Raw genomic sequence first — 127259 nt, forward strand, 5'->3', positions numbered from 1 at the left:
TCAATTTTGCTGTGAACCTAAACTGCTTTTAAAAATAGTCAAAAAAAAAAAAGCTAAGGAGTGAGCCATGGTGACTTTCTAGCATCTAGCATGATGGCCAAAAGTAAGCTGCTCTAACTGAATGGACTCACACGGCCCAGGACTCCCAGGAGGTCTGAGGCAGACAGGGGGTGTGCCAATGGGACAGAACAGCAGGGAGGCCCTTGAGAGGTTCTGTGTAAACTTCCTGCCTTTTCCACTTACCTTATAAACTCCCCTGTGCTGTAGTCACATTTGAACACGCCGCGTCTCCGTTAAGGCACACTCTGGGAGGGGTACCCTGGGATGCATCTGTGTTCCCATCATAACCAGCTGAGGGTCATCCCATCAGGGCTGCATTTCAGTCCATCTTGTTCAGTGAACTCTACCTGTATTCCTGCCTACAGTCACGGGCTGGGTACAGTGACCTCTGAGAGGACACCGAGTGGCAGCCACTTGAGCTCATGGGATTCCTTCCCAGGTCTTTCTTAATATTTAATTCAACCCATTTCCCTGGGGCTGGTGGTCTTCCTCTCTCTAAAGAACGACACTGCCATCTGCTGGCTGGATGCACAGGAGGGACCTGACGCAGCTGTGCCCACGCTGCCAGGGTTTGCTAGAAAGTCTCTCGGTCTAACTCCCCGAGTAATGACCTCCTGACCCCTGGTATGCCATACTTTGAGCTCTGGAAACCCCAGGCTCTCCTTCTTATGGTTTTCCAAGTATATCATGATCCTTTTCTTCAAAAAATGTTCTCTTCTTCAGAAACATGTCCTCCTCACAACCAAATGACAGGGAGATGCCACCACTAACCTCACTTTACAGAGAGGGGAATAGGGGCTCAGAGAGGTTGTGTTCTTGCCCGAGGACTCACAGCGAGTACGCGGTGTGTGCAGCTCCACAGTCATCGTCTCATTCGGCCTCAAGGAGCTAACAGTCCAGTAAGACACAACTGCTGCCCAAGACCCTAATTCAGCCACACATGCTCTGTTTTGGGGTGTTTTGTTTTGTTTTGTTTTTTGGTTTGGTTTGTGTTAAATTGGTTATGAATGTATAAAACCTAGGATATGTTACACACACACACACACACACACAAAGGAGTTCCACCTTCTCTTTAAAATCACGTTTTCACGCTTCTCCTGTGAGTCTTCGTCACATGACCAATCCGCTGTAGATGATCCCTCCACCCTCCTCACACAGGACACTGGCTCCTCCCTCCCCCCCCACCGTGGTCCAATCCCATCAGCTCAAACCCTGCCCACCTGGCACTGTTAGTATTTTTTTAAACGTCATTATTGTTCCATTTAGCACAGATGCAAAAAAACACATAAAAGAAATTCGAGGTTCAATGAACTATAACAAACACCCTTGTCACCACAATCCCACATTATTCCATTTCTTCTGACCTAAAATGTGGCTGTGAAAAACTTCTCTTGGAAATCTCATACTTTTTCCACTATAAATGAGTGGATCATTTGTTTGACTACTAAAGGTTTTTTTTTCTCTGAAGTACAGTATATTTTCCTGATGGTTATTTGGGGTCCTCAGCTCTGCCAGACACCCCACTGCTCCCCTCGGCTTCCTCCTGCACAGATGCTGAGGATGCACTCGGTGGTTTTCACCGGCTCATGTGAAGGGTTTGTGAGGATATTCATCACCTTTATTTGGTGTAAATCTCGTCCACGGGTTTTAGTTTGCTATCCCAGCTTCTCTGTGCTTTTATAGAGTGATTTGAAGGGATTCAAAAACTATGACACAACTGTCACCACCTTGCCAGAATCTGCATGTTTGTTTTCAAATCTGATATGTGAATTTCTCACTCTCTGTAGTCCAACTGCTTTCAGGAACTAGAAAACACATTAAAATTGCCATGCACCCACCCTGCCCTCCCAGTACCCACTTCCGTCTCCCCTCATTGCTAACAGCGCTTGAAAGGTGTCACAGTGCTGCACATGCGTCCTCACATCATCGCAGGTATAAATCTCCAGCTGCTGGGAAACAAGGGCAAAACCTCCCCCGACCCCACCCCCCGCTTGTGAGTGCAACTTCCCACTCCTCTCTGATGAGAAATGACTGTTACTGCTGGGCAGCTGGTGGCGCTGCCTCTCTCACGGCACTAGCAACGTAGATGGATTTGTAACCAGAGAGTGAATGAGAAGCCGCTCCTTCCGGAAGTCAGCCCCTGGGGCATTCACAGCAGAGGCCCCACATCCGTACCCTTTTTTGAATTCTATCTTGTACATAAAACTTCAAGAGGGGATAAAGTAAGCAAGACAAAGGGACAAGATCAGCTTCCCTGTAATTCTTCCGTAAGTTTAGCATAATGCCTGTTTTTGAACCCAAATTTTTCTTATCATTTATCTGAAAGTGAAGAAGATTCTTTTAATCCACACTGTATCTCCCCATCATCCCCCTGAGCTCTTGCACATTAGTTTTATTTTGGTCCTTGGTCTTTCTGGGGCATGCCTAGTTTATGGCTCTTGGACTTAATGCCAAAACATGCAGGTCCAGGCAGGACGCTCCAGACACCCGGCACCAGGAAACTTTGCTTCCTGGGTTTGAGCCAATTAAATCAAACTTTGTTCTGAGGCTGCCTTGGGAAGTGACAGGCTTAACAGCCTAGTGAACAAACGGCGGAGCTGCTGTCACACTTGAGTTACAGTCTGTTTAAACTCAAACCAACTGCAATTCACAGCTCCCATCTCATGAGAGAGGGAAAGTTTCAGGATATCCTAAAGGGGAGGGCCCCTGACTTCTAGAGACATGATGGATGAGAAACACGATTAATAAGTTCTATCACTGGAGGAGAAACGTCTCTTAAGTCTGATCATATTATGAACCATATTAGAAACATGAGCAAGGGTGAACCAAAAGCATTCAATAATTGATCTTCGGTGGATCAAACACACCCTGTTACTGTGAGGCCCCGCTTCTGCTTTTTCCTGGCCTGGTTACAAATATAACCTGAGAAGGAGCTGTCTGTCTTGCTTCCTCCCACACAGCACGTTGGAATCAATGATCCTTGAGAGAAAAGAAGGCAGGAAGGGTGATGGAAATGCTGACAAATATGTTTTTAGGTATTCTGTCCATTTGGGCTCCCTATGTGTAAAATTTCCTTTGCTGCCTCCCTGGTTCTGAATGGTAACTACAGATGAGTTCACTGCAGCTGGAGAAAGTAACAGGCATTAAACACTGCCAAGCACGCTCTGGTGAGAAGCCAAAGTATGCTGCTGCTTATTCATCTTTCACAGCCATCCAAATCAAAGATGTGGTTTAAGATTTAATGAGACTGGTTTTAAAAAGAACACTACCATTCAACAGAATAGTCTACAGTCATTAAAAATAATTAGATCTATACGTATCAATATGGAAAAGTGACTTGGCTATGCTGCCAAGTTAAAAAAGCACATTGCAGGGGAAGGGTATACCTCACGGGTAGAGCATGAGCTTATTAGTATGTACAAGGTTCTGGGTTCTATTCCCCAGTACCTCATTAAAAAAAAAAAAAAGCAAATTGCATAGGTATAGAATGGCCTGATATTTGTGCACACATTCTCATTCTATATATTACTGATGTATTTCTTTATATTCTTTCTTCTAGAGAAAAGAAAAAGAGGCTTAGAATTAAGCCAGCAAATATGCAGGGAGGCTGGGGATCTCTGCCCAGAGGGCTCCTTCCCCCCAGAAAACATGCCCTGGAGATGAGCTCGCCCCACACTCCGGGTGGGCAGTGCCTGGAGGAAACAGACAGCGGAGACCAAGCAGGTTCTGACATTTTATTCACTGATCGTAAGTACAGTCTCGTGTGCGTGAGGGTGACCGTGGATGATGGACTAGCACCTGGAACGTGACTGTCGCTGAGCACTCCCTGCTTCGCCATCGCAGGCCAGGGCGATGCGCTGCGCTGCTCCGGGCGTCTACCAGTCGAGCGTTCGGCTTTGTGGGGCCCCTCCTCCTGGGGATGCAATTTATTCTTGGCTCATTCTCAACAATTTAAAAAAAATCATAAAAGATTGAGCATTTGCAAGAAAATATCAAAGAGGATGAGAAGATTTTCAGTCCAGAGTCTAAAAGTAAGAGGGGAGGAAAGGTAGGAGAAAAGGGGGGATGTCAGGGGTCTGCCAGGCTTCTTCCTTTCCCCAGAGTGTTGTTTTCCTAAAAGCCAGGGCAGTGTTAATGCTGCTTGGAGATGGGCTGTGTCTCTCTGATGAGCCACTCGAGAGCTTCCTGGCGACCCTGTCTTTGCAGTTCCTTCCCGATCACGTCCCTGCAGGTCAGGTGGTAATTGTTGAGCCAGTCGCGCTGCAGAGGGAAGAAAGTCAGACGCGGGGCTCAGCATCACACCTTTACCGAAGGCCACGCAGCAAACAGCAAGCGGCAGCCCCTGTGCTGAGATCACAGGATGAGAGTAAAGGAGCACAAAACCCTCTCTCCCTGCTCATGGACAAGTGACTTCCTTGTGTTCTACCTCCCTGGAAACAGATGGGATGAGGCCATGTGGCTTCTGGTGAAAATGCTCCCAGCACAGTCTACTGTGCGTGGACGGCAGTGACTGTGAGGGAATCACAGACACGCAACGACAAGCCATGGCTGTGGGCTCCCCTGAATGCAGAGACAACTGTAGGCAGGTGTCCCCTCAGCAGCATCCCTGGAAGCCCTGACAAGAGTCATGGGGCTGGGTTCTCGGAGCTCCTGCACCCACCCTGCTTGCTTCAACTGCTGTGAAGACATGCCTGAGGCTGTCCTTCCAACGCACTGAGTCTTCTATCCTGCAACCGCCTGCAGAGCTGCAGAGACCAGAATCAGGCAAGCCCACGAGGGTCCTGAGAGTGGGGCTGTCTAGATGCACCCAAAACCTCTGCTGGTCAAGGATGGAGGTTCTACAGGGTGGGACTGGGAGTAAGCTGGACCTGATGGCAAAGGTTCTGTGCGTGTAGAAGGTGAAACCTCCCTGTGACAAGGAGGGGAGGATGAAGGCTGGAGGGATGCAAGTTCTACCAAGAGGACAACAGCCCACTCTCTCCGCTGTCCATGAAATGGGCCCAACCCCTTCACATCAGACAGGTGGGGTGGTGTTGCCAATGGATTTGACCCAACCAGGACTCCAATCTCTGCTGAGAAGAGCATACCAGCCCCTGCTGGGAGGGCTGGGGAACGGGCAGGGTGGTATCAAAAGCAAGTGAACGGCTACATGTCAGCAGCACGGTCAGGCAGGGCTGTAAGGCAGCCTGAGGTCCAAAGCAGCTCAACAGTGAAGGAGCCAGGAGCAACCCTGGGGCCACAGACAAACTCTCAAGACCCTTGTGGTTGCGGGGAGGGGAGAAGGGGACGTCGGGGCAGCCTCAGCAGGCCTGGGCAACATCCCAAAGGCCCCGGTAGTCTGTAGGGCCCATGTTCATGTCCAACCAAACTCCTCTGCCGCCACCTGGTGACAGATTGATGGGAATGTAGACCCAACCCCAAAACTCCCTGAAGTTTCTAAGACAGTCAGAAATGGCAAAGGGCAATGAGTGGTATTTTAAAAGCCCAATGGACAGAATCTTGTTGTGGGGTATTACTATGCCTTAGGACAGAATGAAGCCCCAGGTTTACTGAGTGGAATATGGGAAAAGAACCCTTTTGCCAAAAGAGATAATAAATATGCTCTGCTTGGTATATTAAATACTGTCCACTACTTGTTATTCATGAAAACTTGCTAATGATCCCAAGATAAGAAAATATTATCTGTCCTATAAAAAACTAATTGGTTAAAAGACTAGTTCAGTGAGTTGGGTATGTATGGTACAGCAATGAACACTGGACCAGACAGAGTCCACTGGTCTTCATCCAATGTCACGGGGTGGACTGAGTCACAGGGTAACAAAACTCCCTCAAGGGAAAATGGCCTCGCGTACCCTTCCTCACGCACTACGTCCCTGGAAAAAGTGGAATGTCATGTGCGAGAAATGCCTCCTGACGGGCACATTCCGTGTGGACAGCAGGGACCTAGAATTACGTGGCAGAAGCCACAGCCCTGGGCTCCTAAGAGTGCAAAGTGACTCGTTACTGGAGAGTCCCTTGCTAAGACGCAGGAAGCTGTGCCTGAGGGCCATCAGAAAAGACTGGTTCCTTGGGGCACAGGGTTTTAAGCAGGGTGGCTCGCCCACTGCCATGTGCTCACCCTCTCACCTAAGCCACCCCTGTGGGGACTGGAGGAGAGAGTCTTCCTGCTGAAGAGACACAGCTGACACTCTGCTGCTCACGGGCTGTTTCCTGTTCTGTACCCACCGGCAAACTGAATAAACCAGCATCAGCAGGGCCTGGTTGGTCCTGTGAGTGGAATGTCTGGCTGAAACGAGTGCCTTGGGGGTGAAGGAGAGGTGCCCAAGGGTGGGGCCTTCCTCTGTCAGCCCTCTGTGAGCTGGAAGAGGCAGAAGGGGGAGCGAGCCCTGGCTGGGAGAACCCCGTTCCACGTCCCGTAGAAGGGAGCTCCTCAGCGCTCAGAGGCAACTTCCTCTACTAAGCTCCAGCGAGGATCCATTTCTGCCTCAGGAGGCACTGGAAAGCACCCGGGATGTCTGCCTCCTATAACAAAAACCTCTTACTCCTGGAGTAACCCTGCACGTTTGTCCTCCCTTTGGCTCCTGCCAGCCATTTGCTTTTTGCCGGACTTCTGACCACCTGCCTTGCTCTGGAATTTATGTCCTTCTGGCTTCTGTCTTCCTGGCTTGGGAACTATTTTGTCTGTCCAGGGCCGACTATTTCTGCCTCATTTTTGACCCTTGTCTCTGCTCTGACCTTCATCACCTGCCTGGTCCCTCAAGCCTTACTCTAGATTCTTGGGCCTGCCACCTGGCCTGGCCTCATGAGCCTGGGGACCCACACTAGGATGTGAAGTGGTTTCAAGACCTGTCACCCTCTGAGCCTGACAGGTGGGCACTGCTGTGCTTCTGCTCTGTGAAGGGCTTCACTGCCTGAGTGACCACCTCTCTCCCTGTCTGTGTGAAAACTAGGCGTACGATAACAGAGTTTGCTTCCCATTTCCTTAATGTTTCATGCAACAGAAGAAAACAATCTGGCATGTGCAATGGCCAACAGGCCCCACCACCCATCTGGCTTTTTGTAAGAAGACACATGGCCCATGTTTGCTAAACACGCCTCAGGGAAGCTACGGCCCCTGCCCTCCTGGACAGCACTAGCACAGCATTCCCACCCACAAAACCCCACAGGCCAGTGCAGACCTAGGGTTTTCAGACTCAGCTGGCCTGGATTCTAACTTCAGCGTGAGCACGGGGGAAGAACAGAGGGTGACCCTCCCCACAACACACACGTCTGCCCTCCCCCAAGACTCCCATGTTACCTCTTTGTTTGTAAGAGAATCCACATCTATCATTTTGGTCTGTATCGGAACCAAAGTTAGAGGTTCAAAGGTCAGGCTTCCCCGGTTATTGAAGTTATACTGTGGGAGAAGGAAGAAAACAGAAGCTTTTCCTCCTCTGCACCACAGTGAACCACCAGGAGGCCATTCCCCCCAGAAATGACCATCCCTTGGGGTCAGGTGTGACTAGGCGTCGAGAAGCGGTTAGTGGGTCACCAGTTAAAATATGCAGGAGGCACGATGACAAAGCTGATGCCACCTTCCAGGAGCTGCTCTGCTGTGCCAACCACACAGCCTGTGCCATCAGGAAGAGCCACACAAAGAGGGCTGAGGGGCTCCCAGCCGCAGGGCCACAGTCTCATGTCTGCTGTGACAGAGGAGGCCGGGGCAGGCCGCGGGATGTCCGGACGCGGGGACATCTCTGGTTTGAGTTCTTGAGACTTTGCTAAGGCACAAGCCCCAGAAGATCACTTTTTTTTAACATCAACCATGCGGCCCGCCCATCAGGTGACAGGTAACAGGTCTGTCCCGAGCACGTGGCTTGGAACAGCCGGGGCGCACAGAGCATGTCGGGTCTCTGTTCTGGCAGGGCCTTTGGGAGTGAGGGGAGAGGCCACTCAAGAACAGTGACTTCAGCGTGGAAGCTGAGAGCAGACCCTGCAGTCAGCCTCCTTGCAGGCCTAGGAAGACATTTCCCTCCAACTGTTCTATTTCCGAAGTCACCCATGGAGGAGGAGCACACAGGTCTTCTAGGTAAAGCCTAGGACCTGAATCCTGCGACATCTTGGTTATGTGATGGGGAGAGTGTGAAACACCTGTCTTCCAGACGGCACCACGCCTAGTGTATCATCCACCTGAGGGGCCTGACCCAGGGGATAATTCAGGCTTCCTCAGCTTTACCTGATAAAAATCATCTGGGGTGTTAGTCTCCAGGTCCCAGCCCTGGAGATGCTGCATCAGTGTCTGGAAGGGGCCTTTAAATGAGCACCCCCAAGGCAGAGCAGGCATCACAACAAGAAGCTGCCTCCAAGAAACTCAGAGCCCCAGGTAACATCCAGCAGGGGCCTACCTGGGGCTCCCTGAGTTCGTTTGGGGTCCCAGTTCACTAAGGATTTTCTTTCTGGCTTTGCAGAGGAGAAGCAATTCCAGGAAAGACCCTGATATCAGGGGAAGAAGGCTCCATTCTGGCCCCAGAATGGCACACTCTTGGTTCCAAAGACACAAGTCTTCATCTTCCCCCCAAAAAGGAATAAGGGAATTTTAAAAACAAACAAACACATAATTCCTCACCTTGGTCTTCACAGGAACTACCAGGACAACATTCTCAATGCGAATTCCAAAAGCCCCATCTTCATAATACCCTGGCTCTAAAACAAACCAAATCCCAAAATGAGAAGCAGCCCCCAATGAAGAGGTGTGCAGAGAAGCTTTCACTCCTGGGATGACAGTGCTTCCCCATGGGAGGAGGAGACACAGAGGAAGGGCCCACTCAACCCGGGTCAAGAGCCCAGAGGTGCCTCCTCCTCTCACGTGGCCACTTTGAATAGGCACTTGAGGTGCAGGGAGCGAGAGGCTCCGAAGTTCTGAAAACAGCCGCGGAGTAGAAAGTGCAATGACCAGGGATCCGCCAAGTAATTTGTGGTCCTTATCCATAAAACATAATGACGCCAGCATTAAAATACATTCACAAAGATTTGGTAATGACATGGGAAATGGCAATATATTAAGTAAGAAAGCAGAACACAGACATGTCCAGGATAATCTCAATGGTAAAAAAAAGATACATACATAGATAAAAGACCAGAAGCTGACGCCATACCAAAGTACTAAGTCACACTTCCTCTGAGTGGCTGGGCTACAAATGATGTTCCTTTTCTGCTTTACACCATTCTATAACCTTACTTTTTTCTACAGTGAATATTTATCACCTTTATAATCATATCAGGTTGTTGTTTGTCATTGTTGTTTAACTCAAGGTATCAGAAGGGGGAAATTATTTCCAATTTATTTTATAATCATTAAAATATAAGAACAATAAAGAGCTTTCAAAAAGCCAGAGGATCCATGCATATACCCTCTAGGTGAGGGACACCTACCATCAGTGACAATCATGCCCGCCTCCAAGGGCTCGTCGGAGAACGTTTTATAGCTGATGCCACAAGGACCCTCATGAACATTCAGAAAAGACCCGACACCATGCCCTGTGCCGTGCAGGTAATCCAGGCCAGAATCCCACAATGCTGAGCGGGCAAAGGAGTCAAGAAGGTGGCCTGAAAGACATATAAAGAACCACTTGATGATATCTGTACAGTACTTTTCAATTTGCAAAGCACTTTAGAGATTAGATTTGTTATGTTTGGCTCCAGAAGGTGAAACAGAAACCTGCGGGTAAAAGTTCTGGAGGGTTCAGGTTTCAGCCCGGCACAAAGAAGAACTTTCTAACAATTGGAGCTCTTAAGGAGGGCAGCTCCCCAGCCAGTCAGAGCTCAGTCTGAAGTTGGGGGATGCTGGTGAGGGACGGTCACCTGTAGCCAGAAAGGGCCATGTTAAATGCCACAGACATTCCCTTCCCAGCGCTGGGACCCTACTGTTTCAGAATTACAAGGATGAGAGTCTAACCAAACTGCATGCAGGCATGACAGACGAGGAAATGGGTGCCCAGGGAGATGAGTGTGGCCCAGTCTGAGTGGATTCAAGGCTCAGGTCTTGTCACCTCCACATTCAATGCCCCACCCACCATCCTCATGCAAAGAGGTACGTATCTCAAGTCAGGTTCCCAGTAAAATAAATCCCAACAAGGATCCTGCAAGGAGGTAATGGCCCAGCAGTGAAGGGCAGACAGGAGGCTGCACCAACTTCCACTGGGACCCTGAGGCCTTCATGCCCTGCTGCCCTTTCCTGGGAGCCACCCACATGGGACACCCAACACCGTAAGTGGTCAGAAGAGAGGTGCACGGCTGACCCTGGGCCCAATCCTACGCCTGGCCCCCTGGGAGGTCCTCTCAGCTCAGTCTGTGCAGCACTCCCACATACCCTCGCTGGGCCTGAAGTGGGCTGGGGGCTGACATGGCGAGGGATGGACACGTTCCTCCACTCAAACTGGGACATGTCTGCTGCCTAATAAGAAGCCTGCCACGTGACAAAAGGAAACACCTACCTTTGGTTCCAGTCGGGAAAATGGCTGCGCTCACAGCTATGTGGCCCTTGAGGACATATGTGAAGCATTCCTGCCAAAGACAACCCGGGGGCGTGTTCAGAATGGGCACAGAGGCTTTAATCCTGGAGTTTTCTGGCAGTTCAGAAAAACTTGCCTCTGAAGGTTTTCTAGCAATACTCCAGAGAAAACCAGGGGAAAAAGAAACAGTCTAGTGGAAAAAAAGTTTGGCCTTGGTACCAATTTTCCAGAAAATCATGAAATTAAATTTAGTAAAACACAACTGTCTGAGAGATGCCCCCACCAGTCTTCCCCTCATAAGGGACACCGTGACACACTCTATGCCATCTGAGCCTCAGAGAGACGGGGGGCGGGGGGGGGGAGTAATAAAAAGTACCAACGACACTGGCTAACATCTACTGAGCTGCTGCTTTGTGCCAGGCATGATACTGAGCGCTGCATGTTTACTCCCACACTTCATGATGGGGACACCCTTGTCATCCTCACTTTATAGAAAGACAGTCATAAGTGGCAGCATCTAGCCTCGGGGCCAGGTGGTCCTGCCTCAATCTCTGTGCTACTCACCACCATCTATACTCGGGTTGTTCCCTACTGCCAGGACAAGAAAAGTGCTGTGTGGAAGGGTAATGGCTTGCTAGTAAGGTGCAGAGTCAGGACTAAACACACTGTTTAGTCTGGTCTAGAGCTCATTCCACAGCATAAGAAGAGTCACAACAAAGGTATCTGGACCCAAGTAAACTCTTTTAAGGCACTGGTGTCTACAAATGAATGATGCAAGAGACCAACACTGAAATCTGCCCTGCTGCATCACATAAAACCCTCTTCCCTGGACAAACTTCCTGAAGGAGCTCCCTGGGAAAAGACAGTCACTCAGAGATTCAGCCAGTATTTGCCAAGCAGTGACTATGATCCAGGAACCTGCTGGGCTCACAGAACCTTCACAGTCAGCCTGGGAAGCAGGTACTTCTATCCCCATTTTTAGGGATGGTCTAAGTGCTGTGTTCAAGGTCATGGAGCCAGTAAACAGCAGAGAAGATCTGAAGCCCAGTCTCCAGACTCCTGGTACATATCTCTCTACCCTACAGCTGTCTCCTCTTTTCCATGTCAGACAGACCAGAAACTGAGCTGTATATGTATTTCAGAGGGTTCCTAGAGAGTTGAGCCTATAAATAGGAATGCTGAACTTGAAAAAAGAAGGGGAGTAGCTTTCAGAATCAAATCTAGACAGTTTGTAAAAAGCACACATTTCACTACCCTACTCCCATCCCCAAAGAGATTTCCTGACTCCAAAGAAGGCCAAAGCTGTTTCAACCTGAATCTGAGCCCCTTTGACCTTAGCAGACACAATGCTTTTAAAATTTCTCCAATAATTAATTAAATTGATGTCACAAAGCAGGTAAGCCTGACTCCACAGTAATGAGCTATTTTATTGTCCCAGATATAATAATTTTTACTTATCCCTTTTCACAAAAGAGAACTGTCAGAGGAAGCTCTCACCTTCTCATAGGCCGTAGGAGTTCCAAAATGCATGGTACGGGTCACATCTGTGGTTCCATCCCTTTCCAAGAGAAAGGACAAATTAGTTTTCACTTAAAATAAGCTTTTGCTCAAGTATGAGACAGGTGAGGCTATAGAGAAATTAAGATGCTCATGCACTACTGGTGAACATGGAAAACACTTTGGAAAACAGTGTGCATTTCCTTAAAAGGTTCAATATGGAGTTACCCTACAACCCAGCAATTCTGCTCCTATGTAAGCGCCCAAGCAAGGTCTCCAAACTAAATTTTGAGAGGATTAAATCCATTAACTTACATTTATTAAGAGAAAGTTCCACTTAATTAGCTTTTGGTAATTTTAATATAATGTACTGATTATAATATTTTATTCATACTATGATTTTATCATATATCATAACTAACACTTTGCAGTGCCTACTATGTGCCATGTACTGAGAACTCAAAACATATGTCCACACAAAAACTTGTACATGTTATGTTCATAGCAGCGTTATTCGTAACACCCAAAACATAGAAACAACCTCAATGTCCATCAACTGATGAATAAATAAGCAAAATGTAGCATATACATATGATGAAATATTATTTAGCAATAAAAAGGAATGACGTACTGATACACGTGATTACATTGATGGACCCTGAAGACATTATGCTAAGTGACAAGCCTGACACTGAGGTCATGTGCTACGTAATTCCATTTACATGAAATGTCCAGAATAGGCAAACTCATACAGACATGAAGAATACCAGTGGTGCCCTGATTCACTTACTTGTACTGAGCACCCGAGTCAATGAGGTACACCTCATCCAGCGTCAAGGTCCTGTTTGTCTCAGGGACTGGCCTAAGAAAGTTAATTAAAAATTAGTTATCCCACTAACATAAATGCTTCCTGAATCCGGGAGGAGGGAATGTAAGAGTTCCTTGCACAATTTTTACAACTTATGTAAGCCTGAAATTATATCAAGATAAAGTTACCCAACAGGTTAATTATTTCAACTAATATTAACCTTCTACTATTCAAAGACCCAGTTAACCTATCTCTGCAACTAGATTAAGATCTCAGGAGAAAGAATAACCTATTTCTTTACATCTATCTCCACTTGTGTCTGAAACAAAATAAGTGTTCATGAGATAACTGTAGAAGCTTCAAAAATAATAATCAATAGAAGCAATAGGACCAAGCTGGGAAATGGGAAGACAGCAGCCTGGAGCCACTTGTCTTTCTGGGGGGAGGATGTAGGGGTGGCGGTGTCCAGGCCCTTGCCTCAGCCTCCCCTTCCCTCCAGTCCTAACCCCATCAGGGGCCTCCCCACTTGCTTCTCAGACCACCAGACGGGCAGGAGGTGATGTCTCAATTTGGGAGATAAACTAAAAGGGATTGCTGCTGGAAAAGGAGTGGATCACGATGCTCTTAAGCTGGAGCACTTTCTTCAAGTGAACACAAGGTATTTTTTACAGTGATCTGATTTCCCCAAGCCTTTTTCCAGGCGATGCACTGGACTGGGAAAAGCTCAAAGGGACGTGAGCATTCCAAGTCTCTGCCCTGCAGTGGAGAGAGGTTCTCAGAGAGGTTCTCCTTCGTTTCCAGGCACCAGCCCCTCTTCATCAATAAGGGTGCCAGTGGGCACCCGAGCCCAACGACTGATAAAAGACGAGACTTGGGCCTAGCTTCAGCACCCTGCCTGTCAACAGGCTTCCAACAGCCACAGTGAAGAAACACTGAAGGAGAAGCAAAATTCTCCCAGCTTGGTCTGAAATTACTTAATGTGTTAATTATATGCAAAATCCTAGGATAGTATCCAGCCAGGAAATTCATCACCTGAGTTAAATATAAGACAAAAACTGAAGTTCTTTTGGTATTTTAACACTGGAACAGAGGCACTGATGTGAGAGGACTGTACAGTCACAGATGTGACTGTCTCACACAAACAGCTTCAAAATTTGTCCCCAGACTAAAAATTCCAAAAAGCAATTACTTAAAAGTGTGGGTGGCGAACCTGTGTTCAAGGACAGCACAGTGAGACAGCCCGGGTGTTCCTTCACTGATTGTGCACGTCACAGATGGGGAGCAAAGAACTCGAAATGCCCCGCACAAGACAAAACCACGCGAAGCTGAAGCTGGAGCCCAAAGCAAGCCCAGTTCCCTCCCCCTCCACCTCCACAGGCAGATCCAGCAGTCCTAAATTCATCAGTGCCCTTCCTGTCTCACAGGGCAGGGATGCCCAGCTCTGTGCGTCCATGGCGTTCTTGGAGGTCATGTGGTAAAAATCCCCAAAGGCTGGGGAAGAAAGAGAGGGTGCAGATTATCTCCTTAACCATAACAGCGTGTTCCACAACTTAGGGATAAGTGTTTTTGGTATGGAGGTGCTGGAGCTCATAAGATGTTTGCACTAGTGCCTGAAGAAGACTGTCACTGTCGGGGGGAAAAAAAAACACTATAACTTCTAATTGTTAAGATTCAGAGATTGTGAAAACAGATACTGCAGCCTCAGAGTTTGGAAAGAGGGACAGCCTGTCTGACTACATCATGGAGAGTGTCAGTGCCAAACACCTGCACCTAAGAGTTGGCTCCCAAAAGGGAGAGGCATGGGGATTTAGAGCAAGTGAGAGAACATAAGACCTCAAAAGTCTTATTTCCCATATAAGAACAATCTCAACAGACACACGGAGGTGGGCGCTGGGGCCTCTGGCAAAACAATGTCTCTCCCCTGCTCAGGCTCCTGTGCAGAAGCAGCAGCGAAGCCAGGCAGCGTGCTCCTCCGCATGCCTTACGCGTAGTGAATGATGGCGCCATTGGGTCCCGTACTGGAAATTGTTGGGAAGCTCAAGTCCACGAAGTCAGCTTGCTGCCTGGAACAAAAAGACACACAAAGCAGAGCAGCTTAAAGGTTTTTACTGTGCCAAGAATCAGGGCCCTCCCAGCTTCATTTAACCTGCCAAAGAAATGAGCCCAGGCTCATGGGGCTCCCAGACTGAGGCTCACCTGCGAAACTCCTCAGCTTTATCAGCAGCTGAAATCTCCGTCACACCACCTTTGGGCACCTACAAGGAAGTTGCTTATAAACCATCAGGTGTGGTAAATTCATGTGTCACCTACGTATTATATGGGGTGCATTAAAAGCTTACTTTTTCCTCAATTCCCATGTCCCCATTGTCCAATTTATAGGACACAGCTTAAGTCTCATCTTTAACAAGTAGGGAACTTCCAAAGGCTCTTACCAAAGCCACCTAAAGTAGAAGGGTTTCTATCCATTTAATTTTTCACTCAACCATTTTGCCTCAGTATTATATCCTGAAACCTCCCAAAACTTAATACACCTAAATTTAAAAATTCAAAAGCATCCCCATCTAGGACATCATCCTAAGAAAGTGATCTTAGATAAATAAAAAAGATAGATACAAAGATATTATTACAAAGTTTATAGTAGGTACAAAAAAATTAAAAACAATCTAAATATTTGAAAATAGGAGGAATGGGTAAATAAATCAGTCTAGCCACTAAACAGTCTCCATTTGGATCGTTTTTCCAAGACCTCAAAGCACATGGAAAATGCTCACACTATGATACTAAGTGAATCAGATAAACAAAGTACAAAATCATACCTGCACAGTAAGAGACACGTAAAAATGCTTTACATTGAAAAAATGATACACACAAATGAACAATAACCAGAGGGGAAAAAATTGTTACACTGGTAGGAATATGGGTGACATTTTCTTTGTCTGACTTAAGCTACTTTTAAAGAGTTGTTTATACAATACTGAAAGGGAAGATGATATTGTTTAATAACAGCACAAAGAAATCACCTTCCTGACAGCTACAAGGAGTGAAAAGGCAAGCAGCTAATGACCAAGAGTCAGTTTAATATAAAAAGTTTTATGGCTTAAAGTTCAAAATGTACACAAAGATCTTTTTTCTCAATATAATCAGCTTGCCTATAATACATTGAGAGTCATCTTTTCTTTTAATGAAACTCCACTTAGTTACAAGGCAACTCCTTAACCCAAAAAGGATCCATTCTGTTAAGTAATTTCTTCACCCTTGTTTCTATTTTCTATAATTAAAGAATTTTTAAATACACACACACACACCCCCCAAATTTCCACAAAGAACTATTAAACGAGAGTTCTAAAATTAGATCAAGATCTTAGACCTCATGGTCAGCCAGAGTCACAGTTAAAATCACTTACAATGTCTGAATAATCTATATCCAAGAGATAAACAAAGACTAAGAACCAACCTCTTTCTCCAGCCAGTTAAAGAGTTCACAGAGGGCAACAGCATCTTTAATCTGTGCAGACAGGGGAGACATTTTTTTAAAGTTACTACTGAAAATCAGATGGGCAGATTCAGAGTCCAGCCCTAACATGATCTTGAGAAGGTCGCACATACAGGACCACAAACCATCAGCAATCAGGGCTTTACGTGCAGGCGTTTCCTGTGAACAAGTGTGCAGCAACTTCCACCATGGGGGAAAGGGCTCCTCTGCTGTTGAGCTGTTCAGGACAGTCAGGGAGGCCCACCTCAGAGGACACGCAGCTCCCTCAGAGGGGACACTCCTGTACCACCGGGGCCAGGAAAGACGGGCCACTGTCAAAAGGCATCTCTGGGCCCCAAATCTTTCTAGATCCACTGTTGCCCTTGAAACACAAATCTAGGCCTTTTCAGAGGCTTCGTCTTCATCATTTGCATCATCATCACCAATATCTGTTTTTGTGTCATGTTATATTTTGTAAAGATCTACCCCATCCAGTATTTTATTTCATTTTCTCATTAACTCTGGAAGGCTCAGAGAGGTTCTGACCATGTGCCAGGCTCAAGGCCACTCAGCAGGGGAGGGAGCTGGGCCTTCTGACCACCACACATCCCCTCTTCTACCCAGGCTACGGTACTCACGTGAGCTCGCCTCATGCCCTCTGATTCGGCAGAATTCTTCACAGCTTTGGCAATGCAGATAGGGGTATAAGGCATACAGCAGCGGTGATCCTGGGGCAAAAGGCAATAGTGGGGCAAATGGAGCCTGGCTCCGCTTGCCCAAGACCAGGCAATCACCTCTCCACCCAGCACTCCATACTTAGGACAAATCACTGGAAGAGCTCCCACTCAGGACCCACCCAGCTGTCCCCTGGGGCCTGAAGACCTGCCCCTTTTGGTTGATGACTCCGAGCAGGACAAAAGGCGCTTGAGCTCATCCAAAAAGATAAAGTACATCAAACAAGGTATTTCTCTTTGCTCCCCCACCTCTTAGCTCTTTGAGACTGCTGGCTGCCAGCCAGCAGCAAGATACTGCTTTTCAGGCCTCTGCTGCAGTCATGGTCAGAGTTCACTAACAGATCAAAGCTTAACCAAAATAACCCCTTTCTGGCTACACAAAGGAGGCTTTTTCCCACTGTCTGGGGATGCACATGACCGACGAGGGAGGAGGGGGAGCTCCTGCTCCTTCCCCCTCAGCCTAGGGATCAGCCACTATTAATGGTCTGATCTTAAAGGACTGGAAGAGCTTTTCCAGTCTGATGACAAGTTAGAATCCAGCCTGTGTTGCTGGGAAGGCAGGGCAGGGGGCTGTTCGTACCACCATGCACTTGCTCCGAGCTTTTCAAAGGACTTTTCATCTTTCCACCCTCCTGATTCTCTCTCTCACACCTATCGCTCATGAGACGAAGAAGGCAGGCATGACCCCTGAGGAAGTAAAGCTCTGAGGAAATGAGTCACGCAGTGTGACAGTGACAGGGCTGCAATGGCAAGCCAGGTGTAGAGGGCCAGGCCTGGGCTCCTCCCAGGATGGCTCACTGCATAGTGGAGGAGAGAGGACATTGCAGCCAGCGGCCCGGGGCAGGATAGTCAAAAGGGCTGTAACTCAGGGGGCATGGACTCCTGCCCCAGGCCCTAATTAAAATGAGGGGGCAGGTGTCAGCTGCTTAACACCACCCAGCAGGGGCTCAGTCAAAGCCAGGGCTGTCACTGTCACTTGACCTTTGACAAATCCCCAACTCCTCAAGCCTCCCTGGGCCTCAAGGCTCCTTAACTATAAAATGTGGTGGGGGAGGTGGGTGCAGAGTAGTGTTTCCCAAATTCCAGACATTCTCATACCTGCACAGGACTTACGCAGCTGCCTACCTCCTGGACCCTTATTTACTTAATACTTTTCTTCAGACTCTCTTTGAATCAACTTAGTTTATTCAACTCAACTTTCTCTTGAGAAATAATTTTTACAATATATGGTCTCATATGACAATCATTTTTTCTAGTATACACTAAGATGATTTTTTTAATTGACGTGTCGTTGATACAATATATTATCTAAGTTTCAGGTATACACAGTGATTCACAATTCTTCAAGGTTAAACTCCATTTAAAGTTATTATAAAACATGGGCTCTATTCCTTGTGCTGTACAATCCTCGTAGCTCGTTTATTTTATACACAGTAGTTTGTATCTCTTAATTACCTACCCCTATCTTGCCTCTCTCACTTCCCTCTCCCTACTGGTAACCACTAGTTTGTTCTCTGTATCTCTTAAAACACTTTTAAAACAGATAAATTTAAATAATCCTAAGTATGAGTGTGTAGCACCTAAAATTATCTCTTATGCCACATTTTGGGAAACACAGGGCTCAGTGGGTTCTAACAGCCTCACATTCATCCAGGGGGGGCGACGCCTCTGACCTGACAGCCTGTCCCAGAGGTCTGCCTTGACAGCCTCTGCTTCAAAGACAAGCTGCATGACGCCAGGACTTGGGGGTGGGGGGTCAGGGGATGCCTGGGAGCTGGAGCGGCAGGTTTAGATGGGCCCCCGAGGCTACCAACCTTGGGGATGGCCTCGCTCACAGCATAGCTGGCCTTGTCGCTGACCCACACCTTCTCCCTCGGGGAGAGGCTGGCACACAGGACCTTGAGCTCGCTCAGGATGAACTTGTAGGGAAGCACCTGGATTTTGTATTCAGCTTCCAGGCCCAAGTCAAGAAGCAGGTGCTCCTTCACACTGGGGTTATCTATGCGGTCACCGTCAATGAAGAGCCTGCAGAGGGGCCAGAGGTGAGGTGACAGAAAGGCAGGCACAGGAGAGGATGAGGACACAGACCCACACACAAGCCACAGCCTCTGTCTTCTGGCAATCCAAACCAAGCAGTTCCTCCTCCCTCCGTTCCTTTCCCAAATCCTACCCCCACCCATGTGTAGGTTGTCACCTTCCACCCAGTTCCCCAAGCCAGGACCTTGGCAGTGTCCTCCTTGATGCCCCACCTTCCCTCCTTCATTGAGGTCTTTGAACCTATAGACCAAATCTCCCTCAAATCTCTCCAGTTTCCACTGTAGCCTGGCCCAGCCACCACCCAGGTTCAGGTTACCATCACCTCTCGCCTGGATTAGTGCCACAGCCTCCTCACTGGTCTCCCTGCCTCCAGGCTTCCCTCTCTGCCCTATTTTTCCATCATAATATTCTTTATGACTTATAAGCCTAACCATGTAGTTCCCTGTGAAAAACTCATTCAATAGCTCCACAGCATCCTCAGGATGAGACCGGGCTCCTGAACCTGGCTCACAAGGCCTTCCTTAATGTGGCCCCTGTTCACCTGCTGGCCTCACACTCTATGTCCCAACCACCCTGAACCATTCCAGGTCCTCCACATGCCCTGTGCTCTCTCCTGCCCAGAGCCTTGAAAATGCTGTTCCTTCTGCTTAGATCACCATTCCTTCTCCTCCTTGCCCCCTATTCACCAAGCTAACTCATATGTACCCTTCATCTCTGCTTCAGCATTACTTTCCCTAAGAGTCTCTCTGACCCCCAAGTCTAGGTCAGGCCTCTCCTATGTCATCCATACCCACCCCACTGACGAGCTAGCTAGTGCCCACTGTGTGCCTGAATCCCCAGAGGAGATGCTCATCTCCCCAACTCTAACCCAGGACCCTGTGTGTCTCATTTACCCCAACACCTAACAGAGACCCCAGCACATAAAAGGCACTCCATAAATGCATTGTCTGAATGCAGAACGATCCAAATAGAAGGGCTATGGCAGGAAGGCCACAAGCAGCAGTTTAAAAGATAAACTGACAATTCAACAAGGGACAGCTCAGGGGGGTTATTTGCACTGTGGACCCAGGATTGTAATAAGAAGCCCATGTTCCCCTCTGTTGAACTGGCTACTAGAAAACCTGGAATCGAATGTGCGACCTGAACAAGATTTTGCAGAACTTTGTGAACTAACCTCACTCTCTCTGGTTTTATTCCAATGTCCTCGACTACCTATTTTTTTTTTTTATCTCCTAGTACTATAGGGACTTTCAGAGATTTCAAATCATTTTCAGGATTAAAAGAGAGGCAGGACATAAATAAATACCTATTGTTAAGGAAGACAAGAAGGGGAAGGAAGAAAAGCGGGAAAGGGAAAAAGGGCAGGAGAAAAGCAGGCGTCAGTGCTCGTGGGGCCAAGACTGGGTGGGCCCGGACTAGAAGGGGTAGGCTGGGGCTCTGAGCAGCAGGAGGGGGAAGGACTTGCAGGTGTGGGGCCAACACTCACATGATGGTCTCTAGTCCTATGATTGCATAGGAGAAAAACACCGGATTGTGCTCCACATCTGATCCTCGGAGATTGAACAGCCCTGAAACAGAAAGCTCCTGTCACTTGCTGACAGAGTTTAAGGGGTAGCTTGCTGGGGGAGGAAAGAGCTTCCACCTCCTAGGCAAGAACTGGGCGGCATCTCTCAAAGCAGCTAGGAACCTTAAGTTACCTCCTGGTTCCACCTCTGAGCTGCAATTGCTCATGTCCGCCAGGTGATGGCACCAGAGCTATTTTTTCTGTTGCCACATCCCGTCCCGAGAAGGGAATGGAAGAGCTGTTAGTCAGAAAACCCCAGAAATGCCCTCCAAACAAAGAGCTGAAACGGTCTGCCTGGTGGTGACCGGCCAGGCCTGGCCTCGCTGCAGAAAAACCTCTGGCGCTCCCAAATCCAAGGGAAGGAACCCAGCACCCGCTCTCTTCTGAGGGGAACGACCTCGGGCAGAAAAACTGAGACCCACCCACGAGGGAGCCGAATGAGGCCCTCCGTGTGAGGGTCAAGGAGCCCCAGGGGCGGGGCTTCCCGGCAGAGGAACAAAAGCAGTGAGTCAGCGGGGCTCCCGGCCCAGGAATGAAACCCGAGCCCGCGGCCCACCCATGGGTCTGCTGCGGAACCACGGCAGGGTGGAGGACCTGCCTACGGCCAGTGTCAGGGGGGTTGGTGAGGTCACTGTGTGTCTGAGAAACTAGACCGACCAGCAGAGAGCAGGACTCCGGTCCCAGGGCTTTCAGCTACGTGCTCTCCTGAGGATCAGAGTGCAAAAAAGACCCTGGTATAAAAAGTACTGCCTCCACTTTTAAATCGTGGCTTCTCAAAGTAAAAGAATGAGACATGTTTTACCTATCAGACCAAACCAGCACTCTTTGTAAATGACGGTACCTGGAGCTGGCGAGGGTGTGGCAAGATGGGTGCCGTCATACACCCTGTGCAACATTTCTGGCAGGTAAATAAAAGGCAAAATGGTCAAAAGCCCTACCATGCACACACCCTCTAACTCATAATACCACCTCTAAAAGCCAACCAGAAGTTGAAAGAAAATAATCGGAAACTAAGACACGGATTTTGATGCACCAAGACTTTGATGGCAGCACTGTAATAAGATCATGAAAAAAACCGGACATAACTCAAAAGCCATACTTAGGGGAATGGTTAAGTAAATTATGATATAACCATATAATGGGATATTTAGTATTCGCTTAAAATTATGCTTGTATATGCTTAGAGTATCTTGATAAACTGGAAAAAAATCAAGCTACAAAATTATATACGCACAGAATGTTAACAGAGTCTCTGTGTAACAAGATTATAGGTGATTTTTTTGTTCTTCTACTTTCTCTGCAATTTCTAGGTTTTCCACACAGAAATGTGTTTTTTTTAATAATCAAGGGGAAGAAGTTATCTCTATATATTATTTTCTCCGATGCTGAGGTTCAGTTAATTAGGGATATAAATCACTGATACTCTTGACAAAGTTCGGGGGCTGGGTATTGGAGAGATACGACACTGTGTAGTAGGCTCTTTTTCTCTAGTGAGAAAATAAAAAGATAAGGCAGTGCCTCTTCAGTACCCTGAGTCAAATCCAGTCATAAAACAGCAGACAAAACAGAAAGGTTCAACCAGATCCCTTCAGGTTCTAAAAGGCACTGAACAACCGCATGAGGACAGTTTAAGGTCTGAAAATGAAGAAACTGCTAGTGTGTCCAAAGGCTTCGTGAAGAACTTTCAGTGCCTGAAGTTTTCTGCAGTAGAAATACTTCTAGAACATCTTCACTGTGAAGAACTTGGGGAAATACAGGAAAAGTACAGAGAAAAAAAATCTCCTATGATCCCACTTTTACACCTATAGAGAGACACAAATGTTGACAGACACAAAAAGTTTGGAGGAAATGTCCCTCCTCAGAGGTATCACAGGCCAGAGGGGGACATCACCACAGATTTAACATCAGCCCCTGATGTAATAGTGCTCCAGGCCAGGCTACATTCCCCTCCCCCACTCCCCGTGATTCCTCCTCCATCCTACTTGGTATGTCATATACCCACTTGGTGACAACACAGTCTTTGGCTTATTCTCTGACACTCAGAAAGCTGACTTGCAGGAACACACAGACTCCCAGAGAAGCAATGGAGAGACGGAGTGACATGCCCCCGCAGTGAAACCAGAGCACTCACATGCAATCTCATCCAGGGCAGTGACCACAAACCACACGACGTTCCTCTCGGCCATTTTCAACCGAAGGTCTGCAACCTTGTCTTTCCAGGAAACACCTGCAAGAAACAGACATGCTTGTGATTCCATCCCTTGACTGGTCCCAGGAACCTGCGGGAGCCAAGTGAAAGAACCCACTCCAAATTCTTAACCAGAAGGTCCGGATTCAAGTCCCAAACAAGAGAAGTGACCCTGTCTAAGCTAGTTGACTGTCGAGAGCCCTGATGGCCTCCCAGCAAAAGTAACTCATTTGTTCACCCAACAAATGTCCATGAAGCGTCTAGACTTCCCAGTTGCAAATACCTGCAGGTACTATGCGGGTCACTGCGATTACAGCTCTGAGCGACACAGTCCCTGCCCTCAAGGGGCTTACAATCCAGAAGGGAAGACAGACAAACCAGCAGTCAGCTACACTTCTGTATGAAGGCTGCTGCAATAGAGGAAGCACAGGGAGCTTTGAGAACAGACCACCCAGCAGAGAGAACTCACCGAGTCTCAGAGGCCAGGGGACGATCACCCACCACTATACATTCCTGGAGCCTTTCAGTGCTGAGACCTAGGAATTCTCTGCAGTCTACTCACTATGACTATCACATCCAAATCACACTTGAGCTGTGTCCCTGCTGCTCCCCAGAAATGAACTGTGGCCCTAGAGGAGCTCACCCCATCCCCACCATCACCACCCGCCACGAAACAGCCCTTGTATCTCAGGGTACAGCCACCGGTGAACAGGGCAGGCATCTGTCTTATTCACTCAGCACCTGGCAGTGTCCTGCACACAGCAGGCACTCACGTGTCTGCTGAACAGAAGTCTTAACTAGCCACATGTGCTCTCCCCTCTCTTACAACCAACAGGTCAGAGCCTCTGCTTCAGTTAAACAAAGTTCAAAACACACTACTGGCAAATGTTTAGCTGACTGTAGGCCGCTCACTGGCCCCATCCCCCAAGTCTGCAATACCCTCAGGTGAGGGCGTCACAAGGAAAGCAAGCTGCCGCCACAACCAAACGCTGCTTTGCAGATCAGCTCGGGAATGCTGTTTAAAACTTGGCTGAGAATCTGGGCTGTAATGCTTTCTTCCCAGGACCCCTCTGGGCAATGTGCCTACATTCCAGACACCCACCCACCCCCGCCCCCATCCCCCTCTCTTCTTCCATTTCTACAGCAAGGCTCCCTCCCCTACAGCCCCACCTCCCAGGCCTTTCCCTCTGCACTCCTCACTGTTCCATAAGTCCACGCTCTCATCTCCCACAAGTGTTCAGAGCTTGCTCCTCACTCAGCACCATCACACAGGCCAAAGAAACCCGGCCACACCCCAAAACAGAAGGTATAAGACAGAGGGCAGGGGGCCCAGGAAGGTAAACTTACAAATGCTGGCAGAAGAAAAGGAGAAGGAATCGAGAAACCTCTACGCTCTGTTTCCAACATCAGTCACATTAGAGGGGCAGTTAGCAACTGAGTGGTAAAAAAAGCATTCTCGGCAGCACTCGCCAGTCTGCCCACAAGAGCTTTGCAAGAATAAACTCTGCCAAAGTAGGTGGCAAAGTGGAAACAAACTGAACTGCTTCCATCAAGTGCCCCATTTGCCAGGATGGGGCAAAATCCCCCCCATCAGCCCAAGCTCGACTTGGACTCAGAGGACTTCCATTCAGGTGGAGGGGATGATGGCCGGGGGCCTGCTGGGCGCAGCCGTGGTTCTGACCTGTGTAATCCAGACCCAGTGTGAGCAGGGGCTTGCACGGACGCTCAGGACGCTCTGTCCAGATCTTGTCCACAAGGTTCTCCTTGACAGGAATGAGATGGTGGCCAGCGCTTCTCAGAACCTTGGCCATCTTCTTCCAGTAATCTGAGGAGACACACAAGAGACCTAGCTATGAACTGAATACCCTTTACAGGCAGCAGGGCTTTGAGAGCCTGGCACCTTCTGAATGGCGGTACTCCTGTGGCTCTTCTCCTCACCTTGACCTTCACTGTGACATCAAGTCACACTGAGCCCCCCAAATATTCACATCCCACAAGCAAACAAGGAGGATGGAGAGGCATCTAGAACCCACTTCCTCACCCAAGCTGAAAGGGCCCATGCTTACTCACCTGTAGGAATGATCAGTGGGTCCACACCAACCCTGGATCCTTCAGGAAGTACACTCACCAGCCAGTCTTCCTGAGTCGGTGTGTCCTTCAGACCTACAGAGAGAAGAACTGATAAGAAACAATTCCCACGGTGTCATCATGAAAATTATCTCATCAGCCTTCGATCATTTTACCACTACTGGTCACGTGATGAGGGCCCAGGTGGCGATTCCGTGAAGGCTGGAGCTGGGAGCCTCCCTTACATTCCACACCAGGTAAGGGGAACACACACCACACTGCTCTCTCTTCATCTGGAGGGCAGCATCCACATAAAGGACCCCACACAACAATCGGGCCTAAATGGAGGACTAAGCACAAGACTTGGCAGCAGAGAAATCTTTCCAGAGATTGTAAGAGGGACACACAGGAAACCAACATTGTGTCTGTAACATGGCTCCCTGGGTTTCCCAATTACAAAGAGCAAAGAGCCCTTCCCATTTCTAAGAGACCAGTCATAGGACACCAAGTAAGTTTCAAAAAAGGAACTATTATTTTTGATATCCCAGTTTTTCTTTAATCCAACCCAAAATCTTGTATGTTTGGGACATATACTTTTCTCATCAAATTTTTGTTAAACAGTTAATATTTTGGTAAAATATCAAATTAAGAGTGAAAGTTCACATATTCTAAAACAATACTGATTTTTACTACTTTCTCATCTGAGTACTGATAACCACATCACCACAGAAGTTTAAAGGTTTATAAAGAAATGAGCTCATGAATCTCAATTCTAAAAAACTGCCTAGAAGCTGGCATTGAGTTTTTTGCTATTTGATGCATTCCTATTTTTTTTCAAATTACTAAACAAGCCACTTATTAACAGTTTCCTCCATGCCCCTAGTGCAACTTTGAAAGCATGAAGTCATGTCATCTCTTAGCTGACAGATGTTTGGCAAAACCCAGGGATGAATCACTCCCCAAACGAACCCACCAGAAGAGACCGGAGGAGGTGGGCTTAGGGAAGAGACAGCTTAGGGAAGAAACCAGAGAGGGGCTTGGAAGGGAGGAGGATTCATCCCCCAGGGCTCTTCTAAGGAACAGGCAGACAGTATTTGCTCCTCTGACACGCTGACCCTCAAAGTGCTGACAGATCTAAGAGCTGGAGTTGTAGGCCCCAAAGAGAGACACCCACACCCCAGGGGCTCACTAAATGATCCACTGGGGTGCAAGCAGGAAGTATCAGAACTTCCATTTGTATTTTTTCTGAAAAAATAAGAAATTAATCTTTGCTTATATTTGAAATACAGGCAGACACTAGCACATACATATAACATATAAACAAATATACATATATACTAAGGGCACATGAGCCATCAACAGAGGCCTGTAATCAGAAAGTTTAAAGGCCTAGTGGCCTATCCATTTATAACAGCCCCATGACTCCAAATGCCTGTGTGTGTGTGTGTGTGTGTGTGTGTGTGTGTGTGTGTGAGAGAGAGACAGAGACAGAGACAGAGACAGAGACAGAGACAGAGAGAGAAAACACCTGGGGCAACATCAACCTGTAGCTTTGATATTTTTATATTTCTAAAAAGATTTCTGAGAAATAGAAATTTAAAATAAATCCACTGCCAGGATAAAACCATTCCTAATTCTTCCCCAAGACAAACAACACATACACATGTATATGGAGATATGTATATGTATGCATACACACACACACACACACACACACACACCCTCAGTAAACTAACTGCTTGGATCTTGGTGTCAACTCAGCTGAACTCAGTTGTCAACAGCCCTCTGATCCCTGAACTGTGAACCTGGTAACAACCTGGTTTCCTCTTTACTTCCTACAACAAACAGGAAATATCAGGTGTTTGGCCTCATCTTCTCTTCCTCACTCAGCCCTGGTTGGCCCTTTTCCCTCCTTCTATTGTCCAAGTTCAGATTTCAGGAGGCAGAGACCTTTGTACAACCACTAAAACTAAAGTGGTTGTACAAAGTCTTTCTAAAGACTGTTTTACAGCACAAAAGAAAATGAAAAACCAGAGTACACACACAAACACAAACACACACACACAATCACACAATCATTATTCCATAAACACTGAGCTGTATTCCTTCCATATGTTGTTTATTTAATCCTCACCATTTTACGTGGTACTTACTATTACTATTCCATCCTACAGATGAGGAAACTGAAAGTGAAGTAACCTGCCCAAGAAAGTTCCAGACCCACGCTCTTGCCCTATGGCTGAGCTGCCAAAAGTGAGTCCAGGATCCTCAGAGGGAGAGCTTCCTAGTTTCAGCTGCCTGTGGCCCCTTCCCTTTATCTCTGAATCATGACACAGCAAAAAGCAGTGGAAAGGGCCCCAGCGCATGAATCAAATGCACAGCACGCTATGTGAGCAGCAGCGAAGCAACTGCCCTGTCGGGCCCTCAGTCTCTCCTCACTAAAATGAGTCTTCTGAACCAGGACCTTCCAAAATTGAACGCATAATGGTATATGTAAGCATGTCATTTTCTTGGTTTTCCTTGTGCCATGAACTGGATTGTATCCCTTCAAAATTCATATACTGAAGCCTTATCCCTAAATGTGACTATGTCTGGAGACAGGGGTTGGAGGAGGTGGTTAAGGCTAAATGAAGCATAAGGGTAGGCTTCTAATCCAACAGGACTGGCGGCCTTCTAAGAAGAGAAACAGAGAGAGCTCCAGCCATGAAAGGACATAGTGAGAAGGTGGCCGTCTGCAAGCCAGGAAGAGAGCCCTCACCAGGACCTAATCCCACTGGCACCCTCATCTCAGACTTCCAGCCTCCAGAACTGAAAAAATAAATTTCTGTTGTTCAAGCCACCCAGTCTATGGCATTTTGTTATGGCAGCCTGATTCTAAAAAGGGTCCATGGCCCCATGAAAGGGTTAAGACCCAGGAGCCCTGAGGAGCACTCAGGTCACTTCCCAGAGCTGGCCAGCTCAGGCTGAGGCAGCCATGCCTCTACACACCCATCTTCATGAGTGTCCAGTTGCTGTCCATCTGTTTAGCAGCCTGAAGAAAGTAGCGCCCGTCAGTCCACATGGCCGCATGCTCTTCTGTGATGATGGCTGTGCCTGGAACAGGGGAGCAAAGAAATTAACAAGGTTTCTGACAACCACCTAGAAGCTACACAAAATGGCAGCAGGCAGGCCAGTACGGTGAAAGGCAGCAGATCCTGTGTGGCCTGGCCACCCACCACCACTCTAGTGGGGCCGGTGGGCCTTTAACTCCAAGGAAACCTCCAGGCAAGCGAAGACAATTCCACAGAGAACCAGCCGTGGGCCAAGCTCTAAAGGAAACAGTCCTGAGGCAGCCCAGTGGGTACCAGTCCCTGCACAGAAAGGACCCCACTTGCACAGCATGAGTCAAGACCAGTAGAACCGAGGTCTGTGGACCTACAGCCACAAGGGCCCCCTAATCAATAAGGCAGAGGTGGAAACAGTTCCTGCTCAGTGATCACAGTGATCAGCTCCACCAGACACCCGAAAAAAGGTGTTTCACCTTTCCCAAGAAAGACCCCCCAGGCCCTGTGAGTGTTCATGGTGACTTAGCAGTCACCAGCAGGGACTTCAAGCCCCCCACCTCTACCTCCCCTCTGTCCCCACAGGCCAGGCAGAACTCAGGGCTCTCAGCAGAGGTGGCAGCCAAAACCAATCCTAATGTGCCAACCAAGACAACACTTACATCCAAGGAAGCAGAGGGGTAACTTCGAGGAGAGAGGGGCTCCCACCAAGTCTAGAAGCTTAAGGGATGAGAGTCTGAAGAGGGAAACCCTCCCTAAAACTCAAGGGCACAACAGTTTTGAAAAAGTTAGTGCAGGGCACCAATGTAGCTCAACGTTAATCTTTTGTCATTTAAACCGAAAGTGAAAACAGAAAAACCAAAAGCCAAGCACTGAGAGAATTGTACAGGACGGATATGCTAAGGAGGGGGCTCAAGAGTGTTGTCATGTCCCATTTCTATCTGGAGTGCTAGTCACACAGATGCTCTCAGGTTAATTGATACACTTTTCTGCACGTATGTTATATTTAATAAAAAGTTCAAAAGTATCTTTTTGATGAAATTTTTAAGATTTGAAAAGCAAAGCCATAGAGAAAAGGATCGCTAAAACGTAAGCTTAGGAGCTGAGGGGGCTGGGACCACGTTCCCTCTGCAGAGGCTTTATGGAGACGTCTAGCCTGTGTTTTCTTTTTGCTTCTATATCACAGGTTGAAACTGGGTCCAGTTATCTTGGGGAGGCAGACAAAAGTACCAAAGAGCAAAGGGAGAATTTAGTGACTCACCTGCAGAGCCATCAAATCCAGAGATGAAGGCCCGCCGACAGTCACATGGAGCGATGTATTCACTCTGGGAAACACAAAGGACAAGAAATTGGGCTTTGGTCAGTCACATGCCAACTCGTGCTCAGCCCAGCAGGGTGACAAAGGCTGGCAAAAGCTGGGCACCTGCTTGCAAGGAACTGACAGTCTAGCTGAAAAGGCAAGCTGAACATTTAAAAAAAGAAAATAAGTGCACACTGCAAAAGACCTTAATTAATTAAGGGCTAAAAGGGCTGTTCCCCGTTAGCCTCAATTTCTTCATCTGGAGAACAAAGCAAGTCAAGAGAAACAGATCAAAACTGCTCTCTCCTCACTGAGCCCTTACTTAAAAACAAACCAAGAGCCTTCTCCCTTCCTTGCCACTGACATTCAGGCATCTGTTATTTTTTCTGAAAAGGCTGAATTTCTGTTTTAAGTGCCAATAATTCTCTAATTTAAGTCTCTTTAGGTATCAGCTTATTTCTGAACTTCCTGTTTGTGTCCTCTTCCAGGGCAGTGTCACCAATCTCTCCCACGCAGACCCTGTCCCTTCCTGTTAGGGAACGAAGGGAAACACTTCCTACAACCCAAGAGGCTTCAGCAAAATAAAACATCATGTTCACATCTAGGTCCCTCCTAGCTGATAATTCTTTTCCTCTGAATGGAAGGGGATTAGGGCTGAAGAAAATTAAGTTCCCACTCTTGGGGAGGGGGTATGAGGCTACAGTGTGTAACTTCTGGCAATAGCCAGTGAGATATAGAGAGTTAAAGAACTTGTCCAAAGTCACAGAGCTAATAAGTAGTAGAGGCAGGATTTGAACCTGGGCAGTCAGCTCCAGAGCCTTGACTCAAGCCTTGTGCCACGCTGCCCCAGTAAAACACACCATCCTTCATTCTCATAATGACTTTCCAGAATAAGACCAATAGCAAATGAGAAAACGGAGGTTCAAAGACAGAATCGTTAAGTAACTGACAGGTCAATAGCGGGGCCAGGACCTGGTCTGCTTGACACCAGAGCCACTGCTCCTTCTACTGTTCACGTGGTTTTTGCTGAGCTGAAGGACCTGGCACGGTTAAGAATGTTTCAGATAGAAAAAGATAGAAAACGGGGCTACTGGCTGGACCCCAAGGCATTTCAGGACAGCCAGCATGATGGCGGGAAAAAAATGGCACCCATGTTCTACTCCTGTCGTGTGGCTGCGAGCTGCCCCTTTTGCCAATGCAGCCACAATCGTGGCCTCAAACCAGTCAAAACACCACGACCCACGGAGGTGCCAGAAGGGCCAGCAGAGAGAATCATGATGGCAGGATGAAGGCACTCTGGGAGCCCTGGGCCACACCTGCCCTCTAGCAGGCCAGCTATGTGGTCCTCAACGAGTCTCCTCGCCTCTCTCAGCCTCAGTTCCTCATTTCTACAATGGGTCATTTCAGATTGCTGAATGCAACGGCAAGCAAATGTTTTATCCCCAAAACACAAAGGAACACTGAACAGAGAGCTCTAAGGACATAGAAAAAAGTGGCCACAGGCATCATTTATGAACTGTAAGAATCCTCCTTTGTTTATTAACCCAGTAATCACTGAGTGCAAGACTGTGGGGAAAAAAGGCCAAAATGGGGAAGTGGGTTCCCACCCATCTCCTAGGACTGCTGTGAGGAACAGTAAGTGAACGTTTAAAGCAACTCACCAGAAACCTGAGAGGGCTGTGTACATGCAACAGAAGAGATAATATTAATCTCTTCTTCCTGAGGGGTGACCAAGTGTCTAAGAGGCTGGGAAAACTAAGCTAACAAAAATAACCCTTCTGCTAAAAACCACAGTGCACAACAGGGAAGACACAGAGAGGACACTCTCAACCGACAAGGAGGTTCCCCTGGCCTGGGGCTGAGGACACTGGCAAGGGGCTGGCAGAGAAGGGACTGCTGACCTTGGCCCAGCTGGGCTCTTACACGCAGGGACACAGCTCTCGAGGAGTGCCGCTCCCCACCCCTTCCCTGGGGCAAGCCTGAGAGGAGGCACAGGGCCCCACAGGGGTTTACCCAGAGTTGCCATCAGCAAAGGCAGGAGAAGAGTTTCTCCAAAGGGAGGTGGAATTAACAGCAGGTGGACGTGTTTGGTTTGGGACCGAGATGAGGTCTGGAACAAGAACGTCTAGACATGACCTAAGTGGTCAACATGCCAGAAAAACATCGCTGACCGAAGCTGTCACCTCCACACCAACAGGCTAGGCAGAGGCCAGACAAGCACTGGGCCTGGGCCTCCCACTCTTCCCCTGGCTATAAAGCTGGCAAAGCCCGGAAACATTCTCCCTAGAGAGCAGCAAAAGGTCTAAAATAAGCCAAAGCTGTAGCATGCTAGGAAAAAGGCACAAAGAAACACAGCTGTTGGCTTTTTCTCCAAAACCATCCATTTCTCTCCATCTCGAACATGCCTCAGTCCAAGCCTCCCTCATCTCTACCTGGACCATTGCCCCTACAACCCACTCTTCACACACTCTCAGAATTTTCAAAATATGTGTGTATGTGTGTGTATCATGTTAGCATCCTGCTTAAAAACCTCCAGTGGCTTCCCATAACATTTAGGATAAAATCCAAACCCCAGCCCAGTCCCCAAGGCATGGCTCGATCCAGCCTGCTCTCCTCCCACAACTCTCCTCCCACAACTCACCCACTCACAATGCTCCAGCCACCCACCTGCTTTCTGCTCCATGTACTTCCCAATCTCATTCCTGCTTCAGGGCCTTTGCACATGCTCTTCCTCATACCTAATAAAAGCTAGCTCCTTCCTATCACTGTACTTCAGATTGGATGTCAGTTTCACAGAGAGGCTTGCCTGAATGATCCACTTAAGAAGCAACTCAGCCTCTTTCATGTCTCTGTACAGCACATTTTTCTAGATGTTTCTCGTCTTAATGACTGTTTTACATTGTCATTGTATTGTCCTGCTCCCCAGAATGTAAGTCCCATGAGATCACGGTGTTTGTCTTATTTGTCACAGCCCCTTATACAGGGCACAGGCGACACACAGTAGGCCTCAACCAACATTTGCTGAATAAATGAACAAGCAGGAGAGATGAATCTTTTTCCATAGTTAAACCTTTAGCCACCTCTTTGAAGATGGAGAAAGGGCTACAAGCCAAGAAATGCAGGTGGCCTCTAGAAACCGGCAGAGACAAGGAAATGGGTTCTCCCCAGAGCCTCCCACACTCACTCAGCCCTGCTTTAGACTCCTTCAGACTGCAGCCCTCCAGAACTGTAAGATCATCCATTTGTGTTGTTGTGAGCCACTAAGTTTGTGGTAATTTGTTACAGCAACAATAGGAAACTAATTCTCTATCCAACAGAAAAAAGACCAGAAGGGCTTATAACTGGGGTTTCAAACTCAAATGCCCCAGGGTACAGGCCAGTAAACTAAATGAGTGCAAGCGAGACAGGGTGGGTGTCTTTTCTGGACAGCAGCTCCTACTCAGCTCATTCCCACAGTGCTGGAATGCAGCCATGTGTCGCCAACCTTCACTATTTCAGGAGAAGCTAAGTGCATGTGTGTTCGTGAAACAGCACCCAGTTTTTAAATGTTGGCATCTAACTCAAACAGTGTAAATAACACAGAGCCAAATAAAACATATATGTAAACTACAGGGGAAAAAAACAAAAACATCCTTAGCCATCTCACAAAATCCAGCTCAAATGCGCCCTTTTCCACAAAGCTTTCTTACTTATCCAGCTTTCAGAGATCTCCCACATCTCTGAATTTTATAGGATCATCCACGTTGACATTTATCCATGCCCCCCACCTTGGGTGATAACAGATAATATTGGCTAAGATTTACTAGCTGCCAGTATCTAGCTTCATTTCCTCTAATTCTGATCCCAACAGCAGCAGTTCTAGAATGTATCATCCTCCCCATTTACAGATTAGAAAAAAGAAGAAGCTCAGAGAAATAAATTATTTACTTTCCCCCAAGGCACCACTGCTCTAAGTGGCAGAGCCAGGATATGACCTCAGGTCTGACTTTCAAAAGCCCTTGCCCTTGCCACCTGCCAAGCAACCTCTTTTATTCTGTACAGACACTGTGCATAGCTGGTCTGCATAGCTGGATTATAGACTCTGGGGGAACAAGAAACACAGGGATGCCCCCCATTTACCTCTGCCTTCATCAAGCACATAACAGATCTGCCTTGAATCCATCAGGCCAACCTCAGAGGTTTGACCTGGGCCACCACAGACAGGTGAGGAGAAGCAGGTGAGGTCTCCTACCTCCTACCTCCAGAAATCAAACCTGTGTTCAAACCTGGCTCCCCCACTTACTGGCTGGGTAAACTGTGGGCTCAACTGTTTCATGAGTAGAGCAGGGATGATAAAGATGGCGACCTGGGAGGGCTGAGGTGTGACATAAAGCAATTAGCACATGCTAAGCTTTTGATAAACTGCAGCACTTAATACTCTGCGCCAGGCGATAAGCCAGACTCTATAGAAGGCTTAAGAAAGTACCTTCTCAGAGTACACAACCCAGCAAGCAAAACAAGACAGGTATCAGTGAAACACTAGCCCTAATCAACAGCCACCTAACCTATGCTGCATGTGCAGTATGGCATCTGCTACAGTTCCAAGCTCATATCTGCCTTGAATCCATCACGCCAACCTCAGAGGTTTGACCTGGGCCACCACAGACAGGTGAGGAGAAGCAGGAAGGCAATCCAGACAGGGGGAAAGGTTCAAGGCCCAGAAGCAAGAGGTCAGTGGCAGGACAGCAAGCAATTAGCCTGACTGCTGGGGCAGAAAGTTCAAGGGAGTGGCAGCAGAAACTCCTGGAAAGGCAGCCTGAAGACAATGGTCAAGGACCTCAAACATCACACTAAGAGGCTTAAACTTTATCCTGCAAGTTCTAGAGACAGAATAAAAGTTCAAGAGGAGGTGGTGACGTGACCAGAGCTGGGTTTTAAGAAGAGTGAGCAACATGGCCACGTGCAGATAGACAAGGGCATTCAAGGCAGATGGCTGGGTGCCACAACAAGCATGACTAAAGTTACAGGGGCCATGCTGGAGTGACATCGTTCCCCCTCCTCGACCCTTCACGTCCCTAAGCCGTGAGCCTGGCATAGTGCCTCAGACACACTAGGTTCTCAACAAAAATGAAACTGGAAGAGTAAATGGCTGTGTGTCACATGACTAGTTCTCACCAACGGAATGTGGGTGGGACGTGATGTCTGAGTCAGGGCAGTTAAATATGGATATGCCCTCTCCATCCTCCTTCCCTTCTGCCAGCTGGAATGGTGGCATGGTAGGATGCTGGCATTACTCTAATTAACGCAGTGGGTAAAATCACTCTGGGATAAAAATCACTACCTCCACCCCAAGAGAGAGCCCGGTTAAAAAATACAAAACAGGAAGCCAGCTCCTGGAGGAATGGGAGCAGGATCCAAAGAGTTTAGGAAAATCTGATTCATGTCTTCCAAAGGAGGAACCATAAACACAGCCAAAAACTCAAGCTGGTAGAGTCACCCGGGCAAGAATGCAACTCTTTGACTAAGCTGAGACCAAGAGCAGAATAAGGGGCCTTTACAGAAGGGGAAGGGGAAGAGTTCGGATTTCTCGAAGGCAGTGCTAGGGCAGTTCTGGCCCCAACCAATGATTCTCCGGGTCTGGGGTCCAGTGGTGCCCACAAATCCCAATATTTGACTTAGATGGTACACGAAAGCACCCAGGTGACAAGGGAGAATGGACAATTCCTCACTTTCAAAGTCCCCTTGGGCCCAAACTCACTGATACCACAATCCCTGTTCTGAATTTAAAAGAAAAAGCCCTTAGATCTGCACAAGACAGAGAGGAGCAGACCCCTAGAGTGCCAAGTGCTTGCGTAATCATGCATTTGGGGTGCGTTTTCTCTCCAGCCTGCAACGGGGTGTGGGTGTGTGTATTTGTGTTTTGTAAAGTACACAAAGGAGAATTCAAGATCCCTCTCCACTTCTCCAGCTCCCTCCCTCCCCAACCCGTCAGAGAAATTCCATCAACCCTGAATCTAGCCTGAAATGAAACAGTGAGAACAAGAGCCCCAGAGAACAGCAGCCTCTCTATCACTGAGGAGGCTGCTGTGGCAGGGCACAGACAAAGCCAGGCCATCCTCCTTGTCCTCAGTCCTGGCGAGGACCCAGAGTCCCACTTAGCAGTCCTCCCAAAGATGCCCATCCTCTCCACTGAAACAAGGAACACGGGACTTCTCATTTCCTTCTGTGGAGGGCACCACAAACCCTCTCAGCTCCCAAGCTTCTCAGTCCCCATGGCCATCTGCTTGCAGGGTCCACCTTCGATCTGTCTGCTGCTTCTCCTCCACACCCTTCCCTTCTCCTCTGCTCCTAGGGCCAGCACCAAAGTTCAGGCCCTCGGGACCCGACTCTGGGATCCTGCAGTGGCCTCTGAGCAGGTTTCTCAGCGCCCAGTGTCTCCCGTCTCCAATCCATACTACACACTGCTCCCATGGATTGATCACATCACTCTCTTGTTCAAAGACCCTCAGTGGGACCCTACTGTCTAACAAAAACCTGAACACCTGACTCTGGTGGTTCTTGGGGGGCCTTGACCAGACCCCTATTATCTTTCTTCTTTAAGGTTATCATTATTCATGTTCTCCCACTTGCAAGGATGTGCCCCTGGTATTTCTTGTACCTCTCTACCTCCAAGCACCCAAATTCTACCTGTTCACATGCCAATTTAAATGCACCTCCATCATGAAGCCTTCCTTAACCACCATCTTAAAACAGTCCCTCTCACCTGTGAGTTCAGTCCACACTTTACCTAAATCTGTGCTGTCCAGTAGAGCAGCCACCAGCCACTCACAGCTACTGCACACTTGAAATGTGGCTAATGTGCCTGAGAAACTGAATGTTTAATTTTATTTCGTTTCAATTATATAAAAATTTTTAAACTGATGCTTAAGACTCAGTTATTATAAAACTTTTTAAGTATGTGTAGAATAACTTTGGTATGTAAGCCCACTTTTTCAACTGTAAATTTTACAAAATCTAAATACAGATCAAATATTTTCAATGAACATTCCACATTCAACTTGAGATGTTCTGTAATGAAATACATAGCAGATTTGAAGACTTAGTATTAAAAAAGGAATGTAAACCACCTCACTAATAATTTTTTATACTGATGATGTGTTGAAATGTTAACGTTTTGGACATATTGGGGTAAATAAAAGGCATTATTAATAATTTCACTATTTCTTTTTACTTTGTTTTACTATGGTTATTCGAATATTTAAAACTATGTATGTGCCTCACATATTTCTACTGGACAGTGCTGACTGAGTTCCTTCCGACAGCATTTACTAGCTGCATTTTGTGTTAGCATCTGTGACTAGGGCTATCCACTCTTAAATCTCTTTAAGGGGATATTCCCTTGTTCATCTCTATCATAGTAATAATAACAAGAGTAATAGCAGCTAATATAATGAAACGTATTAGGTGACAGACATGCTTTAAGTATTTACATCTATTAACTCCTTAAGTATTTACATCTATTAACTCATTTAATCCTAACAGCAACCCAAAGAGGTGGGTAGGTCACTATCCCTTTTTTGCAGATAGGGAAACTGAGACCCAGAGAGCTAAACTGACACTTTGGAATCTGAGGTGACTTTCTTGAGGTCAAGCAGCTAGTTAAGTGGCAAATCTGACACCTGAACCCAGACGGTCCCGGAGCCCACACGCTTACCTTTATGCTAATTGCTTGCGCTTTAGGTCTGTCCCAGTACTTAGCCCTGAGCTGGTAGTCAGGAAACATGCACAAGACAAACAAAACACAGCTTCTCCCACCTTGCAAGGCAGATGGCTAAGCTGCAGCAATAGAAACGATAGTTAAAGATTATGAAAGAAAAATGGGTAGGGGGTGAGGGGGCGAGGGGGAAGAGGACAGCAAGACTGCAAGGATACAAGTTTGTGAAGCCTAAACAGATAGCGGCTTCTGCAATAAGAGCGACAGCTCACATCAAGCAAGCGTAGCTTGTGTTTTCAGAACATTGCTGGAAAACACATATTTCTAGGATTAAAGCCTCAGCTTCTGATATTCCAGGATCATTAGCAGGAGCTGCTACACTAAGGGAAAGCCTGGAACAACACCTGTGGTTTGGTCAGCATCACTGCCATTCCCAAAGTTGAATAAGAATTGCTTTGGCTATATTAGGCCACATCTGATGTCAAAGACAGAGAATTCCTAAAAAATCAATCATGGTATCAAATCTGGCCAAAAACCAGATTTATGACAAGAAGTTAGCTCAGGAACAGCACCCAGCACCAAGAACACCAAGATAAATCTGGTTTGGCTACAAGAACATCCCGTACCAGTAAACATACAGATTGTATCCTAATTGCAGACAAAAGGAAACAAAAACTGGAATACCAACACTACGAAGCCGCCAACACACCCTTAACTGGAAACCTTCAATGGTTAATGCAAGTAATACTCACAGGTCAAATCTTCCCACACAATGAGGCCTCACCTGGAGGAGGAGGTTCATGAATAAAGCAGAACTAGCAGAAGTTTGGCTGGAGCCTGGGAGACCCCGTTCAAAGGAGAGACCCAACCTCAGACAGCAGTGTGCTAGTGCTCTGATGGTTAATTTTATGTGTCACCTTGACTGGTCTAAGGGATTCCCAGAGAGCTAGCTGGCAAAACATTATATCTGCGTGTGTCTGTGAGGTTGTTTCTGGAAAAGATGAACATCTGACTTGACAGACCAAATAAAGTTCGTCCTCACTGACACATATGGGCAGCATCCAATCTGTTGAGGGTCTGAACAGAACAAAAAGGTGGAGGAAGGGCAAATCTGCTCTCTCCTGTTTCAGAGGAGACATCCATCTTTTCTCGCCCTCGGACTTTAGCATTCCTCGTTCTCAGGCCTTCAGCTTAAGTGGAGACTTGCATCATTGGTGCCATCTGCAAGCTGACGAACCAGGAGAGCCAGTGGTGTGACTCCAGTCCAAACCCGAAGGCCTGAGAACCAGGGGAGCTGATGTTGTGTGAGCCAACCCCTCATAATAAATGTCTCTCTCTCTCTCTCTGTGCGTGTGTGTGTATGTACATACATGTATATACATATCTACACACACACACACACACACACCCTATTGGTTCTCTCTGGAGAACTCTTACTGACAGGCACTTACAGAAGACCCTAAACCAACTGCTGTATAATGTGCTCCACCACCCTGCCCAGTACTGAGATAGGATGGCTAGAGTCAAACAGCCCAAGGCAACTGCCTGATGCTTAAAGGGCAGAGAATGACAAACACCACTGGTGAATCCAGCAGAGAATCCGTGTGACATGAAGCCCAAGTCCAAAGGCTGAAGCCTGGGACTGACAGGAGGCAGGGCAGAGCCCATCAGAGGTGCCCAGGCAGGAGAAGAAAAAAGGAGTTCCTTGAGGACAAGGCCCAGGTCTGTTCTTCTTAAACAGTGGAGTGCCCAGCTCCTCTGCTACCTACACCTCCTCAAGCCCAAGTAAGTAGGGTGGCTCAAGCCGGTCACCCAACTTACTCATCCAGTCCTTAGTCAAGATGAAACTTGGGTTCCTATGAAGTTGGTGAATCTTGCTCATCCAGGGAACAGAGGTGAATGGAAGAATTCCATTGCCAATGCCCACGCTACACCTCACCAGCCTCTCCTTACCTGCCCACTGCCTACTTAATTTAACTCTCACGTGCAGGGCCACCACAGCTTCCTCACGTGCCAACAACCCCCCTTCCTGCTAGATCTTCTACATCTGCTGTACTTACATCTTGTATCCTCTCACCTCCCCCTTCACCCACATTCACATGCCGAACCCTCGTCTTTGGTGGCCTCTCCTCTCACATACTATTCTCCCCCCATCTCACTTCAAGAAGCAAGTTCTAACCCATTATGGTTCGAAAAGTGTTGATCAAAAAAAGATTAACAAACTAAGGAATTCCACACTGGGTCCCTTACTCCACTCCTGGGATAATTGTGGAAATTTCATGGACATTTAAATCTGGAAAATACTCAGTACTTCACCTTTAGAGTCACACAGTGCACACTAGTATATTAAAGGCCCTGAGAAGTCCTGCACTTAAGAAACAGTTCAAACAGACAAAGGACTTGAATGGACATTTTTCCAAAAGAAGACATACAAATGGCCAACAAGCATATAAAAGCTGCTCAACATCACTCATCATTAGGGAAATGCAAATCAAAACCACAAGATATTATCTCATACCCATTAGGAGGCCACCATGATAAAAAGAAAGAAAAGGAAAGAAAGAAAGAAATAACAAGTGTTCACAAGGATGTAAAGAAATTGGAATCCTTGTCCACTGTTGGTGGGAATGTAAAATGGCATGGCCACCATGGAAAACAGTATGGTGGTTCCTCAAAAAACTAAAAGTACAATTACTATATGATCCAGTAATCCCACTTTGGCTATATGTCCAAAAGAACTGAAAACAGGCTCTCAAGGAGATATTTCCAGGCCCATGTTCAGGGCAGCATTATTCACAAGAGCTAAGAGGTAGAAGCAAACTGAATGTTCATAAACAGATGACTGGACAAAGAAAATGTCCTATTATTCAGCCTTAAAAAAGAAGGAAATCCTGTCTTAAGCTATAACATGGATGAACCTTGAGGTCATTATACTGTGTGAAATAAGCCAGTCACAAAAAGACAATACTGCAAGATTCCACTTGGATGAGGCACCTAAAGTAGTCAAACTCTTAGAAAAGTAGAAGGGCAACTGTCAGGGCACGGGGAGAGGGGAGGTGCTCAGTGGGCACAGAGTCTCAGCTCTGCAAGATGAAAAAGCGCTAGAGGTCTGTTGTACAGCTATGTGCATACAGTTACCATGCCGTGTTGTACAGCAGTGTTAAAAATAGTTAAGATGATAAACTTTATGTTAAACATTTTTACCACAATAAAAAAAAAAGAAAGAAACTGTTTAGCTCATTTCACTATTTTCTTGACCCCTGACTACATTTTTCACAGAACATCTTACAAAACACAACAGGAATGCTGTAGAATACAGTTCGGGAAACTGTTCTAAACATCAAAATATCCTAAATTTCATGCTGTTGCTTCAAATCATCCAATCCTTTTGGTTATTCATTTCAGCCCTTTATTTGCTCCTGAGGCCAGGAAATCTCATGTGTCCCCAGGCAGGGGTCTAATCTTGACACTGTCCCTAGGTTAACACTGACCTGATACTGCCACGACCGAGTGGTCCAGCCCCTTTGGGGAGGGGCAGAAAGGAGGCCAGCTCAAGTGGGCCTCTTTTGGGAACTCAGCTCAGCTGACAGTAATACCTGTATCTGCCGCCCCCTCCATCATGGCAGACCCTCATGAGTCATGTCTACGCCACACGCAATCCTACATGTGCACATACACACACGTGTGTGTGCACACAGTCACAGTGACCAGGACCAAGGGTAAACACCAAGCCACTACACCAATCTGACCCAGGACTCTGGGTTTGGAATTAAGTCAGGGATCTTGAAAGTAAGAGATAAAGAAATATGAATACAGAAACTGTGGGGTGGCCACCTATTTACTATCTACTTTGTTGCCTAGAAAGAAAGAAACTCATCTGCAGCAAGAGCTGAAACTCCTCCCACCCCAGTCCTCCGAGAGGGCCAGCTGCATCCCTGCCCTCAGGGGACACCTGAGGCACGACTCCGGAGAGGACCGTTCACAACCCGGGAGCAGTGCTAATGCAGAGGCCCTGCCCCTAAACCCTTAAATCAAGCAGTTTATTGCTTGAAGTACTTCAAGGTAGTTTATGCTGCCTGCAACTAAATAATGCTAGAACATCAGTATTTCCCACGATTGCTTTTTACTCCCCTAGGCTTTTGCCAAAGGAACTTGCCACATTGTTTCTGAAAAGCACTCCGAGCCTTTGCTCCTGCTAATCTTCCTGCCGAGAATACCCTCCCTTCTCCTCTATTTATACAACTATGCATCCTTCAAGGTCCAGTTCAAATACCTCCCCTGACCATGAAGCCCTCCGTTATCCTCCCCCTCCCCCTCAAACATCCACAGCCCTCTGTCCAGACTTTCTTGATGGCACATCTACATTCCACCTTACAATACAGACATGTGTACGCATCTTAACTTCATTACCAAACCGTATGCTTCTTGAGACCAGGGCCAGTCACATCCTTGTGTCATGTACCATACCTAAGGCAGCGCCTTGCACATAAACAAAGGCTATAAAAAATAGATGTATAGATGACTCAATGGAAGAATAGCACTTTGTATATTGTCTCATGCCTCTACTCAACTGTAAGCATAGTAAGGACATTCAATCTTAAATCCATCTTTGTAACAGTACCATGAGCATGGTGTACACATTCACACACTTGCTGACTCAATGACCTAAAAGAGTCAATCCTAGAATCCTTCCATCCTCTCCCCTTCAGCCCCGTCACATGCAGTCTCCACCTCTCCAATCCTGACTCTCCCATATTTAAATCACTTGTTTTCTGAAGTAAAGGGCACTTACTGAAATGCTTCCATCAAAGGTGGTTGAGGGGAAAGAAGGGGTGATATTAGGAATCATCCCTAAAACCTGCAGGGGTAGAGATTCAAGAGGACTTTCTGACTGCTCTTCTGGTTGTGCCAGCGGGATGGGACAGTCTGGATGGGGACAAGGGAGGCAGGACAGACGATTCTGCTGGGGACAGGGTGCGGCAGTGGAGATGAGGTAAAGAGAATGAGCAACAGAAAGGCCCAGACTTCTGCCCCTTCATTTGTCCCCTAATTCTTCCACAGTTGTTTGAAAGCTAGCTAAATACACTGGAAACAAGAAAGCCAGGGCCAAATCAACATGCATTCAGTGAGTCCCTACTGGACACGGGTCCCTGTGCCTAGCCCTGGGGGACATGCTTAGATGTGGGCTGACAACTAGCATCCTACAAACACACTGGGGCTGGGGGAAAAGAATGGGAAGAAAGGAGGGATGGATGAGCTCCATCACCAGCCCATCTCCACTCAGTACCTGGTGGGCGTCTCCCGACGGGATGATGTAGGCCTGGATCGGTTCTGTCACATATTCCAAGTTTTTCATGGCTTGTCTCAGCTGCCGAAGCAGCTCTGAAGTTATCTTTGGAGCCATTCTGCCGTCTGCAACAACAGAAGAGTTTGTTCCAAAACCAGCCTGCCCCATGCAGAAGCTCCCTAGAGAAGCACCTGCCATGTTCTGCCCAACCCCTAGCTACGTTTTCAACCTAACCACCCCAACACCAGACCAAAACCAAACCTGCCAGAAACTCTAAAGCTTACACTTCTTAAATACCACTTCCAAATAGCCATTGCTGCAAGAAAAGTTGAGTTACTAATACTCATTTCCAAACTAATCAGTTACCTCTTTCACTTCCAGGACTTCATTCTGAGAAGATAAACAGATGCTCAAAGATATAGGCATTTATCTTTCTTTATAGTAGTTTAAAAAAGGGGAGGACACATAATTGGTTAAATGAACTATAAGACATACAACAGTAGAGTATGAAACCATGAAAAATTACATGAACAAAAAAATTTACATGGACCTGTATTTTAACTCACAAAGATACCAACAACACTGGCAGGTAATTAAAAATAGATTACGGAAGAACATGTATAGACTGTTCTTATCTAAAATTCTGTATGTGTATATGCAGAGAGAAGTTTCTAGAAGGCCAGTCAATGAAGTGTTAGTTAATGGTTACATTTGGGTAAAGAGATATGAGTGATTTTTAATTTTCTTCTTCTTGTATTTTGCTGCTTAATTTTGATGGCTTTAAAAGAAGTTTTATATTTTTGTTAAATAGACAGGCACAGATTTGGAGCAGGAAGCTTAGTCCACTAGAAGTCAAAAGTGTTAAGTCATGTGCTCTAGTGTACGACCTCGGGGAGAAGGGCAACAGGCTAGCAGTGCTCCATGATCTCCTCTCTAAAATACGGTGGGATCGGAATGGATCCAGGGTTTTCAAACTGAGCCCCCAAAAGCCCCAGGGATCCCAAGGAGCCTATCATCCCAATAAAACTAGAACTGGGGTCAACAGCTCTAGAAAATACAAAATAGAAACAGTACTAAAAAAATCATTAAAAAGAAAATGTTAGGAACATTAAATGTAGTCTTACTAGAAATCCTTAAACTTTTACTAATTTCAAGTAATCAAAATCAAAGAGTATTGCTTCTCAGTGAGTACAAGAGACTATTTCTATGTGATCAAGGCACAGATGATGCAAGCTGACTTTAAAACTTTAGTTGGTTCTTCAAAAAAAACCTTTTCTCGACAAATACTGACATCAGTGAACAGTTCTGATAAATCATACTAAATCTATCATCATAAATCATATGATATAGATACAGATAGAGACAGACAGACAGACAGATAACTATATCACAGCTAGAGTCCCACGAGTACATAACAAAACAACTACACAAAAAATTTTTACTACATCCCATATATTGGCACAAAACTAAAATAGTAGAATTTAAAATAGAATAATGAGTTTTTCCAACTCAATTTTAAATAATTTTATTTTTTAGAGCAGTTATAAGTTCATGGCAAAATTGAAGAGAAAGTACAGATAGTTCCCACATACCTGCCCTGCCCCAGCATACACACAGCCTCCCTCACTAGCTAGACCCCCCACCAGAGCGGTATATTTGTTACAACTGATGAACTGCACTGAAATATCATGATCCCCCAAAGTCCATAGTTTACATTAGGGTTCACTCTTGGTGTTGTACATTCTATAGGCTTTGACAAATGTATAATGACATGTACCTATTATGATGGTTTAATAGGTTATAGTTTTGCCTTTTCCAGAAAGTCATACAGTTAGAATCATATAGTAAGTAACCTTTTCAGATTCTTTCACTTAGCAATATGCATTTAAGATTCTTCCATGTCTTTTCGTGGCCTGATAGTCCATTTCTTTTTAGTGCTGAATAACATTCCATCGTCTGGATGTACCATGGTTTATTTATCCATTCACAAACTGAGGGACAACTTGGTTGCTTCCAAGTTTTGGCAATTGCTGGGATCATATGGTTAAGAGTATATCTGGTTTTGTAAGAAGCCACCAGAAAGTCTTCTAAATTGGCTGTACCATTTTTACATTCCCACAATTAATGAATGCAAGTTCCTACTGGTCTACATCCTAGCCAGCAGTTGGTGTTGTCATTGTTTCAGATTTTGCCAGCCATTTTTCAGACAAATAAAAAGTACTTGATTTAACCAAAAACATCCTAATGCACAATGCTGTAAGCAACAGAGAATTGCACTAGGTTATCTTCAGGAATTCACACTCTGACTCACTGTGGCTTGTACTCTGCTAGGTGTGGATCCTTTTTTTGGTTCTTTAACATTTTTATCAGCTGCTTCTCCATCATCACCAGCACCTTGGGCTATAAATGCCTCAGTTATCTTCAATAGATTCCTCTATGAGGTACCATGCTAATCTTGGGACTCACTGAAAAAGTGCCCTATTTTATTCATAATCTGCAAGGGCAGGTTCAGTAGCCAACCTCAGGGCTCTATCTCAGAAGCCCCTGAAAAAGAGAAGTACTCAAAGAGAGAGTCACTGGAAATGGTCCTATTCATGATTCAAATACGTCCATGTTGCCTACAGTACAGCTGCTTCTGAATACTTTTCCAAGGGACATCTTTTGCTGTTGTCTGATCTACTGAGCCTACAATTTCTTACCTACCTGAAAAAAAAAAGAGAACAGAAGTATCTAATCCGACTTAAATTTATATGTCAGTATCTCCATTGGGTTCAAAATGAAGCCTATAGTGAACTTATAAGCTTGCCAGCATCTAAAAACTTTATTACGACATCTTTCAGGAGCTTCAGAATAGATTTCTGTTTCCAAACCATATTTCTGAGCAAGTTAACATTTTAAAAACTCAAGCAGAAACGTAGACATCCCTTGAAGCAGTATTTCAACCTTGGCTGCACATGAGAACTACCTGGGGAACTTCTTTAATTAGTCTGGAACACAGCCTGAGCATCTGGAATTTTAAAAAGCAACTATATGATAGAAGCCAATATATTTTCTTTCAAGATCATTAATTTCCTTATAGAATTTGGCTTCTATTTGGGCACATTCCGACTTAACGATTTTGATGGTACTGACTGGGTGTTGACAGCGCTGACTGCAGTATGTAACTGATACTGTAATATGTAATATGTAATGTAATAGTAACGGATACTGACTTCATCAATAAAGTCAACAGAACCAATGGCAAGAACAAAATCCTCAATTACAAACTGAAAACCATCAAAGGCAAAATGGAGCAGGTCAAAGACATTGTCTGCTTCCTGGTCACCACAACCTGCCTCTTCACCACCACACTCTGACCTTCATCACCATCTCTTGCCTCATCATTACATTCCTCCTCTCAGCTGGCCTGCTCAGAATTACCAGCATCATCAGTTTCACTCCACTAAAGTGGCATCTTCATACCTCCCTCCACAATGCCACCTGCCCCCCTCCCCACTATTAACACCTCCTGGCTCCTTCCTTCCTTATCCTTCACACCCTTCACATTTGGTTGGTGTCCCTAGTCTGATGCAGCCACTTTCTTGTCACCTATATGAGACTCAATGAAAGAACTTCCAATACCACAACCAATAGTTAGGATGTGGTAAGGGGCAGTGGCAGCATCAACAAAGGGAAGAAGAAAGCAACAGGCAGTGGTTGAGGCAATGGACAGGCTGTGGCAGTGGAGGCGGCTGCCAAGGAGGTGGGCAAAGGTGGCTGAGGTAGCTGTGGCCACAAGAACAACAGGCCAAAAGTAATGGAATGGGTGAACGGCTAGAGCTGAGGAGGAGACAAAGCAGGTACAATTAAAAGACCCAGTCACTGAAGTGGCAGCAGATGAAATAACAGTCAAGATGGAAGAGGTGAAAATCATGGCTGGTGAGCCTCACAGGGTAAATTTTATGAGGCCTAATGGGCTACTATACACAAAGCACTTAGAAACAGAGCTTGGCACATAGTTAATGTTGTGTTTGCAATTATGAGAGTTAGATACACAACTAACTAGGAAAGCAATGTGATCATTGGTGCAATAGGCATATACATTGTTTCTCCTTAAGGCAGGGACCATGTCATCTTCATCTGTGAATCAGTGTCTCTCGCCCAGCACCTAACATGTGCAGACATTCACTCAAAGATGGTTGAATGAGTATCACAGCTTTGTGTCTGTGATTTTTTTCAGACTCAATACAATAAACAGTAATGAATCTTCATGAAAGAAAGCTAGGATCCTAGAGAATGCTGTATTATAGCATCTGCTCATTCCACATCCCATTACTTTTCAGAAATGTTAGAAGCAGCCAAGAGCTAATCAGGGTGTGCAGGGTAGTAGGGAGCCAAGAGCAACAAACCTAGTCCATGATGTAAAATTAGCCCATACATTGCCAGGTATTTTTAAATCATGCTTTAAAAAGAATGACTCATTTAAAAGTCTCTTGCATATGTAGGTCTGCTTTTAAAATAAGTTCCCAAATCTTTAGCCTTTATCACAAAAGACTTTTCACTACTTGGAAGTACCTGAAGAGCACATCCTGTCTACCTCACTGGGTGGCTAGAAGAATCCAATATGACAACGTGCGTGAAAGCACCAAGCACAGCATCTGGTACATTGTAGAAGCTCAAGAAATATTATTTGAATCTGGGTCTGAAGCACCAGCTGGGATTCCTACATGCCTTGTTATAAGAATAGAAGGGGCTGGTTTACTCCAATTTCAGCACCTTAACACTTGCACAGATGCCAAGCTGCTCTTCCAGCGTCAACAGCTTTAGAGATGGTGGTTTGTTCCTCTGTCCCACTGCTGAGCGAGGGCCAAGAGCTTTACATACATTAGTGGTTAATTCTCACAATAATCCCCCCAGGGAAGTTTCAGCAGGCCCAGTTTACAGATAAAGAAACAGGAGTTAAGTACTTGCCCAAGTCAACTGGATCATCAGGACCAGGGCCCAAGGTCTATTCAATTCCCAAGCCATGCTGTTATATCCTATTATCTAGAGGACATAACGGAGGTTCTCTTAAAGCATTCTAAGACCAAAGGAGTCAAAACAAGTGGGTTCCAGTTTCCAGCTAGGATTTGCAGCCTCAGACAACTGAAGCTCCCTGAACCTCTGTTTCTTCACATGTAATAAAAAGAGTGAAATTCTCTTAAAACTCCAAATTCAATGATTCTATCATTTTTTCCCTTTCCTACTTCCTCTTTTTGCCTTTCCTTCCTCTCTTCCCTCCTGAAATGTGTTGGATACATCTATATTTTTAAAGCAAAATGACCTAAAATTGCATGCAGCTACAGCATTGATCTTCCAAAGACAGGTTAGTTATGGTTAGTTTCTTATGTGCTTCATGGGATTGATTTTTTTCAGTCAACCAGAAGGAAGTGTTCTAGTTCTCCTAGGTAGTCCACAAAAAAGCCCTGGTTCACATGGGATAGAAATATAGAAATACACCGCTTTTCATAATTCAGGTTTCTGGCAACCCAACAATATAACTAACCAGTTCTGGGAAGAGGATATGGTTCCAGAAATTTTTCCCCCAAAATTTTTCCTGAATGCACATTCAATTTATAATGCACAATAACACATTAACCTTTTCTTATTTCATAGCCTTATGATGAAAATTGAAAGCTGATCTCTAAAGCTGTCAATAAAGGACTATGTGAGAAATTAGAAAAATTAGAACAGGACTTTTTCAATAGCAATCTATCTCTATCACCACCACCACCCCAGGAACAGGAAATGCAAAAAATCATAATTCTCTAAATTACTACCCAAAAAAAAGTTATACATATATATATATATATATGAACAATAACCAAATCAGAAAGCCAAGAGACAAAATGGTTGGTTTTTAATTTCCAGATATACATCCCCTCACCTCCAACCACGACCAATTATTAATCCCTTACCCTCTCTTCTCTCTCCAACTTGAGGTTGGGGTGGAGGACCTAAAATCCTCTGGAGATGTTCCATCTAAGTAATGGGCAAAATTATTACCTGTTTCCACACCTGGGTCTCCTGAGTTTGTCACCTCGTTGGGTTCAATTATTCTTAAGTTTTTCAGCTGAAAATCCTGGTAATTCGCCCTAGGGAAGAGAAAGAACAGGATACTGCAGACTTTGACCTTAGTAAACGTGGTAAGGCTTAGTCAGAGAGGAACATCAACTTGACTTAGCAATGTTTCTTCATGAGTCAGAAAAATTCACCCCATATCAGTGATGATATAAGTAAGTTTCAGATAAAATTTGCAGATAAAACATTACCATGGCAGGTAAACCATCTCAGTCCCAGCCTTTAATTCATGAATTCTCTTCAGCTATGTCTAATCTCCTGTTTAACTAGTCTAAAAATATTTTATTTGCAATGACCATTTTTCACATGTACAGCTCTATTTGGTTCTTTTTCAAATTTGCCTGTCCTTTCTTCACGGTGTCCTATTCCTTCACTATGGTTTCTGTTCCCTCTTTTAGCTTTATTTGGGGTCCTTATTTTATAAATGATTTCAGACCCTCCATTAGAAGGCCCTGGAACAGTAATCCTCAAGTTTGCTAAGTCTGCCGGCTCCCTCTTGGTGAATCATTCCTTTTCTTATAGACTCAGACTATTTCATCTATGAGAATGAGACATATCCTGGACTGTACAAGCACCACTGTCACTGTTGTTTGCTTCTGAGACTAATTTTCACTTTAATTTCTTAGCTAGGAGATTTACACACAAGTCTCCTGTCCCCATCTGAGGATAGTCTGATGCCCTGGACCCCAACAGAAAAGGCCTATAGCATTGGATAATCTCCCAGCTGTCATGCAGGCTTTAAATTCCCCTTCATTTCTGGCACCTGAGGACTTCTCTTTCTTCCAAGCCCGTTCAGTCAGCAGATATTTATTGAGACTCTTCTATAATCCAGGCTCTATTCTAGACACAACAGTGAATAAAACGGATAACATCTCTGACCTCAAGAAGTTTACATGGTGAGGGAGGCAGGTGGAGGATGCTGGGGGGTGGGTATACAAGAGGAGAGGCAACAGACACAAGAATACAATCCATCAGGTGAGTACGTGTTTTATGAAAAAAAGTAAAGCAGGATAAGGGGAAGACAATGTCAGAGAACTAAGGAAAAAGATTATTTTATATGGGGTTGCCAGGCAAGACCTCCTTGCGGACAGATGACACTTTAGCAGAGACCTAAAAAATAAAAAAAAAAGTGAGGGATCAAGCCATGTAGATGTCTAGGGAAAGAATATTCCAGAAAAGGGAATGGCAAGTGCAAAGGCCCTAAGGCAGGAGTATGCATGGTACACCTGAAGAAAAGCAAGAAGGCCACCGTGGTATGGATTTGTGTCAGACCACAGGAAGTAAGTGGTTGGGAGACAAGATCAGAGAGGCAACAAGGAGTCTGTTGTTGGCTATAGAAAGGGTTTTAGATTTTATTCAGTTATGAACGTAAAGATAGTTTTGTTATAATTTTACCACATTTTTATGTCTTCAGTCCACCACACAGCCAGAACCAGGGAAACAGACATTTTTACCAGCCACTCCAGGCCTGCTCTCAGATGGCTGCTATTTTAATTTCCTTGGACAGAATGAATGTTCCTTACTGGAGGAAGCATATACTCTTTCATTAAAAAATAAGATACCTCAGTATTTCTTATAAATATAAATGAAATATCCTCAACAAAATACCAGCAAACTGAACCCAGTAAGATATAAAAAGGATCATACACCATCACCAAGTGGGATTTATCCCAGGAATGCAAGATTGGTTCAAAGTATGAAAATTAATGCAATACACAATATCAACATAATAAAGGACAAAAACTACATAATCACCTCAATAGACACAGAAAAAGCATTTGACAAAATCCAAGACCCCTTCATGATAAAAATACTCAATAAACTAGAAAAGGAGAAATTTCTCAACCTGATCAAGAATATTACAAAATCCATGGCTAACATCATTCTTAATGTTAAAAGGCTGAATGCCTTTTCCCTAAGATCAGGAACAAGACAGAGATGTCCACTCTTGCTACTTCTAGTCAAGACTGTGCTGGAGGTTCTAACCAGGGCAATTAGGCAAGAAACTGAAATAAAAGGCATCCAGATTAGAAGAGAAGTAAAATCGTCTTTATTTGCAAATGGCATTATCTTGAATGTAGAAAATCCTAAAGAATTCACGTAATTAGAACTAATAAACAAGCACATCAAGATTGAAGGATACAAAATTAATATATAAAAATCGATTGTATTTTTATATACATGCAATGGGCAATCCAAAAACGAAATTACAAAAAGTTCATTTATAACAGCATCAAAACAATATATATCTAGGAATAAATTTAACAAAAGAAGTGTAAAACTTACACTCTGAATATTACAAAACATTGTTGAAAGAAATTGAAGTAGACAAATAATGGAAAGATAGTCCACATTCATGGATGGGAAGATTTAAAGTGTCAAAATGGCAAAACTCTCCAAAATAATCTACAGATTCAATGCAATCCCTATCAAATTCCTGCTAAGTTCTAGGTAGAAACTGACAAGTAGATCCTAAACTCATATGGAAATGCAAGCAATCTAGAATAACCAAAACAATCATGAGAAAGAACAAAGCTGAAGGATCCACACTTCCTGATTTCAAAACTAAGAAAACCACAGTAATCAAGACAGTGTGGTACTGGCGTAAGGACAGACTCACAGATCAATAAAATGAAATTCAAAAATAAACCCTCATATTTACTGTCAATTAATTTTCTACAAGGATATCATTCAAATATAAAGGAGGAAAATATAATTCTTCAACAACTGATACTAAGGCAACTGGATATACACATGTAAAATAATGAAGTTGAACTTCTACCCTCACACCATGTACAAAAATTAACTCAAAATGAATCACTGACATAAGTGTTTTCTTAGGAGAAAACACAGGCTTAAATCTGACTGACCTTGACTTAGACAATGATTTCTTAGATATGACATCAAAAGTACAAGCAGTAAAAGAAAAACAGATACACTGGACTTCATTAAAGACTTCTGTGCTTCAAAGGATAACATAAAGAAAGTGAAAAGACAACCCATAAAACGAGAAAAAGCATTTGCAACTCAAATATCTGGTAAGATTCTAGTATCCAAAGTATATAAAGGACTACCACAACTCAGCAATAAAAAGACAAATACTACAATTTTTAAATGGTCAAAGGTTCTGAATAGATGTTTCTCCTAAGAAGACATACAAATGGCCGACAATCACATGAAAAGATTTTCAACATCATTATTCATTAGGGAAATACAAATCAAAATCACAATGAGATATACCACTTCACATCTACTAAGAACGTTATAATTAAAAAAAAAAAAAGACAATAACAAGTATGGGCAAGGATGTGGAAACACTGGAACACTCAGGCATTGCTGGTATGAATGTAAAACGGTATAGTGGCTTTGGAGCACAGCCCAGCATTTCTCAAAAGGTTAAAAACAGAGTTAACCTATGACCCAGCAATTCCACTCCTAGGTGTATACCAAAGAAAACTGAAAATATAACTCCACATAAAAACTTGTACACAAATGTTCATAATGGCGTTCTTCATAATATCCAAAAATTAGAAACAACCCAAATGTCCATCAACCGATGGATAAATAAAAGTGGTCTAAACATACAATGGAATATTATTTGGCAATAAAAAGAAATAATCACTGATACAGGCTACAACATAGTAAACCTGGAAAACAATTATGCCAAGTGAAAAAAGCCAGTCAAAGACCATATAATTATATGATTCCATACGCAGCATTCAGGCAAACCCACAGAGACAGAAAGTAGATTAGTGGTTGCCTAGACCTGGGGTGGAGTTGGGAAAATGAGGAGTGACTGCATATGTACACAGGTTTCTCTTGGCGAAGATTAAAATGTTCTAAAATTGATTGTAGTAATGGTTGTACAACTTTGGGAATATTCTCAAAACCACTGAATTGTACTATTTAATAGGTGAATTGTGTGGTACATGAATTATATCTCAATAAAGCTGTCCTAATATTTTAAAAAGCCAGAAACCTCTTTTTCTTGGACAGAGATACAAGTCATATTCTCACCTGATTTCCCTTGACTTCATATGCACATTTACAAGATGGTGAGCCACGGAAGTCAATTTCTCTATATACTCAAATTTAACTGGTGCCAGTGACTAATTCACACAGAGAACAAGAGAGCTGGAGGGAGGTTATTCAGAAGTAGCCCTATTCATTCACTTTACAAGAGATGAAACAAAGATAACTTGCCACAGGCCATACACATCAGTAGCTGCAAAGCCAAGACCAGAAATCAGGTCTAACAGGAGATGCTCACAGAGAGGTTGAGTTCAGGCTCTCTTGGAGCATCACCACCTCCACCTTCCTGTAAGGATCAAAGGAGCCACAAAGCAGCTACATATTACAGTTGTCATGCTCCTGGTCTCTGCAGAGTCCAAGATCCATCCACCTTTCACTTACTTGGACAGACACACTCTCGGGCTCTCAGTCAAAGCAAGGTTATCATTAAATGTTAGATCTAGAATATACTTCAGGAACCATCCAACTCAGCTCCTTCCTCTAGAAAGAAACTGAGAAGCAGAGATCAAACAATTTGCTCCAGATCTCAGAGCTATTCGATGACAGAGTTAGTCTAGAACTAGAGGCCAGGACTCCCAACTTCCAGCTCGGTGCTCCTCCCCTTTCCATGACTTCTTCAGCCTACACCTTCTCAATGACATGATGTGCCATGAGGTGGGTAAGAGGAAAGAAGCAAGCAGAGAACTTCCTATTCAATCTTCTTATAAGCTGCTTATGGCGCATTTTTCTCCCTTTCTCTTTTTAAAGAAATCCCAGCAGGGTTGTTACCCTTCCCCGTCCCCCAGTCCATGATGAGAATCATACATATCTATCACTCAGGATGGGACAAAAAGGGATCCAGATGCTCAGTCACGTCCTGTGAGGTGAGACAGGGGTAGAATGGAACAAGTTCAAGGGTGAAGAAGAAGGTGGACAATGTTGTTTTGCCTACCCAGAATCCTTCCCTCCCTTCTTTTGATCAGAGCACCTTGGTTTTCCTTCTGAGACTGTCTCTTCCGCATTTTCAGTCCACAGAGTTGAAACGAGTCTTACCCACTCACCCACCAAGTTCTGGGACCCAGGCCTGCACAATCTATCCCTCCAGCCACAATGACAGGTTCAGGGATGGACATAAGGAACAAATCAGCCCAGTGAAAATCAGATCTGGAACTTCTGCTCCAACCATTAGGTAAAAGGGCTGTCAGACTAGAACTATCATAATCTGCCAAAGAGGAAAGTCTGCCTGAGAATGAAGCCAACACTGAAGAAACAAGAACCAAGAGGTGCGAGACAAGATGCCAGTGCTGGTCAGCTGCACCGGAAGCCAGCTCAATCCTTCTGTATCCAAGTCAATTTGAGTTCAGTTCCCATCACCTAAACTGAGTCATGTTTACACTGAATAGCACTGAAATTCTGCCACTAGGGAAGGCAACTGAGGCAAATGGCCTCCCTTCTTTCAGCCTCTAAGCAGCCTCTTGTGCAAGGTAAGGAGGCTCTATCAGCTGAACGACCTTTCTGCCCCTAAAATGTTGTGATCCTACGAATCCAGTAAAGACCAACTCGGTCCTTAAAGACTACTTGTAAGCCTAGGGCCTAACTCATTATCCACCTGCCTGACCCCACTGCCAGCACTTAACACACAGACAGCTCCTTCCCCATGCAGGTTGGCCAGACCTCACACATCCTGCTTCTAAAGGGCAGGGCAGGTTCTCTCCTCACCCCTAACATGCTTTAGCAAGGCCAAGCCCGAGTCAAGGTCGACTTGGGATCTGTCCACTCACAAACACAAGCACAAGCCATGGTCTGTGTTCAGCAAGTGAGCCTGGCCACGCTGCCAAGTCTCAGCTGGTCAGAGGATGGCTTACCCCGTCTGTACTGCCAGGGAGTCTGGCTTCTGGCCTTTGTGAACTCTCAATGTATCTCTCTCTCCCTCTCCCATTTTGCTAGGTGCTCTGATAAGTATACCCCAGTTGCAGGGGAAGAAGAGGCTGAAACCTGTTTAATGTGAGACCAGGGGATTATCCTTCTCACCTCCCTGGATGCAGGGAGAACCCCAAGCAGGTTACTGGTGAGATTTTCCTGGAGATTATGCCTAAGTATTCCCTTCTACAGCTTCTGAAACCATTTGGGTGGGGAAGGGCCCGCGGCTGCCTATCCTTGTGACAGATCAGTAAGGCGAATTGCAGGTGTCATATTGTCAGGGTTGTAATTTAAGGATTAGATTCCCAGGGAAGAGGAGCGAGGGCAGGGGCTCGCCCACCTCCCCAGACCCCAGGAGAAGCCAGGAGGGGTCAACTTCCTGCAACTTCCTGCCACAGAGGGGCCTTCTCACCGGGCCGGGGAGGGGGCGGCGATGGCCACAGCCCCTCGGGCCGGGGGCTGCAGCTCCGCACACACACTGGTCCAGAGACCCAGATCGGCTGCCCTGGGGTGCCCGCGGCCCCGCCAGAAACGAACCGGTACTTGCCCAGCTGCAAGGCTCCCTCCCCTGCTCTCGCCCGGGGGACTATGGCAATCCCCCGCCGGCGCCTGACTGCGGTGTGCCGCCTGCAGCTGCTCATCCGCTCGTCCCTGCCCCGCCGGGTGCAATAAGTGCGCCCAGGACCGGAGGGCCGCGCGCTGCCCGGACGCCGGCTCCCCGGCAGAGCCGCCTCACCTTACTCGCGGTGCCTTTCTGGAGGCTGCCATTCGGCGGTGACGTGCCCCGGCCCACGTCAGGGGAGCGCAGACCAGCTGATCATCCGCGGACCCGCAGGAGGGAAGGAGACCAGCGCGCGCGGAGCCAGCCACGCCCCTCTCTGTGGCGTGCGCTCGCGCCGCCGCCCCGCCCACCCTCGGGCCCCGCCCATCCGCCCGGGACCGGTCTGCGTTCCCACCCCAGCCCGCACTGCTTCTCTCCCTGCGGCGAGTGAGGGGGTGGAGGCCGTACCGCAGCGCGTCATTTCTGTTCATTTTTCTCGCCATTCCCCGAAGAGGAAAAAGAAGGGCTTTGTCGGCGGAAGGGGCTGTGGCGCGATGAGCTGACTTTCAGGGATGGTCCAGCCTTTAGGAGGGCAGAGAGGAGGAGGACGTGGCCAGTTCTGGGAGTGTCTCAGTAGAGTTTCACGGCCTGAGGCTTAAGAGGTATCCCCAAAGCCACTTATACAGGCAGCTTCAAAATCCAGCTGCTCTCTCCACTTGGACAGCTATTAGTCATCTCAAACTTAACACATGCGAACGGCTCTCCTGGCCCAACACACCAAGACAAAACCCCAGTTCTCGCCATGTCACTCAGTGGCTAGATCTGGGAGGTATCCCTGCCTCCTCTCACACCTCACATCCATCTGTTAGAAGACCGTGCTGGCCCCGTTTTCAAAACAGATCCCTAATCCAACCACTTCTCATCACCCTCACCTGTCCTCTCTCTGGTCTGCGTCACTGATGCCTCACCCTTGTGATTGATTACACTGGCCTGCCTGATGCCACAGGCACCTGCACAGTGTAGCCTAAACACAGCAGCCAGGTCAGTCGTTTGAAGTCTGAAATCATGTCCCTGCTCTGCTTAGCACCTTCTGATGGTTCCTTTTTCCTCATTTCACTCCTGCTAAAACTTCTGCTTGATTTGCCCCTAACCATTTCCTTCTGTTCTCACACTGCTCACTCTGCTCCAGCTTAACTGGCCTTGCTATTCTTGAAAAAGCTAGGCATACTCGTGCCTCAGGGCCTTTGCACCTGTTCTTCCCCCAAATATCTGGCTCCCTTCCTCACCCATCCCTCATCTTGCCTTCAAGTGTTTGCTCAAGTATCACCTTCTCAGCAGACCCACCCTGATCACCCTATTTAAAATTGTAAACCACTCCCCAACAGTCCTATTCCCCCTTACCCTGGTCTGTTTTTTTCCATAGCACTTATCACCTTTTAACATGATGAAAAGATGTATTTATATGTATGGTATTCCACCCTACCACCATACACACACACACACAAACACACATGTACACACACAAACACACATGTACACACACACACGCACACACACCATAGCCATCAGCGCAAGAACTGTGTCTGTGTTGTTTAATGATGAGTAATACCTGACATGTACTAAATTCTCATTACATATTTTCTGCATGAATGAATGTCCCCAGAATTTGCAGTACTTGAGGGTAGGGATGGTGGCTCTCTTGTTCATTGTTATTACCCTGGTTAGAACAGCTTAGAACAGCACCCGACACAGTGTCAGGACTTCAGAAATATTGGTAAATGAAAGTGACCACGTTTTTAAAAGCGATCTACACTTCTTGCTTTGACCTTGGTAAAGACCTGATACACCTAGATCAGATAGGTTCTGCTGCCTGCAAGAGCTCAGAGTTCTAGTTGTTACTCAATAAGCATTTAGACCAGCTAAATTAGGGCCTGTAGAAACATACAAAATAACTAAAAGATGTGGCGCCTTGGAAGGCAGCAGACATCTGTTCCATTTCCCCAAAGTTATGGAGCCAAAAATAAAACAACAACAAGATTGTAAATAAAGTGACTGGTTCCAGCCCACATCTGAAAGATGGTGGGAAAGATCAAGTTGTGAGGAAAAAAAAGGAGATGTCAGAGAGACAGATAAATGGGACCTCAGGGGAACAGGTATTTCGTAATCACATCGCCTAGGAGTCTGCTCAGGATTTATCACATCTGGCTTTAGGGGAGAAAGAGAAATACTTTGTGTTCTCTGAACCAGATTTGAATTTCTGTTTTCAGGATAACAAAGCACCTCTCCCCTTCTTGAATGTCTTTCAGGAGAACCTCAGGGAGAAATTACTGAGTCGAATTATCACCAGAGGGGAAGAACACTGGGGTTATGTCAGGCTTCTCTCCTGGCTCTGCAGTTCTGCGGTCCTCACATGTTTGAAGAGGTGGGACAGTCACACTGACATTTACTGAGTGCTATATGCCTAGCCCACAACAACCCAGTGAGTAAAGAACTGTAATCCTCATTTTCCTGGTTGAGGAGACAGAGTTGCAGAGGTTAAGTCACTTGCCCAAAGACCACAAGCTTGTAAGTGGTTGGATTGTGGAATACATTCAGGCAGCAGGATGGATTCCTACCTCCCAAACACTTAATCACTAAACTATATGGAAAGGACCCTAGAGGTTACCTCACCCAACCTCCTAGTCCACACCGTGGAAAAAGAGAGGCAATTGGATTCATCATTCAAACTCAGACTGGATGGTTTTTAAAGGTAGCTAGAAACATTAAGTGTGTGGAAATGTTATGGGCTAAATTGTGTCCTCCCAAAATCCATACGTTGAAGACTCAACCCCCAGTACCTCAAAATGTGATCTTATTCAGAAATAGGGTTGTTATAGATGTAATTAGTTAAGATGAGATCACACTGGGGTAGAGTGGACCCCTAATCCAAATTGCTGGTGTCCTTATTTAAAAAAAAGGAAATTTGGACACAGAAGAAATGCCATGTGAAGATGAAAACAAAAATCAGGGCGATACATCTACAAGCCAAGGAACCCCAAAGATTGCCAGCAAACCACTAGAAGCTAGGAGAGAGGCATGAACAGATTTTCCTTCATGGCCCTCAGATGGAACCAACCCTGAGGATACCATGATCTTGGACTTCCAGCCTCCAGAACTGTGAGACAAAACATTTCTGTTTAAGCCACCCAGTTTGTGGTAGTTTGTTACAAAAGCCTTAGGAAACAATACCAAATGAGTTCTAAATATCCAAGTGTGTGAATTGTGGAGCTGCTATTTTGGCCACACAACATTCATTTATCTTCCTGGTAACCATCCTCCTATTTCCCTCTGAGGACCCATCGTTTCTTCCATCTCTCATTCTCAGCCTGTTATTTGGTGAAATAGTTGAATTCCAGGAGTCCATCATGACCCGGGTACAAGCCACAGTGATAGGCTCAAAAACTGCTTTGGAACCAGTGCCACGAAATTTCCATGGTGAGTGCCAGAAGAGAGCCTTGTTCTCCTTTGCCAGGCAAGAACCAGGACACCTGTACTCTGGAACTGCTGCCTTTGCATGCAACATGTGAGCGACACCAAAGCTACCGAGGGCAGAGCAGAGAGGAGGAGAAGCAGAAACCTCACAATATCATTTGAGCCCTGAATCCTGCCATGCCTAAAACCAGATCTCCCACTGGACTTTTCAGATGTCAGCCAAAAAATTTCCTTTTGTGTTTAAGTCCATTTGACATGGATTTTCTGTCACTTGCAAGCAAAAGACTCCTCACTGAATTACTTCAGTAAGTTATGATCCATCTGTACAGCTGAATTTTATGCATGAGGTAGATATATTTGTATTCAAAAACCATGAACTAAGAAATGGAAAAAATAGATAGCAAAACAATGTAATACTCAATTTTTATAATTCTATGTATACATATATCTATACTATGTATATATGTATATGTATATATACTATGTATATATATCTATATACATAAATCTATATAATATAGATTTTTTTTAGAATAAAAGGAAAAAGATCCACAAAACATTAACGATGCTTATCTCAAGGTGGGAGAATTTGGAATGATCTTAATTTTCCTCTGCTTCTTTGGGGTTTTTTGAAATTTTTTTTAAATTTAAAAGAAACTCAAAGTTCTAATCATTTCTCTGACCCTTTCTCCTTTGAATAGAGAATGGGGAGCCTGTTGCATCCTTCAAATCTGAGTACCACAAGCAATATTAGTCCTCCAGTATTCAACTTGATAACTGATATTGATAGCCTGACCATCTATTGGGGGTAGAGGGTAACATCCATTTTAATAAACCCCGAGATAACAGGACAGAAAAAATAGAGATTCTTGTAGGCTATTATACAAAATTATAACTTTAGAGGATGGTTTTAACCTTTTCAAACATTTCACTTTGTTCTAATAAAATTGATAGTTATAGGAACAGTGATGAGTGAGGCTCTCATAAATTGTTATAATATGGTCCTATTTTCTGTAAAGTTAACTGAAAGATAGGCTTGTGGTTACACCCTAGAAAGGAATTAGAAAAGAAAAGCCAACTTTCAGGATTGTAGAGTCTGCCAAAACAATGTACTGTAAATTAAGGGTGGGAGAATGCATTTGGCTCAGTTCAGAATCCACTCACCCTTTGTCTTCAATGAAAACTGAACTCAGACCTTTGATATCTGAGTTCCATTTACTCTTGGCAAAGTTCAGTTCTCTGGTTGAAAAAAAAAAAGAAAGAAAAGAAAAAACGCTTAAGGAGGCCCAGAGGGTTTCTTGGACATCAGATGTTCTCGCACAAGCAACATATTGATGAGCTAAGTGTAAATGAATCAGAAACATACAGAGTAAGGGACTTTAAACACACACACACCCTCCCATGCTATACAAAAAAAGGGGGGGGGGGGCATATGGAGGCACTATGTTTGTCTCTTCCTTTAAGGAGTATTTCTTTTTACCATATTTTATCCCTTTCTCTCCCTCAAAGTCTTTGAGGGACCTTTGTAAAATGTAGCAAAGGAAAGAGAACCTATCCACTGTTTCTGATGGTGACTTATCATCCCTTCCTGGCTATGCCTTGAAATCTGGGCTTTGTAGAGAGGTAGCATGGCCTAGATGTCAAGGTCAAGAGGCAAGTTCTGGCCCTGGCTCTGCCACTAAAAAGGCATGTGACTTTAGACCTGGCAGATCACCCGCTTCTCTGGTTTCCTAAGAGTTTGAATTTGACCAGCCCCTTCCAGACCTGCTGTGCATTTGATCAAGTCTTAGTCAGAGGACTTAAAGTTGGCAGCCTGGTAGATGTTTTCTGTGGCCCTCACTGTATTCTTTTTTCATAACAGCTTTCTGAGTATATTTCTCATACCATACAATGCACCTATTTAAAGTATGCAATTCAATGGTTTTTAGTATATTCACAGAGTTGTGCAACCATCACCACAATCAATTTTAGAACATTTCATCACCCCAAAAAGAAGCCTACACCCTTTAGCTACCACTTTCCATTTCCCTTCATCCTCCCTACTTGAGGAAACCACGAATCTACTTTCTGTCTCTATAGATTCGCCTCTCCTGAGCGTGTCATATAAATGGAATCTTACAATATACAGTCTTTTGTGACTGGTCTCTTTCACTTAGCATAATGTTTTCAAGGTTTATCCATGGTGTAGAACTTGATTCCTTTTTATTGCAATATAATGCAATAATGGAATATAATAGTATTTCACATCATGTTTATCCATTCATTCATTTGGGTTGTTTCCATTTTGGGGTTATTGTGAACAATGCCACTATGAACATTCATGTACAAGGATTTTTGTAGACATACGTTTTCATTTCTCTTGATTATAAACCAATGCATGGAAATGTTGAGTCATATGGTCACTCTGTTTAACCTTTTGAGGAACTGCTGAACTGTTTTCTGAAGTGGCTACCCCTTTTATATTTCCAACAGCAGTGTATGAGGATTTCAGTGTCTACATATCTTCATCAACACTTACTATTATTTTTCTTCTTGATTCTAGCCGTCTTAGTGAATATGAAATGGTATCTTACATGATTTTGATCTGCATTTCCCTGGTAGCTAACGATGTTGAGCTTCTGTTCATATGTTCTTTAGCCATTTGTATATCTTCACTGGAGAAATATCTATTCAGATTCTTTGCCCACTTTTAAGTTGAATTTTTAAATTATTATTATTGAGTTGTAAGCATTCTTTATTCTAGATGCAAGTCTCTCATCAGATATATGATTTGGAAATATTTTCTCCCATTCTGTGGATCATGGTATTTTTTAAATTCTAAATAGATAACAACATTTAAAGAGGAAATTTTCGCTACTTAAAAATTCATATCCTCAACTTATTTTGGAAAATCAGAACGTTGGTTTATAAACATTGGTCCTTCCTCCTATGCAGCAATAAGCAGCACGAATGGAGCAGGGGCTACTCCTTTGACATGAGACAGGGAGCCCTCCATTTGTCCATGGAGTCCTTTCTATTTTACCTGCAAGGCCCTTGTACACATCCCAGGTGGTGATTCCTTCTCCTAGAGAATTTGCTAAAACAGGGACTGAATTTCAACTCCACTGAAATTGCCCTTGCAATTGAGTTAAATCGCTTACTTCTTGCTGGAATGTTTTCACCTTTGGCACTTAAACACCGAATCCCCCGAACTTAGCACAGACCAGCAAGTCTTCCACGCCTCTGTTTTGCAATTTGGATTTGTAAAGCATGGGGCAGCTCACTAGGGCTTGGCAAAGCCTCCAGAGTTTTGGCAGCCCTGTTGGTACTGATGTCATGAGTGTCCCTTGCCATAATGCATCTTCATCACTAACTCAAATCAGCCAAACTCAAACAAACGAACTTGAAAAACAGAGTAACAGGCTGCCTAGCTTCAAAACACTGCATAAAAATACCAGAAAAACAATTCCCTGCTTAAGACCATAGCCAAGAGTGAAAATCACAGTTTCTGATTGTTAACCATCCCTTTCCCCAATCATAATTTGCCTGCTAAATGCAGCTCCCTCTCAGAGTACAATTAGAATCTCTAAGAAGATATATTAGTAACTTAACCTAGTCATGCAACATTCTTTCCCCCTATTTCTCACTAATCTTTGTCTAACTCTTTATTCATCCATTCCTTCACGTACATATTTTTATCCTTACTATTCTTTTTTAAATAGCTTCATTGAGATATAATTCACAAACCCTATAATTCACCCATGTAAAGTGTACAAGGAAGTGTTTTTTCCCTATGTTCACAGCACCGTGTAACCATCAACACTTCCTAATTTCAGAACATTTTTATCACCTGAAAAAGAAACCTCTTATCTTTGAGCATCATTGCTCCAATTTTCCCCAGCCCTAGACAACCACTAATCTGTTTTCTGTCTCTGTAGAATTGCCTCTTCTGAACATTTTATATAAATGAAATCATACAGTATGTCATTTTTGTGTCTGACTTCTTTCATTTAGCATAAGACTTTCAAGTTTCATCCATGCAATAGTACGTATCAGTGCTTCATTCCTTTTTATTGCAGAATAATATTACCTTGTATGGATGTGCCACATTTTATTTATCCATTCAAATGGACATTTGGGACATACGAGGAACTCATGCATAGAGGTTTTTCCAAAGAAGACATACAAACAGCCAACAGATATGTGAAAAATTACTCAATATCACTAATCATCAGGAAAATACGAAACAAAACTACAATGAGATATCACCTAACACCTGTTATGATGGCCATTGTAAAAAAAAAAAAAAAAAGAAAAAGATAACAAGTGTTGTCAAGGATGTGGAGAAAAGGAAACCCTTGTATCCTATTGATGGGAATGTAAATTGGTATAGTCATTATGAAAAATAGTGTGGAGTTTCCTCAAAAAATCAAAAATAGAGCTATCATATGATCCAGCAATCTCACTTCTGTGTATATACCCCAAAAAATAAAATCACAATCTCAAAAATATATCTGCACTCCCATGTTTATTTCAGCATTGTTCACAAGAGCCAAAATATGGAAACAACTTAAGTAGTGTTCATCGATAGGTGAATAAATCAAAAAGAAATGTGGTCTATATACACAATTACTCAGTCTTAAAAAAAAAAGAAGGAAATCCTCCAATTTGAGACATGGATGAACCTGAAGGACATTACATTAAGTGAAATAAGCCAGACACAGAAAGACAAATATCTCATGATCTCACTAATATGTAGAATCTGAAAAAAAAAATGGTAGAATTCATAGTAACAGAGTAGAATGGTGGTTACCAGAGGCTGGTGGTTGGGGAGAAGAGAATATATTGATCAAAGGGTATCTTAGTTATAAGATAAGTAAGTTCTAGAGAACTGATGTACAATATGGTGAATACAGCTAATAATAATGTATTATGTAGTTGAAACTTGCTGAGAATATAGATCTCATGTGTTCTCATCACAAAAAATATATATGTATCTATAACTTTGGGAGGCGATAGATATGTTGGTTTGATTGTTTGTAATCATTTCACAATGTATACATATATCAAAACATCACACTTAAGTATATCTTAAGTATATATAGTTTTTATTTGTCAAACATAAGTCAATTAATTAAATTTTTAATTAATATTTGGGTTGTTTCCACTGCAGGGCTATTATGAATGATGCTGGTGTGAAAATTCTTGTATGAGTTTTTGTACATGTATAAGGGTATAAGTTTTCCTTTCTCTTGGATGTTTGTCTAGGAGTGGATTGCTGGTCATTGTATGCTTAACATTTTAAGGAACTGCTAAGCTGTTTCCTAAAGTGGCTGCACCATTTTGTATGCCCACCAGTGATGAACAAGGTTGCAATACCTTCACATCCTTATCCGTTCTTACTATTCTTGATTGATATGTTTGTCCTTCTTCCTCTGTCAACTCTTTCAGGATTTCACTGAAATTCCTAAAGACTTTTGCCCCTGGGGAAGTGAGATGGCACTTCTTTATAGAGAAAACCTTTACTTAGCCTTTCTTTTCAGGGAAGCCACTGAAAAGCATTATACTTCAAATGTCCCTGTTGCTCTGGTAAATCAGATGTCTCCACAGTGCACCACAAGCTTGAGTCTCTAAGCTCCTAGTTGAGATATTTTAGATACAAACAAAAGAAAGAAATTCAATCACTTAAAGCCATAGATTTATTGAATTTTGGAACTGGAAGGAACCCTAAGGATCTCTCCACCAATGCTTTCATTTTTTTCAATGAGGATGCTCAAACCAGGAGATTCACGTGAGCGAGGCCACCCAGCTGGCTTACTGCAGAACAAGACTGGAACTCAGCTCTGCTGGTTCTCTATTATTGCTCTTGTCAGCTCAACCCGCAGTCACTCAGTCATCTGGGCAAACCCAGCTCAGCAAACACTGGGGCAGCAGTAATTTAAAGAGTAAGGGCTGCATCCATATACACACCAAGCAAAAATGAAGAATTAGGTGATTCCCTGGATAATTCCCACCACAAAACCCACTCAAGTAAAAGCCTAGATCAAAGGTTGTGAATTGGGTACCTGAGGGCTGACCCTAGCCCACAGATATGTTAGCTTGTGCTATGTGGTGTTTTAAGTATTTTTAAAAAGATTGTTACCAACTCATAAAAATGAAGAGATTTCACCCCCCAAAAATCTACTAACATTAAGTGGTTCCCACTTAAATTTTGCAACAAGCAGGCTGGAGTTGAGCAACACCATCCAGTGCCCTCTCCATCACACTACCTGCCCAGTTCCTGAAAGAATTTGAATTTAGGACTCTTTGTCTAGATAATTGAGACATACGTGAGGCATTGGTGCCTTTGCTGTAGTAGGAATACTCCCACTCTACATGGCCCTGGTTAAAGAAAGAAAGACAGACACCAGACAGAAAAATACCAATGGGGTACTGAGATCTTTGCAGCCTCGGGGGTGCTTATCAGGGGAGCAGATGATCAAAACAGGAAGACTGGAGTGCTGGGAGAAGTAGAGGAGGGGACGCTGTGGGGCCTCTGTGGGGCCTCCTTTTGGCCTCGGTTCAAAAAATAAGCAGCAGATGCTGCAAGGCTGCCGCGGATTTCAAAGAGGAAACAAGACGTGTGTTGCCTTAGAGCACAAGTCCCCACAGGAGAAAGTCTGGGAACAGCATGCCGCCTTGTGAGCTGGAGCCCTTCACCTCCCCGGGTGGGAGGAGCTGGGCTTTGCTCGTTTCTGGAACGTGCCACGCTCTGCTGTGCAGCAGATCAGCTCTTCTAATCAACTGCAAATTGGTGACCAGGGAAAAGAATACCTGAGACCCTACAGAGGTTCCAAAGACCAAACAAAAGAACGCTAGGAAAGCCCTCTGCACTGTGTCTGGAGCTCAGAAGGAACCCGAGAAACATCAGTTCTGTTACTGCTAGTGAGCTCCCACAGTGCAGTCACAAAACCTGATATCTATACATCTCCGTTAACTCCTGACTGTCAAAACTAGGTCCTGGGAGACCATCCAGTTCACCAAACTTATGAGAAAATTAGTTTCCTCCTCCCTAAAATGAGGGGATGGCCCTGACCAGTGTGTGGTCCCATCAGTCTCAGGTTTTGTCAATGCCCCTATTGTGTAAAGCAAGGCACACCTGTAGACCCTGGGGTCGACTTGCCCATGGGGTGGCCTTACTGTTATGCTAGAGAGTCACCTTTTCTGACAGTTTTGGCTCACTGCTTAATAGTCAGAACTTAAGAGGCCCCCGGGTGAAGCTCAGAGACAAATGAGCTCGGAACACATGTGGGAGGGCAGGATTTACAACCTTTCCCTCTTCGCTGGAGTGGCCTGAGTACGTGAGGAGTGGGATGGACAGCTCTCTGGTTAGAGTACAGCACAGCTGTAAAAACAGCCCGTCCCCATGGCTTCCCCCAGCTCTTCGGCACAAAGAAGCCATGGAGTGACTTAAGGAAGAAAAAGCAAAGGAGGAACTGCTCTTAAATAGGAGAGAGAGTAAAACAAAAATTTCTATTGTATGACCTCACCACCCACCAGGTCTTCGTTTCTTTGAAGTTAGGTGGAATTGGAATCATGTGGGTGTTAAGTAATAGAAAATAAATGTGATAGATTAAAACGCTCTAAAGAAGATTTTGTTGTATGACATGATCACCTGTCAACTGCAAACAGGCTGTGAAAGTCTAAAAACCTTAAGCTGCTGTGCTGCTCTGGCCAACCCTCCACCTCATCCATACCCCTCCCTCTGGGCTCCAGCCTCACCTTCCAGTGCCTCAAAGGGAACTTCCCTCGTGCGTCAGGACCTTTGCATACTGTAAATGCCTTAAGGGGCTGCTGTTCCCTGGAACAGCGAGTGTGTTCCCAGGTGTGTGTGTGTTGGAGGTGGGTAGGGGGAAACTGGCATGGAGTTTAAAGAAAAGGGGATCCAACAGATCTCTCGGAGATCACAAGCTGGAAGGAGAAAGGGCCTTAGGAGACCTGGTTCTGCCAATTGCTGAGCTGTGTGACCTCAGAGGTCACTGTCCCCACTGGACCAAAATCCCCTTGTCTGTAATATAGAAGACCAGATGTGATCCAAGCCCTGTTCCTGCTCTAGCATTTGGTGACTCTAATATCAAGTGACATTCCTCTCCTAGGCCAAGATACTCCTCTCCTAGTTCTGCACACTTGGCAGACAAACAGACATATGTTCGTCAAAAGGCACATATAATTGCAGCACTGTTCATTGTAGCCCCAATAGGAAACTACCCAAATGTCTATAAACAGTAGAATGGATAAACTGTGGTATGTCCATACAACTGAATGGTATAAAGCCATGAGAATGAACAAACTACTGCCAGTGAATGAATCTCACAAACGGGACCCAGACACCTAAGAGCAGACGCTACATGAATCCACCTTCATAAAGTTCAAAACAGGAAAAACCTATTTGTGACATAAGAAGTCAGGTTAGTGGTTACCTTAGCAGCAAAGTAGCGACTAAAGGAGGTGAAATGGGGCTTCCAGGGACCTGATGATGTTCTTTCTTGATCTAGGTTGTGGTTCATGGATGCGTTGACTGAAAATTCACAGAGCTGCACTGTTAAAACTCACGCATTCTCCTATAAGCATGTTATACTTCGATTAAAATTGACTTAAAGACACTTTTAGAATAAAATATAGGAGACTATCTCTAAGATCTTGGGGTAGGGAAATTTTTCTTAAATTAGACACAAAGATCAAAAATCCTTAAGAAATAATTGATTAATCAATTACCTAATTTTTTTTAATTAAGGAAGAAGCAGAAAGACAACAGCAGCGAACCTGCAAACAGCTTCAGTATAAGAAATAGCATCATGAATACGTAACGTCTATTTTGCCATGAACTGTGCCACAACCTTGGCAAATACTGCCCACTGAACCTTCATAACTACCCTGTGAGGTCAGCATTATTATCATCCCTATTTTGCCAGTGCGTAAGCTGAGGCTTAGAGTTAAACTGCTTGCCTACAGGTACTTGGCTAGGGAGCTGACTTCCAGGCTTCCCATTCCCTGCTCAGCCAAGGAGGTTGAGTTCAGCTCGCCAGATATCCGCGTTGTAGGGAGAGGGAGGTCACAGGTCACAGGTCCAGATTCCCATCCCAGTCCATTCCCAGCAGTGTTTTCAAAAAGAGCAGATGACCAGAGTAAGGATGCCAAGATGCCACTCCCCTGAGATCAGGAGCTGAGGTCCGCTCAGAACACTCTCCTCCTGAGGGGGCAGAGTAAATGTGAAGGGCAGGATATGGGGTTACAAGTTGAGAGGAGGAGGATGGCCTTCTCCCTTTCATTCCCTGTACCTGTTATCATCAGAGTGGTGATGGCCCTCACAGCTCCTCAAAAAGGATTCTCTGCTCCAGCTAGTCCTCTCCCTCCAGGTACTGCCCCAACCTGCCAGGTTCAGTCCAACCTCTGAACACAGTTTCACAGCTTCTCCCATCAGAAGACCCTTCCCCTCCTCTTTTATCTAATTCTGCCCTCGATCCAGGCCCAACCCAAGCCCTACCTATTCTCTGAAGTTGGCCCCTATTACTCAAGGCCAGCACTGCTCAATAGAACTTTCTGAAGAGTGAAAATATTCTTTTTGCTCTGTCCAGTATGGTGGCCAGTAGCCACATGTGACTCCAGAGCACCTCCTATGGCCAGTATGACTGAGAAACTGAGTTTTTTATTTAATTTTATTTTACATTTAAACAACCACACGTGGCTAGTGGCTACCATACTGGATAGTACAGCTCTGACTCCCTGTGCTGCCTTCATTTCCTTTTTCAAAGAACTGAGTACAAAGTTGACTTCTCTAAATATTTTATTTGCATAAGTCTTGCCTTTGGAACTAGACCATTAGCACAAGGAGGGAGTTAAAGGTAGGAAAAATCTACTTTTGTGGCCCTCCTGTTGGCACACAGTGCTGAGCACAGAGCAGACTGGTCACCCGCTAAAATCGGTTGTCACTCAGAACAGGCAGAGGGAGAATGCAAGGCCCGGTGCCCCCGGAACCACAAGATGCTCCACTCCAGAGGGGAGGTGCGGGGTGCAGTGCGAGTCCAGGGAAGAAGCTAACAGCCCCCCTGTTACAGAAGCAGCACCTAGTGTCCAGACAAAAGCAGCTTTCATCCCAGCCAAGTTCGTCTGCTCCTCTGAGGCCGCCTGCATTTTCTGGAATCGTCGTCTTGTACCTCAGAAGTGGCTCCCGCTCGGTCTGAGGCAGAGTGCAGGGATGATTACAATGCAGCAGGACAGCTGGCCGGAGGGTGCAGGAGTGCCCTTGGGTGCCAATTAGAGGCATTACCATAGCATTCCTCTGAAACATTCCTGGGAACGCCTCCTTCCCTTCTCCAAGCCTCAGAAACACCCTCCCTGAGACTTTTCTCACTGAAGTGCTGACTGAGCAGCTTGGGCCCAGTCCCCGTGGCCCAGCAGCCGCAGGTGTTTTCCCTGGGGACAGGCAGTGTGGAAGGGATCAGCAACAGACAGAAAGGAGAGGGCCGGTAAGTCCACTGAGACAGCAGGATGGAAGACATAAAGAGACCAAAGCCTACGAGAGGCTGTTCACTAGATCCTGTGTCCTGAAGCCTAGGCACCCCCACGGGTCAAACAGGGATTTTGAAGCAGATGAAGGCTGAACTGCAAGATGAAGATGGGAGTGAAAGGGAGAGGATTTGGGAAGGTTGGACATTGTAGTCTACATGCTGGGCGAACTGGGAAGTCCTTGTGTGGAGTTTGAAAGGCCTCACTACTTCCTTTAGGGGGAAGTGGGAGGTGAGGGGTGGACGGAAGTGGAGATACTTGCCACCACCCAGGATGCCCAAGCTGCCGCTCAAAGATGCCTTGAGCTGGCTCCCAGGCACAGGGGAAGAGCAGGAAAGCACCTGGGTTCTGGGGTGCCTTACAGATGCTCACCCTGGGGGGCCATCAGGCCTCACCTAGTCCAGGAGAAGGAAGTATCTGGGGTCTCTGTGCTGTGGTCTGCAATCTGTAGTAGACTCCAGCACCCCCACCATGTCCCACCTGCCCTCCCTGTCCAGAGAGAGGAGCATCAAAAGGTGAAAAGGACTGCTACAAAAGGCACTAAGCTGTTTAAGGCCCTGTCAGGAAGAAGACAGCCTTCTCCCTCTTCTCTGAGTTCTGCTTTCTCTCCCCTTGACCTTCAGAGACAGGCTGTGCAAGGTGAGGTGCCCGGTCACTGCCTTCACCCCCTCACTTCCCCTCTCTCCTCACTGACTCTCTTTCACCCACTGCGTCCCTCCGCAGATCTCCCAGCTGCCAAACTGAACAGACACTGCTGAGGCCTCATCTAACTTGGCCTCTGAGATGACCCCTCCCTCCTTCATGAACTGCTCTTCCCCTGGGCCTCCTTTTTTTTTCCCCAACTAATTTATTTTAAGGGGAGGTGATTAGGTTACTTATTTATTTATTTATTTTAAATTGGATCAGTTTTTTTTTTTTACATTTTTTAATTGAATTATAGTCAGCTTACAATGTTGTGTATTTATTTATTTTTAATGGAGGTACTGGGGATTGAACCGAGGACCTCATGCATGCTAAGCATGCACTTTCCTACTGAGCTATACTCTCCCACTGAGCTATACCCTCCCCCCGCCCTACATCTTCTTGATACAGTGTTCTCCTTACTTTCCCCAGACCCCTGGCTCTCCTTTCCTTTTCCCACCTCTATAGGTGTCAGGGCTCCTTCTCCCTCACCCTGCACTGCCCCCGGGCACTGGCCTTGCACTGCCCCAAGGTGCTCGCCCTGAACCAACTTACTTCCACTGTCATGTCTTCAGCTACCATATCTGTATCTCCAGACCAAACCTAATTTTCTGAGTACTGAGTCCTTATTCCTAACTCTCAATTCAACAGTATTGCCCGAATATTCTATAGGCACTTGAAACTCCACATGTTCAAAATTAAAATTCTCTTCTCTTCTTTCCTTGAAAATTGCTCCACTTGTTGTATTTACAAATATTCAGTACCATTCTATTCATTAATAAAAAGCCAGAACCTAGTGAGATGCATTCTTTGCATGTATCTCCCTTCCTCCTGTTGACAGTATATGGATTTACAATCAGGCAAGACCCTGCCCACCCTCACCCTACGACCCAGCCCATGTTATCTTCTCCAGGTGATAAAACTTGCACTTCATTCTACTGCTCCTGGATATGAAACAGTTGGGAAATCAGAGTTATTAAATTTTGTAAGTTTTTTTTTCTCACAGCAAGAAGTACTACATAAAGCAGGCTTCAGTAATCGCCTCACCTTTGGAAGGGGAATTTCTTTCTGGGAAAACTTGTGAAATAAGCCTTTAGGTTGGCTCCTTATGTTGAGAAAACCTTTAAGGTATGTCAAAATCACAAATAAAACTTCAACTCTTTATGCCCAAAACAAACTCATCAAGCCACTGGAAAATGAGAGGTTCAAACTAGATCAGAGGTTTTCAATGAGACTCCTCTAACACAATGGTCAATCACAACCCATTTGTAATGTGTGTTGCAAGTAATTTCTTGCTAATAATTGTCTAAGTATCGTGTTTATTGTAGTGAACATCTGTTGGTTTTGCCCATTCAGCTTCCGTTCTCCAAGTTTTCTTTTTGGGGAGGGGGGGTTGGTGGTAATTTATTTTATTTACTTATTTTTAGTGGAGGTACTGGGGATTGAACCCAGGACCTCGTGCGTGCTAAGCATGCGCTCTACCACTTGAGCTATACCCTCCCCCACCCTATTCTCCAAGTTTCTGATAACAGCTCCTCAATTTTCCTTTAGGGCATATCCTACACCCACTCTTAGTCTATGTGGTTCAGATGAGATGGATCCCACCTCCATCCCCTATTCCCCCTGCAGTGGAGAGAGAGGGAGGGGCAATACCTTTCCAGCCAATCAGCCTAACCCATTGACCTGAACCCAGTGACTGATTCAGGGACAGAGGGCAGTGCTTCCAAGTCAACCCAATGAGTCTTAATCCTGGGATTTATGCTAGAACTACAGCATTGAGAAAATAAAGCTCTCTTTTCAGAGGGTGCTAAGCTTTGAGAAGACAAACCTAAGGCTGCCAGCAGCCATTTATCACTCATGAAGAGATTCTGTCTGGAAATGTCACTGCAAAGTAAAGCAGAACCTAGAGATGGATAAATAGTCTAACTCCTGATGAAACCACGTGTGCCTCTGGATCCAGCCATGACTAAAGCACCTGCCCTTGCATATTTGTACATTATGCAAGTCAGTGCATTCTATCTTTTGCTTAAGTCAGTTTTGGTCAGGGTATCATAGCTTATGAGAATTCTGAGCTTGCATTTTTGGAAAAAAGAATTGAATGAAAAGAAATGAACTGAAATCAAGGGTACCCTTAGAAAAACACCTCTCTTGCTTGCATTCTGAAATGCCTTCTGGAGTGAGAGAGAATGAGGTGGAGAAAGAGCCAACACAGGCAAAGGCATCTGACCCAGAGTTTAGGCGTCGCTTGAAGCAATGGAACAAAAACCTGAGTCTATGGAATAAATGTGTTCTGTTCATGACCACCATTCATCAGTGGGTCTTCAGAAGAGAAAGGGTGAAAACCTCTTTACTGTTTTATTTCTTAAGTTCTTTCAAGAGTGTGTAAATGACTCTCACCATCAAAGTACATTTCCGTCTGTAAGCAGACCTCAGAGATATTTTGGGTTCAGTTCCACACTACCACAATAAAGCTAAAATCGCAATAAACCAAGTTGCAAATTTTTGGGTTATCTAGTGCATATAAAAGTTATGTTTGCACTCGACTGTAGTCTATCAAGTGTGCAATAGTATTATATCTAAAAAAAACAATGCATGTACCTTAATTAATAAATACTTCATTACTAATAAATGCTAAGCATCATCTGCATAAAATCCAACTTCCTTATATTCAATGCGGGATAGCTACAGATTTTCAATTCGTGAAAAATGCAGCATCTGAGAAGCACGATAAAGTGAAACGCAATAAAACGAGGTGAAGCTTTTTGGATTTCCCAAAACACTCCCTGCTTCAAGTCACAGACACATTTGCACTTATACAACCCTAAGCACCCAAAAGCACTTCTGATACCACTTTACAGCTGGAGAAACTGAATCTGAGAAAGGTGAAGCAAGTTGACTTGCCCAAACCCAGAGCAAGAGAAACTCAGATATGCAAATCCCAACTGGCTGCCTTTCCTCCTCCTGTGAGGGCAAAAATGAGATCATAAATAGGAAAGCACTTTGGAAAGAAGGAAACTCTATCGATGCCAGATGTATTATTACAAAGCCAAACCTAAGTACAGAATGACCTTGTTATCACCCCTGGAGCAGGGATGCTTGCAGATCAGGCCTGCTTAATCTCCTGGTACCCTGGGGAGAGCATCTGGGGCTTTCTCCAGCAGGGTTAAGTCTTGCATGTTCCTGACATCACTTTCTCCTGAGGGAGTCCATCAGAAAGAAAAGAGTGACATCCTCTTCATTCCTTAAAAAACATCGCCCTCAAATTATGCCCAAGTGAGGCCAATCCAAATGTCAGAAGGTAACAGTGTAGATGCCAAGAGTCAAAATTTATAGACACAGTTGACATGTGTGATGGTTTATTTGGGGAAATGGATACGTCATGTGCAAGATATATGGCACCAGATAAAATATCCTGACAATATTACACACTAGGGGAAGTTGGTGGGGGTGCTCAAGCATATTATTTTGAAAGCATGCTGTTATGACATTTAAAAAATTCCAGAGTGAAGCCTGAGCAGATCCAGAGGTTACTGAGATGCAGGAACATACAGCTGTGTGGGACCATGAAGAATCACTCATTTTGCATTTTTCATTTTCTTCTCTCTCAAATCATGGAGTTTGGTGCATTTTAAGCAAGTTTGGTTGAGGTGTCTTTAAAAGTGTGAGATAGGAGAGTAATAATAAAGACTCATTTTTTGAAATTTTGAAAATACACTAAAATTTAAAATGTGTTCAAAACTGCAAACTTTTTAACCTGAGAGCCCAGGGAATTGGAAACACTGCTTATTCTCTTGCCAGCTGGCCAACATAATTGGCTGCCATCCTTTGCCAGGGAGAGTTTTGAGATTTGTTTGCTTTTTTTACTTACATGAGGTCTTACAAAGTACAACCCTCATATAAAATGCAACTTCCTTATATTCAGATGGATTAAATGTTTCTAGAGGGCTTATTAAGTACAGGCTTTCACACATCTGCTATTTTAAACTTCACAACAGCCTAAAAGTTAAATAACACCACCCTCATTTTACAAAGAGGAGAAAATGGAGGATTTAAGTAACTTGCCCAAGGTTTTATAGGGAGGAGGATGTGGAGCCAGAACTCACAGGCAAAGCTTCTAAAGCCTCATAGCAGGATCACCTCAACCCAAAAGATGGAGGACATTCAGGTGTGCATCCCTTTACCCCTAGGCTTGTACCAGGTGCTGGGCTGGGCGTTAGGTCAATGAGGACAGGATGATGCCAGAACCAAGATTTTGGAGGGGCAGACAGGGGCACAAGATACAGGGTCCAAAGTTCCAGGCTGGGTGCAGCAAGCTTCATTATCTGGGGATTCCCCTGGCAGCAAGCGATAAGGGATGGGAAGGGGAGGGGCTGTTCCTCCTCCCAACTGACTGTCTCACTTTCAGAGTGAGTTCAAAGCTCTGAGAGAGAACATCTGATTGGTTTACTAAACTACTATTAATTCTCACGTGCAAAACTTTTGTGTCAGGCTACATTATAGGCCGTGGGCCAGCCTAGATAGACTAGCTGCTCTTAAGACACATGTTCACCTGTGATCCAATCAGCTATGACTTTGGGGGTGGGGTGGGGAGGGGATGGTGTCTTATAATACAGAACCACCTACCTATGCTTAAGGAAGAGCTTAAGATGCCTCCTTCAGCAAGAAACTGTAAGCGTAGGGTTGCCAAATAAGATACAGGGTGCACAGCTAGATTTAAATTTCAGATAAACATGAATAATTTTTAGTATAAGTGTGTCCCAAATGTTGCACAGGACTTGCAAATATTATTCATTGCTTACCTGGAATTTAACAGAGTACCTGTATTTTTGTCAGTTGAATCTGGCAACCCAATGTGCAGGAACCATTAGAAGGCAAGTGGATATGCTTCTAAAGCTTGGCCAGTTACTCAAAAGAGAGAGGAAGTAAAAGTGTTAAGTCCATAGATGCAGAAAAGGACATTCAAGTGAATTATAGAAATCAAAGATCCGGAGGCAGGTATCAGAGACTGTAAGTCCAGGACTCCAGAGAAGGAATCCACAGATGGCAGAAGTAGCATGAGGGTAGTCCTCGGTATACACCTGATACAGAAAACTGTCCTCAGCTGGCATCTTGGGCAGAATGTGGGAGGGGACACTGGAAGACAGGCAGGCGGGAGGGTTGTGCTTCTGGACGATCAGTTCATTCAAACAAAAGACCTAACCAGTGCCTATAGGAAGTGTCAGTAGATAGAGGGAGATGTGAGGAATATTGTCAGATCCAAGGACAACTTGGTTTACACGATCTAGGCAGTAGGCAAAACCCTAGCACGGAGAAATTTAAGCAAAAACCCGGCTGTTTCAATTAGGCAAATGTAACCGTGGGCTGCAGTTCAAGGAGCAAGTGAGTCTCTGAGACGTAGCCCCTGCCTGTGGGATAGTGGGCCCTAATGAGCACAACTAACTTGAAGTCCTACTTCTGCAGGCTAGAAAATCAGACTAACCATCTGCCAAGATAACAGTGGGCTCAGGAACTAAAAAAGGTTAGCACTACTAGTAGGTGGGCAAGAGAGGACTGAGCCTGGAGACTCTGACTGCTGTCATTTGTCCAGCTTTCCCTTTCTGGGGACGCTAGGGGTTCATACTAGGCTGGACTTCCCCGAGCTGGACCTGGGCATGGAGCTGAGAGTAAGATAGTCTGAGACCTGAATGATGGGGGAGCAAGAAGAGATACAAAATAAAGGGGCAGCTAAGCAGATCAGAGGAGATGGCAGGAGCAGCTGGGGAGACAAAGCCCAGAGAGACTCTCTGAGATAAATGTCCCCAGGGCACCTGCATCACACCTGTGGGCTGGCAGGTGGGAGTGAGGGTCATGGGCTGATTTGGATTTTGGTTTGGCTTTGATCTTTTGCACCACAATCCACACTTTATATACTGATCAGTATACAAATGACTGAAATTTAATTTCACAAACAAATGTTTACCATGACGGGGTAGCTTCTCTGCTGTTTTCTAATCTGTTTTATTTCATTTTTATGATTTAAAAAATGTGATTCATTGCATTGATTTCACAGCTCATTAATGGATCATAGCTCACAGTTTTAAAACATTGGCTTGACTGTATTTATATGCACCCTTTGGCTATTCATTTTTTCTGTCACTGGCCCTTGTCAATAACAATGCCAAGATCTTTTAGTAGGTGCTGGGTTTTGAGATGTCTCTCATTCCCCTATAAACCTTCTCTCTCATATAACCCTACTTCCCCCATGTAAGCTCCCCAAAAGGAGTGAAACTCTGAATCCAAGTGTCTATAACACGATGCTTCTAATTTGGTCTTATCTGATTGGACAATGAACAACTGACACAAAATGGATGATCATTTTGGAATTAGACCATTAAGATGACAGTTCGCTGGTGGGTGGTCTTTGAGACAGGTCTGTAACCTATGGTTGTACAGGTTGTGGACTACACAACTCTAGAGATTACCAACCACATAGACCATAGCGTAAACGGTGCCCCCTAGAGTCACTTGGTGTACAACCTATACATCTGTACATGACAACCCTGCTGGAGATAAAGTTAAATTTAGTTTCAGAGCTGAACTGACCATATTCCATCATGTCCATGTAAAACAAAGTGAAAAACATTTTTATGATATTACCAGCTGGAACTTATTTTAGGGAAAAAAAATATCTTTGTATGAGAAAACACCTTGATAAGCTACTGGGGGAATCCTTCAATGACAAACATAAGTTGGTGCCAAGGCATCAGAGGAGGAGGGAAGCCACGCTGCTGGAGATCAAAGGGAAATATTTCTTTGTTTTTCTCCTAAAATGGAGACAGTTGAGCAATGCCGTCTTAGGAGGAAGCTGGGAGGCCACTGCCTGGAATGCCAACCTATAAACAGCAGTGAAATCTCATTAGTATAATAAAACTGCCACTGGAAGTGGGATGGAAATAGGAAATTTGAGGTTACCAAAACTTCTCTCAGATAGGAAAGGGTAAGCTTGTAACAGAAACTTTGATAAGCCCTATGGGTTTGGATGAGCCACCAAGAACATGATTGCACAAAAACAGACAACTGGTTTTAAAACAACTTTTTAGGAGGGCGAGTCAAGCGAAACACAATACTTTTATTTTCCTCGGTGAGCTGTGCATGTTTGGGGTCAGAACTGAATTACTCAGGGTAACAAAGCAAAGGTTGAATGTGATCTTCCTCTTTTGCTTCCCCCCGCCCCACGCACTCGATGCAAGGCATTGCCTCTCCTCCAAATACTGATTTGAAAAGACATCCAATTGTCAGTCTTCCCAGAGTGCCAAACTGTTAATCTGGCCATCGTATACAAGAGCTTTTGTCTGGTTCTCGGTACAAGTAAAGGGGAAAGAGAAAAACAGAAGGAGAGGGAAGAATGAAAACTAAGGCAGTAAGTTCAGACTATGTGAAGTAAAGGGGCAATGAAACTCTCCAGGAGTGGGTGGCTTAAGTGTGGTGATACCTGCTTAAGCGTGGTGATGCCATTTAAGGTTTACACTACCATGGTTGTAAGTGCTTCCCCACCAGTTTCTCAGCCCAGCTTCTCATGCTCAGAAAGAATTTGTGTGAACAAGAGGTGTGTGAGGTGTATGTGTGTGTGTAAGTCAGAAAAGGGTCTGAGTCTCAGGTCTGGTCACTGAAACAGAACAGAGACCACTTGAGCTGAGGAACTCAAGAGGGAGAAGAATCCATAAGGACAGACTCTCCTTTGAGAATTCAGAGATATCTTGGAAAAAGCTTTGGATACACATAGGAAAAGTAACTGAGAGTTCATTCCAGTCTCACCTAGAACTCAAGGAGAAGGGAAACTCCAGCTAACATCTGAGTTAGATACAGAGGAGCAACAAAAGGCAGTCTTCAGAGAGAGAAAGGGTTAAGTAGACACAAAGACCATTTTGCTTCTTGTATCAATTAAGTAGGCTAAACTAGGGTAACAAGTACATGACATTTTATAATTGCTCTGAAACAATAGGAGCTTCTTTTTTTTTGCTTACTCAACAATCTGAAGGCAGCTCTTTTCCATGTGATGATTCAGAAACCCAGGCTCCTTCCAGCTTGTGGCTGCACTATTCTCCAGGGCCCCGGATCTCATCATTTTCTATATCCAGCCAGCAGAAAGGGAATGAAGCAAGGATGGGACATATAACCTTCTTGGCCTGGAAATGGCTTACATCACTTTCACTCACATTCTGTTGGCTGGAACTCACTCATAGCTGTGAATTGAGGTCTAGCTATACATTCAAGAAGAGGGAATGGATTTTTAGTAAACAGTTTCACTCTATCACAGTCTGACCTTCCAGACACTAACTGTCCATTTGCACCCTTCTTCATAAAGAGCCTACACACATGGCCTCCTCAAGGAAGACCACCCAGAGCTCCATTACTCACAACATTCACCTCAAAGTCTGGGATTCTCGAGGATGCAGCGTGTTCTCAATCAGGTCTGTATGTGGTTCCTCACAGTCCAAGGAGTTATTAACTAAAAGACCAGTTATCTGACCCTCTAACACATATCCACCATAACATGGTAGAATAGGACTTGATAACTGCAATAAGACTTCAGTTCAGAAAAAGGAAGAAGGGGAGAAAATAGAGACCTTGGGTAAGAGCATGATGGAACCTTGTTAGGTGGACAGTATGAAGACCCTCTGCCTGGTAAAGGGGATAAGTTCCCTGCTTAGTCCTTTGATCTGCTCTTTGGACAGAATTCATTGTCTATTTTCCTCTAGGGCCCCTTACTCCACCCTCTTGATATCCTTCCTTGCCCACTATTTTTTTTGGCCACTTCCAAGTGCCCTCACTGAAGACTCTGCAATGTCCACAGTCCACTTTCTGCTCATGCAAATTTAGGACAAAAGGATAAGCCTTGACCCATCGAAAATTATTTCATCCAGGTTTGTGACTTCTTTAGTAATACAACATTCTCAAAAACAAATTGGTAACTTTCTCCTTTATTTGCTTCTAGTAAATTCCAAGTGCTTAGAACCACACCCAGAATTCTTTCCTGGACATGATTCTGAAACCTAATATGTGTATTTCCTTGTCTCCATAGCTTTCTCTCAACTTAATGGCAACTACCTTGAGGCCATCTGAACAATGAACTTGAGTGGAAAGGCTACACCCTTAATCTGATCTTTGCTGCAGGGGTTGAGCTGCTATATTTAACTGAGAATTCTTAATGGGCTTTTGTCCTTTCTATGTCCAGGATTTTAATTTTTTTCTTCCAATCTGATTTCTTACAGTTTGAGACCCACGATCAGTAGGCTTTTTCAATTTGGAGTCCTTCAGTCCCTTCTATTGCTACTCATAAATGGTGAGTTATTGCCAGGGCTCATATTCTTCTAGCAACGACTTTTTACAAGTAGGGAGGAACTCAACTCTAACATGGACTAACATTCTGTCTCTTCCCAATGGCTTTCCCTAGAGCTACAGGTTCATCTTGGTCTTCATTCCAAATGACTGCTGGCAGCAGTTTAACAAATATTCTGCCGCTGCGTAACACGGTCACCATTTTTGCAGCATCTTCTATTTTCCTGTTGCTCATTGCACAACTACTAAATGAGTGTCACATAATTTAGGTGTTTCTTACTTAGCACGCCTTTTCTAACACCAATTGCTGTATTACTTAAGGTAAGCAGACTGCTGTTAAAAATAGACCTGAAATGTATAATGGTTTGAGCAAAATAGAAATTTATTTACTACTCACGTAGCAGTCTAAGGCAGTAGTTCCTGGCCATCGAGTGACTCCCCTCCACACGGTGATTAAGGAATCAGACTTGTCGACTGAAATTAATACGCAGCCTAAAAGTTGAGAGTTACGTTTTATTTGGTGGGAGGACTTGAGCTGGGATGACAGCCTCTCAGGTCGCTCTGAGGGACTGCTCCGAAGAGGTAGAGGAGGAGCTAGGATATATAGGAGCTTTACAACAAAGACCATGTAGTTGGAACAATAAAAGATTACTTGTTATCTAAAGAAAACCAGGCATCTCAAGTTAAAGAATTTAGTGCTTTTCTATGTATGGGAGGAAGCAAACATTTGGGCTCATTGAATTCATTCCTTTGACAAGCATCTATCTAGCTATCTAGGGCCAGATATCTTTCTTATTCTGAGTCCTCTCAGAGGGCATCATTGTGAGTGGCTGCAGAGGCTGGCCTGCAGGCTTGTCTTCACTGGGGAGTGGCGACAGCCGCTGATGACTTGATGGTTTCAGCGTTCTTTGTTTACTGATGTGGTTTGCAGTATTTTTGTTCACAGACTCCTTTTTCCTGTGGCTATGCACTCCTAGAACTTCATCATCTGTGTCCTCTCAAAGTGAAGCAGCCTGGGACCTGGGATTCTCTACCAGAGTGCTTGTACCTGGACAAATGTCTCCTTGAGCAATAAGGATACAAGGAAACTATAAGAGACTAAAAATAACCACACATATGTGCAGTTGGGGCAATTATGAGCAATGAGATACAAAAAGGCCATGAATATGAAAATGAATGTATGTATGTTCCTATATGACTGATGTATTGTGCTGTACACCAGAAATTGCACAACATTGTAAACTGATTATATTTCAATAAAAATATATTAAAAAAAAAAAAAAGGCTACAAACAAACTGCCATTTCTGAGGTCCCAGGAGCAAAATCAGGGTACTGGGCATGATCCCTGCACACGGCACCATCAAAGGGGTGGACAGGCCACCTAGGCTACGCATCCTGCACAACCCAACAGCCCTGTTATTACCACGTTTAAGGACCCATGCAGCTCCGCTCAGGGAGCAGACTAGGGTATTTGTTTCCTGCTTTCACCCTCTTGTGCTGCAGCACCATCTCCAGTAAAGCCTTGCCTGAAATTCTCAACTGGCCTCATCAATGTCTATTGATCTCTGGATCAGTAACAAAAGGGTAAAGCGAGTGTGAAGGGGCACACCTGCTTACTAAAGCTTTGACCCAGAAGTGGTCCACATAACTTCCACTTGTGTTGCGTTGGCTAGAACTCAGTCAGGTGGCCACACCCAATTATAAGGGAAGCTGGGAGATTGGCTGGGCAGCTATTTTTCCAGTAACAACTCTAAAATTCCAGGGATCTTCAAACTATAGCCCACTGCTTGTTTTTTTTAAATAAAGTTTTATTGGAACACAGCCATACTCATTCATTTACGTATTATCTATGGCTGCTTTTGTACTCTTAACAGCAGAGTCAAGTAGCTGCAACAAAAACTGTATGGCCTACAATACCTACAGTGTCTCCCATCTGTCACCCTTATAGAAACATTCTACTGACCCCGTTTTATACTGTGGAGGCTAGAACTGGAGCAGCCACCTTACCACCACAAGGGGGAGTCTTGACCTGCTGGGGACGCCCCATGGCCACTGAAAATGAAGCCAATCAAACAGAAGGCAGAGCCTAGCGATGGAGAGGAACCAAGTCTTGATGACCTCATTCGAGCCACGGAGCCAGCCATCCCTGAAGCCAGTCTAGCCTTGGGCTTTTTAGTTAGTTGATCCAATACATTTCCTATTTTACTTAAACCAATTTGAACTGAGTTTCTGTCTCGACAGAAAGGGCCCTGACTCATAACCTCTCCCACCCTAGAGGGGCAGACCCCTGGGAAGAGAGTGATGCTTATCTAATTGGTAAGAGCTGTGACAAGACTTCAGTCTGACTTAGCACACCGAAAGGGCAGACCTGAACTGTAGACAAGTGCCACTGAGGTGTAACCAACATGTGACACTTCCCCAATTTAAACCCTGCAAGCTGTTCAGACACTGGTCGCTGGGAGCTTCCTTTGAATATTTCATGTCTCTGTCCAAGTCGATCAAATTTCTCAAAGCAGGTGAGTGAAAGGCAAGGGTTCAGTAAGGCAGCTGCTTAATGATCCCGCAACCCTAGGAGACCTTGGATAAAACCTGGCCAAGAAACAAAGCAGAGATTTTTTTTCAGTCCGGCCTGTCCTGGAAAGGCCCTGTGTCATCTACACAATGAAACATAATAAGCGGCCTCTCTTCCAGGCCGAGCCCTCAGAGCTCTCTGCAGGTGCACTGGCAGAGCATGGAGGGGTTGGCAGAGGGCAGGTGGCTTTGTTCCCCCTGCTGCCTCCTCCAAAGAAGTTGCTCATTATAGAGTGAGGCAGTGGTGTTATGTAACGCTAACTTGGCCGGATTCCACCAGAGTATGAGGGAGAACAAAATATATAATGTCTTCAAGACACCACAGACTGAGTGATCATATATGGGACCCTTTAGACCTCAACAGGCGGGCAATGCATTGAAGTCAGAATAGGCCCTAGACTTCCTTTGAAGGCAAACACTTGTTATACGATAAGAGTCTTCTAGAGTAGAGTCAACAATAAAATCCTGTGTTTCTAATAATTCTTGGCCTTGGCCAAGCAATCTCCCTCTGTGGATCTCCAAGAGCTTTGCAAACATTGCTGTAAAATAACTTTACACACACACATACAACTATACTTATTGTTAAAAATCTCCTTTGCGAATAGGCAAAAACTAATTATATTATATGCACTCCCTTTTAATTAAACATGTCCTCCCATAACCACCATATCTCCTATGACAAGAATAAGAAATACAACACCCAGAAAATGGAAATGAGTCCAGCTGCTTTTTAACCCTTTGTAAAAGTGTGGGGACACTGTGTAAAGAATGTGGTTTCTGAGCAGAAGTATGTAGGGCATAAATGCTGTAAACCACAGGAGCACAAAAACCCTGGAGGCTGTGAGAGTGTGATGGTCATGTGTGTACCTGGCTGAGTTCAGTTTTACCTGTCTAGGTCCCTTAGGGTCAGTCTGTGAGGTCTCAGGTTTGGAGGCAGATCAGAGGAAGTTTCAGGGAAATAAACAATAGCCAGGCCAAAAAAGAAAGTTTAAATCATGGAGGAAAACACAAGGTTGAAACTAGAAATGTTGAGGTGAGGAGTGAGGTAAGTTCATTTGTAGAAAAATAAGCCAGGAACTGAGAAGGTCACATAAAAAGGTCAAGGGCAAGGTTAGTCAGGGTGAACAGTTCAGTAGGAAATACATAAATTGAGAGAAAGAGGAGAAAGAGATTTATTTTCAGAAATTAGCTCATGCCTTGGTAGGGGCTGGCAACTCGGAAATCCAGCTGGCTGGAAATCCAAGTAAGAGCTGGTGTTGCAGGCTGGTGTACCAAATCTGTGGGGCAGGCCAACAGGATTTCAACTCAGGCGAGATTTCTATAGTACAGTCTTGAGGCAGAATTCCTTGTTATCCAAGAAACCACAGTCTTTGCTCTTGTGACCTTCAACTGACTAGATGAGGGCCACCCACATTATGAAGGGTAATCTGCCTCACTTACAGTCAACTGATTGTAAATGTTAACCACATCTACAAGGCACCTTCACAGCAATACCTCAACTATTGTTTGACCAAACACCTGGGCACCATAGCCTAGTCAGTTGACACACAAAATTAACCATCATGTAGTTTTTAAAGGTACATGGCAGGACTAAGTTCTTTACATCATAAAGATCCAGGGCTAAACAACAAGGTCCTACTGTGAAGCACAGGGAACTATATTCAGTACCTTGTAATGGCCTATAAAAAAAAGAATCGGAAGAGGTCTATTTATCTATCTATACAGATATATAGATATATATCTGGAAAGGAATATATATATATTATATATATATAATATATATAAATGAATCAGAAATTAACAACACTGTAAATCAACTATACTTCAGTTTTTTAAAAAAGAAAAAGAATCAATTTAAGATTGAATGTGCTGATCTGTCAAGTATTTTTAGCCTCTGCCCTTCTTTAAAGTAATAAAAATAATTACCTAAAAACAGAAAAGAAAAAAAAAAGGATTCAGAGCTAGGAAAGACTCTATAGATGAGGAATCTAAGAACCAGAGAATGGTGAAGAGTGACCCTGGGGTCAGAAGGAGAGGCTAGGATTTACGTCTCCTGAACCCCAGTACAATGCTTTTTCTCAAACTCTGGAGCTGGGCATCCTATGCCCAGGGCCAACTCCCACACAGTATCTTTTTTTGATCAAACTTGGTTGGGTGTAAAAGCAGACATGTGCCTTTAAATTTATGCCAGCTAGATCATATTCTAATCATCCAAATATCTTATTTCTTCAATAACTTCAAGAGGAAGTTATGGATAGCAGAAGGCTAAGGACAACAACAAAATGTAAGAGTTTCCAAGAGTCTGGAAAACATATGTGGACTTGGAGTCCTGCCCTTATGGGTTTTAATTCTGAGTCAACTACATCTAAGCAGTATTTGCTTTGGGAATTCTCATTTGCACCCATGTTCATCTATTTGCAAAAACGAGTTGCTTCAACATGGGCCTGCATACCAAGACAGAGTTGTTCACTTCTCCCTGTGTTAGGGCTAAAATAAAAAAAATCAGCTTATTTCTGACTTTTGTGAATGGACTAACAGTGCTTGCTGTGTGGAACCATCTGGCCCAGGCAGAGCATGGACTGTTTGCATCAAACCCTGCCTGGCAACCCTCTGAGGACAGAACTCTCCTAGGACTGGGGTACCTCCAGGAAGTGCTTGGAGCAACAACAACAACAAAAAAAAAAAATTGGCAAAAATAATCCACAAGAGCATCATGAATACAAAAACTCTTCCCACAACAGAATAATCACCAGACAAGCCAAATACTTTTCTGTGGGAACCAGGGTGTACTTGAAGAAATCACCCAGAGACCAAGGCAGAGAGAAACGATCTGTTACCATTCTCCTAATTTGGCCTGTTTTTATTTCTCTAAAATCACAGTTTGCCGTGTGTGGGTGTTACCATGCCGTTCTCCTCACTAGCAGAAATGACAACCATGAAAACCTCCACACTGCGTTTGAGCAAGTATTTGTCAATCAGAGTGGTATAGTTTGAATACAATAGTAGCTAATTCAGTGCCAAGAAATGTTCTGAGTATTTCACGTGAACCAACTCACTGAAACCTCGCCACAGCCCTATGAGGTAGGTACCATTATGATTTTCATCTTTTAAGTGGGAAGATGAAATAAAGAGAGGTTAAGTCAGAGAAATATTAAATTTCCCAAACAAGTGCCATTGTTCATCAATTCTGAGACAAGTTTTGTCATATTTTAACATCACTGAAATTAGGATATGCTTTACAATTGATGGCACATTAGCATTGTGTCATAATTTAGTTGGCAGCTCTTTTCCTTTCTTAGGGATGCTGAAAATAATGATGTGTATTACAGTCAATGGCATCTTCAATGTGATAAGATACGGAAAGTGGGAGAGCCAGGGGAGGGTCCAGGCAGTTTGGCTCCGGAATCTGAGTTCTCAGGCCTTGCAGAGAGATTTCTGCTGCCCCAGTGAGAGGATAGAGGGGGAAATATGCTTTGATGTCAACCGGGAGTTCAGAAAGTGCTGGGAATAGGATTTCCAAGAAGACCACACCATTTACCTAGTTCTTAAATTGATCATTAAAAACACAACTTTACTTAGTTGGTTGTGAAATGGGGGGGGGGGGGGGGGAGCCAAGGCAGTCTAAGCCAGGTTCTCAGTCTCTTTCATTTTTTTAATCCTCAGTGCTTTTTGATAAACACAAATCTCATACCGGTTCCCTCCCTCTGACACCCCCCAGGAATTCTGATATGCTGACCCGGCCGTCACCCCACTCAGAGTGAGAGTCTTTGGCCTGAAGATTATCTAAAAATGTTCCTGTTCTGTGTACAATCACACATGGGATTTGATCCACCTTTCTCCTTCCCTGTCTTCTCGAGCGCAGCAATACTCACTCAGCACTAATCGTATAATTTTTAAAAAGAGCAAAGCTGTCAAAGCATGTGAGGGAAACTTATGTTGGTGTGTGTGTATGTGCTCTGTGTGTGTGTGTGTGTGTGTGTGTGTGTGCTGTTTGAATCTTTTGTTGGCTTTTTGTTTTGTTTTAGATTTTGGGTTGTTGGGGAGGAACTCTCTATTTTTAAAAAAATGAATATTCATAATATAAACCAATTTATTGTTCCTGGTTTTTCTATCAACAACACATTGATGTGTTGCCCAGGCAACTGGAGGGAGTTTCTGGAGAATTAATTACCTCATTCCAAACCAAGGGGTCACTAAACACTCTCTTTTCAACTCTGTTTTCATGGGAAACAAAGGCCATTCCTTGTAGCTCACCTGAGTCTCTCTTGAGTCTGAAACCCGAGCCTTTACTCATTCCTGGGATTTCGCACTTCCTGCTGCAAACCATATGTTAGGTTATAAGGGGAAAACCCTATAGTTACAGTTGAAGAGAGAGGGGGAGAAAGGGTGAGGTCACAAATCCCTGCAGGAGGCAATCACAGCTCTAACCCAAAGCTGCTAGAAAAACATGTTTCAATAAATTAGATAGATTGTTGTCACAGCCCTTCAACTTCAGCATTCAGCTCTTTATGGCTGGAAGTGTCTTTCCCTCTACTCCGTGTCCTAAGTGGGCTCTTTCTCGACATCTGCAAAAGCTAGTGGCTAGCCTGCCCTGGCCTGTAATCTGCCTGGATTTTGTTCCTGCACCTGGAAATTTATTTCAATTAGACACATTTTTATTCCTCTCCTTGCTTTAGTGAAGGCACTGTATTTACAGAGGACCTGGGGGGAAGAGGGGTGTCCAGAGTCACTAAGCCAGATGGAGGCCTGTTAGGGGGCATCCATGGTGCCGAGGACTCCCCTAGGATTCCAGAAAAAGATGCCTAAGTGATCCGGATGACAGCACCACAGGAGAATTTGCCCACCCAAAGGTACAAGGATGCGAATATCCTCATGGACTTGCCCCACTGTCGGAAGGAAGACTGGTGTGCCTATCTGAGCCAAAAGAAATCTATTCACCAGAAGTGAGAACATAGTCATTGTCCTGTAAGTGGAGGACAACAGAGAGCAGGAGTGTTTCTTTACAAATGACTGGCAGAGAACTGACTCATGTCGAGGTGGTGGAGGAGAAAGGGACCAGGATTTGAAGTCTAGCAGAAACCTCACCCTGCCACTTGCTAGCTGGGTGATCTGCAGTGAATTATCTGAGCTCTCAGAACCTCTGTTTCCTCCTCTATTCTATGAGGATTACAATAGAAAATAGAATTCTTATGAGACTTCAATGATACCCCATATTCCACAGGCACTGAATAAAATGCTCTGCCCCTGTGCAATGATCACGGGAGCTTTATAACTTCATGTCTCCACAGGAGGTGATTGAGGCAGCACCTTTGTTCGTGAGGCAGCATCTCTCCAAGAGAGCAGTTATTTATTCCAAGATAGTGCTTATTCCACTTCTCTTAACAAGAGACCAGGAATGTGGGCACTTCTGGCCTTACAGGAACTGTGCTGTTGTGGCTTCTTTGTGAATTTATTTCCATAATAAGCACATTTTAGAAACCACTTCATCTATTGCTGCTTCCATTAATCCTTTCTTTGGCTCATAAGCCTTTTAAATGCCTCTGTGGCCTGATTTGGGAGCCACACCTCCTCTGTGAAGCCCTCTCTGGTTGTCCAGCACCCAATCTGCCGTCCCTTCTCAGAACTCCTGCAATGCTTCTAATCGGCACCATATGGCTGGGCTGGGAATGCTCCTCCAGCTCCGTGGAGCCGTGGTCATCTCTCTTGATTGCTATTAAGTCCCACGACTAGTGCTGCCAGATAAAATACAGGATGCCCAGTTAAATATGAATTTCAGAGAAACAACAAATACCTTCCTAGGATAAGTATGTCCCATGTATTGCATCCTGTGTGTTCATTTGCTATGTCCGGCAACAAGAAGGCCAGGCTTCTGCATTTATCACTGAACTCAGTGTGGAAGTGACTGTTCTGGGCCAGGCAATAAATAATTGCTGGTCACAACAACAACAATAATGATAGCTAATGTTTATCGAGCATCAAGCACCTCTATTTGCCAGATACCACACTAGTTAATTTTACATAGCCCATGTTAAGGAGAGGGCACATATACGTAAACATGTTGTTGAAACACAAGTTGGAATATGACTTTTTTTAATGGCAAATACAGCTTGAGGATTGACGGGAGGTCCTCTAGGCCTTGTAGCCCAGCTCTGTCATTTACTGTCCCTGTGACTTTGGCTATTTTCCTACTCTCTCTTTATTCTCCTCATCTGTAAAAGGACTTTTCCCCCCTGGAGCTTTTAATTGAGATAATATACTAAAGGTAAGTGAGATAATAGACTAAGGACAAAAGCACATAGTAAGTTCTCAGAAACTGTCGAAGACATCTTGGCGGTGGAGATGGTGTCACTCTTGTTGGAGGGGGAAGCTCTTTGACCTGAATGATCAATAGAACCCTCGATGACAGGTAAATTTGACAAGTCAGGGGTGATTCCCAGGACAGCAGGAAAGTGGGAAGCAATTTTAGGAAATGTCAAATATCTTATTTGCCAGAAGTCAGCAACCCTGCTGCTTCAGTTTGCATGGGATTAATTAAAATTTTTCTTTATCATCAAAAGTGCTCTGTTAATCTAAATAAACCTGAAGTCCTCATAGCTAAAAAATGTGCTATCTTGGCTAGACCAATTTATAAGTCTAGGGATGCAAATTGAACATTCAGTTATGAATTAAAAAAGGAAACACCAGGTACAGTTCTACACTTGATTTCTAAGCTTATCACAATGAAATAACACTCACCAAGGCCCTGAGATATTAATGGACTATAAATCTATCAGCTGACAATAGATTGTAGTCTTTTGCTAATGAACCTTGAGAATTGTCTCCCAAATATCCTTTCGCCCCTTCTTTTCTACAGGAAAAACTAAGGTAGAGAAGACGGGCCCAGCACTGGGAGCTTTTGCAGGATCTAGGCTTCCGCTGAGGTTTCTGCCTGGAGCTGGGGCTGTGGGAATGAAACCAGAGAGGGTGCCAGATGGTAGAGTGTGGGAAGTCTCGGGCTGGAAAGGGATGGCCAAGATAAACAAGCGACTGGAGGTCTGAAAAATGAATGGATAAACATCCAGACCAAAGTCAACAGTGCTGGAGAATCCAAGCTGGTCTCCGCAGCCGGCAAGGTTTTGACACATGAATTCAGTCTCAAGTCCTTGAAAGAACTTTTGTGCATCTGATTCTTCAGCATCCTTGCCTTGGGGCGTGGAGGGGGCGGGGAGATCACACAGTTCCTGCAGCAATGCAGGAATTGTAGATTTTCATAAGCATGACTTTCTGTAAGTTTTCTGCTTAAATGTTGGTAGATGACTGGATATTGGTTGATATTAAAGAAGTAATATTAATTTTTAAAGTATAATAATGGTATGGTGTTTATGTTTTTAAAACCACATCCTGAATCTTTACAGATGAAATGATACGATGTGGATTTGTTTCAAAATTATCTAGGGGTAGAGCATGGGGATTAGCCATAAACTGATAATTGTTTAAACTTGGAGAGCATTATTTTCATCTCTCTACTTTTATATAGGATCCTTGAAATTTTCCATAACACAGAGGTTTGAATAAAAGTTGTCACAGACATATTTATTTTGTGTCATAAAAAAAATCCAAACTAAGATCTAATAGAATATGTAACTTTTTTTTTAAATCATAAAGGGCATTAGTTTCAGGTGTACACAGAACAAAATGATGTGGTACACTGGCAAAATTAAGCCATTTGGAGATTATGGAATAAACATCTTCTATATCGGACTATTTCATGGCAGAATGCCTACACCTTCCTGTAAATTCACAGATCACACATACCGTTGGAATTCTCACTTTCCCAAATAACTGGATTGTGTATACCTAATCTGGAGGAAAAGTAAATTCAAGGAGTAGGATTTATGATGTGGATCTACATCATAAATGATGCTTCAGACCAGTGGTTAGTCCTTAGTTGGCTGGTGACCTGCTTGCCATTCAGGCAGGTCTTGACACAGACTGGGGCAAAAAGAGGAAACACATACTTGAAAGTAGGATGTCTAACACACTGACCGAAAAGTCCCTGCTGGAAATCTCTGACTCAACTCATTTCCTCCCAGCCTTCTGGTACGATGGCCTTTTTTTTTTTTTTGGTTTGTTTATTTGGTTTGTCTTTTCAATCTCTGATAAATTTGAATTATAATCACTCTATGATGTGTGTTATGGAAAAAAAAGACAAAAAAGCAAACTGTTTAGAATCCTTGTTTAAACTGGAAGAACTGATTTCGCTTTGAAAGTAATACATGATCATTTCCTGACCAGCAAAAGACCCCAAATCCTGTGTGACCAGAGTTAGCATTTAAGCAACTGCAATGCCTCGAGTTTATTTGCTGTCCTTGGGGACTGGGTAGAGATGCCCTGCTATTTCTCTAGAGTATGGCTGCACAGTCATGGACTGTGTTAACTTACTTAGTTTGCAAACGTCGTTAGAAAACCAGCGCATGTCATGTCATATTGTTTTTAATGCAGTAAAGAGTCAGATGATCCTACCCAGCTCCCACCCGCGGGAGGGCCGAGCGCAGGCCTGCCTGCTCCTCTTCGAGTCCAAATCAATTACGCTCTAATCAGGACTGTTTCCGGAACTGGTCGGATGGAGGTTCAGAATGAAAAGGAAAAATTGCTATTTCTCTCCAGATCCTGTTTGCATCAGCAGACTCCATCTGAGACACATCCTGTTTGACCTCGGGCGTAACGGGGGAGGGGAACTGCTCTGTTTGACTTTTGACGGTCTCTGATTCGGGGCCTCCACTTTTTTTTTTGTGGTTGGGTTTTTTTTTTTTTTTTCCTAATTTTATTTTTATTTATTTATTTTTTATTTTTTTAAAGGAAAATCTTGAATTAGTACAAAAAAACTCAATCATCATCCTCAGCCCAGGAGGATATACAGTTTCTGGGTGATTCCTGCTTCTCAAATAGTGGTCCGTGGTACATCAGAATCCCCAAGCTGCTTGTTTAAAATTCAGCTTTCCAGCCCTACCTCGAGACACAGTCTACAAGATGCTAGTCTAACAAATCACCCAGCTGATTCTGAAGTGCATTCAAGTTCAACAACTTGCGTCAGGATAAGAGCCGCTCAAACCCAGATCCCTAATCTCAGGGCACTGACTCCAGTGAGACCACACTCCCCTACTTTTGCTGTAATGCTGGGGAATTGTTTTGAATTTGGGGTACCTAAAAAGGAACTGCCAAAAGAGATGTCTTCACTCATGGGTCAGGAAGACTTAAGGACATCACATCTACACACTCCCGGGGAGTGATCAGTGAGAACTGGAGGGACAGCTAGAAGGCAGACCCTAACCGTGTTTTCACCAAGCCATGTCAAAAAGAGAATAATAAGGGTAAAGTTAAATTTATTCACATTATTTTGTGATTATGTTAGCCCTGTCTTTCTGGAGATGTTAAAATATCTGTCTCAGACTCTTTGGGCTACTATCACAAAATACTACAGACTGGATGGCTTATAAACAACAGAAATTTATTGCTCACAGTTCTGGCGGCTGGTAAGTCCAAGATCGAGGTGCCAGCATGGCTGGTTTCTGGGGAGAGCTCCCTTCCTGATTCATACCCTGCACCTTCTCGCTCTATCCTCACATGGTGAAAGGAGCTAGGTACCACAATAAAGATGTAAAAAAAAAAAAAAAAAAAAAAAAAGAAAAGAAAGAAAGAAAGGAGCTAGGGATCTCGAGCCTTTTATAAGGCTCTGATCGCATTCTTGAGGGTTCTACTCTCATCACCCAAGCACCTCCCAGAGGCACCATCACCTCTTGGGGTTAAGATATCAACATACGAATTTTAGGGAGACACATTCAGACCATAGAAATATCTTTTCTCTTAGAGATTTATTTTGCATTTATTCACTGATTTTTGAAATAGTTAATACTGGATGCCCCTTGCACAAAGTTCAAAATGTACAAAAGCCCCCAGTATTGATTATGTAGACTATCTCCCTCCTACCCCAGAGCTCTGGTTCCCAAACCCAGAAGCAGCCACTGTTACTGATTTCTTATTCTTCAAGAAATGTTCTATGCATATACAAGCAGATACATTTATAGAAACTCATTTTTAATACACCAGGTAGCATTCTGCATCTTGATTTTTTTTTTTGCATCTTGATTTTTTTTTTTAACTAAATAACAGATTGTAGAGATGCTTCCAGGTCAATGCATTTGGGGGAGTATTTTTTTAATTAAATGAGAGTGATGCTGTTTTGTGGTTGAACATTTTTAAAATGCCCTAAAGACTACACACACACACACACAGCAGCCTCATATTGGAGACCCAAGAAAGTTTAAACCTTTTTTCTAGTCCATGAAATCTGAAAGCTGAAGCCATTGGCATGATACTAAAAAATGTAATATATATAATTCTAATATAATAATATTATAACATTGTATAATAAATATGTAGGGATGATTTATAAAACTATTAAACAATAATAATAAGCATTTCAGAATCAAATAGTTCTAGGCTTAAATCCTGCTTCTGTCATTTTCTAAGCTCTAAGAACCTAGATATGTTACTAATGTCTCTGAGCCAGTTTCCTCATTTAACAAAACTGAGGGTAGATGGGAAAGTAAACCTCTTCCCTGAAGGTGTGGGGATTGAATAAATAATGAACAGAAAGCACCTGGAGCCTTGAATCTGAGGATTGTCGGTATATGGGACATGGCTACTGAGAGTTGGCAACAGACAAGTACTGCAGAGGCCACGTAAGTAAAAGCTGGAAGTGTGCACTGACTTTGGCAGTTAGAAGATCGATGAAGATTCAGGCAGAGCTCATCAGAGTGCTGTGGACAAAAATCTGAGCTGGCAGGAGGGGAGTGGTGGCTGGTGGGGAGAGGAGGAGGTTGGTGGTGAGTACATGCATCATTGCTAAATTTGGGTGCTATGTGGTCCAGTGTCGTTGCAGGCAGGGTCCTGCCCAAAAAAATACTGTCTGACAAATAAAAAGAAAACTCAACCCTCTGGTCCTTTATCTGCATTTCCTGAATGCTTAGAAGGGAAAAACAGTGTAGAATGGTATCTCTTTCCTTTTATTCCCCCCACCCAAATCCTATCTGTAAACAGGAAGAATTGGAGTGGGTCTCTTCTGCACCTCCACTGGGAACTGATAAAAAAAAAAAAATTGGATAAATGCTATGGAAATGTCTTAAAAAGTGGCATATAACATCTTGAAAAGTGAGACATTGTAAGTTTTTTTTAGACAATGGTGACTGAACTGATGCATCATGTTCTACAGTTACTTGCTTTTCTGGTTGGGTTTTTCATGGAGAATTTCAAACATATACTAAAGTAAAAAGACATAATGAACCCTGTGATCATCTTTAACAATGATCAACTCATGGCCAATTTCCCTGCACAATCCCTGCACCTCTCCTCAATATTATCTGAAGCAAGTACTAGAAACCATATCATTTCAACTCTAAGCATTTCAGGATGTGCCTCTGAAAACTAAAGATTCTTTTTAAAATACAACTGCAATACCACTACCACCCCTAAAACATTAATTATAATCCCTTAACAGCATTAAAAATCCAACAAGTGTTCCAATTTCCAAGGGTGTGACGAATGTCTATGTTCTTTTAACAGATTATTTGAATCAGGATCCAGATAAGATCCACACATTGCAATGGCCTTAAAAAAAAAATCAATAGGATCTCCTTTCATTTCTCTTTTTTCCCCCTTGCAACTTATTTATTGAAGAAACATCTTTCTTTCCTTCAGTTTCCTTCAGTCTGGATTTTGCTGATTGCTTCCGTGTGACATAGTTAACATAGACCTTTCATGCCTTCCTGACCCCTGTATTTCCTAAAAATTGAAAATTACATCTGAAGGCTTGATCAGATTCAGGTTCGATTTTTTTTAAAGATGATTTTATGGTATTTGTTTTCATCAGAAGGGACTTAATGCCTAGTTTTCTCTTTTTTGTGCTGTTAACAGCCACTGATGTTCAATGCCAAGCCTTACTATTTTTGGTTTTCCCATCTCTTTTGATCACTGTCATTTGGTAAGCTGTTGTTTCTGGGCAAGGTTGAGTCCCAAGTTAAGGTCTCCTAGCTTTGGACAACTAACAATTTTCAGAGACCCATTACCCCAAAGTTATGCTTTTCCAGAATGATTTGTTTTTCAGTTTTATGAGATATAATTGACATGCAACATTGTATTCATTTAAGGTACAACTTAATGATTTGACATGTGTATATTTTGCAAAATGATCACAGGTGAGGTTAACATCCATCACTTAGCAGAGTTACAATTTTTTTTCCTGTGATGAGAACTTTAAGATCTGCTCTCTTATCAACTTTCAAATACATATTACAGGATTGATAACTATACTTACCATGCTGTACATTACATCCCCAGAACTTATTTATCTTATGATTGGAAATTTGTCCCTTTTGACCACCTTTGCCCATTTCCCTCACCATACCTCCCTGCCTCTGGCAACCACCAATCTATATTTGTTTCTATGAGTTCAGCTTTTTTAGATTCCATGTGTAAGTGAGATCATACAGTATTTATCTTTCTCACTTGGGCTTATTTTACTTAGCATAATGCTCTAAAGATCCATCCATGTTCTTATAAATGGCAGAATTTTCTTTTTTTATGACCAAGGATGTATATCTACATGCACACACACACACACACACACACACACACACACACACACACACACACACACGTATATATATCCCACATTTTTTTAGTCCATTCATTCATTGATGTACATTTAGGCTGTTTCTCTGTCTTGACTATTGTAAATAATGCTGCAATGAACATAAGGGTGCAAATACCTTTTCTAGACAGTGATTTCATTGCCTTCAGCTATGTACCTAGAAGTGGGATAGCTGGGTCATATGGTAGTTCTGTTTTTAATTTTTTGAGAAACCTCCATACTGTTTTCCATAGTGGCTGCACCAATTTACATTCCCACCAACAGCGCACAAGGATTCATTTATCTCCACATCTTCACCAACACTTGTTATGTCTGGTCTTTTTTATAACTGCCATTTTAACAGGTGTGAGGGGACATGGCTTTGTGGTTTTGATTTTCATTTCCCTAATAATGAGTGATGTTGAGCATCTTTTCATGTACCTCTTGGCTATTTGTATGTCTTCTTTGGGAAAATGTCTATTTAGTTCCTCTGCTCATTTTTCACTTAGTTTTTTTTTTTTTTTTTTTTTTTTTTGCTCCTGAATTGCATGAGGACTTCATATATTTTGTGTATTAATCCCTTATCAGATATATGATTTGAAAATATTTTTTCTCCCATTTTGTAAGTTGCCTTTTCATTTTGTTGATGGTTACCTTTGTTGTGCAGAAGCTTTTTAATTTAAAGTAATCCCACTTGTTTATTTTTGCCTTTGTTGTCTTTGCTTTTGGTGTCAAATCCAAAAAAAATAGTTGCCAAGACCAATGTCAAGGAGCTTACCACCTATATTTTCTTCTAAGAGTTTTTATGGTTTCAGATATTACATTCAAGTCTTTCATCCATTTAAGATTGGTCCTTAATCTGCATTTTTCTGAGCACCAAGAAAGGGAAAATAGCATAGCAAGCTATTTTTTAAGCCCCAGTTCTTTCTTATGGGGCTTTAAGACTCTTCTTGTGTTTCTTTCATTAAAACTGCCCCTATCCTGCAATCTTCTCTAAAATCTGTCTGGCTTGCTAATATGCCTCTTCCTCTTTTTCCCTCCCCATCTGATTCTGTATGTAGAAAGCCCAGAGAACCATTCATCTGGCAATGACAGAGTCCTTCTCAAAGGGCAGAACAATTCACAGATACATAATCCTCTGGCTGTCAAGAGGGGGCAAAGGGTGCGAACTTTGCTGTGTAATAATATTTGCCCCTTCACAAATGAAAGAATGATGGATTAAAGCAGGATAAACTCCAGCTGGGATGCACAGACCTCTAGAGTGTGTCTAGTGGTGTACCTAAGCAAAACCTGGGCAAAACCCTGAGGTGCCATGAGAGGAATGTGTGCCATGACAGACGATGTGTGAGTTCAACACGAATTAGCTGATCACCTTGCTGGACCAGTGGGAGTGAGATCTGGGGACAAAGACCATTCTAGGGCTTCTCCAGTAACAGTGTTAAGGGAGCCAGTTACTATCGCTGCATAAAGAGCTAGCATTCTTGACCCTGGACCACATAGCAGGCCATGGCATGCTACCTTTCTTCCATTTCTGAGTAAACCATCTATGGCCAAAAGTGCTGGGAGAGTGAAAAGTGCTGGCAGTATCCCAAGCATCATCCCCAGGTGAGCATGTGATGGGCAAACGAAGACAGGAGCCAAGGGGAAAGGGCCAGTTGCTCAGCTCTGCAAGCGTCCCAAGCTCCTTGGCATAGAAGCCTCTCACAGCCTCTCCTCACGGTCCCCTCCTCCAGGAAAATTAGAGCCCAGTTTAACAAACAGAAAGATGTTGGACTTGCCCTTGTGTTAAACTTGGTTACTTTCAAAATGATAATCTGGTTTACTTAAAGATGCAGGGCAAATTATTGGGTTCGTGTTTCCCCAACTCAAATGAAAGATGAGTATCAGTGTGAATAAATGATACACTTTCCTCATCTGGAAAGTGAAGATAATTCACTATAACCACTTCATAACATTGTTGTGAGCACATGGGTAAGGTACTTTGTATCATGCCAACCCCAAAGTATAGGTTCAATAAATAGTTTCTATTGTTGCTACTAAGGAGTTCTTGGAGAATCAGACGTCATGAGTGTGCAAGATTTTTTAAAATGAACTTTAAATTTTTGGAATAATTTTATATGAATGGAAAAGTTGCAAAGATAGCCTAGAGAATGCCCATATGCTCTGCATCGAGAGTTTTTTTTATGTTAACATTATATATTACTGCGGTACATTTGCCAAAACTAAGAACATTGGCACATTACTATTAACATTTCTACTATTATTAAACGCAACACTTTATTCAGATTTCACAGTTTCCTATTCCAGGATATAATCTAGGATATTATGTAGCATTTAAAAGAATGTTTTTAATTGACACAATAATCAACATTATTAATCAATCAATCAGTGACTCCATGGTCAAAACCTAAACGTGCCTCTCTAAAACAATTGAGAAGTTCAGTAAGTGGTGCTGGGAAAATTGGACAGCTACATGTAAAACATGAAGTTAGAACATTTTCTCACAACATATACAAAAATAAACTCAAAATGGATTAAAGACCTAAATGTAAGACAGGAAACCACAAAACTTCTAGAAGAAAACATAGGCAGAACACTCTATGACATAAATTGTGGCAATATTTTTTTGGATCTGTCTCCTAAAGCAAAGGAAATAAAAGCAAAAATAAACTAATAAGATCTAATTAGACTTAAAAGTTTTTGCACAGCAAAGGAAACCATCAACAAAATAATAAGACAACCTACTGAATGGAAGAAAATATTTGCTAATGCTATGACAGATAAGGGGTTAATATTCAAAATATATTAACAGTTCATATAACTCAACATCAAAAAACCAAACAACTCGATTAAGAAATGGACAGAAGACTTGAATAGACATTTTTGCAAAGAAGACATACAGATGGCCAACAGGCATATGGAAAGATGCTCTACATCATTAATCATCAGAGAAACGCAAAATAAAACCACAGTGAGGTATCACCTCACACCTGTCAGAACAGCTATCATAAGAAAAAAAAGCACAAACAACAAATGTTGGCAAGGATATGGAGAAAAGGGAATCCTCATACACTGGTGGTGGCGATGTAAATTGGTGCAGCCACTATGGAAAACAGTATGGTGGTTTCTCAAAAAAACTAAAAATAGAACTACCATATGACCAAGGAATTCCATTCCTGGGTATATATCTGAAAAAAATGAAAGCACTAATCTGAAAAGATGCATGCACTCCAATGTTCATAGCAAATTATTTACAATAGCCAAGATATGGAAGCAATCTAAGTGACCATCAACAGATGAATTGATAAAGATGTGGTATGTATACAGATACACAATTAAATACTACTCAGCCATTAAAAAAGAACAAAATTCTGTCATTAGCAACAACATGAATAGACTCGGAGGGTATTATGCTGAGTGAAGTCAGAGAGGGACAAGTACTGTATGATACTTATATATGGAACCTAAAAAATAAACTAGTGAATGTAACAAAAAGGAAACAGTCACGGATATAGAGAACAAACTAGTGGTTACCAGGGGGGAGAGGAAAGAGAGGAGGGGCAAGATAGAGTAGGGGATTAAAAGGTACAAACTATTGGGTATAAAATAAGCTGCAAGGATATATTGTACAACACAAGGAACATAGCTAACATCTTATAATAACTATAAATGGAGTATATCACTATGTTGTACACCTGTATCTTATATGATATTGTACATTAACCATATCTCAATTTTAAAAAGTAAAAAATTTTAAAAATTAAAAATAAACAACTCTTGAGAAGTCTTGAAAACCATTTATCCTCTAAAGTAGTTTCTTTGTAAAATTATTGACTTATTAATTGGCCAAGTAAATCCTTTCACATGGTTAGTGAAATAGACAAAGGCAGGTTAGCATCTATCGGAATTATTACAATATTCAATTTATTCAAATGTGAAATTAGTAAGATTTTAGTGGGTACATAATCATGGCCTGAAAAGTGTCTGGAACTTAGTAGGTGTTCAAAAAGTGTGTGTTGCTAAGCTATTTGTAAAGAGGAACTCAGATCTCCTGACAGCTTGATTTGCTTACAGGCACAGTTAGGTATATTTTGCCTTGAGCTGAGTCTTGTTTTGAATAATCCCTTAGAGCATGATCTTACCTTTGCCCATAGAACCTGTTTGTACAAGACTGTACAGAATCTGAGCAAATAAGAATTACTGCTTGGCAAATCATGAACTTCTCTACCGCCTTTCTCTTAGCAAGGATTGTCCCTTGGTAGGGGATCAATTCCGATGTTGAAAATAGATGTTTCATGTTTATCTCCGAAGAAAAAAATATTCATGTGAGTGAATTCAATACCTTGGAAGTTAGTTGTGGTTTTTGCTGTTTTTAATTAACAGTACTCACCAGGGGTGATGAGAATCACCAGGATAGCTCTGGCAACGAGAAGGACAAAGATAATCATGTCCAGCCAGCCATGAGCTTCCTAGTATGGCCAGGTGGGCCTGCTGTCACCACACTGGGACCTCAAGGGTAAATTGTTACAAGATAGGTGTGGCAAGGGCATGGCTTCCTCCACCAGTGTTGACAAATGCAGCATTGCATCCAAGCCGTTCATTTAATCATTCTTTTATTCAACATAAAATACATATCGAATGACAGCTATAGACCAGCTACTAGATTTCTGCTACTGCAGGTGTGGCCCATGGAGCATCCATTTACTTCAGGTCTTGTTGGAAATGCAGAATTTTAAGGTCCATCCCAGTCCTCTGAATCATTTTAACAAGATCTGTAGGTGAGTCTCATGTGAGAAGCACTGGACCAGATGACAGGGGCAAGAGCCAGGATCCTGTCGGGAGACAAATGATGTATTTATTGGGGGGACCATTCATAAAATCGCAGTCAGTTTCGGGACACCAGTAAAGAACAGTGAAGACCCTGGAACTAGTACTAGCAGAATGCTATTCCATCTCAGCAAGAGCTGTAGCTATAGGAGAGACCTGCTCAATGGAACCAATGGACTTTGTCAGAGGGAAGCAAAAATCACCAAACTGCCTTGGCAAGGAGCAAGCTAGGGAATAAATACCCCAACGTTTCTCTTGTTCTCCTGCCAGTGCCTCCCAGCCCAATGCAAAGCCAGAGAGCAAGATAGCCCAGCTGGTATGGTCTGTAAAAGTCACGTGCCCTGGGCCAAGAGCACAGGGAGAGAAGGTGGGAAGTGTCTCTGGTGGGGCCAAACAAGGATATCCATCACTCCATGAAACACGGCTTCTGTTCTTAGTGAGTTTGGTCTCCAGGAGGCTTATGGGTGGGAGGTGATGATTACTTAAACAAAAAACTTATTTTCAAAGTAGCCTCGAATTTGATATTCTAGGATTCTCCTAGATCAATCACTACCAAGCTAACCATATTTCTGAGTAACTATTATATGAAAGGCACTCAATGAGATACTAAGAAAGAGATAGAAGTGTTAGATACAGCCTCTGCCTTTAAGAAGTTTGTGATTTTAGGTAATCAATGCTTCCCACATAAAACTTTGCAACGAGGCTCAATCAATCAACCAGAATCCAATGAAGCAGTATACGAAGCTGACACTCTGGAACGAGTCGGCTGGGTTTGAAGCTCAGTCTTGACGCTTAGTAGCTCTAGGGCTGTGGACTTGCTGCCTAACTTCTCAGTGTCTCCATTTCTTACTTTGTGAATTTGGGATGGTAAAAATAGTTACCTGGCTGAACAGGTTGTGATGGTGGTGGTGAGACTTAAATGAGTTAGTACGTGAAAAGTATTTTCAACGATGCCTAGTTCATCATCAAACCTCTGTACACGAGTTATTGAAAGCTAAGAAATAACCCAAGAAATATCCCAAGTGGCAGAGGGTCTGAAAAAGCAGAGCATCAGGTCCATGATATAAAGGTGCCTTTCTAAATTTATGTATTTAAATAAGTCAATTATAGGAGAAAAACAATAAGTAAATAATCATACAGTGGGCACAAGGGTAAGGAAGTATTGAAACAAGTAAGTTTGAGAAACCCTGTCTCCCAGTTTCTTCTAGCTCCTGGATTCCATGCAGTGCCTTGTCTGAGTGTCCTTAGAGGATTAAAAGATTTTCTAAGGGGACAGCTTCCTACAAAGCTTTGTGGCTTAGAGAAAAATGAACTGTAAGTATAAAAGTAGGAGTGCTTTTAAGAAATTGAACTTGGTTTCTATTCAAAACTAGCCAGAGGAACTCAAAATACAAAATACTCTGGGTATCGAACGTGCCATGCAGCTGTCGGGATAGAAGTCACATACGTACTAAAGGCAGAAGTCAGCTCCTGAGATTTTTGTCTAGTTACTTCTTTGTCAGAATTTCCCAAATTACAGGCTCCTTTTGCTAGATCCAGCACTGGTTTTTCTTTGCTTTTTTGATGAACTTTTGACCTAAATTGTATTTCCAATCTCCAGTCATTTAGTGGAAGACCATTAGTGATTGGTTAAACACACACAAACACATACATTCATATATTACATTTCAGACCAATTGAATTACAGAAGGAACCAATTTGAAAAGTTATCAAATTAAAAACCCTAGCAGAGAGAGATGGGTTTTATTGTTAGCAGTTGGCATGACAACTTGATATACCAGAGAGTAATATGTGCTGAGTTCACCTCGCTGGAGACTCTGACAAGTTCAAAGCCAGGCTTGTGCCTCTAAATCTTGTTGCCACGGTAATGTAGCATAAGGCCAGAGTCCACTGAAATGAATACTTCTGACAGATCATGCTAGCAAGAGCTATCTGATTAAAAGGGATCTTTTTTTAAAAAAAAGAAACAGTTTTTTAATAAGAGCAAGAGCAGAATGCAAAGGCAGGATATTGAAATATGGGCAACAAAAAATCTAAAAGGAAAGCACCTGGTGGGTGCCAAGAAGTAACTAATGAAGGGTCTGTTTTATTAGCAAGGGGTTGGTGATGTGTGAAGGCTGCAGGCGGGAGTCCAGCCTGCCTGGCCATTTTGTAAATGAAATGATCCTGCCTCAGTTTGATTCCCTGGCTCAAGTTCAGCAGAATGATTTCACTGGACTGGTGGCCACCCCCTTCCCACTGCAGACTTTAATTTGACAGATTTTCTTCTTTGATGATACATTAAAGAAAATGGTTTCTGAGGGACTTTATAGGTCACACATATGTCCCAAGATGAGAAAGGAACCCACAAGAACCTCAACCCAGTGTAGAGGCCACCAAAATGCCACTGCCTTCAGCCACTAAAATGGCCTGTTGGATCTTCTCCTGTTTTGTGTTCTAGTGACTTGTTAGTTGATGATTTACAGGATAATAGTCTTAGAATCATGATCTTAGGAGATCCTTGTTTCCTAGCTTTAGATGCCAGTTAATCTTGGATTTGTTCACAATGAAACTGTGGTCCTTAGAATTTCTTACGCTCGGAGGATGGAGAAGAAGAAAGAGTCCTCAAGATCCTGATCATATTTCCCACAGGGATTTGACCCAGGTTCCACGTGAGCCAACTCTCCTTGACACTTCCAGGGATTCAAGGGGGATAATCAACAAGTGGGGACATGCAGATAAGAGGGTAAAAGGTGAACTCTAAAAGGAATTCAGAATCCCAGATCAGCAGTTCTAATTTAAATTCAGATCAGAGTATTATTTCATAAGCCAGTGAAAACGTGCTATGCTTATCCCATTCCGCACAAGTAGCTTCTACAGTGTAAACTGTAATGGAGAGGATATTGGCCTTAGAATTACTGACCAAAATCCAACTCCTGCCTCTGCAAATGTTTTGCTGTGTGACCTCAGCAAAGTGTTTAACAATTTTGGTCTGTTTCTTAAGCTATAAACCAAGGTGGATTATCCTAGCCTTCACCTGGAATGGTAGTTTTTAAATGTAAATCCAGATCACAGAGAGAATTGTTTAGAAATTCACATTCCCTGGGCCACATCCAAATCTCTACTGAGTCAAAATTTGTATTTTTAAAGAGCTCTGCACGTGATTCTGATTTGCATCTCCATTTAAGAATCACCAAAGAAGGGGAGGGTATAGCTCAGTGGTAGAGCATGTGCTTAGCATGCACGAGGTCCTGGGTTTGATCCCCCATACCTCCATTAATAAATAAATAAATAAACCTAATTACCTGTCCTCTCCCTCCCCCCAAAAAAGAACAACAGCAAGAATCACCAAAGATTATGTACAACTTGTAAACAGTATGAGTTATTATATGTGAATTGTCTTAAGCTTCTTCACCAATCAAAAAAGAGTCCTGTTAAATTCAGCTTTTTTCCCCTCCAGTTTATGTGTTTAATATTTAAAACAGGGCAAAGAAATTAAGGACATAGGGAAGTTGGCATACATAAGGTAATTAGAGTTCTGTCTCTAACATTTGAAGTATTTGGAGATGTCCAAGCTCTAAATGAAAAGCTCTTTGAAGTAACTTTCTTTGTTCATGGTTTGCACTATTTCCCTCAGCCTTTATTGATCTGGACAGAATGATAATTGATGTTTACCTAATGCTTACTGGCACTATTCTGAGTGCTTTATAAGTGGTATATATGCTCTTACCCCCTTTAACACACATGCTGGGAAGAGATTAAGTAAGCTGCCCGAGGCCTCATGGGTAATAACAGGCAGAGGTGAGCTTTGAACTCAGGAACCCCACTCCAGAGCCCCACTCATAATCATGGTGCTATTCAAACACTTTGTAGGTCAAATATTTCCAAAGTAAATCGTTGAACTTTCTGAAATAAAACAAGTCTAAAAATAAAAGGTTTGCTAGGCCTAGATCATCATCTCTTAAAGTGTGCTCCTTAGACCTCCTACATCTGAATCACCTGAGGTGCTTATTAAAAATGCAGGATGTGGAGTAGAGGGAACCCTAGTACACTGCTGGTGGAATGCAAATTGGGGCAGCACTATGGAAACAGTATGGAGGTTCCTCAAAAAAACCAAAAATACAACGACCATATGATTCCACAATCCCATTCCTCGGTATATATCCAAAGAAAACAAAAACACTAATTCAAAAAGATACATGCACCCCAAAGTTCAAAGCAGTATTATTTACAATAGCCAAGATACGGAAGCAACCTGTGTCCATAGACAGATGACTGGATAAAGGAGATGTGATACATATAGACATATAAAGTGGAATGTCAATCAGCCATTAAAAAAGAATGAAATTCTGCCATTTGCAACAATGTGGATGGACCTAACGGCTATTGTGCTTAGTGAAATAAGTCAGACAGAGAAAGACAAATACTCTATGCTATCACTTACATGTGGAATCTAAAAAATTAAATGGATGAATATAACACAACAGAAACAGACTTACAGATACAGAGAACAAACTAGTGGTTATGAGTGAGGAGAGGGAAGATAGGGTAGGGGATTAAAAGATAAAAACTACTTTGTATAAAATAAATAAGCAACAAAGATATATTGTACAGCATAGGAAAATACAGCCATTATTTTGTAATAAGTTTAAACGGAGTGTACTCTCTATAACGATATTGAATCACTATGTTGTACATCTGAAACTAATATAATATTGTAAATCAACTATACTTCAATTTTTTAAAAATGTAGTTTTCCAGGGACCACTCCCAGACCTATTACACTAGAATCTCAGGTATGAGTTGGGGCTGGGAACTGGCATTTAGAAAATACACTTTTCAGGTCATTCTTTTTCCCCTCCAGCTTCACTGAAGTATAATTGACAAATAAAAACTGTATATATTTAGGTTATACAATGTGATTCTTTTAAGGTAGACAGCAGTTCAATGTATATGTATACACGGTGAAATGATTACCACAATCAAATTAATTAACACACTCATCACCTCACCTTGTGTAGTTACGTTTTTGTGTGTGTGTGTGGTGAGAACAGGTAAGATCTACTCTCCTAGCAAGGGAGGTGATTCTCAAGCCCAGGAAAGTTTAAGAACCACTGGCCTGGATCACCATTTGTGGGTCACCATTGTTGGGGATGAGGGTGGGTGTAGAACATCTGGGAGCCACTGAACCGATGCTGTTTTCTTTAGAATCAGATGTTTGACGGTGCCTGGGGTGGAAGATGCAGTCTTGTGACTAATGGATGGTCCGCACAAGGCACGCTTCTGCCCAGGAACAACTGGTTGTTATCCATTCCAGAGGGAAGCCAGCAAGCTGACAGTATGAATTTGCCTTCAAGGCCCAGATCTCATTTCCCCTCAATGGGTTCCCACATGTTGTGAGCTGGGCTAGCACTGGCCTGGAACTTTGAAGTTTTCGTTTTCTATATCCAAATGCCAGGGAGGCTCTGTGTCAGTGCACACACTGTCTCAGACACAATGGCAGAGTCAGGGAGCGGTCTGTTTGGAATGTGGTCTGGCCCCACTAGGGCTTTAAATTGCTGGAACTTGCAGACTATCACAAGAGTTCATCCTGGTGTCTTTTTCAGATGGGCAAAGAAAAGGAGGCCAAGAGGCAAACCCAGAAGGGTTGGGGATTTGTAGATTGGAAGAAGTCCACAGTGATTCTTTAAGGAATTGAAAAAATTATCTGAGGTTTAGTGAGGTATAATTTTTATATGTAGTAAATTTCAGGTTTTTTGAGTGTACAGTTCAATGAGTTTTGGAAGCTATACTCAACATCATGCCACCAATGCCAGTTCTGAGTTTTGGCTAATGCATATAGTCAGGTAACCAATATCCAGTAAGATATAGAACATTTCCATCACCGCCGAAAGTTCCCTTGTAGTTCTTTGCAGCCAGCCCCACCCCCTTTCCCCTATCCTTTGACTACTGCTGATCTGATATGTGTCTGTATTCCAGAATATCGCAGAAATGGAATCTTACAATAAGCAGTCTTTTGTTTATGTATATGTCAGTATTTCTTTCCTATTTATTACTATGTAGCATTCCATGGTATGGGCTACCACAGTTTATTTATTAACTCACCAGATGATGGGCATTGGGATTATTTTCACTTTTTGGCAGGAACTGAGATTTAAATGAGCAGGAATTCAGCAAATACTTACCGACCATGCATGTAAGTAGACTCTGAAAAACGAAATAGTTTATGCCTACAGCCTCTGATAAAAAAGAAATCATAACACTGGAAATTCTAACAACACCTAAAGAAGAAGGAGCTTCATTTGTGGCCTAGGGAAACAACGAAGAAGGAAGGGAATGCCATTCAATGGTGTTGGTGGCGTGCCTGGAAGAGCGTTGCATGCCCTCTGAAGGCCCTGAAATGATACTACCATGCTGAGACACATGAGGGCGCTCTAACCAACCAGCATTACAAACACTTTTTTTTTTCCGTTCTAACAAAGGTTGTTTGTTTTTTAATTTATTGGAATGCTTTGTTGAAAACCCTGGTGAATTCCCACTCCCACCCTTGGTCTCGTTGGCCACTCTCGGATGATAGAAAAGAATCTGGCATCAAGTGTGTTTGTCTCTGACTCGTCCTCGGGGGTTTATCGTACCCAGCCGCAGTTTTATCGTGAGGCTCCAGTCGGCTTCCTTACTTAAACTTCCAAGGAAAGGCTTCCAAAGAAACTCTAGGTTAGAATATCTCATAAATCACAGAGAACTCAGATTGTCCCTGAAGTTCTCTTTTTAAATTATTGTTGTTTTCAGGCTTTCCCGGAACCTAGCACACAAGTGTTAAATAAAAAAAAAATTGCTGGCAACATTTTACAAAAGCTTGGGAGGCGCTTCTTTCACATGGCCAACAATTTGGCTGGTTGAGAGTTGCTTATTCTTGTCAGAGGGACCACTGCGACCCAAGGAGAAGAAAGCTGTCTTTACAGCAAAGCAGCAGGGAGAGAAGATGGGGTTACTGGTTTTGGCTTCTGAGTGGCTGTTCAAAACAAAAACTGGAAAAAAAAAAAAAAAAAAAAAGAAAGAAAAAAGAAAAAAAGGTTCTGGATACATTTAAAATTTTTTTGAAAATCAATGACTCATTTGTTACCGAGGAACCAAATACAAAATAAAAGACACTTCATAAAAATTGCATTAGAATGCTCTGATGGGACTCTAAATGAATTCAGTGCTGGGGGTGTGTGATTTTCTTGCAAGGTCTGGGAATTCTTAGGGATGACACTCTTAGGGGAAGGGTTGAATTTCATCGTTTGCAAGGATGTCTCTGCAAAGACTTTCTACAATTAACAGAATAAAATGCTTACTTGAAGAAAGAAGTCTTTTACTCAGTCAAATCTATCCAATAAAATATGATGATTATTTCAAGCAGAGAATTATCTTTGGCTATTATATCCAAATTATATAATAGCATGGCCTTAAAACCAGGAAGGAGATACTAAAGAGATGATCCTAAGGACAGAACATGAGTCTGGCCTGAATTCATGGATGCTTGACACCAGTCAGGAGGACCATCCCGGAGTGCTCTGTCTCCACATATGAGTAAAATCTCGAACCACTCAGCCAGACCTGGGCTGTTCACACAGGCCCACTGTAGACCTTCTCAGTCACCCACGTCAAAAGGCATTCTTCCGTTCTACATTTACCTTAAACCTGGGATTGAAAGCTCACTAGTTGTGTGCATGTGGTGGTTAAAAGGATGGACCAGTAACTCATAGCTGGCTACGTGATCTTAAGTATATTACTTTACCTCTCTAAGCCTCAATTTCTCCACTATAAAATAGAGATAGTATCTATTTCAGGTCTCCATAATAGTACCTATCTTAAGTTGTTGGAAAGATTAAATAAGAGAGTACATATAAAGTAATACAATCCAGTATCTGAAACATGGTAAGCCCTCAGTGAAGACTGACATATCATCACCACCATCATCATCATTATTTGTAGTTTGGCCCATCTCAGCTATGATCTGACCTCCCCATCCTGGTAATCCATCTTCAGACTACTGTGGGAAGAATCTTCCTAATCAACCAAGCCCTTAATCTCTTCTGTCCCTGCATCTCCCCCAGAGGTATGTCTTCCCCTCCCACCTAGGCTCACAAACAAAATGCACCCAATGCTAACAATGTGGTCCCATCACAATTAGAGTTGTGTTAAGAATACCAGGAATGTCAAATGGCCATCACTTTAGCTAACCATCAATTTGGGGTGGATTTACCTTAAAGGTGACACAAACTCCATTCTATTATAAATTTCCTAGACTGTTCATCCAGGACAGAAACGTGACTTCAAGAATGTATTCTGCACATCAACAATCATCTTACATATGAGATGCAGAAAGAGTACAATATGAGTAGAAATGTGTTCTGTTTATGGAGGGGAAATGCTATCTTAAGCATTTCAGTTATGTCCCCAGCAAGCAATAGAGTCAAGGGCCAAGCTGACAGCTATAACTCCAAGTTTTGCAAGAGAGAGAGAATACAGGAAAGGGAAATCCAAAGAGATGGCGACTAAAGTTTTACAACACTGTCTCTGGTGATAAAATTCTACAAAAGATGAATGAGGAGAAGCAGAGTGCCTCAAAATAAATCCATTAACACTTTCTTTGAGGAATGGGAGGGGGAGTTTCCTACAGGCAGTTCAGAATAACTTAGAGACAAGTTGTATTTGAAACAAGTTTTCTTGACTAGCTGGTGTAATGTTTAAGAGTGTAGATTCTGGGTCTGTCTAGCTGGGTGGAAATTCTTTCCCTGCCTCTTAATCTCTATAAACCTTGGTTTCCCTGTATGTAAGATGGGCATAACACCATTGTTTACCTCATAGCATTGACATTAAAATTAAATACAGTAGTCCATTTACACCACCAAGCACAGTGCTGGCAATGAGAAAGGGATTAGGAGATGAAGGAGAAGAAAATAATAGAGTAAGATTAAGCAGAAGAGGGCTTTGTCCAGACTAACCATAAAAGACTACATATCAATAAACAAATTTATACTGTGTAGTGCAGGGAACTGTATTCAATATCTTGTAGTAACCTATAGTGAAAAAGAATATGAAAACGAATATATGTATGTATATGTATGACTGAAACATTATGCTGTACACCAGAAATTGACACATTGTAACTGACTATACTTCAATAATTTATTTTTTTTAAGTGAAAAAAAAAAAAAAAGACTACGTGAACCCACAAGGGTGATTAACTCAACCCCATGCACCTGAGGTCTGAGGAAAGCAATAAGGTGAAGGAGTTTTAGCACATGGGCTTTGATGTTGTGCTTGTCCATTTAGCACCTTTTGGCTTATTTCCTCTTTTTCCACTGTGTCTAATTAAGTGGGTTTGCTGGATAGCCAAGTTCCAGAGAAAATAAGTAGCAAACCAAAAGGAGCTGAAGCAATTATAAATATGCATAGAAGTAAATCCACAAACTAAAGGGATTTTAGAGTCTCTTTAGGTCAGCCTTCTGAGGTTGGAGAGAGTGGCCTGCTCAACTCACTGGCAGCCAAGGAGTAGCCAAGGCAGGACCAGACTCTGAAGGCATCTTGGGGTCCTCCTTAGCACATCAGACTGCAAGAGGAATAGGGATAATAATAATAATGTTACTTCAGTTCATATCGTACGTCCAACAAAAAATGAAAGAGAAACTTTTATGCAGGCGTCTTTTGAAGTTCAGCTCACAATAGGCCTTACACTTTAAATGGGTCACTCTCCATCACCATGGTGATGCTACCAAGTTTTCCCGGAATCATCAGCTGTTTTCTAAAGAGAGCACTCCCCAGAACTTGCAGCTCCACCAAACAGAAAAATTATTTCCCGGTAGAAAATACTTAGATCTTTAAGCAACTTAGTCAGCAATTGTTTTTCCTTCTCTACTTCTCAGGGAAACGGTCTGTAGAATACTCCTACATTTGCTCCTGATGTTATAAAGTTCTTTAAAATAAACTTCTTGATTCTACTCTTGGCAAGGCTCCTTCCCTGGGTGTGTGTGGTTTATATATTGAAAAACAACCACCTTCCTGCCTTCTGTCTTTCTAAGTGAGCAGTAAGTATATAACAATTTAGAAAGCCTTATAACAGTATGGCTGCTCCTCAGAAAATTAAACAAGAATTACATATGATTCAGCATTTCCATTTCTGGGTATATATATCCAAAAGAACTGAAAGCAAGTTCTTGAAGAGATATTTGAACAGCCATGTCCATGATAGTAGTATTCACAATAGCCAAAAGCTGGATGCACCCTAAGAGTCCATCAATGGATGAATGGATAAATAGAATGCAATATATATAATGGAATATTATTCAGTCTTTAAAAAGGAGGGATACATAGGCACACACAAAGGGAGAATGCCATGTGAACATGAAGGCAGAGGTCTGCAAGCCAAGGAATACCAAAGACTGCCAGCAAATCCCAGAAGCTGGGGGAGAGGCAGAGAACAGATTCTTCCTCAAAGCATTGTGAAGGAGCTAACCTGCCAACACCTTGATCTTGGACTTATAGTTCCCAGAACCGTGAGAAACTAGATTTCAATTGTTTAAGCCAATTAAAGGTAAAAAATAGAAATAAAAGCCTTGGAAGGAGCTTCACTAATACTACGATTTCCCTTTTCCTTGACTCTTTTGCCTCTTATCTCCTTTTGCTTTTTTTTTTTCAACTTCTCTCTGATTGGGACTTTACTTACTCCATGCATCAGGGTATATTGATATATGCTCAGGCTTTATTTTTATTTAATTTATTAACTTGTTTCCTTTTATTATGAAAGTAATACTTAGTAGTGTTTTAAAATCTCCTTTCACATAGTTCATAAAGGAAATAAAGTGAAAAGAGACCTCTCTCTTCAATCCCACCTGAGCAGAGCTTTACATCACCTCCCTGGATGTAATCTCTGTTGAAGTTAGGTAGTCCTCCAGAATTTTGGGTGCCTGTACATACATGCATATATGATTTATGCATTTGTTTTTAAAGCGATAAAATGTAATTAAATAATATACGCTGTTCTACACTTCGTTATCTTAAACTAATGATATATCCTGAATAGTGTTCCATATCAGTATATATAGGTACGCCTTTTTCTGTATGGATGTTCCTTAAGTTATTCAACTAATTCATCAATAAAGGATATTTAGATTATTTTCAGTTTAGCTTTATCATAATCAGGACTGAAATGAACATGCTTGTGTTTGTATCTTTGAGCCCTTATTTCAGTATATCTATAGGATTAATAATTCTGCACCCAATTTACAATGTGAAGTGAAGGGGAGTTCCCCACACCACCAAGCAATTCTTTGACACCAACTGGGTGTCCTACAATTCAACTCAATTCTGACGCGGTCTACCTAGAGATAGTATCGAATTCTACAGGTTAAGGGCTCAGTCCTACGAGACTGCCCTCCATTTCAGACACCAATCACGATTCCAGACGCTTCTGACCTGTGCCTCTGACTGACTGCTATAGATTTAAAGTCTTCCTTGGGTTCAATTTATTTGCCAGAGCAGCTCACAGAACCCAGAGAAATATTTTACTTACTAGATTACCAGTTTACTATAAAAGGATACAATTCAGGAACAACCAGACAGAAGAGATGCATAGGGCAAGGTACAGTGAAAGGACACAGAGCTTCCATGCTCTCTGTGGGTGCCACTCTCCTAAAATCTCCACACGTTCACCAACCAGGAAGCCCTCCGAACTCCATCCTTTTGAGTTTTTCTAGAACTTCATTACATATACATGATGGATTATATCATTGTCCTCTGATGACTAAGCTCAATCTTCAGCCCCTCCCCAGGTGGGGAGGGAGGAGGAGCTGTGATGCAAAGTTCCAACTTTCCAGCCGTCTAATCACATGGTTTGCTCCACTGACAACAAGACCTCATTCTTAGGCCTGGTCCAAAAATCACCTCGTTAACAGAACAAAAGATATCTTTATCTCTCTCTTCACTTAGGAAACTCCAAGAGTTTTAGGAGCTGTGTGCCAGAAATGGGACTTAGACCAAATATATATTTCTTATTATAAATCACGGTATAACAGGGACAAATTCCTGCAAGTAGAATTACTGAGCCAAAGGGTATATGCATTTTACAGTTCTATAAATGTTTGCCACAGATGTTAGTATCAAATCTGGGACTGAATCTGTGTCCCGCCCCTTACTAGCTGTGTTACTTCAAACGAGTGACTTTATTCATTTTCAACCTCAATTTCCTTGACTATAAAATAGGTACAATTTAAAGTATATCTCAGAGTTGTTCATAGATGAAACTGTATGCCTAGTTCATAGCGGGTAGCAGTTAGCTCATATACACCCATCCCATTCCCTCTTCTTTATCTTCCTCTCTCTTTGGGTTTTTACAAAGATCCTATTTCATTTCATGTCAACAAATATTTATAGAACATTTGATATATCACGTTTTGACAAGTGCTAAGGAGACTCTAAGATGTTTGGTTTTTTTCCTTTTAAGACATAGTCCTTAAAAAAAGATTTTTGTTTTGTTTTTGTTTTTTTAGGACACTCCTTTTTGGAATTTATGACATTTTATAGGAGAAAAACCTCTTGTAGCTCCTAGTATATGGTAAGCCCTTACTTAATATTGTTGGAATGAACGAGTAAAGAAGGAAGGAATGTTGTCGAATGGGTTGCAACACCCAGACTGGAAAGGGCCTCTGTGGAGGTCCTAGCTTCATAGAATGGAGGGTGGAGTTAGCAGTGATGGAGAGGAGGCGTCTTAAAAACTTTTCCTCTGAATTCTTCATAATGAATGGAAAGGGGAGCTTTGGGGATGAAGGTGAAAACCTTTGGCTAGAAAAGTATTTGAAGTCTTGTGTTTTATCTTGAAACTTCACATAAAATTTTTATTCTACTCCATAACATATCATCTGCTTCCATATATGTAGCATCCTTCCCCTCAGTCCTAGGGCAAAATGGACACTCCAGCAAGATGTACCATATTTATCAGGTGACTCAGGTTTTCCCTGACATGTTGTGAGGGATGTGCATACCTGAGTTCCAGAAGCATGAGAGTAAGATAGATGCGGAATGAGCCCTCACTTCATGCTTCACCAACTATCTCCCCATCTCTCTGCCTACACACCCAGCTCACACCCTCTGCAGCCTCATGCCTCCCAACTTTCTGATAAAATTATCCCCCACCCCTGTTGACTCTTCAATCTTGACTTTGTTTTCCTAACTAATCTAAATTTTACGTTGAAACTCCACTACTCAAAAAAATCTTTAAGAGAAATAGCTCAACTGCAAAACTCCGCCAATATCATTTGAGGTCATTAAAGTCTCGTGGGATGTCCTTCATTTATCCACATTGTTTTGGCTTTTGGTCTATCTCATCCCTGTCATCTGTGACAATAGACCCTTAAAGGGATGTAGCTTGTTTCATTTAAATCTTGACAAGCGTCCAAACTAATGTCGTGGTCAATTAATGTTGATCTGATTCTGAGCACTCTCCTCTGTGTTTGAAGGACACTGTGAATGGAACATATGTTTTGAATTGCCTCTCCAGAGCTCAGGGTGACTCTAATCTGTCTGCCTCGTCTCCATTTTCACTGCCTGGGCTCTGGGTCAAGCCCTCATCATCTCTCACTTAGGGTATTGCTCTAGCTCCCCACGTGGGACCTCTTATCTCTCCATCCCGCCCTCCTCCAAGCTGCTAGAGTGATTTTTCCAACACAGAGGTCAGCCCAAGCCATTCCCCTGCTTAAAATCTACGTGGCAACGATCTACAACTACATACAATGACATTATGTTTCACTTATCAACATGAATGAGAGCCAGACACAAAAGAATACATACGTTTAATAAAGTAAAAACCCAGCAAAACCAGTCTGTGATGTTAGGAGTCACAATAGTGGCCAACAGGTATGTGAGAAGGTATTCAGCAACACTAATCTTGAAGGAAATGCAAATCAAAAGCACAATGGTATCACCTCACACCTCTTAGGATGGCTCCTACTAAAAACCCAAAAGATGACAAGTGTTGGTGAGGGTGTAGAGATAAGGGAACATTAGTACACTGTTGGTGGGAATGTAAATTGGTGCAGCCATTATGGAAAACAGTATGGTGAGTCCTTAAAAAGTTAAAAATAGAATTATTGTATGATCCAGCAATCCCACTTTTGGGTATTTACCAAAGGAATTGAAATCAGGATCTCAAAGATTACCTGCACTTCCATGTTCATTGTAGTATTATTCCCAATAGTCAAGATATGGAAACAACCTCAGTGCCTGTTGACAGATGAATAGATAAAGAAAATATGATATATGTATACGTATGTATATATGTGTATACACACACACAATGGAATATTATCCAGCCTTAAAAAAAAAATCCTGCCTTTTGTGACAACAAGGGTAGACCTGGAGAACAGCATGCTAAATGAAATGTCAGACACAGAAAGACAAATACTGCATGACCTCACTTATAGATAGAAGCTAAAATAGTCAAATTCATAGAAACAGAGTAGAATGATGTTTGCCAGGGAAAGGTGAAATGGGGAGGGGATAGTCAAAGGGTACAAAGTTTCAGTTCTGAAAGATTAAATAAGTTCTATAGATCTACTACATAACATAGTTTCTGCAGCAATAATACCGTATTGTGTATCTTAAATTTGCTAAGAGAGTATACCTTACGTTTAATTTTCTTATAAGACACACATACAAAAGTAATTACAATAAAAGGGGTGGAGGAAAATTTGGGAGGTGATAGATATGTTGACGGCTTTGATGGTAGTGACGGAGTCATGGTCTATACTTACCCCCAAACTCATCGAGTTGTATACATTAAATATGCACAGCATTTTACATATCAATCACATCTCATTAAAGTGGGGAGCAATTGTTGGGATTGGTAGGGATAGTGAAAGTAGCTTTTGGGATATTGTCAATGCCCTATTTCTTGATCTGGGGTGCTAGTAAAATAGATGTGTTCAATGTGTGAACATCTATCAAGCTGTAGAGCTATGTTTTAGGCACCTTTCTCTATATTTATTCCTTCAATAGAAAGTAAAAACAAGCGACATTGGTCGCTTTCCATTAGCATGATACACAGTCTTTCATGTACTCCCACCTGTCCCCCTCTTCCCCCGCCACCCCCAATTATCTTCCCCAGGATCCAGACACACCAGATGACCCAATGTTCTCCGAACACAGCATGCTTCCTATTTTTTTTCCTGGTGCTGCTCACCCTGACAGGAAGCCCTTTAAGTTGAAAGTCAACTTATTCTTTGAGGCTCCACTCAAATATCTCCTCCCCCATGAGATGCCTTCCTGACCACCCTCAGCAAAATGAATGGTTCCCTTTGCTGTGCTTTCATAATAATTTGTAATTCCTCTCCTACAGCTGCAGTGACCATACTTTCAATATAAAAATATAGGCTTCTTGGTCTGAAAAGTATGAGTTATACTTAAGAAGTCAATGGAATACTGGGATCACGAATGGCCTGGAACATCCAGGCTGTGTATGAAACGTATTATTGTACTTTCTGTGGATTTGTGTCTCCACTAGACCAGAAGTTCTCAGTCTTTTCTGTTGCATGGATCCCTTTGGTAAACTGGTATAGCCAATTGACCCCTCTCTTTGAAGTAAATTTTTACCAAAGTACAACTATAAATAAGAGCACAAATTATAGATGGATAGCTCAATGAGTCGGTACAAAGTGAACACATTCCCATTGCTAACATTTGGATCAATAAATAATGCAAAAGCTCCACCCACTTATCCCAGCCACCAGTGCACAAAAGGGTGAACACTATCTTGTTGTCTAACTCCAGAGATTTTTAAACTTCATATAAATTGAATCACATAGTATGTTCCCTTTTGCGTCTGGTTTCTTTTTCTCAATCTATGTTTGTGAGATTCATCCATGTTGCTGAATGTAGTAATTACTTAGTCATTCTCATTGCTAGGAGATGTTTCATTTTATGAATATACCACCACTGATTTATCCATTCTTCCATTGATGGGCATGTAATTTGCTTTCAGTTTTTCATTGTAATGAATAGTGCTGTCACGAACATCCTCATCCATTTACCATGTCCTCATACATGGTTGATGTGTGTTATGTGCGCATTTCAGAACACTGTTTTTAAATGTGCAAAATAAAATATGTAAGGGAATTATCTATTTTTAATTACCAAAAAGATAATTAAACTAACATATAGTTTAGATAATTAAAAATAGACAATTAAACTAATATATAATTTTCAAATTACAAAATAAAATTTGAGATATATATTGCTTCTTTATTAACACAATCCCTAGATTTAACAGTGGGTCTAATAACTATTATAACTCCAAAATACTGATGCACATGAATGAAATTTCAAAATTTCTGCAAAACTACAATGTGCTATGAAAATGCCCACAATTTCTGTGCGTGACAAAGCTACGTATATTGTGAAGACCTCTGTGACTTGTTGTATAAAGGCATAATTAAAGGAATGTTAAGTTTCAGTGAGAGATTAGTGAAAAATAGATATGTGATTTTTTTCCCCATCCATGTTCAAGAAGTCCCTGCATTCACCTCTGAACTAAACTTAACCCTCTTAAAAGCAAGGATCATATCCTAACCACATTAAAAATTCAGAATCTGACACAAAATTTGGCACACCATTGGTGGTCAATAAATTTTTTTTAATGATAAACTCATGAATGACAGTAGCAAACTTTGCTTGTGCATAAAATATGTGCCAAGCACTGTGCTAGGCTCTTCAAATATTCTTCTAAAAATCCTCACAACAACCTTTTGATTACTGCCCCCATTTTATAGATAAGGAATGTAATTTGCCAAGATTCTACAATCAGTAAGTTTCAGGCCAGGAATTCAAATCCAAATATTTCTGACTCCAAAGCCCCCAGCGGACTGCTAACTTCTATGTTTACTGCTGACAACTGAATGAAGAGAGAAATGAATAAGTGAATAAACAAATTGATGAACTTTACCAATCACACTCTCTAGTCCCCTAATCCTTACAACTAGTGGAATAATTTCAAGATGCAACCCATTGGAATTAGTGATGAAGTCTGGTTGTTGAAGAATAATTTTTGTATGTGAGGCATTTGTGCTATTGCAAACCACATGGCAGTGAACATTCTTGTAATTATCTTGTTCAACTGCTCATACAAGAATTTCCGTTGGGTAGCTTCTTTTATGTGGATTTACTTAGTCAAAGAGTCATATGTTTTCATGTTTGATGGTTATGGTCAAATTCAAGAGGAGATACTCTGAAGCCTCTGTTCATAAGGAAACTTTCTCTGAGGTTTTGACTGATGTGAGAGCCACAGCTCTGGGTTATCTTACTTCTAAAGTCACAGAATTCCTTTCACTCCAGTAAAGTGAACATGTTCTTTGTATTGCTGCAACCTGTGCTCCCAGAGCACATTTTAGCCACTAGGCTTCATTTCAGAAGCAAATGATTTCTTTGTAGCAAAATTCAGAAGCCTCTCAAGCTTCAGAGTAAAAATTAAACTCCACCTCTACAGTGGATTTTTTTTCCTAACGGGCCAGTATACGCTCACCTACAATTTCATTAAGTCCGTGTTCAAGCTCCCTTCTCCTTTTTTTTTTTTCTTTTTTTTTTTTCTCCTTTTCTAATTGTACAAGGAAAAGAAGATTTATTGGGAAGGCAAATGCAGTGAAACATACAGGAAGTGGTTACTTATTTAGGACTGAAACAATGGGAAAAATTAGGACACTTTCAAAACAAACCATTGTAAGGAGGACATAAAATCATGCCATAAACTCCTCAAGCCTCAATAAATATTGATTCTGTTACATTCTAAGAAGAAGAATCTTCTTAACAGTCTTTTTTATTAAGGACTCTTAATGTGAAGGCATTTTACATAAATTATTTCTAATTCTCCTGACAGACTTACAGGGCAGGTTGCCATTTCTACGCTAGACAGATAAGGAAACTGAGCCTCATAGAAGGATGCAATTTGGTCAAGATTTCACAGCTAGGTAAGAGCTCGAGATGGGGACCCAGACTCAGGCTCACCTGATTCTTTTTCCACTGTACTGTATTCTTTCTGTCACCATCCATGTTGCCAACTCAGAACTTCACAGGGGAGAACTGAGGCCAATGAATAGAGGTCTGAGGTCCCTCCTGATGTATACAGAGCCTAGCTCTGATTAAGGAGAGTAAGGAGATTAAGAGTGTCCTTTCATGGAAGGTTGGGTGATTGGTTTTCTGTCAAAAATATCACAGGCAAAATTCTTGCAGTGGATCAGAGGCTGGATCAAATGAGCTCCAAGTCCCTTTCCAAGTTTACAAATGTATAATTTGACTCCCACACCCATTTTACAGATAAGGAAACAGAAGGTGAGAATCTTCAAGTAACTTTCTCAAGTTCACAGCTAACTAGTGCAGAACCCAAGCATCATGGTGACTCTTCTACTGACTTTCCTATAGAACACAACTACTTCCATGATTGTGGCCTTTCTAGCACTTTGTCTACCTAATTTTGAAACCCTTTACAGGCATACTTAATTTTATTGCGTTTTGCAGGTATTGCCTTTTTTCAAATTAAAGGTTTGTGGCAATCTTGCTTTGAGAAAGTCTATCAATGCCATTTTTTCCAAAAGCATTTGCTCACTTCATGTCTCTGTGTCACATATTGGTAACTCTTGCTATATTTTAAACTTCTTCATTATTATTATTCTATTCATTATGGTGATCTGTGATCAGTGAGCTTCGATGTTACTATTGCAAAAAAGATTACTGCTGACTGAAGGCTCTGGTGATGGCTGGTGTTTTTTGGCAATAGAAGTTTGACCTTTTTTTTTATTGAGGTATAGCTGACTTACAATGTTGTGTTAATTTCTGGTGTACAGCATAGTCATTCAGCTATACACATACATATATTTCTTTTCATATTATTTTCATTATAGGCTATTGCAAGTTATTGAATACAGTTTCCTGTACTATACAGTAGGACCTTTTTGTGTATCTATTTTATATATGGTAGTTAGTGTCTGCAAATCCTGAACTCCCAATTTATCCTTCCCCATCCCTTTTCCCCTCTGGTAACCGTAAGTTTGTTTTCTGTGTCTGTGAGTCTGTCTATGTTTTGTAAATAAGTTCATTTGTATCCTTTTTTAGATTCCACATACAAATGATATTATATGTTATTTCTAAATAAAATATTTTTAAATTAGGGTATGTACATTGTCTTTGTAGACATAATGTTATTGCACACTTAATAGACTGTGGTATAGTGTAAACATACATTTATATGCACCGGGAAGCCAAAAAATTCATGTGACTTGCTTTATTGTGATATTCACTTTATCTTGGTGGTCTGGAACAGAACCTGAAATATCTCCAAGGCATGACTGCACTCCCTTGTGACTTTGGCTAACCTAGGTTCCATCTTGATATCCTACAACAAATACATGATTAGAGGCAAGGAATCATGCCTTTTTTTTTTCTCTTCCTGATTCTTCCTTTTCTCCCCGATTTTGTCTCTTCTAGGAGCAAAGGCACAAAAGGCAGGACCATTTGGTGTCACCCGCCATTCTTTTTCTTTTTTGAACACCTAGGATTCCTAATCCAGTAATAAAGGTATGAATCTTGTATGTAACGAAAGTGTCTACCTGAGGGAAGAGGGGCTGCATGCTCCCTGAAAAAAACAGAAGCCAAGCCCAACTAGAGGTACATCCTATAAAAACTCTGGTAAACTTTTGAAAAGCAGTCAGGATTGAATGAATTCTACATCCCACTTCAAGGGAAAGAAAATGAAAAAAGACTAAGAAGAATCTTCAAGAAACTACCCACCTTCAGGGCTGAAGCATGCTGTGTCATGGTCAGATTGCAGGGAGACCAGTTCAGAAAGTCCACACTGTACCTGAAGAGAATGTTCAAGAATAGGTTTTTTAATGTATGTGTCACCCTCTCTGTACCCAGGTTGCTCCCAGATGCAAGTCCCAGACTGGTCTCTCAATTACCTCTCTGGCAAAGAAGTAAAAGCCATCTATCAGAGAAAAAACCCACTTTTCTGAGGTCATCAGCCTTTTTCCCATCCCAAATCCACAGTAACAATTGGCAAACCCTTCAAGGGAATTTGAAAACCAAATTCTTTGCTCATGCATTTGGAGACTTGACTTGGATTAGAGCTCTAAATTCTTACTATTTTACTCAAAGTGTAAATATAGAATCTGGGTAAGTAAATTCTGTCAAGGCTGCTGGAAAGGCTCACCACTTAGTTAACAATTAACATCTGAGCAATTTGGCGTCTGACAAGTCTATTTTTTTCCATTACCTGGTTTAGGTACTTTTGAAAATGTAGTTTTAAACATTCAAAGTGAAAATTAGAAGGGCCTCAAGTACAGGGAGAAGACCAGGTGCTGTTTCTCTAACTCACCAAGAGATGTTGGAAGGTAGTAAGGGAAGACGTTGAGAGCCGAGATTGTGGAGTCATTTTATTACCCAGATTCAAAACTCAAACTCTGCCATTTACCAGCTCTTTGTTTGGTTGGGTTTTTTTGGGGGGGGAAGGTAATTAGGCTTACTTACTTATTTTTAGAGGAGGTACTGGGGATTGAACCCAGGACCTCATGCATGCTAAGCATGCACTCTACCACTCGAGCTACACCTTTCCCACCATTTATCAGTTCTTTGATCTTCAGCAAATTGCTTAACCTCTCAGTGCTTCAGTTCCCTTGTTTCTAAACAGGAATAATAGGATAATAGCTCATGAGGTTGTTTTAAAGATTAAATGAGATATTTAGATCATAAAGTCTTTGAATAGTACCTGGAATATAGTAAGTGTTCAGCAAATGCTTGTAATACTATTTTATGTTTTAATGATGAGAATCGTGATCTGCCCCTCCCCACATTTGAAATGAAAATGATTGGCCATGCAAACACCATACAGATTTATAGCCAGATTTTATTGCACTTAGTTTACACAAATAGCAATCACTACTAAAAACAAATATGTTTAAATTAAAGAGACTGGTTTTTACATTTGATTTCCACTTATACTGCATATAATCTGCAAGTGATTAGATTTCATTTTTATTACTCCTGTTAAATTATAACATGTTCCTTATTCCTCTCTGGGTGTGGCTCACACTCAACTTGCTCTTGGCTGTGTTCAGCATCCTCACTCTTGTGACAATTTCAGTAATCACTATGAATGAGGTGTGAGAACCTTGTCTTGTTCAAAAATAATGCTTATAAGACACTAGTTAAGTCATTAATTTCTTAAGAGTCTTAAAGAGTTATAGGTCTTTTTTTTTAAAAGGTCAACAAATGACTAGAATTTAACCCAAATGATTATAAGGACAGGATGTTCTTTTTTTCCCCTAGGGGCCACAGAAGGAAATGAGAACTAAATTTAATATTATGAGTTCTCATCATAAATTGATGTCTTAGGTTTATATGTCCCAGTAATTATGCCCTGTTTTGGAAAGGCTTACTCTGAACATTTAGTCTGAAGATAGAAATTCAGGAGCTGGGATAGCTGAGTAGAAATTACTTTGAGAGTTTCCAGCAAGGTATTTATTTCATGTGTAAACTCAGGACAAATTTGTAAAGTGGGATTTATGTGTCATGTGCCAGCCACATCCTTTTCCTTCCTATCTCTGTGGTGGGACTGATGTCAAACAAGGAGAACTTTCACTCTCATCTACCTGCTCAGTCTCTGCTATCAGACATTTACACTTTAGTGAAAACAAGGTTCAATGTGCTACTGCTCTAAGGAAGGGTTTGTTTTGAAAGCTTTACCTGTAACTATAGATTGCGAGGTTTTTAACCGCTATGTTATAGGTTACATTGCAAGCAACTGAGACCACTCTTATTAATTTAGGCAAAAGGAATTTATTGGAAGAATAAGGCTCATGGCTCATAGAATTGAAGGAAAAGCTGAATAATCAGGTCTTGGAAGAGACAGGAGCTCAGTCAAGCAAGATTTTTGCAGTAGTATTTAATCACATTCTCCTCAGGGACCTCCTTCAAGATGAATTCTGATCTTCTGTAGTGTTTGTGTCATTCTACTCAGTATTTAAATGCTAGGGAGAAAACATTGGTTGATCCAACTTGAGGCCAACCTCTTGCTCAGGGAAAGGGAACAGTGCCAAGACTGCAGCAATGGGGTGAAAAGGGGTTCCACAAAGGAATACTGAAGCACTCTTACTGGAAAAGGGAATAGATGTGCAGACAAAAACATACATTCATGAAAATCACCAAGTAAAGGAATTTCATATACATGTAAATGCATGTGGGACACATACTTTGGAGATGTGGTAGAAGAGGAGGATTGTCTCAGAACTTGGGTAATCCCCTTTCTTCACATAAAAGACCTTCCAAAGAGATGCTTTCCTGGTCTCCAATGAGAGTCAAATGAGATAGGAGGGACCGCAAGATTCTTTCAATGGTTTTCTCTCAAAAGCTTTTAAATTAATACCTTATGACTTAACTATATATGAGAATACCATTGAATTCTGAAAGCCATACATTTTCATCTTTGGGGATGGTGCTGAAATGTGGTTTCCAAAGTAAATATTTGAATCAACATGAATATATCTAAACCACTGGTTTAGACTGTAGACCACTGCCCATCTATGGTGTTGACTAAATATGCAGTTTCCTGAGTGTGACCCAGACCTACTCAAGCAGAGCTCTGGTGGGGAGAGGTTTGTGTGGGGGCTGATTCTAAACTTTTAATAAAAGGTTGCAGTGTAGAATAGCTCTGTGGTGGAGCATATGTTTAGCATGCATGAGGTCCTGGGTTCAATCCCCAGCACCTCCTTTAAAAATTTTTTTTTAAGAATTAAATAAATAAACTTTTAATAAGCTGCTCAGGTGGTTTTGATGTACATTTGCGAACCACTGAACTATACTCAACAAATTCCAAAAGTTGTTGAGCATATACTCTGTGCCAGTCAGTGTTGTAGACTCTGTGGACACAACAGTAAACAAGAGAAACAAGTTTTTGCTCTTTTGAAGATTTTTTATGGGGAGTAAATTAATGACGAACGAATACAAAAAATAAACAAGATAATTTTAGAGTAGGATAAGTATTTCGAAGGAAAAAAGTGGGTGATTGCAAGCTTAAAATGAGAGAACGGTAGCATTCACTTTTATGTGTCGTGCTCTTCCTGCTCAAGTCTTCTCTGTTTTCGATGATGGAGCCCCCACCAGACAGATGCTCAGGCCAAAGGCCTGGAGATCATTCTGGGTTGATTTCTCTCTTTCCCTCCCTTCTCTTACCTGTCACATGCACTCCATGCTCAAGTCATGTCAGATCTACTCCCAAAACGTGCCCAAGTCTCATCTCCACAGCCGCCTCTGCAACAAGACCCCATTTCCTCTTGTATGGAAGATTTGATAACTTCCTAACCAGCCTTCCAGTCTCTAATCACCTCTTTCTGCAGCCCATTCTCCACACAGTTGCCAGAGTGAAATTTTAAAAATGTAATTGAGACCCTATGACTTCTTGGCTTAAAATCTTCCATAATTGAAACTGTTACCCTGACCTACCAGAACTATGTGATGCAGCCTCCACCCAGTTTTCTGGCCACATCTGGGACACTTGGTCCCATGCATATAGTGCTCAGCCACCCTGCCCTTCTGTCAGTCACCCAAGCTTGTTCTGCCTCATGACCTGTAAATGTCTTTTTCTCTCCAGCTGATAACTTCAGGTCACTTGAGTCTCAGCTCAAATGTCACCTCCTCAAAAAGGCCTTCTTCATCCTTCCTAACTAGTCATTGTCAATGGTCTGTTTTATGTTCTTCATAGTCCTTAGCATCGGAAATAACTTTACTTGTCAACTTGTTTATATGTTAACATCTGTGTTTTCTCAGTACAAGAAATCTTCCTGAGTGCAAGGGTTTTTGTCTGTTTTATTCATTGCTCAATCCCTAGCACCCAATGGCTGGCACATAGTAGGAGTTCAATAAATACCGTAGTTTCATGAATGAAAATAAGTGAGTGTATCAATGGAAAGTAACTAGAGTTGGGGCTATTGAAACAGGCTGTCAGTAAGTAAAGACTGACATTTCAGGGCTATGGGTTTGGGGACTATATAAATTCTAACTTTGCCCTACACAAACTTTTCATTCCAGGCAGACAGGTTTACTTGCTGTTCTGCCAACATTCCTCATACATTCCTGCCTGCTCAGTAAAGAAGACCCAAGTCATGCATTCACCGTGAGCATTGCATAAGCCAAGTGCTGGGGGACCTGTCTCAGAAAACCCCCATACATACCTTTGGTCCTCCACCTCCATCATCAAAGGCCCTTCTCCTCCATCTCTCCCCCATCACAATTCTACTCTTCTTACTCTGAGATGTCGTCCCTGACTTCTCCAGCAGGAACTGACCTCTCTCTTCCCTGACTCTTTTTGGATTCTTTGAGTATACTATTTACCCTAACTCTGGATATCAAATGTGTGGCTTGGGCAAGTTATTTAACCTCACTGAGTCTCAGTTTTTTTCATTTAAAAAAATATGATTAAGGATATTGATTTAGCAGGACTGATAAGATGGTTAAATATGTGTAAAACACTAAGCACAATACTTGGCACATAATCACTCATTAAATGGTAGCTATAACAATTATTATTTCTTCTTATTGTTAATAAAACTGTAATAATCATGCCAATAATTATTAAAATAGAAAAGAATATTATTGATAGTAACAATCATATTATTGATAACATTTATTGATTGTTTACTGTTTGCTAGGGGCTTCACATTTATTATCTCACATGTGGTGATTTTGCAATCTGGTTGCTTCATACATTTGTGTTTATTTCCCAGCTAGATGTCTCAAGTTGTTTTTTTTAAATAATCCTCTCAGTGCCAAACTAGTGCATAGTTCATTGCAAATGTTCAAGGACTATTTGTTGCCAATGATAAGATGATCTGTACCTCTGAAAGTTAGTGACTTGCATTATGTTAGAATACAATCTGATCAAGAAAATCTGGAAAATTTAAAACTTAGGCTTAGATACATCAGCTGCTTAAATAGTATGCTGGTTAAAGCTCTATCTTCCATCTGTTAAGTACTTTTGAATACCTACTATGTGCCATACTCTGTTACAGGCAACTAGTAAAGTCTCCTAAGAGAAGGAAATGATAGCATTCATCTTTCTGTATTTCTGGAAGGTTTATAAACTCCATTTTTGCAATTGCTTGTTCCTTCCAAAAGACTGGCCCTTATGTTGGAATCTAAGCACTGAGAGAATCTACAAAATATACAGCATAATGAACAGTTACTCTCTGGAGTCAGAATGCCTGGGTTTGAATCCCAGCTCTGCTAATTCTTTGCTCTGAGATTCTGGGAATGTTACTTATCCTCTATAAGCCTTAGTTCCTTTATCCAAAACCAATAATGGTACCTATGTCTAGGATTATGGTGGGTATGAAATGAAATAATGCATATTAAGTCTTAACACTGACATACTGTAAGTACTCAGAATATTAGCTATCATTTAAATACTACTTCATATTCCTCTACCAAGTATACTAAAACACTGGACAAGAAGAATGCACCTGGAAACTCATGTTTTGAACAAAGAGAGAAGAAATGAGCATATACTTAACTTCCATCATGGGTCAGACACTAGAGTAGAAGCTCTCCACGTGTTATGTCACTTAATCCTCGTAACAACACAGTCAAATAGAAATTATTTTACAGATGAGGATACTAAGACCAAGAGAGATTAAATATTTTGCCCAAGTTTACACTGTAGAAAGGGTGGAGCCAGTGTTAGTCCTTCTCTGAATCCTTTTCACAGAGTAAAAAACGAGCCACCTGCATCTCACTCACCGTGCCTCTGAGATCTACACACACTGCATTATTTCTGTAGGATAGCAATACTCAAATTTGGTGTACACGAGAATCATTTGGGAAGCTTAGAAAAGACCATCAATCCAGGGCCACACCCTAAAAGTCTCTAATTCAAGGACAAGGTCTAGGAATCAGCATTTTAGGAAATACTCCAAGTGATTCTGTTGCAGGTAGTTCCTGATCACGTTCTAGAAATAGTGCCATAAGGATTATAACACCCACCCAGTTTTAAGATCATGTAATTCAGACATATAAAGATTAGCAGCTGAAATCTCAAGGTAGATGATGATAAGATATATAGATAAGATGATGTATTTTAGGCTTAACATAGCAGTTGTATACTTTGTATTCATTTTACAGTTTCTCTACACAGAAACTGGTAACTCTTAACTTGATTCTGTGCGAGTTTTTACACTCCATTTGGAATACCTTATTTATAGCAGTTCTTTATTAGCTTTTTTGTGTACTAGCAGTTATTTTTTTAGCCATGATTATTTCAAATGAATCATCAAATGAAAAATGAATAAGTGACAATAAATACCTTTGGGGAAAAAAAGGAGGAGGACACTGAGGGTGATATTTTATAAACATTACAGAAATTTATCAGGCCTGATCACTGAAACATTTGTATAAGGACCTATCAGGTATTTAGCTGAGGTAATTCCTTTAAAATAAACCATATAGGTCACATAGTGCTAATAAAATATGTTGATGAATCCTTGAGTGTTGCCCTGATTATGTCTCCTTGGGGAACAGAGAACTCATTAGCATGAGTTCCATGTCAATCCTTCCTGCCCTGTTCCCCAAGTACTTTCCAGACTTGTTTGACACAAAAGGGTCATCAAAACATATGTAGTATGGCCACGTTTCAGAATGAATGGTTCATCTAGCCCTGCTGATGGAATACATGACATTAGGTAATATGAAAAGGCTGTTGTGCTTTGGAGTTTATTTTTCTGTCTGAGAGCTTTAAAAAAGTAAATCTGGGGAGAAGGAATGGAGAAGGGCTCTCTATATAAATTCTTAACCCTTCAAATTGTAGATGTTATTTCCCAGTTCAAGGGAAAAGCCTCGAAGCTAAGAAGTTGTTAAACTGGGAGCAGCAGGGTGCATGCGCATATGTGTGTGTGTGTGTGTGTGTGTGTATGCGTGCGTGCACACAGGGAGATAAACCTGTTTGCCTTCTGAAACAGTAAGTAGTAAAACAGGTTGTTTAGGGTAAAGTCCCTTGAACTAGATAATTGATTTTAAATACATCTACCTATAATAATACCTTCTATTTATAAAGTGCTTTGAAAAGTTCAAAGCATTTTTACCTTTTATTGTCATTTGAACTTCATAACCACCCTATGAAGTAAGTACAGCAGGTATTATAATCCACCACCATCACTTAAAAGGTGGCTAAACTGAGGCACAGTCAAGTCAAGAAACTCGTTTGAGGTCACATGACCAGCTGGTTTCACAACGAGAACTAGAGCACTGGAATTCTGAAACTGAATCCTGTGCTTTCTTGGCAGAGAGTGTCTCGGCTACTGCTTGATCTACCCAGAGTTCATGTGGAGATTTGTGGCTACAATTTAATTGGAGAATACAAATCAGGCATGCCTGAAGAGCTCTACAGAAAGGAGATTGTTTCTCTTAGATCATGACTGTGTTAGAAAAGGGAGGTAGAGAATGGAGTCAGTTGTTTCAGACAATGCAAATCACAAACAAACAAAAAGACTTTGTAATCAGTTTCTGGGTATTTGGGGGGCTATTCATTCATTAGTTCGTGTATTCATTTTTAAAAGTATCTATTAAGTGCCTTTATATAAGAGACTGCACTCTGGGGAAGATACAAAGAAATACATTTAATTTTGAGGGGTTCTTTTAAATTATAGAAATAATGGCTATTTTATTCATTGTTCATTACCACCTGGTAGGAAATGAAATGCCTTCCTTGCAGAAGAGCAAGATAAACAAAAACAGATGAAGAGACTGGGCAACTAATTTCCTTCAATTCTCTCCCTATAGGAGGCTTTTTTTTTTTTTTTAAATAGGTGATAAATTGTCCTGCCAGGTACACAAACACCAAGTTTACTATGTCATCTAATCTAATCTAATGCCTCCCTGAAACTAGGGAGAATGGGCTTAGGTTAGTGCTTATCAGGAATACCAGATCAGGATTAAAAGAAAAATGTAAGTATCTAGCCCAAAAAGCAACTTCCAAAAAGCATCTCTAAAGGCCAGAATCAAATCTCTATAGTACTTTCCCCTGCCTGGCTCCAAAAAGAATTCCTCTTGGCAGGCATGCTTAGGGACATAAACAAAAGGGAACAGAGGCACCAATGGGTGCAAGGAAACAAGTGACAGATTTGAGGGCCTTGTCATTTGGGTGGGAGATAGTAAGAGTTTACAAATGTTGTGAGTTTCCTTAGGGGTCACTTAAAAAAATTTCCCTAGACAAATTTTTTTACTTTCCAGCATAAACACCTCCAAACCTGAAGGCAAAAATCTGTGTTATTATTTACACACATTGTAAGTACTTGTTTGATATGTCTTTAGTTTATACTACATGTACACAAACAGTGTCATTGAG

General features: G+C 42.8%; 1 protein-coding gene across 2 annotated transcripts; it reads right to left on the bottom strand.

The window, feature by feature from the left end:
* Positions 1-3780: 3780 nt before the first annotated feature.
* Positions 3781-55130, bottom strand: XPNPEP1 (X-prolyl aminopeptidase 1). 2 transcript variants are annotated; one of them, XM_064488398.1, is made up of 22 exons: positions 55005-55130; positions 48263-48351; positions 42239-42363; positions 29220-29283; positions 27906-28010; positions 24921-25013; positions 24532-24675; positions 22794-22889; positions 20585-20666; positions 18876-19086; positions 16966-17055; positions 16310-16360; positions 15052-15110; positions 14841-14918; positions 12838-12909; positions 12048-12108; positions 10533-10602; positions 9472-9645; positions 8666-8742; positions 7353-7456; positions 6409-6470; positions 3781-4320 (listed from the first exon to the last, which is right to left on the bottom strand). In XM_064488398.1, exons 1-22 carry the CDS (start codon positions 55034-55036, stop codon positions 4022-4024), a joined length of 2238 nt encoding a protein of 745 aa, XP_064344468.1. In that variant the 5' UTR covers positions 55037-55130; the 3' UTR covers positions 3781-4021. The 2 variants fall into 2 exon arrangements, with proteins under 2 accessions (XP_064344468.1, XP_031317581.2); XM_031461721.2 differs by lacking the exon at positions 6409-6470 and having other exon boundaries at positions 7358-7456.
* Positions 55131-127259: the final 72129 nt, after the last annotated feature.

Source organism: Camelus dromedarius, chromosome 8 (genome assembly GCF_036321535.1).
Source record: "Camelus dromedarius isolate mCamDro1 chromosome 8, mCamDro1.pat, whole genome shotgun sequence".
NCBI classification, from domain to species: Eukaryota; Metazoa; Chordata; class Mammalia; order Artiodactyla; family Camelidae; genus Camelus; species Camelus dromedarius.

Excerpts from the sequence above, each read along its gene's own strand:
- XPNPEP1 (XM_064488398.1), bottom strand. The coding sequence starts at position 55,036 with ATGGCAGCCTCCAGAAAGGCACCGCGAGTAAG. Across the intron at positions 19,087-20,584 it reads ATAGGACTAGAGACCATCAT|GCTCTTCATTGACGGTGACC; the intron begins GTGAGTGTTGGC and ends GCCCCTCTGCAG. Across the intron at positions 8,743-9,471 it reads GGGCATGATTGTCACTGATG|AGCCAGGGTATTATGAAGAT; the intron begins GTAGGTGTCCCT and ends GGTTTGTTTTAG.